This window comes from Solanum verrucosum, unplaced genomic scaffold, assembly GCF_900185275.1.
Source record: "Solanum verrucosum unplaced genomic scaffold, falcon-dt-bn FXZP01000001.1, whole genome shotgun sequence".
NCBI classification, from domain to species: Eukaryota; Viridiplantae; Streptophyta; class Magnoliopsida; order Solanales; family Solanaceae; genus Solanum; species Solanum verrucosum.
The window spans coordinates 191,849-336,027 of record NW_026020283.1 but is presented as its reverse complement, the minus strand read 5'-3'; the positions used below and the strand labels follow the sequence as shown (position 1 = coordinate 336,027).

The following is a 144,179-nucleotide window of genomic DNA, read 5'->3' as shown; positions in this document are numbered from 1 at the left end:
TGTTCGTCCATTTTTCATGGTTGAAACTTTAAAAGTTTCTTTTTAAATTTGGTTATGTATTGGAATTTCCCTATAATATTATAAATTTGATTCAGATTTTGCGATATTGGTATATGTAATTAAATATTGTGTGTATTGTATTATATGAATACCATTATAATTATGTCATTTGGAAAAATTAAGACTTAACCCTAGACTTGAATTTTAGGAAATATGAGACTTGACATATTAATTGGTATCAATATTTGGAGCTTGATTAGATATTTAAGTGAGTTTTTGGGTCTAGGCTAGAGGCATAGTATTATGGGTGTTGTTAGTTTTGAAATCTTATTGTGATTATTTATTTGAATAGATTGCATTGACTTGGAAGCCTAATGAAAAGGGAAGGCTCAAGTCACAGAGTAATTGTTTGATGTTTGAGGTAAGTGAATTTATTGACCCTTGTTAAGTGTATAGAATCATGTATTTCCCTGTGGTATGTGTTGGGGAGTAATACAACTTAATGATGGCTTAGCTTGTTCATATTGAATAATATAATATTAATGATGAAAAAGAGGTAATATAAGGCAATGTGATTAATTATTGGTGTGTGATGTATTGAAAATAGTTTGAAAGGTTTATTGATTCATTGTTGATGTTATATCACGATTGTGTTATTGTGAATTGTTATGGAAATGATCATCTCCTCATCAATTATGTGAACATGTCATTTGCATTGGTTTTGAGACATAGTTGTGAAAAGTGTTATGTTAATTGAGGAAGGAATAAGAAATTAAAGAGGATGTACCATTTTAAGGGACGTGTCACGCGCCGTGACAGATATTATGATTCAAAGGACGTGTTATACGCCATATATGATTCTATTATCGAGGGTCGTGTCACACGCCGCGAAGGATGCATGGATTGATAAGTCCCTCATAGGTCTTAGACTGAGAGACTGTCAGTTTGTATTGCTAGGTCAGGCATACATCACTATACTTGACATTACATTTCATTGCATTGTGCATCTTTTATCATTTGTGAACTTATGAGTACTTATCTGTGAAACTTGTGATTGGTGAACTTGATATTGTGTGTTGCTCACCTGTAATTGTTAAAATGATGTGGTTGAACTATATGTTATGTGAGTTGTGAACTATTAGGTTTGGACTGGTTTTCATGCATGTTGTAGTTGTGGAGGTCTAGTTGGGATGTAAGGAGTACCCATATTTTATACCCTTAGCTTTAGTTTTAGGAGTTTACTTGTTGAGTGTCGTGTGGTTTGGTACTCACCCCTTGCTTTTTCATTTGTGTAGGTTACGTGCCAAGATCATCGTGATACTCTCTCTTCTCTTCTTATATGAGGCTTCCTGTGGAGATTTGTGAGGTAGTTGTTTGTCATCTCAGCGGAACCTCTTACTCCTATTTATGATTTTGTTCTACTTTAAAGAAAACATTATTTGAGACTTACGTATTTTCGTTCAAATCTATTCTAACACATTAAATACTTGTGCACATAACAATCATGTTTTGGGGAGTTAGTTAAGTTGTCATGTTATCCGCATTAGTAATTGTTATTAAACTTTTATTATTATTTTGTTTCTGCATTTTATCGTAATGATTAGGTTTTAGGCTGACTTGTCTTGGTGTGATAATACGAGTGCCGTCACATCCATTTTTGGGTTGTGACAAATGGTATCGGAGCCCAGGTTCATAGGTCGCATGTGCACAAGCCAAGTCTAGTAGAGTCTCGACAATTGACGTTGAGATGTATGTTGCTTATGACTGGTGACTTTTAGGAAAAATCTTCACTTCTTGAATCGCTATCGTGCATCCTTTATCCGTTCTGATTCTTATTGTTTATTCCATTCTCTCTCACTTATATATAATGATGAGTCATGCATGGTTCTTCATGTGAGCAGTTGGTGTGTCGTGTATGCTTGGATGCTAGACTTGATACTAAGGTGTAAGTGATAGACTTATGGAAATAATGTGTGGACAGATTTAGAATATTCGGCAATTTGAACGGATTAAGTAAGGTTATGGCTCGATGATACATTTTAAGGATATTTGAATAATTAGGTTGAACAATGGTTTGAGGGACTTCATAATCGTGTTATCTTTTTCAGGTTAGTTATCCCATCAGAGGGAATAATACTTGTGTGGTATAGGATATATCTAGAGTAGTTTAACAATTGAAAGTTGAATGATTAAAGGGATGGCTAGATAATGAACACTATAACTTTGGAAACTATAATTTGTAAAGTTATCATAACATGTATAGGTTGCTTAGCAAATGATGAGAATGATGTTGCGCCAATTGAGGTCAGAATCTTTAATGCGATTTCATAGATTGAATCTATAACAAATAGGGTCATGATACAACTAGTACAACAATACCGATGTTACGTGGTTAGAGTTATGGAGTGTGTTACTTATGTGATCTACCTAATCTACGAAATAATGTGTATCACTTAGGCTAGAGATAGAACAAATTTGGTAATGTTTGCAATTATTCAATGGATAGAAATGTGCAGGCTATTTGAGGGTTCAAGCTAGATTCAAGTCCTCCAATCTTCAAGCTTTTGAGGTTCTTGTGACTAAGGTATGATAGCTTTTCATCCATGGACTTCTTCCATCCATGGAATTCCCTAGTTTTCCCCAATTGTGAAGATGGAATCCCCAATTCAAATTAGGGTTCCTTCCAATATTGTGGGTTATATTAATTATGGATCTAATTAAGTGGAAAATGATTGTTTATGATTGAATTAGTAGTGAATCATGTTATTATGACGAAATTACATGTTTTCCATGACTAACCCCAGTATAGTTGATGAAATTGAAGTAATGTGGATTATGCCTTGAAAAGGGAAATTGAGGATTTAGAGATAATCTTCTAGAATTGATGATATGTATAGTAGATTGCTTGAGATTAGGGCATATAGATATGAATTGAATGAGGCTATAATATACATGTTGAATCATGATTAGTAATGCTTGAGTTTATGCCTATATGATGATATGTGATTGAAATTGTCTAAGAATAAAGCATATGAGTAGAATGCCTTGAGACTTATGCCCATATTGAGATGCTTATGAGAGGTATTACTTTGAGGGAAAAGGCTTGTAGTCATGAATGTTGATTGCTAGGGCTTGAGAGTAAAGCTAATGTGTTGAATTATGAATGTTAAGGCTTTGAGAGTGAAGCTTATATGATAATGGTAGACTACTAGACATAATTATTGTGGAAGGATTTTACCCACCTAATCTATCTTATGAATGATTGAGTGTATGAAGTAATAGAATCACATGAGTTATGATTATCTCCATGTCTAATGTAGTGAATTCTAGATGTGATGATTGAAAGAAAGTTTAGAACCTCAACGAGGTAAAGTATGAGATTATGCCTGTTTTATGAAATCTATGTAAATGCTTTAAGAACACTTTGAGAGTGAAATGTTAATGATTATGTTGTTGTTGTGGGCTAATTGAAAGGTTATTCTCATGAACTCGTAATGAACATGATATGACAGGTTTCCTCACATAGAATGATTCTAGGTTGAAAGGTTTGCTCACCTAAAATGAATCTAAGTCAAAGGACTATATGATGACATGAGTCTTGAGGTGATTCCCCAAGACCTTCATATGATGAGGAGTATGAGGTGATTACCTTATATATATATATATATATATGACTCCTAAGGCAAGAGGTGATTACCCATTAGCCTTTATGTTGATCATGGAGGCGAATACCTATGATCCTTATTAAATGATATATATAACTCCTAAGGCAAGAGGTGATTACCCATTAGCCTTTATGTTGATCATGAAGGCGAATACCTATGATCCTTATTAAATGATGTGGAGGCGAATACATATATCATATCATGTTGATCATGAAGGCGAATACCTATAATCCTTATAAAGTGATGTAGAGAGGAATACCTACATTACACCATACATGAACATGGAGGTGAATACCTATGAACATGGAGGTGAATACCTATGATTCCTTAAAATGAACATGGAGGCGAATACCTATGATTCCTTAATATGAATTATATCATGAAGAATGAATTGCGTGGATTGTAGCTTGAAAGGCCTTCCATGATATGTATGACTAGATGTGATTCCCCTTGTCCATGAAAAATGAGCTAAATATGAGAATAAAAGATGATGAAGATGTATGATGGCCTAAAGTGGTACTTAGCGTGAGTGAGGTTATGAGGTCTCATTCATGCATTGCACAAGTATACTTTGAGGTTACTTATGAAGTGTTTTATCTTATGTTATGAAGATCTAAGTATTGATTATGCTTATGTATATGTTGTATCTCTTATGTTTATAATTATGTCTTATGTTGAGTAATGCTTATATTATGTCTATGTTGGTGATTATGCCTATGAGTATGTTGTTATGCTCTTGATGATGTTATGCAAGCTATCATATTTAGTACGTTTTGTACTAACGCATACTCTTGTCTACATTCTTATCAAATGTAGGGTCTGACGACATTGAGTTCCATTCCCGTGGTTAGGTTCATAGTAGAGCAAGGATTGAGGACTCAGTGAGTCCTCATAGCATCGAAGATTTGATCACTTTTCCTTTATGACTTTTAGTTTTATGTTTAGAACTATTGTATGGGATGTGTCCCAAGATTTATTCAAGTTGTTTAGATGGTTTGAGACAAGTGTAATAGACTTCTGGTTTGCTTTTATAAAAGACTTCGATTGTTATGAAAAATGTTTTAAATCTACGCATCATTTCTATTACTTTATGTTATGATATGCTAAGGGGCATGTATGAGGCCTCTCGGGGTCTTGTACGCCTTGTTACATCTAGGGGTACCCCTGGATTATGACAGAGAATTTTTGTAAGTGCATATAAAATTGGGTTAGTCCTTTGAACTTAGTTGGTATAGCTGGGTTTAAGGTATCATGTCGATGATAAGGTTTACTTTGAGATGATGGCATTGACTACTGAGCATAACGGTAATAGGACTTTGTGATGAATTATGACCAGGATGCAGCCATATGATAAGGATTTTTTATTAAATGGATTCAGTATGGTAATAATGACTTACAAGTATCTAAAATTGTGGTTTGCTATTATTTGGTAAGGGCTTGGTAGTATGGAAAGTTGTAGGATGTGTTGAGACACCATTTGAATAGAATGGAAAAGAACTAGATTATTAATGGAAAAACCTAGTGGGATGTAGTTTGGCCTTCGAAAAGTGGCAAGAGCAAGGATGATTACTCTAATATCAAAGGTCAAAGATGTATCTTCAGAGAGAGTGGAGAATTGGGTTCAAGAGACATATGGTTCCATCTATTTCGTTGTAGTTATGGTAACAGTGTCACGTGTTCATTAGATGGGTTGAAAACTATTGATAAAATTTGGGAAAGAAATCCATAGTCGGTTTGAGTGTGGTAATAAGTTTTTTTTTGTAGTTTCGAGTTTGGTAACTAATACAGTTGGAATCATAATTCAGGGTTTTCATTGTCAGCCTACATTCGTAATTGTATGTTTTGTCTAGGTATGGATTGATAAGGTAAAAAATGATCAATTGCATCAGATATTAAGCATTTGAAAGGACTTATGCATGATTTAGATTGTTACTTTCAATTGTTAAAGGACCTACATAAGGGTTTCACTTAAATTTTTGGTCTGGCGTATGTGTAAAATGTCATGAATTGTTGGTCAAAGGATAAGATTGGTAAGTGAGTTAGGGAAATGAATAAGAGTTTGGTATATTGAAGAGTTCAAGGTATTTGAGATTTGCGTCATGGGAAGAATCTAAGAAAGGTGAAGGAATATGACATCTCGTACAGACCCTTGGTTCAGAGTTGAAGGTAGTAAGGATTTTTGCCTTTGAGTTCAGATGTGACTATGCAATGTGAATTGGTTTGGCACATACTTAATATGGGCTTATCAGTGACTTTTATGAAGATGGAGTTTAAGTTTGGGTGACAAATAGTGATGTGTAGAAGATTATGTGTTTTTACATTGATATGGATTGTTGGAATTATGGTAGATGACTTATGGGGGTTGCTACGGTATGGACCTACAGTTCTACATGGTTATTGAGGATTTCAAGGGGATTGGAACTACTATGTTAATGTGCCGACACAGACTATCGTGATTCATTACATAGACATTTGGTAGTAAATATAAGTTACGTGCTCATAATATACAAAATTATTGGGGTGACAAAAAAATTCTCTAAATTTTAGCATGAGGTATATGGCTATTTGAATGGTAGTTGTAATTTGGTATGTGAAAGATTGTGTGAAGTTGACATTGTGCGTGATTCAATAGCTTTATCTCGATGGGAAAGTATTGTTAGATTTGAAATTAGTGCTATCAACCTTGGGTGAGACATGTATCCGTCATGGAATGCTTACATGGTAAGAGAGGGAGCCATAGTTTGGAATTTTTGGAGGTGACAATGTATTTGCTTAGAAGACTTTGATACTAGTTGTTATACCCTATTTTAACTTGAGGTCGAAATGATGTATAACATATTGGTGATTCTTATGTTATTTTAAAGAGTCGCCACCTAATTATTTTTAACGATGAATTAGGACACCTATTTTGCTAAAGTTATGCTAAAATAACTCTATATTAAGGTCCGCTTAACCTTATGATATTCTAGATAAGGGTTCTAATTTATCCTAAAGGGAAGGCAAAGTCTAAGATCCATTAAAATAGTCAACCAGTCAAACTTAGGTCAATTAATTAAGAAAGAAAATGAGTGCTAAAGAATTTGAAAAGTCATAAGTTGGAAAATATTTCAAATTTGAAAACTCTTTTATATTTGGAAAGAACTGACTTGTGCTTTTAAAAATAAAATAAAATAATAGATGATTACTTATATTTAAAACAAGATCGTTGTACAAATATTTTTGCACTAAAATACACTAAAATATGATCCTTTTACATGAAATAAGTGCATACTTTGGAAAACATTTTTCTGAGTAAGTTGACCTTAAATAAAATATTGATGCCTTAAAAAAAAAAGAGGGATTAATTACTTGAGTGGATCCTTTTTAAAAAATAATTACTTATTTTATAAATACTCTTTAATTATTACCATTTATAGCAATATATAACAATACTATATATTTTATTAAAATTTTCTCTCTCTCGCCTCTTTCTCTTTTTCCTCTCTCAGCTTTTTAATATTTCTCTTCTTCTCGCTCCTTTCTTTTTGTTGCTCTTTCTCTCTTACTTTCTTTTTGTTGTTTTTTCTTTCTTGCTTTCTTTTTGCTGCTCTTTATATCTCTCTTTTTGTTGCTTTTTTTTCCTTTTGTTTCTCTCTCTACTTTCTTTCGTAGAGTAGTCAACAATTCGTAGAATGAATAAAATTTGTATCAATAATTAATTAATTAGACAAATAATTTAATCATAACAAATGAAGAGATATAATAAATTGCAAAATGAATTAAACTTGAATTTAAAATGTATTACACACATATTAAAGTCGAATTAGAAGAGAACTAAACATGAATGCAAAATGTAGCAAACGAAAGAGCATTCTATGACCTGTAAACTGAATGAATTTGTATCAATAATGAATTTAACAAGTAATTGAATCGTAACAAATCAACCAATAAATTGCAAAATGAATTAAAATTGTATTTGAAAGTGTATTGCACAAATATTAAAGTTGCATTGGAAGAGAGAATTAAGCATGAATAAAAAAACGTAACTAATGAAAGACCAGACAATGATCTATAGAGTAAATTAAACTTGTATTAATAATGAATTAAACAAGTAATACAATAGTAAAAAATAAATCAAAAAATTGCAAAATAAATTAAATTGCTTTAAAATTGTATTACACAATATTAAAGTTGAATTAGAAGAGAGAATTAAGAATGAATGGAAAATGTAACTAACAAAAGACAAGACAACGATCTATAAACTGAATTAAACACTTATTAGTCATGAATAAAACTTATATCATATGTATCTTATAAATTATCTTTGCTTTTATCACTAAGAAAATGAGCGATGGTTGCAATTTGTATTAAAAATATATTGTGCATGTCTTATAAATGTATTATTAGTGTGTCACCTAAATTATTCTTGTTGGTATCCGTAAGAAATGAATGAAGTGTGCAATACGTATTATAAATGTATTATTCATAAATAAAACATGTATTATATGTGTCTTATAAATTACTTTTGGTTTGTATCACTAAGAACGTGAGTGATATTTGCAATATGTATTAAAAATGCATTGTGCATGTATTATAAATGTATTATAAGTGTGTTACCTAAATTATTTTAGCTGATATCATTAAAAAGGGAGTGAAGTTTGCAATATGTATTATAAATATAGGATGTATTGTTCATTATTTTTGTCACGACCCGAGTCTACACCTTGGACGTGGCCGGCACTCGAAGATCATTGTTGGTCCCCAAGCGAACTCTCATCCTGGTTGACTACAAGCGGAAGACTAACTCAAGCATACAAAGCTTAAAAACTGAATGAAATTCATGAAACTGAAATACAAAGCTTTAACTCAAATGAAAATCTCTGAATAAAATAATATATTCAAATCGCCATAAAATAGGCAACTTAAGTCTTTAAAACATTTAATAAAATAAATGATACAGACTTCTCAAACTCTACTATCTATCGATGAAGCCTCTAAATGACAAAGATGGAAATCGGGACAACACCCACGACATCCTAACCAAACGGAAAAGTAAATGAAATCCTCCGAAAACAAGGAGGCTCACCATAGCTAACTCGAACTTTCGGATGTATCAATGAAGCTCCTGTTGATGACCCTGAATACCTGTGTCTGCATCATGAGAAGATGCAGGCCAAATGGCTCAGTACATGGAATGTACGAGCATGTAAGAGGAATTCTAAAGCATAAACATAAGCTTGAACTTTAATAAAAAGGAAACATACTTACCTCTTCTCAACTCACTCAACTCAAAGATATGATATTCGACTCTGGGTACTCAACTCAATATAAAGCAACAATACACATGCAATATATGGAAAGCTTTATAAAACAGTAAAAACAACTTAGTTCGTTAAAGAAAATGCAATAACAAACTCAACTTTACTTATATAATAAAGTAACATAGTTTCTGTGGGGGTTTCTCTAACCGACAACCACCACTATGAGCCTAAGTGGCGATACAACGTCTTTTCCACGCTGCTAGAACTATCCTATACTTTGCCGTCATATAGAACGCTTAACTTAGTGGATCCACTAGCTTAACTTATGTGATCATCTAAAAAGTATGACCCATTAATACCCATGATGGTTACATGGTTATGGAGACTTGAGTTAATATAAACTCGCATCCCCATATCGGTGCTCAATACTACTCCCAAAAATATACTTAGCTCATATGTTTTTAAAACAACTTTTTTCTTTGGTTTGAGGTAATTACTCAAAACTTAGCTTAAAAGCTCTCTTGGAATCGATGTTCCCTTTCTTGCTCAAAACTCTTTTGGAAATCTCAGTTTCCTCTCATATTAAATGTGAAAACATTTACTCTTGGGAATACTTAGTTCCCATATATCATTTTAAATAAAATGAACTTTGCTCTTACTCTTTACTCAACTTCAAAGTTTAAGTCTTAAAACAAAGTTAAAACATTTGCAAAAGACTTCTTAAAATATGGTTCATGCCGATTTATGGACGTGAATGACTCAATGCAAGGTTTTCAATAACCATATATAGAACTCAGTACTTGGAACTCAAGAACTTCAATGATACTACTCATTTCAAGAATGCTTAATTGAGGGTTTATGCGGAATTATGAGCATGAACTACTCAACTCAAGATTGTTCGACTTATAGGGTTCATGCAGAATTATGGGTATGAACAATTCAACTCAAGGACTTCATGGGTAACATGTAATAGTCTCATGATTAGGAATGTAATCTCAAATGGGTTAGAAACTCAATACTTAAGACTTAGGACATGGAAATACTACTCATCTCAATGATGCTCAATTTATGGAGTTCATGTGGAATTATGGGCATGAACGACTCGACTCAAAGGTCTACATAACTACATGGAACCCATGTATACGACTCTTCTCTTTCTCTTACTTACTTCCTCAAAACTTAACTGAAATCGATGATGGATCTCAAAGGATTCACAATTGAACTCAAAGACTTTCTTGAACTCTACTCTTAACTCTCTCTTGAATGTGAATTATGAATTCAAGAGTTATGATTCATGATACGAAGGATCTAGGTGATAGTGTAGACTCATGAATACATTCTCCTCACTCTCATGCTCACTTACTCGAGTCTTGAAACAAGTTATTAGAAGTTGTAGAAGACTCCTTAAAGGACTCAAAGGGACTTTCTCAAAAAAAATGTTTGAGAGAGAACTCTCAATACTTGACTCTTAACTTCTCTTGACTTCGATCTTAAATTTCCTTGAATTGGATTATGGATTCAAGGATCATGATCTCATATTTATGGATTATTTCATGATGTTTAGATGTACCTTAGAGTGTTGGAATCAACTAGAAAATATTGGTACATTGCTAAGGAACTAGTACGAAAAGGTGAGAAACGAATAGGGAGAACTGGCATCCCTTTAGCTTGCAAGTGTTGATTTAATCAAAGGTTTTTCTTATTCTCTTTTATATTCATGATTTCCAGTAGTTTAATTTATAATAAACACTAGTTATGACTAGCTAAATTCATAACTAGGGTTATCAAACTTAGGTTAGGGATGATGATGAATGTTGTACAATAATATATTCATTTATAAAAGGGTGATCATTGTGTATTATGTTCCATTAATACATAGCACTTTCTTTAAAGATAATGTTAACAATTGATAAAGGAAATTGTCTATATTCTAACATGCTTGACTATAGAGGTGACTAATGAGTCTGAGATTTTGACTCATTTACGACTTTGTTTTCATGGTTTAAATGTCCTCAAATGCCTAATTTATTCTCTAAATTGATGTTAAAGTGGTAATTTGCAGCAACGAAGGTTAAAGAGTAAGGCAAGGACATTATCAGGCAAATAGAAGCGAAAAAGTTGAAGAAGTTGAAGGAAGACAGTCCTGGTGATCGCCAAGACCACTCGGCGAGCCGCCAAGTGGCTCTTTGAATATTGTGCTTGATGACACCTAGAATTTTCCCCATTGGTCTGATTGATTGATTGAAGCATGTGATTGAAATGATCTTAGGCAAAAGTTTTGAAGAGTGAAATAAATTGATAGTACACCTCTTTGTTGCCACCTTGTGAGAGGTGTGAACCTTGCTTGACACCTTTTGAGCCTATCCTTATGGATAAAAAATGTAACTAATGAAACACCAAACAATGATCTATAGAGTGAATTAAACGTATATCAATAATGAATTAAACAAGTAATCTAATAGTAACAAATAATAAACTACAAAATGAATTAAATTTGCATTAAAAGTGTATTACACAATATTAAAGTTGAATTAGAAGAAAAATTAACAATAAATGAAAAATGTTACTAACGAAAGACAAGACAATAATATATAGACTGAATTAAACTTGTATTATTCATGAATAAAGCATGTATTGTATGTGTCTTATAAATTATTTTAGTTTGCATCACTAAGAACATGAGTGTTGTTTGCAATATGTATTGTGCATATGTTATAAATGGATTACAAGTGTGTTACTTACATTATTTTGGTTGATATCACTAAAAAAGGAATGAAGTTTGTAATATATATTATAAATGTATTGTTGGTGATATTAATATAATTTTAATACAATTAAAAAACATATCTAATACAACTTTAATACAATCGCGATACCGTTCCATAAACTTCACCTTTTTCGAGTTTCAATCTAATATTTCTCCTAAAATCAATTATAAACTTAACCAAACCCTCTTAAAATTGAGATATAAACTCCAAATGACATTTTCAATTATTTGTAGGAATAACCTATCCAAACTAATCACAAATTCGTAAAATTCAACCAATGAATTCAAAATTTGAAGCTTTATAATGACCATCAATGATGAACTCTTGTTGCTATAATTTTAAAGATTTGAAATTTTTACTTGAGAACATGATATTGTACAATTTTTTGATTTTTCTATTCCTCTTCTCGTCATGTTTTTTGGGTAAAAATAGTGAAATATGGGAAAAAATTGATTGAAAAATGATTATTTGAATGAAAATTTCAAAAAAGAAGAAGAAGAATAAAAAAAGAAAGGAGGAAGAGAAAGAATGACACAGAAAGAGACGCCGAAGAAGAAGAATAAAAAAAGAAAAGGAGGAAGAGAAAAAGTGCAGAGAAAGAGGCAAAGGAAGATAAACAGTACAATTTTTTAATTCTAAAAAATTGTTATATTTAGTTAGAAAAATTATATTGTCATAGATGGTAATTATTTTTTTAATATTGCATATTTATGTGATTTACCCAAAAAAGAGCTACCGTAACTATAATGATTTGTTTCTAATTGGAGGTACCATATCTCAAACATCTATATTATGTTAGCTATTTGTGAATTCAAAAACAACATATTCAAGTCACATAAGCAAGTTTAACATATATATAAAGAAAAAATAAATAAACTAATTAATGTTAAAATATAAGTAGCCATGAGTGGCTCCAAGCAAGGCTTGCTTGTTTTGCTTGCTATTCGGGTAGTCTAAGATGTCGACTTCATATGCGGATATGATGGTAACGTCAAGTCTAGGAGACTCAAAATTTACTGGAGTCTTGAATCAAGACTCCATTTTTGGTCCCAAAGTTCATGCAAGTAAAAAGAGGGTAAAGGGATTAGTAAGACGATTCAACTTTAATTGATAGTGAATAAATCAAATATATATATATATTATCCCTAACACAAGATATGCAAGCGCCAAATAATATACACATTTATCTATTGAAGACTTTTAAAACCAATAACAAATATATTTTGAGTATAAGCTAAATCTCAAACCCATCAAATTTAAACTAGAAGTGAAATATTATTTCTATGAAGCACGAATAATGAAAAATGACAGATCTGCCTTATACTTGAGAATTGAGATAATAGTGACTAAAAACACTAAAAATATGTGCTCAAGAACATGAAGTAGAACTGCAAATGGGTTTGTATAAGCATGATCAACACAATATTTTAAAATAAATAAAATAACAACCATCTTTTATTAAAATATGTTTCTGCCTAAAGAAAATACAAAACAAACATAAACTACAAAATCCATATTATATGAGAACCATATTATATGAGAACCAAATGAATATTTACTTGCGATTTAATTTTTTTGTTGAAACTGAAGTGAAAGCGACAAGTAAAGCGACTTATGCCGTCAACCTCAATTGAACCCTAATATTTGCCGAAAATGGTCAATCAGGCCACTGGTCAGCCTGTTCTTATGGCTGACCAGTCACCCTTCACTACTACCAACAACAATTTTCCTTCATTACCACAAAAGACCCCTATCGAGCCTATTTTGCCTAGAGTTTCTTCGCCTGCCAAAGAAACCCCATCACCTTTGGAACCTTATGTCAAACTTCTGAAACCTTTAACAATTAATGCACCAAAGACACAGAGTAATCAATCAATTGAACCTATTCCTATTAAAAAGCTGAACTACATCAATGGTATTCCTCGAGTTATGTGGAATGAGGAAGAAGTGGATCGAATGATTGTAATTGAAGAGTTACAATATGCAATAATAGGGAAAATTTCCTATGGATGGCCTGAATTAGAGGATCTTCGCATCCAAATCCCTATACAACTCAAAGTGAAAGGAGATTGCAGGATTGGTTTCTTGAGAAATCGTCACATTCTTATGAGATTCAACTTGATTAAGGATTTCGTTAATGGTATGTCCAAGAACGTCTACTATATCAATGATAAGGATGGTTATTCCTATCAAATGAGACCTCTAATCTATGATGCTAAATTCAAGATTGAAGAGGAAACATCTCAAGCAATGGCATGGATCTCTTTCCCTGACCTCAAGCCAACTTTATTTATGAAAGAGTCACTATTTCCACTCGCAACTGCAGTAGGGAAACCGATTCATTTGGATTTGGCAACAGTAAATAAAACAAGACCTAATTATGCTAAGGTCAAGGTGCAAGTGGACCTTTTGGCTGATTTACCTAAGTGTGTGGAGACGGAGATTGTTAAATCCACCACAAAGGAATCAAGGGTTGAACAGGTGAAAATTAAGTACGATTTTTTACCTGAATATTGCAAGAAGTGCATGTTACAAGGTCACAATGAGCAAGAATGTAGGTACTTCATCATGAACTTAAACAGGTGCAACTAGAAAACAAGGAAAAAGACGTTAATGATCATAACGAAAAAGTGGAGACCACCACATCAAGGAAACAAGCAGGGAGAAACACTTACCAAAGGCATCAATGGAACCCAACCAACAGAAGGTTCATTAATAGGGGTTATCTTAGTGAAAAAGTTATATTACTAGATAAAGTGTTTACCAATGATAACCCCTTTGAAGCACTTACAGAAGAAGGGGATGATCACATTCCTGTTAATAATACAAATATTACTTCAATATCTAAAGCTCAAGGAATTAATAAGCAAGGGGAAATATTTGAGAATCAAATGTCCACCAAGGAATGGATATCCAGTTCATTCCATAGCCATGGAAAGAAGAAGCAAGCAACACTACCAGCAAGCATCACAAGCAATACTGTAGATGAAAATCAAAGGAAATCAGCGGTAAACAATGGAGAAAAATACAAATAGCAAAAGAACATAGTAATGATTGCATCCTTGCATCTTCTGCCGACTTAGGGGTGAACAAAGTCCTGCAAACAATTAGCAAAGTGGTCAGCAAACCCATCAGAAATAAGCAAGCAGTACATGCGATCCTGCAGATCAACAACAAAGGAAGTTGGTGGAAAACACAGGAGGAAAACAACGAACAACAGAAGAATACGACTTGGGTGGTGATCAACTAAAGAACCTTGCAAATAATCAGCAAAGTGGTGAGCATTTCCATCAGATAAATGCAACATAAATTATAACTACTAATGCACAAGTTAGGGAGATAAAGTAATGGAGGACATAAGACAATAACAATGCTATAGGGACAGTGCACTAACAATAGTGGATATCCCTTTAGTTGTTGAAGAAGCACTTCCTTGGAGTGAATCTCCTAATGAAGTGCTACATAATATCCTAACCCATAATGTTCAACAGGATGTGGAGGTTTGTGGTTAGGTGGAAGCAACAGAAGAAGACAACATCACTGACCAGCATAAAGAACAAATACATAGAGATGCTTATTTGTCCCCAAGAGTTATTAAAAACCTTAAATATGCAAGGAAAGGGGAAAAGCAAGGAAATGGAGAGGTTCCTCAACCTATTAGATTGCAACCCAAGAGAGGAGAAGGGTCTCGACCAATGAAGAAATGATGAAAACATTTATATGGAATATTAGATTTGTTAAGTCACAAAAGGCTTTGCAGAGAGTACAAATGTTGAACAAATACCATAAATTTTCTTTCATGGCACTTCTTGAACATTTTCAACACACTAAGCACATAAACAGATACAGAAGTAGACTACAGATGCCTTTAATGTTTCATGACTGTAATGGCAAAATTTGGTTGTTTGTGAACCATGGTTTTACAACTACTTTGATTAGTAATACTAAGCAGCAGTCATGTTAATTTGTGAAACCAGACACTTGGTATTTATTTCTTGGTGACTATTGTTTATGGAAAGTGTGATAAAAATATGAGGATGGACCTATGGGATAATATTCTTTCTTTATCCAATGGAATCAATAGGCCCTGGATCTTAGGAGGAGATTTCAATGTTGTTTTGAATGGTGCATAAAAGATTGGAAGGATCCCAGTGGTTGCTGCTGATGTTGAAGATTTCAATATTTGTGTTGAAGCCTGTGATGTTTTGCAAATTAAATATAAGGGTAGCCCATTTACTTGGTGGAGTGGTAGAGCAGGTGATAATTGCATCTTCGAAAGGCTTGATAGAGTTTTTTCGAACTCTGAGTTTCAGGGATTGTATTCTCATTTAGAAGTGAAACATCTGACTAGAGATAGCTCAGATCATGCCCCCTTACTATAAGCTGTGAGAACAGAAATATCAGGCTCTAAAGGCCTTTCAAGGTCTTAAAGTTTTGGACAGAGTATGAAGATTTCAAAGAAGTGGTCCGGAGGGGTTGGGATTCAAGCTTTACGAATAACCCCTTTCTTGACTATAAAAAGAAGATCAAGTAGGTGAAAAAATCTCTCACTATATGGAGTAGGCAGGCATATGGGGCTATCTTTCAACAACTACTCATCAGGGAAGAGATAGCCAAACTGAAAGAGAAACTATTTGAAGTGTTCCCCTCTTAAGAGAATAGAGCAGTCATGCAAAGAGCTAAAGCTGAGTACACCAGATATCTACATTTGGAGGAAAGCTACTGGCAACAGAAAGCTGGATATGATTGGTTTGAAAATGGAGATTGAAATACTAAATTTTTTTACATCATAGTGAAAGGGAGAAGAAACAGGTTGAAGGTGACAAGATCTATTAATGAGTCGGGTTGTTGGGTAGAGGAAAAAGACCAAATTGTTAATGAAGAAATTGACTATTATCAAAAATAATTCACTCAAGAGAAGGATGCATATGATTTTTCACTATTGCATCACATTCCAGAACTGGTTACAGAGGAGGACAATGTAGTTTTAGGGGCAATACTAGTTGAATCAGAGATAAGGAAGACAGTCTTCAGCTTAAATGGTGACAGTGCTTGTGGGCTAGATGTCTTATCAGGAAAGTTTTTTCACTCTTGCTGGGATATAGTAGGTGTTAATGTGGGTAGGATGGTGGAAGAGTTCTTTACAGGAAACACCCTCCCAAAGTCTATTATTCATACTAATCTAGTACTCATCCTGAAAAAAGATAATGTGCAGTCTTTTTTAGACCTGAGGCCTATTAGCTTAAGTAACTTTGTTAATAAGATTTTATTAAGAATTGTGCATGATATATTGGAGAATATTCTTCCCAAATTGATTTCTCCTAACCAGTCTGGCTTTTTCAAAGGGAGAAATATCATTGAGAATGTGCTCTTAACACAGGAATTGGTTGCTGATATATGGAAAAGAGAAAAACCTTCTATTGTAATCTTGAAGCTAGATATGGCTAAGGCCTATGACAGAGTATCCTGGTTTTTTTAATGAAGGTTCTTAGAAAGATGGATTTCTCTAATGGGGTAGTAGATGTGATTTGGAGATTGATATCTAATAATTACTACTTTATTCTGTTAAATGGCCAATCTGTTGATTTTTTCATTCTACTAGGGTGTAAAACAAGGGGATCCCCTTTCCCCTACTTTATTTATCTTATATGTTGAAGTTCTAACTAGAGCTCTTAATCATCTTTTTTTTTATAATAGTAACTGTAGAGCTCTTAATCATCTTTGTGAAGATAATGCCTTTGTGGGTTATGGTATGCCTAAGTGGAGCTTAAACCTCAATCACTTAGCATATGCAGATGACACTATCATTTTAGCCTCATCTAATAAGCACTCTATTGGAAAGATTATGATGATTTTGTAGGAGTATGAGCGGAAATCAGGGCAAAAGGAGAATAAGGATAAGAGTCTCTTCTATATGCATCAAAATTCTTCTAGGGAGGTTGTGCAGCAGATAGAATTGGATACAGGTATGACCAAAGGAACATTTCCTCTTAAGTACCTAGGATGTCCCATTACACATTCAAAGAAAAAGAATGAGCACTATGATGATTTGTTGGACAGAGTAAGGAGTAAACTCCAAGCATAGAAGGGTAGGCTTTTATCATATCGAGGAAAGGAAGTTTTACTATAAAAATGTTCTACAGAGCATCCCAATTTATTTTCTTTCAGCTATTGTTCCTCCTAAAAGTGTTTTTAAAGAATTACAAAGAATTTTTGCAAAATTCTTTTGGCATTCCAAAGAGACAAGAAGGAGCAAACACTGGTCTATATGGAATAAGGTTTGTTTGCCAAAGGATGAACGGGGTTTAGGGTTCAGATCCTTAAAAGATGTTCCTTAAGCAATGTATGCTAATTTGTGGTGGAGGTTCGGGACACAAACTAATTTGTGGTCTAACTATTTATGGAATAAACACTGCAAGAAACAGATTCCTACATTGGTGCAACGAAGAGGTGGATCTCAAGTGTGGAAAGCAATGCTGGAGAACAGGGAAAAGATTGAGTCTTTTTTATGGTGGGAACCAAGAAGTGGAACCTCAACAGTTTGGTTTGATAACTAGACCAACTCTGGTCCTATATTTCTTCATTCAATAGAGGTACAATATTGCCATCATATAAATGATGTTGGTGATTTCATTAAAGAGGATGGTTGGGATTATGGTGCAATGCAAGATGTATTCCTAGAACATGTCATTGAACATGTTCGAGATACTATGAGATTTGGTCAATTTGAGAATGTAATGGCCAACCCATGGTGGACTAAAAATAGTATGGGCAAATTCACTACTAAGAGTGCTTTGGAAATTTCGAGGCAAAGAGTGGATGTAAATAAAGATCTAAAGGCAATATGGAGTAAAAGATTACCCTTCAAAATCTATTCTTTCTTGGATAATCTGGTTGGGTAAGGTTCATGTATCAACTCTTTTGCATTTGTAGAATCCTAATATCTCTGAGGATTGTGGATGTTGTAATAGTTCAGGTAGATAAACAATAGAACATTTATTTCTCAAAGGGGAGGTGGCAGATAGAGTGTGGATTCACTATTGTAGGGCAACTGGTATTATTGATCAAAGACTTAAATTAAAGCAAACTATGAGAACGTGGAGAAATATTGAAGGTAATAGTAAGCTACGAGAAGTTTTCAAGGTTCTTCCTATCATCCTTTTCTGGGTTTTTGTGGAAAGGAAGAAATACCATCCTACATGACGGCTCATACCATGAAAGGAAGGTATACTGGGAATTCAATGACACTATTTTGAAGTTTGTTAAGGTCATAATCAATTTAAATATACAAGGGAGAAGATGGATAGCTATTATTGATGTTTTGCAGAACAATAGAACTACTTCTGTAACCAGAATTGTAAAATGGGTTCCCCCTCCCAATCCTTGGTTTAAAGAAACACTGATGGTTCCTCAAGAGGGAACCCTGTACCTAGTTCTTTTGCTTTTTGTATTAGAAATGGGGAAGGAGATTTAGTAGTTGCAAGAGTCTCAAGAATTGAGGACACTACCAGCCTTAAAGCATAAGCTACAACAATAAGAGGGTGCTTCCTCTACTGTAAAGACAATGCTATCCAACATATCATTATAGAATCAAATTCTTGGATTATGGTGCAAATTCTTCAGGGAAACTACGAGGTCCCATGGAGTGTGACAATGAAGGTCAACTCCATAAGAGCACTAATGTGTAATATATCAGTAAGAGTAATACATTCCTTTAGGGAAGGTAATACTCTCGCTGATTTTTTTACTAACTTAGTTTTGATTTTGTAGGTGATTTTCAATTTAATAACTTTGGTGAAATTCCAACAACAACAAGAAGGATAGTAACTTTAGATAAATCAGGAACACCACATCAGAAGATCCGATCAAAACTCATGATATCAAGATTCAAGGAAGATATAACAATACTTTTATAATGGGATATGCAAAACAATAACAATTTGTTGAAAGCACCTGTTTATGGGCATCAACATCTGGTAGTTTGTGATCTTAGTGTTTCTGTTAGTAAATCCTGCAACAAAATTCAAATGGTTATCAAACACTCTCCCGTTGAAACGATTTGATCGATTGGTGGTATTATCTTAAAAAGCTCACTCTATTGACTTAAAAATTGATAAAAGAGGAATACAAAGTGGACACCATTGGACTCACTGGAAAATGTTGCATATGGTTTGAATAGGGATGTAGAACATTGACCATGTTTACAAAGTCTGCTTCACAGATAACATTGAAAACATGATGCAAAGAAGTCAATTTGTGCATTGGGTTCCATTTTAACATTAGAGTAAGGAGTTACAATAAAGGAAAAGGTGATACCTATTGTTCGAAGTGATTTCTTTAGATGCAAACACCTACACCCAGTGAGACCTTGGGGTGTTAATGGTGCGAGTATCCAAACAATAGATCCACCGATTCTGTTATGTACCTCTAACTATTAAGACATCGAAACGTGTTGGCATCATAAGGTCAGGTTTTATTGTTTCTAAATCGATTCTTTTGATCTGATGGTGGTATTAGCTTCTTAGAAGTTCATTCCATCGATCTAATGAAAAGAGGAAGAACAATTAAACACGAAGGATTCGACACTTAGCATAGAGATGGAGCTTTGAGCTGATAGTTGAGGATGAACATCGAAGTGGAGGAGGATTTTGCCAAACCAAGTTAACAGTAGATCAAATCTACGGTTATTTCGTTTGAGGAAGATAAAGGGGTGGAGCTTTCTACCTACTTTCCTAATTATGCAGATGACTTGTCTCTTTGCCTATATTTTTTGTTTTGCTTTAATTTTTGGGCTAGGTAACTTTTGGGCTTTGTCTGTTGTACCTATAATTGATTTTATTTTAATAAAGTGCTTAATGCCCAGTTTTAATTAAAAAAATGAATATTCACTTGGAATCAAAAGGAACTAACTTCATGTGAAAGAAAACGCAAATACATTTTTAACACTACTTTCAAACTTCAGTATAGCTAAAGAAAAAAAAATCACTCGAGTTTTGACACATAAACTTCTTAGAGCATACATAACATTTTAATCGCAGTGATAAAACAAAGGTAAAAAGGGCGAGTATTACCTACTGTGGGATAGTGAACGGGGGTTTGCGGTCTTCAAATCACACTCAAACATGAAATACACTTAGATTTTAGATTTTTCGCAAGAGAGGTGAATACTTGGGCTTTTAGCAAATTAACTAGTGCAAAGAAAACTAAACTTTCAAGAGAAGAAGTGGTTATTTTTGTGTGCTGTTTTGAAAGCGTCAAACAGAAATCAAGAATATCTTCGAGAGTGGATAAGTCGAGCATAAAGCAGTGATCTTTACGTGTATAGTAGAGAAAAAAACATAGTCCCAAAAAATGAATGCCAAAGATATGATTTTTACAGCTTAAGCGCGTGGGAGGATTATGTTGCGAGAATGGAATCTTGCTAAGAGGTGTGATGGTTTGTGCATTATGAGGGTTTGGTGGTTGATTCAAGTACGCTCTTGGTTTTAACCTGTATAATTGAATCAAAAAAAATTCGTAGTTATGTGAGAAAAGATTCGTCCTGGTAGGTGTGTTGTTGTTTAGATGAATTCAGTTCAAATTAGGTTCATAGGTTAGTCTGCGACTTCATAATCACTCCTGAGTTATAGATTTACCAAATTTTGATTCGAAAGTTCAATTCTAGATAGTTAATCTTGATTGAATGATCCTAATTATGAGTTCACTTGAAAGGATGGACACAACTTTGGAAAATCATACCTTAGGCGCTTGGTAACGTCGAGTATTCTACTTTCTTCTACAACATGGCTTTTAGTGGTGGATAACGTGAAGGTTATTTTTGAAAAAATTTCAGAAAATTTCCATTTTACTCCCTCCCGATAGTTGCTTCGAGTAATTTTTTATCAGTCGGTGAAGTTGTTTGGGAATTTGGAGCTATTTGTTAGCTACATTTATTTAATTAATGGATATTTATTAAATAATTTATTTATTTAATTAATGGTTAATGGGTCAGGTCCATAATTTATTTAATATCCTTTATCACTTGACCCATATGAAAATAAGTTAATGGGGTTAATAATTTATCACAACACAATCGTTTGCGGCTAAAATTACCAGATGAGAGAACTCATTTGACATAAAGAAACACTAGTTCAGAGGTGTCGATGCTTCTAGACCATGAGAAGTGGATAATGATGCTACCATTTTAAAGGTATTTGGATATGTTTCCTTGATTATTTGATTGCTAAGATAGTGTCTACATCTATGTTATGTTATGGCCAAAGGTGTCAAACAATTTAAAGACAACTAATCTGACAATAATGGCCAATCTTAGGTAATAATTAGATAGGGTATATAATCAATTGAGATAAAGGTTAGCTCTTGTATATATATGTCCGTCTTTTTCAATGGTTGAAATTGTACAAGTTTCTTTTAACTTTGGTTATGTGTTGGAATTTTCCCTATAATATTATAAATTTGATTCAAATTTTGAGATATTAGTATATGTAATTAAATATTAAATGTATTGTATTATATGAATACTATTATAATTATGTCATTTGGAGGAATTAAAACTTAACCCTAGCCTTGAATTTTAGGAAATATGAGACTTGACATATTAATTGGTATTAAGTTTTGGAGTTTGATTAGAGATTTGGATGAGTTTTTGGTTCTAGGCTAGACACATAGTACTATGGGTGTTGTTAGTTTCAAAATTTTATTTTGATTATTTATTTGAATAAATTGCATTGATTTGGAAGCCCAACAAAAGGGTAAGGCTCAAGTCCCAGAGTAATTGTTCGATTGTTTGGGGCAAGTGAATTTCTTGACCCTTGTTAAGTGTATAGAATCGTGTATTTTCTTGTGTTATGTGTTGGGGAGAAATGAGACTTGATGATGGGTTGACTTGTTCATATTGAATAATACTAATGATGAAAAGGGGATAATAAAAGACAACATGATTAATTATTGGTGTGTGATGTGTTGAAAAAGTTTGAAAGGTTTATTGATTCATTGTTGATGTTGTATCACGATTGTGTTGTTGTGAATTGTGCATTGTTATGCAAATGGTTATCTCCCTATTAGTTATGTGAATATGTCATTTACATTGATTCTGAGACATGGTTATGACAAGTGTTATGTGAATTGAGGAAAACTAAAGAATTAAAGAGTATGTATCATCTTGAGGGATGTGTCACGCACCGCAACATATATAATAATTGGAGGGACGTATCATACACCACAAATAATTCTATTATCGAGGTTCGTGTTTCACACTGCGATGAATGCATAGACTGATAAGTCCCTCATAGGTCCCGGACTAAGAGACAACGGGTGTGTATCGTTAGGTGAGACAAGCATCACTATACTTGACATTGCATTTCATTGAATTGCGCATCTTTATCATTTGTGAACTTATAAGTAATTTTCTGTGGAACTTGTGATTGTTGAACTTTATCTTGCATGTTGTTGACCTTTAATTGTTGAAGTGGTGTGGTTGAACTATGTTCTATGTGAATTATGAACTATTAGGTTGGGCTAGTTTTTATGCAGGTTATAGTTATGGAGGTTCGGTTGGGGTATAAAGAGTACACGTATTCTATACCCTTAGCTTTAGGTTTAGGAGTTTGCTTGCTCAGTGTCGTGTGGTTTGATATTCACCCCTGGATTTTACATTTGTGTAGGTTACGAACACAAATCTTTGTGATAATGTCTCTTCTCTTCTTGTCTGAGGCTTCTAGTTGAGTTTTGTGAGGTAGTTACTTGTCATCTTAGTAGATCCGCTTATTCCTATTTATGATTTTGTTCTACTTTAGAGACAACGTCATTTGAGACTTATGTATATTCTTTCAAATCTATTGTAACACATTACATGCTTGTACACGTGACAACCAGGTTTTGGGGATTTAGTTTATTTGACATGTTATCTGCATTAGTAATTGTTATTAAACTTTTGTTTTTATCTTGTTTCCTCATTTTATCGTAATGGTTGGGTTTTAGGCTGACTTATCTTGGTGGGATAAGACGAGTGACATCACATCTATTTTGGATTGTGACAGGTTATTTCAGACATTAGTATATTTTTTGCTTATGTGTCTTTGAACTCAGATTTTCATATTATGTTGATGAAGTCATTTGTGGCTCAATTCAACTTTCCACGTCATTTCGGTTATGTATGATTTCTTAGTTCCATGTTATGTCATGTAGTTCGCTTGTAGTCTATCGGGATTCTAACTACATGTCTCGTCTAGGGAGTAGTCATGGACCGTGATAAACTTGGTATTTAGAGCATCAGGTACAAGTGTATTAAGGTGCCTGAAAGTCCAGTTAAGTAGAATCTTGTTCAAGGGTGTGAAGCATGCCACATTTATGACAGAGAAGCTACGAGATGTTTAAGAAATACTTCAATTCTTTCATACTCTTAGTCGTGCGATGAAGTAAAACTCTATGAAGTTTCCTTCTAACTCACGTTCTATGTGTTTTCAGAACTATGCCTCCAAGAAGAGCTCACGTGAGAAAGAAGAATAAAAAACACCACAAGCTCTGATTGATCCCTTGGTCGAGCAAGTCACTCATGATGAGTTTAAGACTGTTTTCCAAGTGCTTGCCCAAGCCATAACTGCTCAAGCCAATCGTGAGGTTGTATCTCTCATGAACCCAACTATGGGTACTGCAATGACAAGAGTGCGGGACTACACACAGATAAATCCTCAATAATTCCATGGTTCTAAGGTGGACGAGGATCCACAAGAATTTGTTGAGGGAATTTAAAAGATTGTTGAGATCATGGGTATCACTCTGGTTAAGAGTGAGATTTGGCTCCTTATTCAATTGAAAGGGGTTGTTTAGATTTGGTTTAAGCAATGGAAGGAAGAAAGGGCTATTGATGCGGGTCCTTTGGATTTGGACAAGTTCAAAGGGAATTTTCTAGATCGATTCTTCTCTCCTGAGATGAGAGAGGCTAAGGTGCAAAAGGTCATTAATTTGAGGAAAGGTAATATGAGTATGAAGGAATAAGCTTTGAAATTCACTCAACTCTCCAAGTATGTTCTAGCTATGGTAGCCGACTCTAGGGACTTGTTGTGTCCAAAAGCACACGCAAGTGCATGTGGTCACTCAAGCAGTACAACGAGTCTTTCGAGACGGATTATCAAACACAAAGGAATTCAAATCAACACACACTAACTTTATTGTAACTAAAATAAATTTACTTATGCGACAAACAATTTTAGCAATTTGTTTGTATCAACTAAATTGAACAATTTCAAATATTAATTACTACAATTAAACAGTTGCAAACAAAGGAATTTCGCAATTTGGGAACTATTCTAGAGTTGTAGCATATACCAATTTCAAACATAATAATAACTTATCCTAGCATTCGATAGGTTAACCTCATTAATGATTTACAAGGTTCATTTTACGATCATGATCTCCCAACCTCTAATCGCCTACCACTATTGACAACCTAACTACATCGTTGAGAGGGGATAGGCATAAACCAATAGCGGAGCATTAAACTATCATCTTGCACATGAATCAAATGCGGCATATAGGTATAATCCTATCCTATATACGAAACACTCTAAGTTTTACCCTAGAATGAACACGCTGCTCCTTTTCTTTGGTTTATCCCTCTGTTCGGCTTACGAGTTCAAGAGTGGACAATGAGTTTATTTTAATGTTAATCAGTCATTAAAATAGTTAAACAAGAATGCAAGCATCAATCATAAGAAAACCCATCTCATGCTAGAAATAAATACTATTACGCCATTAATCGTAGCTACAACCCTAGAATAAGGGAATTTAGCTACTCATAAAATGAAACAACATCAAATAATACTCAAAGATCATAGAAATGTTTACCAAAATGAAGGAGTAGAAGAAAAGCCCTAGAGAATGTCAGCAAAATTGCCCAAATCGTGTTTTCTCATTTTTCAAAAACTGCATAATGATAAAATAATACAACAGGACTATTTATAGTCTAAAATAAAACACGTGACGCAATTCTGGAGTCCAGGTCTGCGACGCGGACCTGTTCCTTCGCTGCACATTTAGAATAGCCTGAGCCAACTCTGCAACGCGCATTCCACTGTTTTGTAAAATTCGTTTTCACAATGTATTTTTCCAGCTTCTTGGCCATTTCTCCTTGGCAACCTCAACTTCTAAACTCTGACCTTTTGCATGGTGTCCTTTTTCGCTCCTTTTTCTTTGTTTTTCACCCTGAAAACATCTAATCATATTGGTTAGAGGAAATATAATCAATGGACTCCAAAATTTCAATTCCGATTAGGAATTTTCTCTCAAACTTAGCTATATATATGGGATAAATTGGTTATTAGGCGCATAAATACGCCTAAGATCACCACCCCACACTTAAAGCTCTATTCGTCCTCGAACACTTCTGCAATTTCAAACATATGACGACTCTACTACACTTCCATCTAAAGGCATTCCAGCTTCGGCAACAACAACTACAAGAGCTTCACAACAGCATAGCAACATCATTCACTCATTTGGGCAACTCGCACAAAGCCTTCTAGCCTCAAGAATGGACTCTTAGAGCGGAGCAAACTCATGCACATGTTTTGGATACACAGTTATATCAGTTACCAACCCTCATTAAACATGTGCCCTCACCACAAGTAAACACCCTAATTTACTCACATATAAACAATCAAACAATAATGGGTGTGGGAAGCAAATTTCGCTCAAACTCTCAAAAGAATTCGCATGCCCTAAAAAACGAACCATAGGCTTGCCCTTAGTGTACTGCATCACTACTTTCAAGAATGCGGAAGTTCAAGATCAATTAGGTCTTTTAAGGGTTGTAATGTAGGCTATGGGATGAGTAGAAACTATTTTTGTCTATGAATAGTGACTGCATTCCCAAGCACTTTAATACATGACAAACTTCATTTTTGGACCTTCTTTTAATAACCTTTTTCTTATGCCCCTTTTCTTGCAACCACTCAGCTCTTTGTTGTAAGGCACTTAGCTTTCATTTCTTCCCAGTACGGAACCATTATTGTTATTATTATTATTATTATTATTATTATTATTATTATTATTATTATTATTTTATACAAGTCATACTTACAAAAAGGCGCTACACACTTCATTCTTTCTTTTCCTTCACTATTGTTCACTCCAAGCGCTTAGGAGCTTTTGGATCAAATTTATAGGCCATAGAAGGAATGGGAATAAGCTTCATGTTTGGCTACCAAAGAATAAGTCAAAGGCTCGATGGGGTTAACTAAGGATATAAATCAAGGTGGGTATAGGAAGAAAACAAACAAGGCTATCAAAGAAAATGCCTATATCACTTCCTCAACTCTTTATCCTCTCTTTCGCTTTGCAGACACATCATGCAAGTTCTGGACATCAATTAGTAGCAAGGAATACAGAAACCTTACACACATGGCACACATTCAAATCATAACTGATCACTACAGACTACTTCTCCATCACTGGCACAAACTCATTTTAAGCACACACCATTTAGAGTCACATACAAGAGCCTAAATGTCTCAACACAGAGTCGTCCATTATCTTCAACCTTCACCCTAACTTAATGCAGTTGTGCAGCCTTAGCAAGATTCCAACCCTACAAACCCAATGTCGGAAACTACCCTTAAGACGATCATCATTCATCTATCATAGGGCAGCTTGACTCAACTATGACACTCACTCAATACTAAGAAACAAAATCTTTTTTATACTGTTCAACAGGACTGTCCTTGTCCAAAGAACCGAAAACAACTTCAGAGGAACCCAAAACAAAATAGCAAAAACAAAAATATTTACACAGATATAATACTCCCACCCCACACTTAAAAATGCAGCACTGTCCCCAATTTGACATATATCAAAATGAAAGCAAAGTAGGGCAGGTGTACTTCCCTGATCATTCATCCATATCAGCGTCATCCTCGGTGCCCTCAAGAGCCAACATGTCACCCTTCTTTACATCAGAATCGAATTCACTATCCGACATGGTTCGTCTCTTGTCTTCATCAGTTGGAACATCATCCCATTTGGGCTCCAGAAATGCAGGCCCGAGTCCCATCAATGCATCAGCGTGTTCATTCAGGGGGTACCTCGTTGCAATTTCATCCAACTGCTCTTGAGTTGAAGCTCGACACCCATTTCTGTGGCGTAGCATTTCAAGTCCAAACATGCGTGCAGTAATTAGATCATCCCTCTAGTTGCGCTCTATTGTAGTGATGGTAGGTCCATGCATATTCTCCGGCCCCTTGGTCTTTGTGACATCTAGGGGTGTAGTGAATAAAGGTGCTAAGTAATCCACAACTTTCTCTGGTACTCCTGCTCTCCTGCACAAATAAGTAATTAGTCCCCCAAATGCATACCTTCGACCTTTATGCACTTTTGCTTTTCGCATGGATGATTTCAACACTGCGCCCACGTTGATGGGCAAATCTTTCATCAAAGCATAGACCAAGCACACTCGGTCTCTCATCACCTCAATGAAATGCAGACCTGGTATTAAACAGCTCATGATAATTTTAAGCCATACACGGGCTTCTCGATTCATGTGTGCATAAGGGTAGGACTGATGATAGACCTAGTTCCCATGTCGAATCCACTTGGCAGTGGACTGCGCACCACAAAAAGTGTGTCAAATCTGCTGATACGGAGGGCTGATGTTTAAGCCAGTCAGGATATTAAAATGGGCTTTTGTAGTGCCCAGTACTTGATTGATAACTGAGGGTGCAAGAGAGACCTCCACACCTCGCACTGTTACAAAATGAGAATGAGCATCAGGTTTCCAATTGGGGTAGAATTCCTGAACAACGCTCAAATTGCACTCCGAAGGGTCCTGAAAGATGAATCCCATGCGCAGGTCTTGCAGTCGGCACATAATTTGAGGGAACTCCCTCTCCAATTGCACATCATCAAGTATCACATCTGAAAAGTACTTAGCTTCAGTGTGTGATTTATACCATTTTTTCCCTCACAAAAACCCAAATTTCACCCAACTCATTCAAAGTATGCTATTTCTACTTCACCCCTAGTCTTTCAACAAGGCGTATAGGCATGGGTTCCATAAATTAGGTGAAACAATTAAATCATTTCACCTATTATAACAACTTATACAAGGAACAATCAATTTCAGAAACATCACCCATCAATTCCCTCCCCTTCATTACTTACATCAAAATTTCACCCCAAAATAAAGAAGAAAAGATGTGAGAAACATACCTTGAGTGTTTAAAAGAAGGAAAATTGAAGAACTTGATGATGATCTTTCAACTTTGCGACACATATTTGATTGAGAAAGAGAGTAAGGATTGAGGGTGAAAGGAAATTGATGAAGTTATGGGGAGAGAATGAGGTTAAAGGGGCGGATTTGTGAATTAAAAGAGAATGGGGGTAGGGTTTTACCATATTAGTAGGGTAAAACCTGACTTTTTAATGGAAAAATTGGGAAAACTTACCAGGTCTGCGACGCGGAGCTATCACGCACATGCCTTGTGATTTCCGATTCGACACGAGGGAGGTTCTATACGTGGTGGAATCAGGTCCGCGACACGCTCAAGTCGCGGACACCACTGTTAATCACTCACCGTTGTCGTAATTCCAAGAAATGGGCCCGCGACACGTAGCTGTCGCAGCCTTTCCTTGCATTCTTGAACCTTCTCCTGGGGCATCCATCACTATGCAGAAACAAGTCCGCGACGCGGCCTTGTCGCGAACTCCACTATTTTTCACCCCAGTTTTTTTTTACAACTTACAACTTCTAAAATAAATAAACTAACCTATAACTAAAAATAACAAGAACTAACCTATCAAAACAAAATAAAAAGAAAATATCCTCTAGAGTACAAAGTCACAGGTTGCCTCTCGAGTAGCGCCTGATTTAACGTCGCGGCACGACTCAGCTCCCCATCATTCATTGCTCAAATCCACACTCTCTTCTTCTTGATCCACCTCTTGTCCGAAGTAATGCTTCACCCTCTGTCCATTCACTATGAACGTAGACTGTTGATGAGTCTGAGATTTGGACTCATTTAGGGCTTTATTAATATAGATTTAGTATCCTCAAATGCTTATTTTGTGCCAATAACTGATATAAAACCCTTGATTTCCAGGTATATGGATTGAGGAATAAAGCAACGACACTAATTTGCAAAAAGGAACAAAGTGAGCTGAAAGAATGAAGAAAAGCAAGCCTGGTGATTGCCAATTCCACTTGGCGAGTCGCTGAATGGCTACTTGACCGCCTAAAGATCCAGTATGCCAAGCCTTGAAGGAAAGAACCAAGTTGGCGAGAGAGAGGTGCAGTCGACAGATCGCCGAGTGGTTCCGCAATGCAGTGTTGGATCGCCCAAAGTTACAGACCTTGAGGATGCTGAATGCCAAGGCAAAAGGGCGATGGAAATGACCAAAGGGCGGCTCGCCGAATGGTTCGGCGAGCCCGACTTACTTCGCTGAGTGACTCTTCGCAACACATTTTTGGCGACGATAAATACATTTTTGAACATTTAGGTTAGAATCTTGACTCATATATTTTTAGTTTATTATTGAGTTTCGAACTGGTGAGACAGTTTTCTTTAGTTTTTCCTAAGTTTAGAAGAATTGAAGTTTTTCACTTTTGAGAAATTGGAAGTGGGTCTTTGAGATTCTTCGAATTGGAGCATTGTAAGGACGAATCTACACTTACCCAGTTGATGCATAATCAATTTGGTAAGTGTTTTTACCTTTTTATGATGTCTAGCTAAAACCCCGATTCTTGGGTTGAGATTATGTGATTATGGGCTGATTTAGTTTATGGGTATTGCTAATTGTTAGTTTAAATTATATTTAGAAGTGAGTTCAATCATTAATTGTGGTTTAATTTAAGAATCACAATTGCAAATGCAGTTCTACCCTTGTGTTATTGGCTTGCTCGAGAGAGGTTTTAAAACTAAACTTATTGATGGATGGTCTGTGGGTATTAGGTTGACCTGGATTCAGCTCGAGAGAGTGAATCCTAAACCCAATCTCAGACATTTAGCTCGAGAGAGTGAATGGACTAAGGTGTGGGTTGTTCTTATTTTGCATGCTTGTTAATGTTCGAGAGAAATCAACTTGATTCGGGGTAAATTGTTTGAGAGAAAGTTTATCTCCTCTATAGCCTAGCTTACTCACTAATATCTAGCGATTTTCTAATAGTTGCAATTACCCATTTGCCTATATTTGCCACTGTTTGTAATTGATAATTTCAAACCAAAACCCCCATTTGACATTCGTTTCACCCCTTGATTTGAATGATGTATTTATTCGATAACTTTTATTCTTATGACTGATTTGACCATGTTCATACTTCACAATTGAATTGTGAAACATGTACCGCTCCCTGTGGGATTCGACCCCAACTCATTTAGTTGGGTTTTATATTGATTAACGACTGTTGATGCTTAGAATTGGATGAATTGTCTTTGAAACGTTATTAATCAACTGTTTGCCTTCGTTCCATAACTCAACAGCTCCATGGTTAGTCATACGCACCACCTCAAATGGTCCGCTCCATTTTGACTTCAACTTACCTGGAAACAATCGAAATCTAGAGTTAAACAATAATACATTTTGACCAGGCTCAAAGAGTCGGGACACAATATGCTCATCATGTCATCACTTAGTCTTTTCCTTATAGAGCTTCGCATTTTCATAGGCATGAAGTCTGAATTCCTCTAATTTACGTAGCTGACCCATCCTTTTTCTTCCCGCTAATTCCGTATCCAGATTCAACTTCTTCACTGACCAGTAGGCTTGATGTTCTAATTCACCTGGAAAGTGACATGCTTTACCAAACACCAAGTGGTAGGGAGAAGTCCCTATTGGTGTCTTATATGTTGTCATGTACGCCCATAATGTATCATCAAGCTTCATTGCCCAATCTTTCCTTTGGGCATTCACTGTTTTCTGCAGAATCTGCTTTACCTTCCGGTTTGACACTTCTACCTAGCCACTAGTTTGAGGGTGATACGTTGTAGCTATCTTGTGCCTGACTTCATATTTAGCTAAGATATTCTTCACCAATTGATTTATGAAGTGTATCCCTCTATCACTGATTATTGATCTAGGATTTCTAAACCGAGTGAAGATATGTTTCTTTAAAAACTTCAGCACCCCTTTAGCATCGTTGGTGGGTAGAGCTACTGCCTCAACCCACTTTGACACATAGTCCACATCCACCAGTATATTTTGATTACCATTAGATGGAGGGAATGGTCCCATGAAGTCGATCCCCCATACATCAAATATTTCGAGCTCGAAGATGTTATGCAATGGCATCTCATGTCGTCTGGAAATAGTCCCCATCGTTTGGCATTGATCACAACTTTTCACATACCCTGCAACATCTTTAAACAGAGTAGGCAAAAAAAAAACCTGATTGGAGAACCTTATGTGCAATGCGTTCACATCCATGATGGCCCCCATATGCAGACGAATGGCAACTGTCCATCGCTTGTCTCATCTCTGATTCAGGTACACACCTCCTCACCATTTTATCAGGGTCGTGTTTGAATATATAAGGCTCATCCCATATGTAGAACTGAGCATCATAAATCAACCTCTTCTTTTGATGTGTGGTTGCACCCTGTGGGAACAATCCGCTTACCAAATAATTTACAATATCTGCATACCATGGTAATTCTGTCACCTCCAGTGCCAATAGTTGTTTATCAGGAAACTCTTCCCGAATCTAACCTTGCTCACCCACATGTGACGAACTCTCCAATTTGGACAAGTGATCTGCAATCTTATTTTCAGAACCTATTCGATTTTTTATCTCTATGTCAAATTCTTGCAGCAACAGAATCCACATGATCAGCAACGACTTTGCATCATTCTTATTGAATAGGTACATGATAGTTGCATGGTCAGTATAAACAACAACTTTAGTCTCTACCAAGTAAGATCTAAATTTGTCAAAGGCATAGATCATGGCAAGCATTTTTTTCTCGGTCACTGTGTAGTTGGTCTGAGTTGCATCCAGTGTTTTGCTTACATAATAGATTGAGTGGAACACCTTCTCTTTAAAATATATATCTGTCGATTTTAAAGTCTTCGACAGTGGCGTCAAAAACTTGTTGTGTCCAAAAGCACACGCAAGTGCACGTGGTCATTCAAGTAGTACATCGACTCTTTCGAGCCGGATTATCAAACACAAAGGAATTCAAATCAGCAAACATTAACTTTATTGTAACTAAAATAAATTTACTTATGCGATAGACAATTTTAGGAATTTGTTTGTATCAATTAAATTGAACAATTTCAAATATTAATTACTATAATTAAACAGTTGCAAACAAAGGAATTTTGCAATGTGGGAAACATTTCAGGGTTGTAACATATACCGATTTCAAACATAATAATAACTTATCCTAGCATTCGACAAGTTAACCTCATTATTGATTTACAAGGTTGATTTTACGATCATGATCTCCCGACCTCTAATCGCCTACCACCATTGACAACCTAACTACATCGTTGAGAGGGGATAGGCATAAACCAATAGCGGAGCATTAAATCAAACGCGACATATAGGTATAATCCTATCCTATATATGAAACACTCTAAGTTTTACCCTAGAATGAACACGTTGCTCCCATTCTTTGGTCTATCCCTCTAATCGTCTTCCGAGTTCAAGAGTGGACAATGAGTTTATTTTAATGTTGATCAACCATTAAAATAGTTAAACAAGAATGCAAACATCAATCATAAGAAAACCCATCTCATGCTAGAAATAAATACTATTACACCATTAATCGTAGCTACAACCCTAGAATAAGGGAATTTATCTACTCATAGAATGAAACATCATCAAATAATATTCAAAGATCATAGAAGTGTTTACCAAAATGAAGGAGTAGAAGAAAAGCTCTAGAGAATGTCAGCAAAATCGCCCAAATCGCGTTTTTCCATTTTTCAAAAACTGCATAATGATAAAATAATACAACTAGACTATTTAAAGTCTAAAATAAAACACGTGACGCAATTCTAGAGTCCAGTTCCGCGAAGCGGACCTGTTCCCTCGCTGCACATTTCGAATAGCCTGAGCCAACTCCGCGACGCGGGTCTATCGTGCATTCCACTGTTTTGTAAAATTTGTTTTCCACATGCTGGCTTCAGCTCCGCGACGCAGAGGTGCTTCCTCACAATGTATTTTTCCACCTTCTTGGCCATTTCTCCTTAGCAACTTCTACTTATAAACTCCGACCTTTTGCATGGTGTCCTTTTTCGCTCCTTTTTCTTTGCTTTTCACCCTGAAACATCTAATCATATTGGTTAGAGGAAACACAATCAATGGACTCTAAAATTTCAATTCTGATTGGGAATTTGCTCTCAAACTTAGCAATATATATTGGATAAATTTGTTATTAGGCGCATAAATACGCCTAAGATCATGACCGTATAAGTAAGTTCATGTCAGGTATCTCAGAGATGTTGGTGAGGGAATTAGAACTGCCATGTTGATCAAAGGATGTATATTTACTAGTTGATGACTCGTGCTCTATAGATCGAGGAAGAGAAACTTAAAGAATAGTGATATGCAGACTAAGAGGGCTCAGCCAATGTTGGTGACTACTTTCATCAGAAATCTGATAGTGGTGTTCATTCTCAGTTTAGACAGAGGTATTCAAGCCTGGCTCCATCTTCTACTAGTGCTCATGTGCCAAAGTTCAACAAGGATATGGTGTCAAACCTTAAGTATCAGAGTAGTGCTTCTAGTGGACATTTTTTCCCCACATGTCTAAAGTATGGGAAGATCACCAAGTCATGGTTTCAGTGCAAGTGCAAGGGGTGCTGGACTATCATCAAGAACTAGGAGTGGTAGAGGAAGGGGTAGGAGAATGGAAAGTGAAGCAAGAGGTGTTAATCATCCACTTGAAAGTTTATTTACATGTTCTCAAGGTAGTACAACACATTATGTAGACTAGAATACAAATGTTGTACCAAAGGAAATGCTACTGTCAGGGAAGAAAAGGGTGTTGAAAACACAACCCAATTTAAAAGGCCAAGAGTGTTGGGTTCGAGTGTGTTTAGAGCTGAAAATGGTTTCAAAACATTCAATATAAGTATTGTGAGGCATTCATAATGTTCGTTCTCTAATAGCTTCAATTCTCTAAAACTTTTGTAGCTTAGACAGCCAAGTAGCAGAATATTACCGATTGGACCAAAAAGAGTCTTGAGATCAAATGTTGTAACTGGAGATGTTGGCTTCAAACCAAGGATTAAAGTGGAAAGGAAATCAAACAATCACAATAAGAAGGCGTCAACAGATTAGAGATCAATCAAGGCTTTCAAACTCAAATACCTCCTCATCTTCATAGCCTCGAGACCCATGAAAATTATAATGTTGATATCAGTGATTTTTTTAGTACTATTTTAGTGCCCAATAAGATACTATTTTGTTTCTTGGTTGAAGGAGAAACAACTATTTTTTGTTTTTGTTATATATATGAGATACTATTGAAATTCTGGTACTTATGCAATGTGGAAGCTTTGATTTGTTCTTAATTTCACTTTTGGAATCGAAATTATTTTTGTTTGCCTACAATTGTGAGTTGTGTTATTTCTATGAAGCTTTGTTTTTGTTTTAGTGGATTGTTAGTTGACTCTTTTGGCAATTGCGCGAAGAGGCAACTAACAAATGAAATGTTGAATCATTCATTTTCAAAAAAAGAGCAGAGAAGTAAGATAATTTTAAACCCAAACAATTATTTCCGTGAAACTTTATTTTTGTTTTAGTGGTACTGTTAGTTGCCTCTTTTGGCAATTGTGAGAAGAGAAAACTAACAAATACAATATTGAATCATTCGTTTTTAGAAAAAGAACAGAAAAGTAAGCCAATTTCAAACACAAACAAATTCAAATTTTCATTATGGTAGAGCAAATTGAAATTTTAATACCATACAAAAATTATGTTTTATAACATATCATACTATGACAATTTCATTTGATCCTTCAACTTACCTATTTGGATTATAAAACTAACATATATAACAATAAAATAAATCATCAAATACCAAAGGAATTTCCAAAAAAAAGGACAACTTATTTTCTTCTTTTTCATCCCTTCCATCTTCATATAATTCTCTTTCAAATCACTCATTTCTTTTACATCGCCACCCTTCTCCTTTTGAATTGATGTTGAGATTTTCATACCGAATTTGAAGACTTTCAACTTCGTCCAAATTAATTTTCTCTTGTTTCGACTGTTCAATGTCCATTGAATTTATGTTGGAATTATCAAACTGTTCCAATTGCATCTTAACACACTCAGAATTCTCTTCTAACTCCTTAATCTTATTTACCAATTTCGAAAGAATAAACTGAGATCTTTCGTTGACTCTCTCCTTGTCTCTCCATTGATTTTTTTTTGCAATTTGTGGCCTCATACTGAGGACAAGACCAAAATCTTCTTTTCGAATTGTGATATGACCAAGATGTCTACATTTGCAATAAGATTTCATGCTTGTATCACACTTCAACATTGATCATTAAATCATTCTCAACCATACACAACTTATTCAACTCAGATTTTGACATTTCTGACCCTAAAATTTATAAATAAAAATTGTGAAAGAAATTTAAAAGAATAAGTAATAATACATAATGTAAACATAAATCATTTATATAAAAATAACCTTATGTTTTCGAATTAATGATCAATTTGAGTCTAATGCTTGAAAAATAATGGAGTTTTCTTTTTCGAAGAAGAAGAAGACGTTCGATAAAGAAGAAAACCTTTGAATGAAACGTTATATTTACACATGGACAATTTCTATTGGTCTGTGTTGCCTCAAAACAGCTCTCATATGCCTCACCTGTGTGGAGTCACGGAGTGTGCCACGTAAGTTGAAAATGGGTAGATTTTTAAAAAAAAAAAATGAGTTCGAGGGTTAATATGACTTTAGTTTAGTTAAGGTGTGTCTCTGAGATTTTGGTCATAGTCTAGAGGGATACTTGTGCCTTATCTAAAAATAAAATGATAACTAGATATTGTTAATTCAATATATACAATTTCTTTGAAGCAAATAAAATCAAAATCTAATTTTGTGTATCGGAGAAAATAATGCATACATTAACTTTTTGTAATACTAGTGTTTTGTTTGGTACACTGTAACTAATGTTTGCATTACAAATACACTCTGATGTTGTTTAGTAGAGTGTATAAAAATAATCCTAAATAAAGTGTGGTAGTAATGCTTGCATTGATTATACATATACTATTTCTTATGCATTGTTTGGTTGACATATTAAAAATAGCATGCATTGCATTTGCATAAAACAATTTATTTACAAAGATATCCTTCACAATCATGGTGGAAAAGATGTAAAAAGACTTTGAGGGGCAATGAGGTCTTTAACCATGCTAATGCATGCATTAAAACCCATTGCATTACTAATACCTAAAACTTCATGGAATTAGTAACATACATAATATGGTGTATAACTAATGCTTGCATTGGTTATACATAGCATGAAAAGTATACCAAACAAGGTAAGAGTTAATGCATGCATTACTTTTGCTAATACACTCTACCCAACGACCCCTCTATTGTGTATTGAGGTATGTATTACTAATATCATGAATTTATGTGCATTAGTAATGCAATGAGTTCTAATCCATCCATTAGCATTGGTAAAAACAATTGTTCCTCAAAACCTTTTTCATATCATTTCTATCATATTTGTGGAGGGTGTTTTCATAAACAAATGTTCTTTTAAAAAAATTATGCAGTGTATGTTATTTAATACACCAAACCAAACATTACATAAGAAAAATCTTAACATAACTAATGCAAATACTACTAATACGCTACATTCTGCATAATTCTTATACACTCTAGACCCCTAAAATCTATATTGATATTTGTAGTCTTCAAGAGCCTGTTTGACATTGTTGTTATGAGATCAAAAACACTTATTTTGAGAAAAAGAAAATACTTAGTTTGAAAAATCAAAGTGTTTGGCCAATTAGTAAAACTATTTTTTTTAAAAATGGAAGTAGAAGGAATGTTTTTGCTGATAGGAAGAATCTACAAATTTATGCTTCTTAAAGAAAGTAGAAGCAAATGCAGATTTTTTTTTCAAGACCAAATATCCCTGCCATATATCCATATTTATCAATATAATCCTTATATTTATTTATTTATTTATTTTTGTGGTGAATTTTTTGTATGTAATGATTTAATTTGTAAAATAGTTTTTAAATTTATTTTGCTTGATACTTTTAATTATTTTTACATCATCATGTTAATATTATATCAATCTTTAATTTATTTTTTATGTATAATATTAATTGAAAATTTGAATATGTACATTTTAATTTAATATAAAAATTAATTAAAATTTTATAATAGACATTTAAAAATAATTTCTCTTTATAAAATAATCTTAATATTAAAAGTGTATTGATACTTGTCCTTTTTTCGTAATTTAACTCACAAAAACACATTTTAGAAAATATTAGTCAAACACAATTTGCTTATCAAAAGCACTTTTCAAATGAATTAGCCAAACATATATATATATATATATATTTTAAAAACACTTTTGTAAAAAAAAAACTATTAATTAAAGTACTTCAAAAAACCTAAAGGGAAAATTATGAAAAATAGCAAAAATTACAACTTATTTATGGAAAACAATTATAACAATATGTTGTTTTTATAGCTAGGGGTGATAATTTCAGCCCATATTAATGAAATTAGTCCATTCTACTCATATTTAATGACATGGATTACTCATATTTTAATTGGGTAAATATAGGTTTCAAGCTATTTTAATAGTCTCTACAAATATGGTCAAAATGGGTAAAAATATGGGTATTCATATTGACCCATAATAGATCACTTAGTTACACTTCCACTCAAAATTCTTAATTGTGCTAAAACATAAAAAAATTAATATTAATTTTCAAAAATTCAATTAATTTTCAAACTTAATTGAAAAAACAGTTTTTTTTTTTTGTTTTTGGAAAACAAAAATTTTTGAGGGGTAGGTTGGTGGGGTGGGGGTAATTTTATTTTTTTTGAAAAAACAGATTTTTTTTTTGTTTTTGGAAAACAAAAAATATTTAGGGGTCGGTTGGTGGAAGGTGGGGGGGGGGGTGTCGGGGCGAAGGGGTAATTTTTTTTTTCTTTAAAAAAATCAGATTTGTTTTGTTTTTGGAAAACAAAAATATATTAGGGGTAGGTTGATGGAAGGTGTTGGGGGGGGGGGGAGGGGGTAATTTTTATTTTTTTTTTGGAAAATAAAAAAATTTAGGGGTTGGCTGGTAGGGGTGGGGGGTAAAAATTTTTTTTTTTTTTTTTTTTTGAAAAAACAGATTTTTTTCACTTTTTGAAAAACAAAAAAAAATTAGGGGTAGGTTGGTGGAAGGTGGGGGGGTGGGTGGGGTGCCCGGGGGAGTGGGTAATTTTTTTTTGTTTTTGGAAAACAAAAAAAATTTAGGGGTCGGTTGGTGGAAGGTGTGGGGGGGGGGGTGCCTGGGGAGGTAGTAAATTGATGTCATGAAGTCCCAGTTCACTTAGTTAAGTAAATATGGAGAGGTTTTAAATGGGTTAGAACCATTTTACCCAAATCATATTTACCCATATTCTATTAGGGTGAATTGTAATCCAAACCATTTTTGCTCAATCCATATTCAATCCATCAAAATCCGATCCAATCCATTCATTTACCACCCCTATTTATAGCAAACCCTCTCCCTATCTCTCTTGCCCTCTCCCTCTCTCTCCGGTCAATAAGAAGAAATCCATTCAAATGTATTACGATAGTTTGAGATATATTTGTCCTTTTCCCTTTAAATAATTTACGATCCACGTAAACAACACTTTAACCGGGTCAATTCCCTAAATGGTCATCCAAGTTTAGGGAATTGCCTTGAAATATCATTTATGTTTCATTTAAGACCAAAATATCACTCAACTATCACTATTTTCCTCTAACTATATTTGACACTCCAAAAGCCTCACTCTCTCCTAGTTGGCATGACATGTCATTAAAGTTTTTTTTAAAATAATAGACTAATTTAATTCATTAAACTCATTTAACTAAAATAATGATCATATATTTTTTTAAAGGATATATTAGTTTATTAAGAATAAATTTTCATACTTAAGAATCTTTTATCATAATTTTTTTTTTTTTTTATGCGATGAAGAATAGTTTTTTAAAACTTACCATAATGTCAATAATTTTGAATAATTATAAACACATATATTCAAAAAATATTGATATATAAATCACTTATGAATGTCAACTTACATCAATTAATCATATATTATATAATAGATCAATAATATTAAAGGCCAATTAACTATTACAAATTAATTAATTGGGTGCTTTGAGATCCATATATACTTACAATATCTTTTTTAAAAGAAAATAGAAAGTGAATAATATTTATATTAGAATATAAAATTTTGATCTTTATTTATCAGTATATTAATCTCATATAATATTTATATTATTGAATTAAAATAGGCAATTCAATTAATTATTACTTGTATTTAATAAATTTGGAATGAGATAAGAATATATATTGGTGTTTAATTGTGTGAGAAGTTAAAATATAATATAATATAGAATAAAAGAATAAAAATAAAAATTAAATTAAAAATAAGTTAAATAATAATTTTCTCTTTCATACCGACTTTTTTGTCAACCTTACAAATTTATTTGAATACTTTTATGAAAAAAATTGCTTAAAATTTTCAATTAATTTACTTAGGAATTTTAAAAATTACCAGGTAATAATTACACACAAAGGTTTTTTGTTGAATTTTGTTTGGTAAAAATATATAAAGGAATTAGATTTTTTAATTATTTTTTTATAATCTTCATAATTTCTCATGTAATTTATATATTTGTTTTGTAGAGACATAAGTTTGATGAATTAAATAGGTCTATTATTTTTTAAATGATGATTTATTGACATGACATATCAACTAGAACAGAAGGAGACTTTTGATGTATTTAGTAGTATTGTTTTTTGGATAAAAAATATAATATTATTCACTTTCTATTTTTTCAAAAAATAAATATTGTACGCATGAATTTCAAATACACAATTAATATTATTGTAATAGTTAATTGGCATTTAATATTATTGATTCATTATACAATTTATGCTTAATTGATGTAAGTTAGCATTCATGAGTGATTTGCATATCAATATATTTTTGAATGTATGTGTTCATAAGTATTCAAAATTGATGATATTATAGTACGTTTTAAAAACCTACTCTTCATAACATAAAAAAATAAAAAGTTTAATTATGATAAAAGATTCTTAAGTATGCAAATTTATTCTTAATAAACTAATATATCTTTTTTTTTAAAAAATATGATCATTATTTTAGTTAAATGAGTTTAATAAATTAAATTAGTTTATTATTAAAAAAAAGACTTTAATGACATGCCAATTATGAAAGAGTGGGCTTTTGGAGTGTCAAATATATTTGGAAGAAAATAGTGATAGTCAAATGATATTTTGATCCTTAATAAAATATAAATGATATTTCAAAACAATTGCTAAACTTGAATGAACATTTAGGAAATTCACTCCACTTCAACCATAGCCACAAAAAAACATAGAACCCAAACTCAAAGAAGGCCATTCACTACACAGTTGCTTCCTTCCTCTTACATTTCCAGTTTTCCACTGCCTCTACTTCCCCATGAATTATCCCCCAAAATAGTATTGAAGTCCAAAATATGCCATTTGCTGCAGCATTAGCAGCACCGTTGGCACCCCAAATCTCTTCACATAAAAAAGTGTGGGCTTCTTCCGGCACAATCAGGAAAAATAGCAATGCCCAAAGACAAAAATTGGAAAAGAATACTCTTCGGAACGTAACAGAGGTAGTTAAAAAGGATGCGGAGTTCATAAAGAAGGGAATCGGCAAGGGGCTGCAATGGGCTAACAAAACCTTTCGCATTCCCAAACTCACTAAGTCACTTGATGATTTCATTTGGCTTCGTCATGTTGAGGAACCGCGGGTCTCTTCAGAGGTTTTTGATACCCCCTCTTGGCCTCAACCTCATTACCCAGGTTCCTCTTTTTTCTTTCTTTTTGTTGGATTACTTGGAATTTGGTTTCAACTGAAATTATAATGTTTTGTACTTTGTTATGTGTAAATCTGTGCTATGTAATGCTGAGTATGTGTTTGATGTTATGTGGGTGGTTGTTTGCAGAATTGCAGCAACACGGTACTTTAGTTTTCTTTCATATTCCCCTATTTATTGAATTCGTGGGTCACGGTGGGGATTCAATGTGTTTAACCGGAAAATGGTACACGTGAATTTGTCACGAGGTCAAGGATACGCGGATTGAGTTAACTTGTTAGTTCGTTTTAAGTAGATAGATATGTTATTGGATAAGTTTGTTAAGAACAAAAATGTATTGAAATAAATAAAGGAAACATGAATGCTCAGATATTTCTTGATTCAGCTTGGTTCTGGAGATAGCTTAGTGCATCAGATTCTGGAATCTGAAACGTAAAATGCTCTTGTTCTTGAGAGCTGAGGCATAGTGAAGAATTCAAATAATAGAAAACTTGGAGCACAAGAGTATCAATGTATTCCATAGTATTGCCAAAAAGTCAACCCTTTACAAGTGAATGAAAACTACTATTTATAGGCAACAAAGATTATATGTCAAGCCAATAGGAATGCTTCACTCGAGCCTTAAAGTACTATACAACAACATACCCAGTGGAATCCCACTAAGTGGGAGTTGGGGAGGGTAGTGTGTACGCATACCTTACCACTACCTCACAGAGGTATAGAGACTGTTTCTGAAAGATCCTCGGCTCAAGTAAATCAAGTAAATCAAGCCCAAGTAAAAGAAGAAGAAAACAATGAGGAAAGCATAACCACTAATAAGAAAAAACAGTGTAAAGTCTGCAAGGGAGAGACTAACAATTGTAAAATAGTGTAATAATCGAACCACAATAAACAACATATGGCAAGAACTACAAGGGTACAACTACTACTACTACTACAGTGGACACAAACCTTCACAAGGCAAGACAACACTCTACCTCTACTAACCTTCTACAATCTACCTTAATACGCGACCTCTATTGGTTCCTATCTAGAGTCATGTTCTCGGTAATATGAAGTTATGCCATGTCCTGTCGAATCACCTTTCTCCATTACTTTTTCAACCTACCTCTTCCCCTCCGCGTACCCCCTACAACTAGCCTCTCGGACCTTATCACTGGGTGTTAGCGCACCTCCTCTGTACATGTCCAAACTATTTTAATCTCGCTTCCCTCATCTTGTCCACTGCAGAAGCCACTCTCACATTCTCCTGGATAACATCATTCCTATTCTTATCGCTCCTAGTATGCCCACACATCTATCACAACAACCTCATCTCCGCAACATGCATCTTCTGAACATGTGAGTTCTTGACTGACCAACACTCCATCCCATACAATAAGGACGGTCTAACCACCACTCTGCTGAACTTACCTTTGAGTTTAGGTGGTACCTTCTTATCACACAACTCTAGAGGCAAGCCTCTATGTCATCCATGCTGCTCCAATGCGATGTTGTCCAAACAATAATGTAAATTTTTTTGGGAGTTGGGGAACACAAGACTTGATTCAAAACTTCAACTATCACGATCACGTAAGTAACATAAAAGAGAGTTCAACAAGTTGGAAGCGACTAGGGTGTGTGCAATATCGATGGAGTTTCAACTCAATAGGCAATGACCAACTAGTTACAAACCAATTAACACATGGCTAGCATTTGGTCGATACTATATCCAATATTCTCTCAAACTAATGTATACGTATATCTTGGATTCTTCCGAACTTCAAGACCATGCAAACAAAACACCAAGCATTGCTTGAGTGGGTTAGACTATCTGTAGATCTACCATTATATGAGAAATCAATCAGATTAGACTATCTCTAACTCTAACCCAATGACCAATTTCTCAAGTTCTCACTAATGAAGTCTTACCAACCTTATTTTGCTTTCTCAAGTCAAAATAGAGTTAGGTTCAACTACTGTTTGCAACCATTGATTTTTAGATTAAACCTCGAAGACAACAACAAATCCATGCATAATAGCTGATTTAAGAACTATTTAGTCACTACCCATTCAAGTTTACACCCACATCGTGCACACACATACCCCTAGCAAGAGATTTAGTTACTCATAAATAACAAAATAAAGAATATACCATCAAAGTTATACTCCATTCATAAGGTGTAATCAAATTCAGATCCAAGCTCAGTGAAGTACAATTTGGGTTTTCTTCTTCAGCAACGAAAAACTATTCTTCGATGTCTATTCTCTACTCTCTACTATGCAATAATGAAAACTAACTAGAATATCCCCAATTGGGAAGACCAGAAGAAGATGATAGTACATAATTACACATTCAATAATATCCTTGGAACCTGCCAAATGAAGCCTTTTTAGCATCAAGTACAAGTTTTCCCCTTTTCTTTCGTCTTTCACTTGTGCTGCAGGTACAAAACCGTCCATAGACGATTGTGGCGCTGTTTCAGTTTGCTCCAAACCAGTGGCACATGCGCCAGACCGACGAAGTGTTGGTTCAAAACTAGCACAGGTGCCTTACACAATGCCTTCCTTCTTAGCCGGCGTTGCACCTGCGGAACACGGTGCACTCCTGCTAGATGTCGGTTCCTTGCCGGTGTATTCAGTGATTCTTTAGTTCAAATCCTTCATTCTTCATTTTTCAAGAAATGCCTCCACATAAGAGAACAATGACCTAAAATCCCTTCTATTAGCATTAAAACATAACAATAATTCATGAATAAAAGTCAAATAAGTTGGTAAAATATCAACTCATTAGGCACCCAAGGGTGTGGGCTAGTGGTCAATGAAGTGGTTGAGAACTGGTTCAAAACTCAATAGAGACAAAAAACACTAGGTGATTCTTTCCATCTGTCCTAGTCTTGGTGGACAGAGCTACCTGGTACCTGTTGTTGGTGGTAGGTGATAGGTACCCTGTGAAATTAGTCGAGGTGCGCGAAAGCTGGCCCGGACACCACGGTCTTAAAAAAGATTAAATAAAAACTACCAACTCATCAGTAATCACATTGAAATCCGCTCATACTAGCCATGGGGAGTTCATATGTGAGGCAATATCATACAGGTCATCCCACAATGCAATTTTAGTAGTCCTGTCAGTACCAGCATAAGTTATTGTCACAACCAATTCTTGATGATTATTCGAGATGTACTTGGGTTTTCTTAATGAAAGATCATTCTGAGTTATTTTCTATATTCAAAAGTTTCTTTGCTGAAATACAAAATCAGTTTGGTGTTTCTATTCGTACTTTTCGTAGTGATAATGCCTTAGAATACTTATCATCCCAGTTTCAAGAGTTTATGTCTCACCAAGGAATTATTCACCAAACATCTTGTCCATACACTCCTTAACAAAATGGTGTAGCAGAAAGAAAGAATAGGCATCTCATTGAGACTGTTCGCACTCTCCTCATTGAATCTCATGTTCCGCTGCGTTTTTGGGGAGATGCAGTCCTTTCATCTTGTTATTTAATTAATAGAATGCCCTCATCTTCTATTCAGAATCAAGTTCTACATTCCATACTGTATCCTCAGTCACATCTCTATTCTATCCCTCCTCGTGTATTTGGGAGCACATGCTTTGTTCATAACTTAGCCCCAGAAAAAGATAAATTAACCCCTCGTGCTCTTAAATGTGTCTTTCTTGGTTACTCTCGAGTTCAAAAAGGGTATCGTTGCTATTCACATGATCTCCGCCGATATCTTATGTCTGCTGATGTAACATTCTTTGAATCTCAACCTTACTACACATCTTCTGATCGTCCTGATGTCTCTGAGGTCTTACCCATACCTCAAGTCTTGCCTGTGCCGACTTTTGAGGGACCTACGGTTACTTCCCCATCTCCAGTTGCAGTGCCACCACTCCTAACTTATCATCGGCGTCCACGTCCAGCAATAGTCTCAAATGATTCATGTCATGCGCCGGACCCTGCTCCCACTGCGGCCTTGCCTCCTGCTAGCCAATCGATTCCACTTCAAAAAGGTATATGATCTACTTGAAATACTAATCCACATTATACTTTCTTGAGTTATCATCGTTTATCTTCACCCCATTATGCCTTTGTATCATCTTTGTCCTCTATTTCCATCCCTAAGACTATAGGAGAAACACTTTCTCATTCTGGATGGAGGCAGGCTATGATTGATGAGATGACTGCTTTACATTCGAGTGGTACTTGGGAGCTTGTCTCCCTTCCTTCAGGTAAGTCTACTGTTAGTTGTCGTTGGGTTTTTGCGGTCAAAATTGGTCCAGATGGTCAAGTCGATCAACTTAAGGCTCGCCTTGTTGCCAAAGGGTATACTCAAATATTTGGGCTAGATTATAGTGACACTTTCGCTCTTGTGGCCAAAATAGCATCAGTCCGTCTTTTTCTATGTATGACTGCCGTTCGTCATTGGCCTCTTCATCAGTTGGACATTAAAAATGCTTTTCTGCATGGTGATCTTGAGGAAGAAGTCTATATGGAGCAACCACCTGGTTTTGTTGCTCAGGGGGAGTCTAGAAACCTCGTATGTCGATTGCGTCGGTCACTCTATGGTCTGAAACAGTCTCTTCAAGCTTGGTTTGGAAAGTTCAGTATAGTAATTCAGGAGTTTGGCATGACTCGTAGTGGAGCTGATCACTCTATGTTCTATCGGCATTCAACACCAAATTTGTGTATTTATTTGGTTGTTTACGTTGATGATATCGTTATCACCGGCAATGATCAAGTTGGTATCGCTAATTTGAAGCAGTATCTCTTTCAACATTTCCAAACTAAAGACCTCGGCAGACTGAAGTATTTCCTAGGTATTGAGGTTGCTCAGTCTAGATCAGGTATTGTTATTTCTCAACGCAAGTATGCTTTAGACATTCTTGAGGAGACTGGAATGATGGGATGTAAACCTATTGGCACTCCTATGGATCCGAATGTTAAACTCCTCCCAGAACAGGGGGATCAACTCAGTAATCCTGAGAGGTATAGACGGTTGGTTGGAAAGTTGAATTATCTCATGGTGACTAGACCGGACATCTCTTTTCCTGTGAGTGTCGTAAGTCAGTTTATGACTTCTCCTTGTGATAGTCATTGGGATGCAGTTGTTCGTATTCTGCGATATATAAAGTCAGCTCCTGGTAAAGGACTACTCTTTGAGGATCAAGGCAATGAGCATATCACCGGATATACAGACGCTGATTGGGCAGGATCACCCTGTGATAGACGTTCCACATCCGGATATTGTGTTTTAGTAGGAGGTAATTTGGTGTCATGGAAGAGTAAGAAACAAAGTGTGGTTGCTTGATCTAGTGTAGAAGCAGAATATTGAGCAATGGCTGTAGCAACTTGTGAGCTAGTTTGGATCAAACAGTTGCTTGGAGAACTGAAGTTTGGAGAAATCGGTCATATGGAACTTGTGTGTGATAATCAAGCAGCCCTTCATATCGCATCAAATCCAGTGTTTCATGAGAGGACTAAACACATTGAGATTGATTGTCACTTTGTCAGAGAAAAGATACTCTCAGGAGATATTGTTACTAAATTTGTGAAGTCAAATGATCAACTTGCAGATATCTTCACCAAGTCCCTCACCGGTCCTCGTATTAATTACATTTGTAACAAGTTAGGCACATATAATTTGTATGCACCAGCTTGAGGGGAGTGTTAGAATAGAATATGTACACACAATCCTACACAGAATAGGAATAGTTTATAGTCTCTTATTTGGTAAGGAATTGTATTGTAGTGTCTATAAATAGAGTTCTCTATGTAATAATTAAAACAACAATTCAATAATATTCTTCTCCAATATTTCTCACAAATAAGAAGACACTTAAACCATCTTTTATATTTTGTGAGTGAATTGCAGGGATTACATTGGGTATGTTGTTGTTGTTGGTAGGGAGGGGCTGGTCAATATTAGTTCCTTCAAGGGTAAAGTTGAATAAGAAGATACTTCAACCATCTTTTATATTTTGTGAGTGGATTGCAGAGTATTGATCTAAGATTTCAGGGGATGATGGAGTGTAATGGCTAAATGCTAAACTTAAAGGACCTTTTATTCTTTTGAGCCCCATTATAACATAGAGAAAGTTTTAACCTCTAATCACCAACATTCACTTAATGCTGGTTTTCATTTATAAAATTACCATACTTACCAAAAAAATATATATAACACAGAGAAAGTTCGAAGAAGGAACTACAAAATCCTTTCCAGTATGTCAGTTTGGTGCATATCACTTCAAAGAAGTGGGAGGACCTCAGATCAAGTGTACTCTGTCGACCACTTATGTTCCTCTGGAAATTTTAGTATGTGGTAAGTGGTGCATGGTAATTGTTGTTTTGTTTTTATAATCCACATATCATCATGGTACCCCCAACAAAGATGGTCACCCTTGAAGAAAAGGAAAAAAAGTTGAGATTGTTGAGAGTTTAACGAAGTTCGAAACAAAAGGAAAATGTTTCTCTATGGCCAGGGTGGGGACTAACCAACTGTTAATTGATTGTATTTATACTGATGTACAACAGTAAGAACATATATTAGTTGGTATTGTGTGTATATTTGCTACGCCAAGCTAGCTCTTCATAGGGGTTTCTATTTCAAGAAGGCCTAAGTTCTTCCTTTATTAAGGTAAGGTCCTAGTGTAAAATTACTACTCACTCTGTCCCATATTAACTGATCACCTTTCTAAATATACATGTCCCAAATTACTTGATCACTTAATAAATTAAGATAAAATTAATTAAAATTTTCCTATTTTACCCCTATAATTAATACTCATCATCATGCTTAATGTTCCCATAATTTCTCTTTGGAAGCTTTAAAAAAATTAAAGTTTCTAGAATTTATATTTCCAAAGAGTTCATTACATACTTAATTACTCCTTTGTACTCTTGCTCTCACCCATTTTGGAGTACTTATAATAGAATTGTTTAAGAACAAGTATACACGTGAACAATCAAAAACAACTCATAAAGTGAGAACATCACTATAATGCGAAGATCAAAAAAAATAATGGAGCGACAAGTTATGATTAATCTGCCAAAATTTGAAGATCCAAAAAATTCCTTGGAAAATTTTTGGAAGAAAAAAGTGTTTCACCATGTATTAATTTGAAATAAATGTGCATAAGTTTCAATAATACCTTTTGTATGCCTTATGTCATCATAAATTATCTTGATATCCATCAATATGGATAAAAGATAAATTAGTCAAATTAATATCTTATTTATGATTTCTTAAGTATTGTGTAAAATGGAAAGTGATCAATTAATATGGGACAGAGGGAGTACTTTCTGATTCTTACTTGATTAATTTTTATGCCCACAAACCTGGCCTCGGAAATTAAAATATTTTGAGCACGAGTTTTTATGGTCCATTGGGCAATTTAAGTTACCATGGGGAAAGGATCCCTCCAGTAAAATTTGTTCCATTGGTCAATTTAAGTTACCATGGGGAAAGGATCCCCTCCAGTAAATTTTGGTCCATTAGCCAATTTAAGTTAGCACAAGGAAAGGATCCCTGCAGTAAATTTTGCTCCTTTACTCTTTACTGGAGTTATGAATGTGTGCAATGTTTTAAAAATAACTCTTAAACGTTTGAAATAAGTGCATCTTAACACAGTAGACAAATTATATAATAATTTTATTCTTAATACATTGCTCCCTCTGTCCCATATTAACTGCTCACTTTCCATTTTACACAATACTTAAGAAATCATAAATAAGATGATTAATTTGACTAATTTACCCTTTATCCATATTGATGAATATAAAGATAATTTATGATGACATAGGGCATACAAAAGGCATCATTGGAACTTATGCACCTTTATTTCAATATCAATACATGGAGAAACAGTTTTTTCTTCCAAAATTTTTCGAAGGTTTTTGGATCTTCAAATTTTGGTAGATTAATTATAACTTGTCACTCCATTATTTTGTTTGATCTCCGCATTAAATTGATGTTCTCACTTTATGAGTTGTTTTTTATTGTTCACGTGTATACTTGTTCTTAAACAATTCTATTATAAGTACTCCAAAATGAGCAAGAGCAAGACTACAAAGGAGTAATTAAGTATTTAATGAACTCTTTGGAAAGATAAATTCTGAAAACTTTAATTTTGTTTAAGCTTCCAAAGAGAAATTATGGGAACATTAAGCATGATGATGAATATTATTTATAGGGGTAAAATAGGAAAATTTTAATTAATTTTATCTTAATTTAGTAAGTGATCAAGTAATTTGGGACATGTATATTTAGAAAGGTGATCAGTTAATATGTATAAACAAGTACAAAGATAATAAACGAATGAAAGAAAAAAAGAACTATTTGTTTTCTGTTTTTATTGGGTACAATTTATTTTCTGTTGCTATTACGCAAGAAAAGAAGACAAAAAGTCTAAATGAACATTTAAAAAAAATTGAGTTTATAATGTTTGATCCAATCCTTCAAAAGTAATTCTCTAACACATGTCCACACACCCATAAATCCATTGAAGAGAATGGAGCAAAACCCACTGGAGGGGATCCTTTTCTGATGCAAGAACTGATGGAAGAACAATCCAATGGAACAGTAAAAACAGATTTTGTAAAAGAGAAGAAGAAGTTAACTAATTCTATCTAATTTTACGGCTAGAGATATTTCATATATGATAAAAAGAACTAAAGAGAGAACATTACAATTTATACCAAGTCTTAACCCTAGATGACTCACCTTTCTTTCCAGAAAAGAAGATAAGGTAGTACAGATTCCTGCAAAAAGCACCTGACATGGACTGGATAGGGATCCCTCCTCTAATTAATGGGTCTAATGTGCAAATAAGGAAAATACAATATAAAACTATTTGGGACCATAGTGTAACTAAGACTCAATGCCTACTTAACTACTTTTAACTGATTGTTACCATTAAATAAACAGAAGGTACTACTCCTAAAGCTTCAACATCTCATTCTGATTCTTGATTGCCTTTGTTCTGCATCATTTTCCTATTGCAGGGTGGTGGGGAGACCAGGTCATATTTTGTCTTTATCTTATTCCTTATAAAGTTTGTCAAGGCAGGCTCGCAAAAGCTATTTTGTTTCTCTATGACGAGATCTAGGAAATGTTGCTGTCTTTTCTGTATGGCTCTGTGTGTGGTGCGCCAGAATTATGTTTATTACTCATGTCCATCTTCAGGTTGTTGAGTGTAAAAATAAACTTAATGCGTCCTGGTCCTACAATATTTGACTTTGAGGCTTGATATCTTTTGACAGAACTATCTGGCATAGACTTGTTTATGGCTGATGTCGAAGCATTGGAGGCATATCTTAATTATTTCTACTGCATATCTAAGCGATGGACAAAGCCACTTCCTGAAACATATGATCCGGAACAAGTGTCAGAATATTTCAATTTAAGACCCCATGTAGTGGCTCTTCGTCTGCTTGAGGTAATTGAGATAATTTATTATGACACTTCACTGTGATCTTTGTTCATCATTTCTGTTCAATCAGTCAAATTTTGGTTGATGACCAACAACCTGTTAGGATTTTGCCACACTATAAGTCCAACTAAATTTGGGCACAAATTATCATGCATCTAGTGTCCTATCTTTTAGAAAAGATATGTTTCAGATTCACGCAGAAACTCAATTTAGAAACCTTGTGGGAGCAATTTGGCATGAATTGGAAGTTATTGTTTTTGGTTCGGTCTTTGGGACCAGGGGTACCTGGAAGTTATCCTAGAGTTGTTTTCAAGTCTAGACCTCAAAATATACATATATACATCATATCATCTGATTAATTCAGTCTATTTACAAAATAAATAAATCATATGCTTAATTCATAGCCGTCAGTTCTTTTACTGCATTCACATCTGAGTATGTGGTTATCTTTACCATTTATAAAGCTCTAGCCTCTTGGAGTAACTTCATTGATCTCCCATAACTACCTTGGTCATACATTAACATTAAAATCCTGAAGTGTCTCCACTTTTGTACTATTAGTTTGAGTAGTGATAGGGCTAAATTGGTCACTTCAATATGCTCCTCTTCCTTAATAATGGCTGTTATCAACCCAATATTGTCTTAATTTTTACTTGCCATTTAAACTTGAAGTCTGTAATTTATATTTTTGAATCATGTCCCCAAAGGGACTAGCAATTTGCATTTGGCAATAACTAAATAAACAGTTTATAGTGGAAGATATGTGACACATGTACTGTGTGCCTCAATTGTAGTTGACAACAAAAACTGTTATATGTTGAAACAGGTCAAACCAGGAACACTTGTCTGGTGTAGGTTTTATGGCTTCTTTATTGATAGTTTTCTACTAATATCATGGTAAAAATGATGGAGAGGAAATAACTTGGACTCCTGGCTTATGCTTAGTTTCGGGCATATTCTCCACTTGTATTCTTTTCTTACTGCTCATCAATCCGTGAAACATTTCTTATTAACTTATCTGTTTCCTCTACATAAAGAGCTGCTAACAAGGTTAATCCGTAGAATTACAATCTTAAGGGGCTTTATGTTTTGTAAGGTATTTGTTGCCTTCACTTCTGCGGCAATCCAAATTAGAATATCTGGACTTCTCCCCACTTCGAATGAAGATGTCGTGAAGGAAACGTCAGACTACATTCTTGGGAAGGTTTTAAAGGAAACGATGCTAAACCTTGGTCCTACTTTTATCAAGAGTAAGTATTAAGGACTACCTTAATTTTAGGTTTGGTAATGTTCAGGGCTCTTAATGAATCATTGTTGTATTCTCTTTTTCTTGTTTGAAGTCATTCAATGACTTGCATATTTAAGTGTATTTCTTTTCTAATCAATAGATACCAGTCTAACATTATTTTCTTATTGTGCAGTTGGTCAGTCTCTCTCAACAAGGCCCGATATAATTGGTTCTGAAATTACAAAGGTTGGTTTACGCACATGCCATCTATACTACTTTTTTCACCATAATTATTCTATCAACCTTCATATTTCCATGCATCATTTTCTACATGTAGTGTATAGGATTTGTTGGTTGGACTCTCACTCTTGGTAGTGTTGTTATATGTAATCTCCATCTGTATCATCCAACTGAATTGACGTCACAGATGATCTAATATTTATAAGTATTAAAAACTAAAAAGGTACAATGATAATTAAGCTATGAAGAAAGGTTAGGGCTCAAGAGAAATCATACATGTGGACAACAGAATAGCCTAGTGATAAGGACCCTGCACCTCAAACCATAAGGTTGGGGGTTTGAGTCACCAAAGGAGCAAAAGTGTGAAATGGCCACTGTTCAACTCCTGACTAATAGGGTGGATTTACATGTGGGAGGATAGTTAGGAGTTTGATAATATACCGACTGAAGATCACTTATCAAAAAACAAAAATTATAAAAATCTGAAAGTTGGTTCCGAATAGCAGGCAAGTATCTATATGAACTGAAGTTGTATCTTTTGATTTTACTTCGTTAAAATCTCTTAGAACAGAATCTGTGGGATAATGGTTTATCCAGTTTTGTTTTTCCTTTGAGAATGAGAACATTCGTATTAAGACTTAAGAGCACTAGGACAGTGCTAAAGCCATATATATGAGGACAGATCCAAAAACGAGCAAAAAACCTAACCAATTACAATTGCCCCATCTGATGTGAAAGGGGCTTGGGCATTCAAAGAAATTGATCCTGGACGTGAAGAATAAAATAAAAAAGGTTTTTCTTGCTTGATTTTTCAAATTTTCTTAGGATTTGGTCTATTCCACACATTTAACTAAGAATAAGAACAAAGGATTTCGAAATTTGAAAAAAAAAAATCAAGTCATCAACAGAAAGAGAGGGATTCGTGGAGACGAGTTTTTCAATCCCACATGAACCCAAGAACAATTATGGAAAGCAATAAAAGGTTAGGAAGATTAAGGCAATTGTTGGGGTAAACACACACCTAAGTAATTACTTACCTAAACATATGTAAATGCAACCAATAATCTTAAATCTAGGATAGAAAAAAATGTTTAATCTAGAATTGAACTGCAATCGATTTGCTCAAAGACACAATGAATAGCCTGTATAAGACAAATCCTCAGCACTCTCATATCCCATCATTCCCTCCTTTTTAAAGAAATCCGTCCTCGGTTTTGGTCCTTGCAAAACAATGACGGAAATAAGTATGAAATCACAAATTTGACCAAACAATACATAGCAAAGGCAAGGGAGTTTTACAAATTTCCATTCAATAAACTTTTGTGATATAGCCAAGTATCATAAAAATCAAAGAAGAATATCGTCATATTATAAGCAACATGTATACTTGACTATAAGGAGCAAACTTCTTATTGAATTGATCAAAGCAACCAAATTTTTTAAGAAATGGAACATATGAAGCACACTTGGAAGCATTAACAAATGAAAACATATTTGAGCTATCAAATTAGTCCATTCCCTAATTGACATTTCACCAATTTCATCACAATATATAATAATCCTGAGATCAAACACAAATTTTAATTCCCAAATGCCCAGCTCTCAAAGAGAGTAAATTAAATTCATAATCCAAAATAATCTGCTCTTCACAATAGAGACATTGACAAGCTGTCTGTCAATGGAGAATGCACGGGGGAACCAACAGTGATCAAAGAACAAATCATTAAATACTATCAGAACTTATATGCTGAAAGCCTGAAACAGAAAGATGGAGACCGCAATTCAACGTCAGATCCGGTACTATGGTGAATGAGATGGATAACATCATGCTACAAGAACAATTCAGTGAAAAGGAAATAAAAGACTGTGTAATGGCATGTGCGAGGGATAAAGCACCTGGCCCTGACGGTTACACCATGCATTTTTCATAGCCTGTTGGGATGTGGTCAGTAAAGAAGTAGTTGCAGCAGTGCATAACTTCCATGCTCAGAGCTTTTTTGAAAAAAGTTTCAATGTGACCATAGCACTGATCCCAAAAAAGATGGGGGCAAAGCAGTTGAAGGACTTCAGACCCATAAGCCTAATAGAGAAGCATTTACAAGATTCTATCAAAAGTTCTGACTTAAAGGCTCAAGAAAGTAGTTTCCAAGCTGGTGGATGTTCACAATTGGCTTTTATAAAAGGCAGACAAATCATGGATGCAATTTTGATTGCAAATGAGTGTGTGGATGTCAGAAAGATCAGCAAGGTCCCAGGTGTTTTATGTAAGTTCGATATTGAGAAAGCCTACGACCACCTTCATTGGGGATTCCTCTGGAAGACCTTATAGAATATGGGTTTTGGTGAAAAATGGATAAAATGGATGAAATTCTGCATCACGAGTGTGAAGTTTTCCATTCTGATAAATGGATCTCCTTCTGCATTCTTCCCATCTAAGAGAGGATTGAGACAAGGGGACCCCCATCCTCTTTTCTCTTTATTCTGGCAATGGAAGGACTAAATGACATGCACAGGACAACTCAAATAAAAGGATAGATAAGAGGTTTCAATGCCAACATGATTGATAGACAGGACTGGCCATATCACATTTACATTATGCTCATGACACCCTGATTTTTTTGTGATGCAGAGAGCTCCCAACTTAAGTATTTAAGAATTATCTTGATATGGTTTGAAGCCATCTCAGGTTTACACATTACCTGGGGGAAAAACTTCATTTACCCAGTTAATAAGGTGTCCAATATAAATGGGTTAGCAAATATTCTAGGGGAAAGATAGGAGAACTTCCCAAAGTGTACTTTGGAATGCCTCTGGGGATAAGAGCAAGTCAAAAAGCATATGGAACAATGTTCTAGAGAAATGTGAGAAGGTAGTGAATTGGAAAAGAAAATATTTGTCTCTAGGTGGAAGGGGAACTCTCGTCAACAGTGTGTTGGATGCCATGCATACATACATGATCTCAATTTTCCCAATGCCTGCAAATGTGATTGACAGAATGGATGCCATCAGAAATAATATTTTGTGGCAAGGGAATTGTGATCCTAATGATCACAAATTTCATCTTGTAAAGTGGGATCAAGTCATTCAAAGCAAAAAAGAAGGGGGTCTAGGGATACGGAATCTAAAGCTGCAAAATCAGAGCCTTCTGATGAAATGGCTACGCAGATTTGCATCATAGTAACAAGCACTGTGGAAGGAGACAATCAAGGCTAGTTTTGGAATGGAGACCAAATGGACTACCTACATGCCCACAGAACCTTATGGGACTGGAGTATGGAGGTCTATCAGAAGTCAATGGATCAGTTTTGCTAACAGCTGCAAAATCAAGGTAGGAAATGGGGGAAAACACTGTTTTGGGAAGATGTGTGGGTTGGACAGGAAACTTTGAAGAACAAGTATCCTAACCTGTTCAACCTGAGACTTCGAAAGGTATACACAATCAGACAAATGAGAGACAATCAGGGGTGGGATCTCAGGTTTAGAAGGGACTTGAACGATTGGGAAATTAACAAAGTGGCTGAACTACTCAATACTCTGGAGCAATACAAAAAATTAAACTCCAACGGGGACAATCTATTTTAGCTACTAGACAAGCAAGGCAGATTTTCAGTTGGTTCAGCTTACAAGAGATCACAAATCTCAGTCTCACAGTGTGGTAGTTGGCCCTGGAAGATGATCTAGAAAGTCAAGGTACCCTTCAAGGTAGTATGTTTCACTTGGCTACTTGCCAAAAAAGCCACACTCACCCAAGACAACCTTATGAAAAGAGGTTCTCAAATTTGCTCTAGAGGCTCTTTTTGTGAATGTAAGATTGAGACAATAAACCATCTCTTTCTACATTGTAGAGAGACTATGAAGTTATGACAGATTTCCATTAATTTAAGAGGCATAAGCTGGACTGTGCCAAGGAGCATCAAAGAGGCTTTAGCTTGCTGGAATAGAGATGGGAATCAGTCAGGACACAAGGAGAGATGGAAGATTTTCCCTGCCTACATTTGGTGGACTATATGGATGGAAAGGAATCAGAAGTGCTTCGAAAACAAGAGATGCTCTCTGTAGAAACTAAAGATGAACTGTCTAGGCGTTTTTTTGGTGTAAACACAAATATCCACAAGGAGAAGAGGATATTACTAGTATTCTAAATTATTTATGAAGCATTAGTAGGGTCACTTCTCTCTCTGTAATTTTGCTGTAAGTATTACTGGAATACTTTCTGAGTATTCCTTTGTTCATAATAGAAGTTACCTTTTTTTAATAAAAAAATAAAGACATAGTAGCCTATTTATATTAGGGTTCATTAACTAAGCAAAAATATTAAAATACCCTTTTACTTAGGGCCTCCCAATTTAAGACCAAAGAAATGGGTCTTCTTTCTTCTTTTGGGTTTCCAATTTTCTTGAACCTTGTTCTCCACTCTTTTAGTATCCACATAAGCATATTATGGATCTTGAAGCTCGGAAAGAACCCTCCAATTTCATGATGACCATCTCGTATGCCCCCATTACTATCAAATCATTAAAGAATCCTCCTCCTATTTAGACATTATTTACACCAAAAGTGAAACAGAAGTAGACACTTCATCTTAATAATCTGCAAGTGGCTGCTACTTACTTCATAAACTCTAGAATTTCTCTCCCTCCAAATTGCCCACTATATATAAGCAGGAACCAATCTCCACCATTTCTTCTGTCCGGCCATTTCCACCTCTTAAGGAAATCAACAGAGTTTGCAGGCATACACCATTTGATCTTCATAATGTTTAGAAAGAGTTGATACAGATGGTCAGTAAAGAGCAATTAAATGGAACACATTCTAGTTCAGTTAAAGACCTTCATCTCATGCATGAACCAAGTCACTTCAAAGTTCAAATCTCATATGCACATCTCTATTTTTGCCAAAGTTGTTAATCTGATACAGCTGAAGAGGTGCTGTTCAAGTTAACATTAATAAGATGTTAGTGATTAAACGTGTAAAGATGATTACATGTTACGTGAAATTTTTCTTTTTCTTGATTAAGAAGAAGACTTAGCTATCAGTTATATTCTAATTAACTTTCAAGCTGAGATATGGTCATTTTAGCATTGAAGTGATAATTTTTCTGTTGTCTGAAATCATTTTCTTTTAATGCATCAATGCTGGTTGGCCATTATCTTTAAGAGGACTAAAGTAGAAATCTGAACTAAGGACCTACAGTATCTCTAGCTAGTTGTCATCAGAAATTCCTGGATTAGAAACAGGGGCGGAGCTACAGTATATCGAGGGTGGTCAGGCGAAGACCTTTCGTTCGGGAAATTATACTTTATATACAGATAACATGCTACTCATGTGGTTATATAACACACTTTAAACACCCTTTGGAACAACTGGAAGGTGTAGTCCAGTGGATTTGGGTGTTCAAGAAACGTTGATGCGCTCCTCCGCAGGGGTTTGAATCCGTGTATTTGCAAGCGGATTAGACTTTTTTTAAAACATTTTCAGAGCAACAACTAATCCATTTTTAATATTTTCAGAGGAACAACTAATCCAACGGCATTGTTCCTCCTTTAATTGCTCATTAACTATAATTATATTAGAATCATGAGAGAGAAAAAGAAATAAATTGATGAAAATTAAAATAGATCCCTTAATACGAGAAATAAATGATTATTTTCTAGATCTATTTTTATCACATGTAAGCAATTTTGTGCTATAAATTTATTATTTTGTAAATAATTCAAAAGTGGTATTACTTGTTAAAATAATCCTTATTAGAGACCCACAACACAAAAATCTCTAAAAAAATAAAATAAAAGTTGCAGTAGCCAATTGAAAAGAGTAATTGTTTAATTGAAGTTAATAAGCAGTCCTAAAAACTCTTTGTTTTTCATGTCTAGTTTTTACTGTTGCATCGTCAGAGGCGGTGAAAATATGAAGCATAAAAGTGGTTTCATTTTATGCTGAATTCTCCTCACTTCCTCATCTTATTTTGTGTTGTTTGTTTAATTCATATTAAATTAAATAGAAGCTCATTAAAACTACATATTACATAGTTTTTTAAAAAAATTGGTGCATCCATTCATATAAAAATTCAGTTACTTATATTGAGTGGTTTGATTTTAAAATTTTATGTGCACCCATTCGTCAATTATTTTTTACTTATCAATGCTTGAACACCCTTAGTGAAATTCTTGGCTACGCCACTGATTTGAAATGAACATACTTCTTTGATCCTAATGGCCCATTCTAGTATATTGTTTAAACATTAGCCAGCGGGTATATTTTTTCTAGTTGTTTATCATGCCAATACCGGAGCTTATTCCACATTATTTAACAATATTTTTTAAAAAATCACGCTCTGTGCATATTATTTCTATTTAAATTAGAATCCGTTGAAACTATGAAAAGCCTGTGACTTGGGTCACAACTCCACCACCGAGGAGCAGGGTGCTTCCTGCTTTCAGTTCACATATGTAGATCAATGGCGTTCTTTTGTTATGGTTTCCTTTTTCTTGATTAGTCTTTCCATAGAAATCCATATTGGTTATGCAGCAAGAATCTACAGTGCCACACCTGCCACTTAGAGTTCCATGTCCATGTTCTTTGCTGTTACCATGAAACATGTAAAGATGGTAGATCATGTTGTATTTTCATCTTTGCTTCGGGTGGTGATTGCAGGCGCTGTCTGAGCTCCATGATCGAATTCCACCTTTCCCCAGGGACGTGGCCATGAAGATCATCGAGGAAGATTTGGGTTCTCCTATTTCGACATATTTTAGCTACATCTCTGAAGAACCTGTTGCTGCAGCTTCATTTGGTCAGGTGGCTATTGTCTCTGTTTTAGAGATGATTTTAATATTTTTCATTGGAGGATATTTCAGTATGCACCCTTTTACATAACATTTTGGATATGAGAAATGTCATTGATAATACTTAATATCACAAAATTGTCTATTCATGGTATTGTCTTTACCCGCTGTAGGTGTATAGAGGGAGTACTCTCGATGGTTCAAGCGTGGCTGTGAAAGTTCAGCGGCCAGACTTGCGCCATGTCGTAGTTCGGGATGTATATATTCTTCGTGTTGCGGTCCGTGTCCCAATTCCCTGTTCTGATTCTTTTTTCATGTAATCGTAGATTCAAGACTAACCTTGCAATTGATTGCTTCAGCTAGGACTCGTGCAGAAGATAGCAAAAAGGAAAAATGATCTTCGTCTCTATGCAGACGAGCTTGGAAAAGGGTTGGTTGGGGAGTTAGATTACACCTGTGAAGCTGAAAATGCCATGAAGTTTCAGGTATTTGGTTGGTTTTTGTACAAATTCCTCCTCCCTCCATAATAAATGAAGAAAACAAAGAAAAATGGAATTAAATGAAGAAAGGGAGCAGTCAGTCAGATAAAAACCAAAAGCATCTGTTGAAGTGTAAATGAAGGTCCTATTAGCATTTGCAGATGCTTTTGATGGCTTTAGAAGATAACTTCAAACCAAGATTGTGATCCTTGTTGGTGTCTGCTAGATTTATTAGCTTCACATAATCTTCTTCACTGTTGGTTGATGCAATGTCTTCAGATCTGTGATTATATCTCAATTTTCCTTCGTTCAAATGTGGTGATTATTGTTGTAACAAAGACAAGCCTATGTCTGGCATTGATCTGCCCCTTCTCATATAAATAGAAGCAGTTATTTATTTTGTTGCTTTGACTGGATCACAGAACTAAGATAATAACCGTGACCTTGCATTCCTTGTTTTTATTAAGTTGATTCTGAGTGCACATAGAAAGTTATAGTTTATTTGAAGCGATTATACAACAAGCACTGGTCCAACCTAACTTGCTTGATTCACATGAAGTTCTCTTCTTCAAGTTTAATGCTTTTCTTTGGGATCATAGCTGCGCTCTTTTCTATATTTGTTTTTTCTTTTCTTTTTCAATGTGTAGCTGAAAATATGCTCTAGATATGAGACTCTTTTCTACATTTGTTTTTTTCTTTTTCAATGACAACAACAACATACCTAGTTTGATCCCACAAGTGGGGTCTGGAGAGGGTGGGATGTACTCAGACCTTACCCCTACCTTGTGAGGGTTAGAGGTTGTTCCCGTTAGTTTCTTTTTCAATGAGTAACTGAGAATATGCTCTACTTATTTTGTCTTTCACCTTGTCAAACATCTACTGCAGGAAGTCCATTCTACATATTCTTTCATCCGTGTTCCAAATGTTTATCAACGTCTAAGCGGAAAGAGAGTTTTGACTATGGAATGGCTCGTTGGTGAGAGTCCAACTGATTTGCTGATGATGTCCTCAGAGGATTCTGTAGTTGATCAATCAACACATGGAGAGGGGTGCCAAAGTGAAGCTAAACGACGTCTGCTTGATCTGGTGCATTTAGTTTTGTTCTTTAATCATTCCTTACTTCACTTTGAACAAGACATTATTTTAATCCTTATTGTGATGCTACTAAGCATTTACCAAGGTGCATAATTCAAGCAACGTCTTATACACATCACCAACAACATACCCAGTATTGACCCCACATGGTGGGGTCTAGGGAGGGTGAGGTGTACGTAAACCTCTTTTTTTTTTTTTTATAATCGTGGTGTCCGGGCCAGCTTGCGCACACCTCAACTAATTCCATGGGATATTTGCCACCTTTCACCAGTAACATGTACCAAGTAACTCTATTCACCAAGTCTTGGATAGATGAAAAAAATCATTTAGTGTTTTTGTCTCTGCTGGGATTAGAACCGGAGATCTCATGGTTCTCACCTACTTTAGTGATCATTAGGTCACACCCTTGGATGCATGTGTACGTAGACCTTACCCCTACCTTGTGGGTTAGAAAGGCTGTTTCATATAGACCCTCGGCTAAAAAAAACTTGTATGACAAATGCAAAAGTAAAATTTTTGGTACAAATACTGTAGAAAAGAAAATTAGAAAAGTATTGACAATAAAAATCATAAGGGTAACCAAAGTAAAAGCAATAACAATAGTAATACAATTTGAAGAATAATAATGATACTGATAAGTAAAAAAGGTTCCCAAACAAGGTGCTCGAAGCTAGAACCGTACTTACCCATAAGAAGAGAAAATCGCCCCACTGCTCCTTGACCTCCATACTTTCCTTTCTAGGGTCATGTCCTTGGTGAGTTGAAGATAAGTCATGTCATATCTAATCACCTCACCATAATTCTTCCTTGGGTTACCTCTCACACCTTAGACCTAATCACCGCAAACCTCTCACACCTACTCATTGGGGCATCTGTACTCCTATGTACATGTCCAAACCATCTTAATCTTACTTCCTAAATCTTGTCCATAACTAAAGTCACTCCTACCTTACCTTGTATATCTTCGTTCATAATCTTATTTCTCCTAGTGTGTCTACACATCCATCTAAGCATCCTCATCTCCGCTACTCATCTTTTGTATGTGTGAATTTCTTACTTGCCAACACTTTGCCCCAGACAACGTAGTTGGTCTAACAGCCACTCTATAGAACTTACCTTTGAGTCTTGGTGGCACCTTCTTATCACATAGTACACCGGATGCGAGCTTCCATTTTACCCACCCTGCTCCAATACGTTGTGTGACATCCTCGTTGATCTCCCCATTTCCTTGGATTCTATAAATGAATAATTTTTTCAATCTTAAGATAGTTGTGGGAAGAGAAGGGAGTCGGTTCTTATAAAAGGAAAAAGAAGAGAAAACCGAAATGATATCTCTTTGCTTGATGGATTATGGCAAAGAACAATATGATTGAAAGAAATTCTCAAAAAACAATGTGATTATAAGTTGGTTGCGCTATATACCCAATTTTAGCTTGATTTTCCTCTACCAATATGGAAAGAAAATGGAAAGCAGCTCGAGTTGTTTTCTTGAAAGATTAGGAACTATCTTCTTCTACAAAGCATGATGTGAGATGTATCTATCTTATAATATTGATCCTTTTATGCTGATAGATTCTTCTCCATCAACTACTGCTATAGGTTAACAAAGGAGTACAGGCATCATTAATTCAACTCCTTGACACTGGGTTACTACATGCTGATCCACACCCTGGAAATTTAAGATACACATCATCAGCACAAATAGGGTATCTTTACAGTTTCTGCTAAGATAATCAATTTTCTATTTGACAAAAAGGAGTTAGAATCTTGTACTTATTTCTCTTGTTGTAGGTTTCTTGATTTTGGCTTGCTTTGTCGGGTGAAAAGAAAGCATCAGTATGCTATGCTTGCATCCATTGTGCACATTGTAAATGGTGATTGGGAGTCTCTTGTGCTCGATCTAACTGAAATGGATGTTGTTAAGCCAGGGACTAATTTACGCCTTGTCACCATGGTATTTTCTACATATAGTATCACATCAATTTTTACTTTTCAATTATATGGTGTATGGTGCATAAAAGTATCCTTTGCACATTTTAAAGCCAACTGTTTTAAGCTCAAACGGATATCAGTTCTATAGATTTCTAACACCACCAACTTTTTGAAAAACTAACCAGGATTTGGAAGTTGCTTTGGGGGAAGTTGAATTGAAGGGTGAAATTCCTGATATCAAGTTTAGCCGGGTAAGAATTATAAATTTATGTGCAGTAGTACTTGTGTTGCTTTCTCATGTTACATGGATGGTCCCACTCCACAGAGCCTGGTTGGCTTATTATGAAAATAGTTTATGATTGTATAGAATAGTAATTATACATACTGTTTAAAGTCAGTTTCTTTTGGAAGTAATAGCTCCAAAATTTTATCTTTTCGTATGATAGCTGAAAACTTATTGTGATTAATAATACTGATTAGACTGAACCAAGTAAGCAAGAAAGGGTTATATGAAACTGCAGTGTAAGAAAGGTGTTCTCTGTAAAGTTTGCTACAAACGCATGCACATGAAAAACAGCATTATCGATGAATGGCCATGGAAATTAGTTTGGAAAGTCAAAGCCCCAACCAAAGTGGCTTGTTGCAGCTGGGTAATTCTTAAAGGAGGTTGTTTGACACATGAAAGATTTTTTTTTAAAATTAGAAGGGGCATCTCCCTCTGTAGCAGATGTTACCTGTGCCTGCAAAGTTCTTAGGACTCCTGCCATTTGTTTCTGAATTGCCTAGTTGCAGCGATATATGGAATATGTTCCCTCTGTCTTTTTGGCACAGTGGGTTATGCCTTATAGAATCAGAGAAGCTGCACAAGTTGGGGACAGTCGAATGTAAGGAACACAATCAAAAAGCGTTCATAGACTATTCCAGCTTACATTGGTGTCTGTGAAACGAAAGAGAAAATAAGAGAGAACTCGGCTTGATTATGCCCTCAAGCTATTGGGGTTTAAATAGCTAGTTTACATGTCCTAAAAAGGAAAGAAAATCAATACCTAATTACAAAAGTAAATTAAGACCTACTATATTTACATATATGCTAAAATATTACATGATTCTAACAGTGTATATGGCTAAAAAGGAATAGAAGATGCTTCGACGAAGCTCATCTCCTATTCATACTATGAAGTATAGATGTATTACAAACATTTTTTGCTGTAGTTAACTTCATAAAGTAAATAATTTTGATAAGCTTTTTGACTTTGTTAGCTCTTAGAAGGCATATAGGATGATCATTACTCAGGAGCTACTTATTTTCTTTTATATCCTCTTGCTTGTAATTTTCATCAACTACCAGATGCATGTTTAATGAAACTATAAGAATCATATATATATATATATATATATATATAAAAGAGAACCTTAGGCCCGCCTACGTGGCGCCACCACAAACCAGGATTCCCTTTTAATTTATTTATTTCCAAAATTAGCCTTCCCTTTCGTGAAAAGTTGTGACTTTTATGAAGAGTTGCGACTTCAATGAAAAGTTGCGACTTTTATGAAAGGTTGTGACCTTTCCGAAGGGTTGCAACTTCCAAATAGTTGTGACCTTTCCAATAAGGCACAACAAACATTTATTAACACTACCCTTTGTTGTCCATAAATAGAGGGATTTCCTCTCATTTTCAAACAATGAAAATTCTAAACTTCTTATTCTTCTTCTACACAATTAAATATTTGTGTACTTTGCTCCTGTTGAGTTGCTCACTGACACCATTGCTTATGCTACAGATCCTGGTATTTTTTTACTATCATAAATTTATGTTTATGTTATTAAGAATAAATGATAAATGTTATAATTTTCATTTTCCTTCACATTATTAATGTTTGCTACTACGTAATCTTGTATGTGAAATAATAGTGTTTTAATTTTAATGACTGATAGGTTTTAAATATTATTTTCTTAAATTTTGTGATATTAAATTCCCGCGCGAACCGCAGGTAATTTTACTAGTTAAGAACTAAACGAGAACAATATTATTGAAATTGTGTGTCTACATTATTACACTGAGGCTTATTTATAAACACTTCTTTTTCCACATAGAATACTATATACAAATCATATTCCTATTCCTATTATAATACTCCCCCTCAAGCTCGTGCATACAAGCCATATGTACCAAGCTTGTTACACATGTAACTAATACGAGGACCAGTGAGGGACTTGGTGAAAATATCTGCAAGCTAATCATGTCGACTTCACAAGTTTTGTAACAATATGTCCGGAGTATCTTTCCTCTGACAAAGCAACAGTCAATCTCAATGTGCTTTGCCCTCATGAAATACCAGATTTGATGCGAAGGGCCTCTTGATTATCACACACAAGTTTCATATAACTGATTTCTCCAAGTTTTAGTTCTCTGACCAACTATTTAATCCAAACTAACTCACAAGTTACTACAATCATTGCTCGATATTCTGCTTCTACACTAGGTCGACCAACCACACTTTGTTGCTTACTCTGCCACTACACCAAATTACCTCTTGCTAAAACATAATATCTAGATGTAGAACGTCTATCACGTGATTTTATCCAATCAACATTTGTATTTCCAATAATTTGCTTATGACCTTGATCCTAGAAGATTATTCCTTTACTTGGAGCTCACTTTAGTCCAAGCAAGATGCCAACAATTGCTTCTAGTCACATGGAGAATTCATAAACTGACTTTCAACACTTACAAGAAAAGAAATGTAGGTTTAGTCCCTTCGAGATAATTCAACTTACCAACCAACTGCCTATATCTTCTAGGATCACTGAGTGGCTCCCCATCTCCTATTTGGATTCATAGGAGTGTCAATGGGTCTACGTCCTATCATTCATGTCTCCTTAAGAATGTCTAAGGTATACTTGCATTGCGAAATAACATTGCATTATCTTGACTTAGCAAATGTTTAGCAGATGCATGTTGCGAAGATGAGAATGCTGAGGTGGATGTGTGGTCATACAAGGTTCGATAAGATTAGAAGTGAGGATATTCAAAATAAGGTGGGAGTGGCCTCCATGGTGAACAAGATGAGAGAAGCGAGACTGAAATGGTTTGGATATGTAAGAGGAGATGTGTGGATGCACTCGTGAGGAGGTGCAAGAGGTTGGTTATAGAGGGTACGAGGAGAGGCAGAGGTAGACCGAACAAGTATTGAAGAGAGGTGATAAGACATGATATGATGTAGCTTTAGATTTCCAAGGACATGACCTTAGGTAGGAGGGTGTGGAGGACACTACTGGCTAGAAGGTTAGTAGGTAGTGTAGTGTTGTCTTGCTTAGGGTGGTTGGTGTTTGCCATTGTACTAGTTGTATTACTGTAGTTCTTGTTTTTGATTTCCATCATTATTTATTAGTGTTTTCAATAATCTATCCTAGTATTTTGTTTATTGTGTTATGATTTTTTTTTGAAACAGGTAACTTTTATTGTGTTTCGCTTATTGCAATATTTTGTTGTTGTTGCTCCCTGCTAGTAGACTTTGCATTGTTTCCTTGTGACTTACTATATTTTCTTCTTTGTATTTGAAATTGTTGCATTTGAGTCGAGGGTCTTTCGGAAACAACCTATCTACCTCCCCCACTTGTGGGATTTAATTGGGTATGTTGGTGTTGTATCTAGACTGAGCAACCTCAATACCTAGAAAATACTTCAGTCTGCCGAGGTTCTTAGTCTAGAAATGTTGAAAGAGATGTTGCTTTAAATTAATGATACCATCCTAATCATTGTCGTGGATAACGATATCGTCAACATAAACCACCAAATAAGTTCATAGATTTGAAGTAGAATGTCGATAAAACACAGAGTGATCAACTTCACTACGAGTCATGCCAATCTCCTGAATGACTGTGTTGAACTTCCCAAACTAGGCTCGAAAAGATTGTTTTAGACCATAGAGTGACCAACACAATTGACATATAAGGCTACTAGACTCCACATGAGCAACGAAATTAGGTGGTTGCTCCATATAGACTTCTTCCTCAAGGTCACTATGCAGAAAAGCGTTCTTAATGTCCAATCAATGAAGAGGCTAATGGTGAATAACAACCATAGATAGGAAAAGACAGGCATATGCTATTTTACCCACAAGAGAGAAAGCATCACTTAAATCAAGACATAATATCTGTGTAGAGCCTTTGGCAACAAGGCGAGCCTTAAGCCGAGCAACATAATCATTTGAGCCAACTTGATTGGATAAATCCAACCACAACCAACAATAGATTTACTTGAATGAAGAGAAACAAGATCCTAAGTACCACTCGCATGTAAAGCAGATATCTCGTCGATCATAGCCTGCCTCAATCTTGGATGTGATAATGCTTCACCCGGAGACTTATAGATGGAAATCGAGGGAACTGTGGATGGAGATGTAGAAGTAATCGTAGGCTCCTTAAAAGTAGGTATAGGTAAGACCTCACAAATATCAGGATGATCAAAGATGAAAGTAAGGTTGAGACTCAAAAAACGTGACATCGGCTGACATATGGTATTGACAAAGATCAGGTGAGGAGAAACGATACCCCTTTTGAACTTGAGAGTAATCAAGAAAGACACATTTGAGAGAACAAGGGACTAATTTATCTTTCTCGAGGTTAAGTGTTGATCAAACATGTGCTCCCAAAGACATAAGGAAGAGAGTATAGAGATGACTGAGGAAACAATACATAATAAGGGATCTGATTTTGATTGGAAGATGAGGGCATTCGATCAATTAAATAGCAAATGTGAGGACTGCATAGCCCCAAAAAGCAATGGAACATGGGAATCAATGAGAAGAGTGCAAGTAGTCTCAAAAAGATGCCTATTTTCCTTTATGCTACCCCTTTCTGCTGAGGAGTGTATGGACAAGATGTCTGATGAATTTTCTTAGTGAGTCATAAATTGCTGAAATTGGGAGGTAAGTCACTATCACTCCGAAGTCCAAATAAAAACACCAAATTGATTTTGTATTTCAACACAAACTCTTGAATATAGAAAATAACTCAAAATGATCTTTCACTAACAAAATCAAAGTACATCTTGAATAATCATCAATAAAACTAACAAAATAGCAAAATCTTGAGGTTGACTCCTCTAGGACCTCATATATCAGAATGAAAAAACTGACTCTGCAAGACTCTTAGCACTATGTGGAAAGGTATTTGCAGGGGGGGGAGTTCTCAAGCTGACATGATTCACAATGTAATATGGATAGACTAGACAAACTAGGTACCAACTTCTATTGCTTGAATAAACTCGGATGTCCCAAACACATGCGAATTAGTTCTGGAGGATCTGTAATAGGGCATGTTGTGGAGGAATTATGAGAGCTAAGATAGTAGAGACATTGTAATTCATCCTCTACGCCAATCATCTGTCCCGTACTGCAAACCTGCATAACAAAAGAATCATCAAGAAATATTATAGCACAATTTGGGGCACACATCGAACGACGGGCAGATACAAGGTTGAAAAGACATCTAGGGAAAGTTCAGTGTGACGTAAAATAGGGGATTAGTTTGTCCAACTCCTTTTGGTTTTGTTTGGATCCTATTGGCTAAAGTAACATGAGGAAGAGATTGTGAATAAACAATATTTGACCAAAGTGATTTGTTATCAAAAATATAATCTGAAGTGTCTTGAGTCCACAACCCACAGTACAAGGGTAGTAGACTGTCAAACACAAGCAAAATAATAACAAGCAGCAGAAGTATCAGGTTGAGAACTTGAGGTGACTTGTGAAGATGTCTGTTTTACTTGCTTGATACTGAAGGAACTAGTGTCAGTTTGAGCAACATGAGCATTCTTGGGTTGTAGACCATGCAGAGAATAGCTTATGTCAAGATTGTGTCCAAGCCCATGATTCTCTATAGACCAACAACAACAACAACAACAACATACCCAGTGAAATCCCACTAGGTGGGGTCTGGGGAGGGTAGAGTGTACGCAGACCTTGTCACTACCTCGTGGAGGTAGAGAGGCTGTTTCCGAAAGACCCTCAGCTCAAGTACAACAAATCCAAGTTAAAGGGGAGGAAAACATGATTCTCTATAGACCGAGATGCTCAGTTTTCTGTTGTTTGAGTTGCAAGAACAAGTGAGTCAACAGTTGGTGATGAGACCAGTGTGTGAGTGGGAGGTGCGACAAGGCAAAGTAAATGAGAGAATAGTTCATCAATTCTAGGAACTAGCCAAAATTTGATTACACACTAAATCAAGGCTAGTAGGAAGTCCAGCGAGTGTAAGAACTAGAAATAACGACTGTCTTTGCTCATGTTGTTTTTGAACATACGCAATGACTCAGTGGCGGAGCCAAATTTTTTATCAAGAGAGGTCAAGATTTTTTTTTCTTTCTAATAGGTGAGCTGAATGTTATTTGTTTAACCTAGCAATTCTACCATGAACGATCCCAACATTTGTCAATATCAAAAACAAACAATCGTGTTTTTTTCTTTTTGATGCATTGATTTTATATGATAAAAATATATGATTATTGTGTATAAAGTGAAATATTGATTAAACAAATGCGCCTAGCAGAGAAATTTTTTTTCTTAAAAAAAGAAGATAAAACGCATGTTTCAATTTTAGCTTTGGGTTTAAAGTTGTTAACATATATAAACACAATTTTTTATGTAAAATGTTGGATTTTTTTGTTTTCACCCTTCGAAAGTGCATTATATCCTAGATAAAATTAGAAATACATGATATCTAAATATACAAATTTCAAAATTAAAATAATTTATTCATATATGTTACTCTATATTATTAAAATTGTAATATTAATAATTAAGAAATTTGAGGAACATTTAGGAATTTCAGGTAAATTAAAATTAATAAATGTATGATGCAAGAATAATGGTGTTTTAAGGTTGTGTTCTGCTCTCCAAATAAAACCAAAAAAAAGTTGTGCACTCTGTGGGTTCGAACCCGCGAACTCCAGGTGGAAATGAGCAAGCTTAACCGTTGCGCCAAAGGAAAATTTAATATCAAGGATGTTCAACATTAATTATCTATCCGTTAACTCAAAATCTGGCCTCTGTATATGATGCAATTTTCCGGCGAAGGGTGTTCAGCTGACCACCCTTGGGTGGCTGTAGCTCCGCCCCTGCAATGACTGACATCAACCTCCTAATTCCTCCATGACTGCCTATACCTATGCCAAGTAAATAGACATATCCAAATCTTGTTTCTTTAAGTTTGTCATCCGAGATATCACATCATAAAGACGAGATATGTCATTAGTGTATAAAGCACACGCCTTTTCTCAAACTGAATAATATGTCTGGAATGGACTAAATAAGAGCATCAACTGGAATTCAGTAGATTGCCATAGGATACTACATAATTGAGTGTCAACCTTCTCCCATCGTGCTTTGGCCTTTTCAACTATCTCACTAGCCTTTTTCGTTAAGTTATATCTTGAACACCTTGACCCTTGGCACTATAATTCAATCGAGGAAGTTCAAACTAAATAAATCAAATTTTTCATTAATGGTTCTAGAGTGATCATAGGGCTTGAACTTCCCATTCCCGTGTTTTTGGAACCAAAAATATCAAAGCCGTGAGACATAGCGAAATCTGACTTGAAAAGTGGCCTGGAATCTGAAATCGGAAAGGACAGTTGCCGGAAAAGTCAAGAGTGAATATGAAAATAAAGATAATGGTTGTAACAGCTTCAGCCAAGGTCCATAATATAGAAACAGATCTGAAACAGTGAAAAATGCTTCCGGAAAAAATGCAGATCTGCTGGAAAGATGAACTGTTACACCAAATAAGGGTTCCTGTGATCAGAAGCTGAAAGAAATAATGGAGTAATGGGCTCGGAATTCTTGGGCGACCTCACCAAAAAAAGATCAGCTCCAAAAGATGCCAGAGAACTGGCTAATGCATTGCCAACAATAGACTTTCGAGCAGTACGTGGAGGCACCTGAGGAGGCTTCGACCGGTGCGTTTTCCTGGGATTTGCTCGCCAGAGCTTCCTGAACCTTGTGGTTGTGTTGGTTTCTGCACAACACTCACTGGAAGAGAGGAGACACAACACAGAGGCTAAACAGTTGGCAGAAACGAGGCACAAAGACTGTCTTTCTGTCCAGATATTTTCTCATGATTACTCTAATACACTAATACCATGTGAAAAATAAAGGAGAAAAAAATTATTGAAATTGTAGATACACTAAGTCATATTTATAGACACTACTTTACAATCCGTTTCCACGTAGGATACTATATACAAATCCTATTCATATTCCTAATCCAACCGAAATTACATCTCACCTGATAAAAAGAAAATCCAAACAAAGCTGGTCCAAATATAGCATTCCAAAGAAATATAGCATTTCCACCAACCATTTGGTTTAGTGTGCAATAAGTAGTCAGCTTAGTAGCCAAGATCATTTACTATTCCCTCAGTTTAAAATGGGTCTTTGGTTAGTGGAGGCCAAGGCCAACTTGCTACCACTTCAAACTTGATTGGTTTCGAGTGCACTAAGGGTTGATTAGGTTCTTTGCAGTGTAGAATACATTGGATATAAGACTATAATAGATGTCACTTGAGTGACTTCAACATGTGCTTTAGAACCTAATCACTTACTTGGTAGAATTATCGAGGTACATGCATGCTGGCCTGAATTGCCACAACATAAGTTGAGAATGTAATTAGTGCAACAAGAGGTAGGGAACGTGCTCAAGGTTAGGTTGCATCAGGATGCCAATATTAGTTTGGGGGGGGGGGGGGGGTGGTGTATCAACAAATGAAGATAGTGTTAAAAAAAATGAAAATTCCAAGATGGTGGTTCAGAAGGAAATTGGTGCAGAAAGAGGTTGGGCAGGTCTAAAAAAATAATGAAGATAGAGCACTAAAACATCAAAAATTGCCACGGCGGTGTTTGAGAAGGAATTTGGTACAACAGGAGGAAAGGGCAAGTCTAGAAAAATAACGACACTGAAGGTGAGGTTGCATCAGAGTACTACATTTTGTTACCATGAGATATTCTTGCTGCGATAGATCATTATGGAATTAATACTTCACTGCTAATAAGGATGGTAGAGGCAGTGATAAGTGGACGAGAGTTAGAAAGGAAGAAGGAAAACAAATAGAGAAGGATTGTCCTGCTTTCTTCATATTGGAGGAGAGAATATGACACCTAATATCTAATAGGACAATCCCTAGAAGCTAATGCCTTCCTCTTCCTTGGATTAGCAGCAATTACCTGATTTTGGCCACAACCAGAGTGCTTAAAAGTTGTAACAACCTATCAGTTTGATCAGTAGTGTTTACAAGATCATCTCTAAGGTGCTTACAGAGAAGCTCAAAAATGTTATACACAAATTGGTGGACACTCAACAACTGGCTTTCATCAAAGGAAGGCAAATAATGGATGCCATTCTCATGGCAAATGAACTAGTGGACTCTAGAGTCGGAAGCAATATACCTGGTATTCTATGCAAGCTAGATATACAAAAAGCCTATGACCACCTCAATTGGAATTTTTTGCTGGAAACCCTCACCAAAAGAGGATTTGGAGGCAGATGGATAAGATGGATGAAGTTCTGCATAAGCATAGTCAAATTCTCTGTCCTTATCAATGGCTCCCCTACAAGATTCTTCTCCTCACAGAGAGGCCTAAGGCAAGGAGACCCACTATCTCCTTTCCTTTTCATCATTGCCATGGAAAGTCTAAATGATATGTTGAAAATTGCCAAGAAAATAGCTGGTTGAAGGGATTCAAAGCTTCACACAGGGAAGGCTCTAACTGCTCTAACTGGGAGATTACTCATTTGCAGTATGCTGATGATACATTGATCTTTTGTGAGGCTATGCATGAACCAACTCATTATTCTTAGGGTCATTTTTGTTCTTTTTGAAGCAATCTCAGGGTTACACATCAACTGGAATAAAAGCTTCTTATACCCAGTTAATGAGGTTCCTAACCTAACCTCATTGGCTTTGGTTCTTGGTGGAAGTATTGGGGAACTACCAGCTGTCTATCTGGGCATGCCATTGGGATCAGAATAGGTCTATAGATATATGGAATGGGGTGGTAGAGAAGTGTGAGAAAAGATTGGTGAACTGGAAAAGTCAGTACCTCTCCTTATGAGGAAGACTAACACTAATCAAATAGTGTTTTGGACTCAATGCCTACTTATATGATGTCCCTTTTCCCTATCCCTGATGGGGTCATTGAGAGATTGGATGTTCTAAGAAGAAAATTTCTCTGGGAAGGAAACAGTGAAACCAAGAAATTCCACTTGGTAAAATGGGATGCACTGATTGGGAGCAAACAAAAAGGGGGTATGGAGGTGAGGAACTTAAAAACTCAAAACCAATGCCTTATGATGAAATGGCTCTGGAGATTTGCTTCTAGTGAGTTAGCACTCTGGAAAGAAGTAGTCCAACTGAAGTATGAAATGGCAAATCATTGGACCACCAAAATGGTCACTGATACTTATGGAATCAATCTTTGGAGGTCCATCAGGAACCTGTGGCCAAAGCTTAGAGAGAATTGCAGCATAAGAACAGAAGATGTCAGGAAGGTTGGTTCTTTTCTGGGAAGACAATTGGTTAGAACAAGCCCCCCTAAGGGATACCTTCAATGATATTTACACCCTAAACCAACAACAAAGGGCCACTGTGGCTGAAGTTTGGTCAAATCAGGGATGGAATTTGAGCTTTAGAAGACCCTTTAATGACCGGGAGATTTTGAGGTTAGTTGAGTTCTATAGTAAATTGGAGCAATTCAAAGGAATTTCAACTGACCAAGATAGATTGGAGTGGCAAAGCCATAATCAAGGTAGATTTAGTGTGAAAGGGGCCTACAAAAAGTTAAACCCTTATGATAATCAGATTAAGGACTAGCCTTGGAAGCTTATATGGAAAGTCAAAATTCCTTATAAAGTTTCCTGTTTCACTTGACTTTTGGCTAAACAAGTTGTGTTAACTCAAGAAAATCTCATGAAAAGGGGGATCCATCTAAGCCCTAGGTGCTTCTTTTGTGAAGAAAAGGCAGAGACAGTAACCCACCTTTTTATACACTGCAGGATTACCCTTCAACTATGGGAAATTTTCCTAAGTATGAAGGGTCTGAGCTGGGTGATGCCAGGGAAAATAGACCAGACCTTGAAGATCTGGAGCAGTTATGCTAACATTTCAGTCCATAAGGATAGGTGGAAAATTATACCAGCTTGCATCTGGTGGACTGCTTGGATAGAAAGAAACCTCAGGTGCCATCAGAACAAGAGCAACAACATCCAGAAGATGAAGATGAAGTGTTTAGTTTTGTTTCATTTTTGGTGTAAACAGGAGTATATGGAAGATCTAGAATCAATTATGGATGTCTTAAGATCTTTGTAATTTTTTGTTAAAAGGGTTGACGATCTTCTGGATACTCCACCTCAATTGTAATTAGGAAACCTGTAACTTGTTGTGGCAGGTTTCTGATTTTTTTGGAAATAGAATACAAAGTTGTTACCTTCTCAAAAAAAAAAAAGTTGTAACAAGTATTGGATATTTCTTTTCTAACATTATTTAGAGCCATTACTGGTCATACCCGCTTCTGTACTGAAGTGCTTTTCTAGCTGGTGAATTAGAAAGCTCATCTTCTACAATATCAGTCTGTCGAATTTTTTGTTTATAAATGCTGAGTCACTACTCCGATGCAGCTGTCGGTATGCTCTATAAGATCATTGGTATACGGTAATGTCATTTGTTCCTTCCTGAATTCCCAAAGCATTTCATTTGATTTCAGCACAAGTTTAATTTAGTCTATAACATAAAATATTGTTATAAGAGTGAAACACCATGTATATCTCTGCTTCTTACCATCATATTGTTATATGGCTGATTATTATGATGTGTGTTTGCAGGTTTTGAGTAAAATAGTGTCTGTAGCATTCAAGTATCATTTCCGCATGCCACCATACTTCACCCTTCTGCTTCGTTCACTTGCCTCGTTAGAAGGTAGATAAGATATGCCCAGCTCTTCTTTCTTAACAACTACTTTTTTGTTTTTTATCAAAGGTAACAATTTTTTAGAATCAAAACAGCACAAAGATTGTGTTACTGAAAGAGATTTACAATTTGTGCATTGCACCGGTCAGGTTGGTAATGTCATTTGCTTCTTGCACAAATATTTGATTGCACTGAAAATTGGAAACAAAAAAGATTTATACTTGGGGCTAATTACATTTTGGCCAGAGTGTCTGCTGGATGGTAGACCATAGATCGAACAGAGTTCGAAAAGTTAGTTTCCTCTTTACAGAGTCTTTTCCTGCCCGAATGTGGGGGGAGACTTAGAGCACTTACTAGTTTTGATGGGGTTCACCAAGGATCAGCCCTAAGCCCTTTTTTATTTTGCCCTAGTGATAGATACTTTGACGAGACAAATTCAAGGTGAAATTCCATGGTGTATGTTACTAGGAGATGAGATTAGATATGAGGATATGCAGGACAAGGTGGGAGTAGCTTCGGTGGAGGGCAAGATGCGGGAAGCGAGATTGAGATGGTTCAGACATGTGTAGAGGAGAGGCACGTATGCCTCAGTGTGGAGGTGTTAGAGGTTGGCTATGGATGTTTTCAGGAGAGAAAGAGGTAAACCAAAGAAGTATTCAAGGAGGTGATTAGATAGGACATTGCACAACTTCAACTTATCGAGAACATGACCTTAGATATGAGGGTGTGGAGGGCACAAATTAGGGTAGGAGGTTAGTAGGTAGTAGTGTGTTGCCTTACTGTCTGTTTATATTAGTAGTCGTAGTATTGCTCCTATAGTTTCTTGTCCTTCGATTTTTGGTATTATTTGTTGTTTCTTGTACCTCAATTATTGTATTGTTTTGTTGTATTTTGCGTGTTGTTACTATTTGTTGTTTCTTGTACTTCAGTTACTTCTTTTTCGGGGACTGCTTTGGACTGTTTTCTTGAGCTGAGGGTCTATCGGAAATAACCTCTCTACCTCTAAGGTAGACGTAAGGTCTGCGTACACTCTACCCTCCTCAGACCCCACTTTGTGGAACTATACTGGGTATGTTGCTGCTGTTGTTATTGTTGTAGAGTCCTTTCCTGCCCCAGCTTTGCAAAAGCTCCAGGGTGATTTTAGGCATTATCTGGGTAGTTCGTGTAATTCACGATGAAGGAAAAGATTGATTTGGTGGACTGAGTAAGACATGCCTCTCTCAACTAATTAGGTGAAACATTCAGCCTTGGTTATCATGGTGAGAAACTGAAAGACTGTATATCCTTGTAACAACAATTTACATAGACAATTCCTTTAGGATCTCCTTTCCAAACTAAAGAGTCGGTCTTATCCTCGATAAATACAATGTCACCAATCAAATGCAAGAGCTGGCAAACCCTGTCCTTTTCTTAATTATTGCTGCTTCTTCTGTAAGAAAGGTCTCATTCATAGTTGGTCTTGACTTACTGCAATTCCAACATCCACCACAGAGGAAATATCGTACATACCTGGAAATTCCTCTTTGAAGTTGGAGTGGCCCAACCATACATCTTTCCTAAAAAATCTTTTGCTCCCATTTCTCACTTGAAAGCTGTTAAAAGAAAGATATCCTTTCCATATAGAGCTGATAAACTTCCAGCATCCTGACCCATGAGTGGATCTGGTAGCACCAACTGACCAGGCATTTTGAGAAGGATATTTGGGCTGCAATAACTTTCCTCCGTAAGACATTTTTTTTTTTTGATAACCGAGAAATCCGTCTGTGGCCCGCCCTTTGGACCAATCACTGCCTTCTAAACTCGGTGGATAATGGGCCCGCCCCTCTACCCTTCTCCACTTAAATACCGGGCTTTGCTTTGCATGGTGTGGGGCTTGAACCTGCGACCTAAGCCACAAATCCTCCGTAAGACATTTTCCTCATAATAGAATCTCCAAATCCATTTGAAAGGGGACTATCATTATAGACCTTACGTTTACCGGCTCCAAGTCTGCCCATTTCTTTGGGGTGATGACAGTGTTCCTTCATTCCTTGTTACCTTGCTAGAGCAAGTCTCTTCTAGTTTTATCTAGACTATTGATACTGAGAAGGTACAGGGAGAAGAGACATTGTGCAGGTGGCAAAAGTATATAGAATATGGTTGATGAGAGAGAGTTTCTTCTCCACTCCTCAAGAATCCTAACAATATGGATAAATATTAGAAACTCTGGCCCGGTGGAAGACTAAGACTTTAAGTTGGTAAGATACCTATGATTTTAACCCATTAAACAAGCATGTGAGCTAGATTATGAAAATTGGAAACCTCATTGCCTGTATATAAGAGAATTAGAATAATTGATATGGAAACCTCAGACAATCTTAGAAACAAGGTCAATCAGTCTTAGGAATAGGACTCTTATTCATCAGCTTCACAAAAAACTGTGTTTCATCAGGGTAGAGAATGTGGGTGTTATCAAGACTTTTAGAGCTGGCTGAAAATCTTTTTATCCAATTTAATTAAACAGCTGTGGATAGCATCTTACTGAGATCCTCCTTACCATAAAGAGTAAAAGGGATTGGGTATCTATGTCCAATCCATTATGAGATGGGAAGAACCATGAGAGCGCCATTAATGAAAAAGAAAATCTTCCAGTTGAAATATAGAAAGAAATTCGTTGGTCCATTCTGAACCTGTCATGTTATTTGGGTTTCACTATGGAGCCTTCTTTTTCCTTTTTTCGTGATCTGTGCGGAAGCAGTCTTTAATTTTAACGTCTTCTCCATCTTTGGCTAGCACTATTGTGGTGATATACTTTTACTACCTTTTGTTATACTCATCTTTATAGTTTTTGGAAAACGTCCACCTTTTTTTTTCTCACTGAATGAAATTTGAGTGGATTCCTTATATTCTTGTAAAAGAACCTTCACTCTATCTCCATAAGATTCTAAAGGTACTACTTGCTCTTTTTGATGATTCATGATACCACTTGAGAATCACCAAGTAATTTCGTTGCCTGATCAAATAGGTGATTTTAGTGGTGAGATAAGACACCATGTTATATAGTGAGATTAACTTATTTCTTGGTGATGAGAATGCGAAGACTAGGGAAATTATTTTGAAGGGTGGTTCTAAGCAAAGACTATGTTTCATGGATCTGTTTATGGTTATGTATGTGGTAGGAATTAAGTATTCGGTATGGGCATGCCATGTTTCTTTGACATATTTTACTTCAATTTGGAGAATTCCCACAAAGTACCCACACTTCCTCATACTTCTTTGATCCGAGTACATCAAAGTAAAACAAGGATCCATGTAAGATAAAGGGAGCAATTACCAACTCACCTTAACTTTTGGCCATTGTGCAGGTTTTGAAAAATGAATGCCTCGCGATTAAGGTCAAAATAATCTAATTTAGTGTTACTTGAAATTGTTTTCGCTAAGTAATTAAAGCAGGTTTTTCACATTAATGGAAAGGGGTCAATTTTTTGGTTTTGTTATAAGTATCCATTCTTATGAAATGTAGTAATCTTAATAGCTGTGTTATTTAAACATTGCCTACTATATTTGAAGTGTTGTTATTTCAACATAAAAGTACATGCTAATTTAATGAAAAAAGTACTCCCTTTGTCCAATTGATGTGGCATATAATCTATCTCAAAATTAATGTCATACTTCCTTATTTAGAAACATTTTAATATTGAACTTCCCATTTTACCCGTAGTGAGATGGTTTATAGCCATCGAAAGTCTGTCTTGTTTTAGGACACAGTTTCAAAACTCTTTGCTTATTTCTTAAGCTTTGTCCCCAGTTTAACACCGCCACATAATTTGGGATGGAACGAGTGCTTGCTAATTTCATGCTTGTTATGTCTCAATTTATTTGTCACTTTTTGTTTGAGAGACATTGATATAGTAAGCATAAAGTTTGGGAGAGGGTGGTGGAGATTAGAGTGAGGAGGGGTGTGTCTTTTTTCTAAGAACCAACTCAGATTCATGTCGGGGCGATCAACTACAGAAGCCACCCATCTCATAAGTAGACTAGTAAAATTACTCGCGCCTCGCGCGGGAATTTAATAGCACATACTCTATAAAATAATACTTAAAACCTATCAGTCACTACAACTAAAACACTATATTATCTTGCATACAAAATTACGCAATAATAAACATTAATAATGTAAAGGAAGATGATAATTATAACATATTATCATTTATCCTTCAATCAATCATCTTTAATTTGATTTTATAATTTATCCTTTTGTTTCAAGGAAGTGTTACTATTTGATATTTTTTGGGGAATCAAATGAACATGAACCAGTGATATTAAATTTTCTAATAAATAAATAATCGTTGTTGAAGTTAATTGTGCAGAAGAAGTTTACAATTTTTGTTGTTTTAAAATGAGAGGAAATCCCTCTATTTATAAACAATAAAGGATAGTGTGAACAAATGTTTATTGTGCCTTATCGGAAAGGTCACAACTCTTTGGAAAAGTTACAACCCTTCTGAAAGGTCACATCCTTTCATAAAAGTCACAACTTTTCATTAAAGTTGCAACTCTTCATTAAAGTCACAACTCTTCATAAAAAGGCACAACTTTTCATAAAAGTCGCAATTTTTCATGAAAAGGGAAGGCTAGTTTTGGAAATAAACAAATTAAAAGGGACTTTTGGTTTGTGGTGGTGCCAAGTAGGCGGGCCTAGGGTTCTCTTTTATATAAATATATATGATTGGTGGAGCAATATAGGGAGAGGATATGGTGTTTCCTTGACCGAGAAAAAGCATACGACAAAGTCCCTATGAGGGTTTTTTGGAGATATTTGGAGGCTAAAGGTGTACTTGTAGCTTACATTAGGGCAATTTAGGACATGTATGAAGGAGCCACGACCCAGGTAAAGGACAGAGGGAGGAGACTTGGAACACTTTGAAGTCGTGATAGGACTGCACTAGGGATTAACTCTTAGCCCATTTTTATTTGCCTTAGTGATGGATGAATTGACACGACATATGGTGTATGTTATTTGTAGATGGCATAGTATTGATTGGCGAGACACGCGACAAAGCTAATGATCAATTGGAGGTTTGGAGATAGACTGTAGAGTATAAAAAGGTTCAGGCTGAGCATGACTAAGACATAATACTTGGTGTGCAAGTTCAATAATGCTACTCTCGAGGAATATATCGAGGAAGATATAGAAGTGAGAATTGATGCTCAAGTCATCCCCAAGAGAGGAAGTTTCAAATATTTTGGGTCAATAATTCAAGAGAATGGGGAGATTGATGATGATGTTACACATAGTATTGGAGCAGGGTGTATGAAGTTGAGGCTTGCATATGGTGTCTTGTATGATAAGAGTGTGTCACTAAGACTTGAAGGGAAGTTTTATTTAGTAGTTGTTAGACCAACTCTATTGTATTAGCTGGAGTATTGGTGGGTCAAGAACTCACACATCTAGAAGATGAGAGTAGTAGAAATAAGGATGGTTAGATGGATGTGTAGACACAATACAAGATTAGGAACAAAGGCATTTTGGACAAGGTGAGAGTCTAAGTTGCACGAACTCTTCAATTTTGATGCCGAACCCGTGTTGGATTCTCCCCAAATACACTACTTTTGGAGAATCAAACATGCATCTGTTAACGGTTTTGAATAGTTTGAGCGACATAGGTTAGAGTGGCCTTCATGATGGACAAGATGATGAAAGTGATACTGAGATGGTTCGGACAAGATGATGAAAGTGATACTGAGATGGTTCGAGCATGTGAAGAGAAGTTGCATAGATGCCTTTGTAAGGAGGTGTGAGAGGTTGGCTAGGGTGGGGATGAGGAGGAGGAGAGGTAGACCGAATAAGTATTGGGGAGATGTGATTAGACATGACATGACACACCTTCATTTATCGAGGATATGATCCTAGATAAGAGGAAAGGGAGGTCGAAGATTAGGATAGAAGGTTAGTAGGTAGTTGGGTTTTTCCTAGTTCTCCCATATCAGTATTATTATTATTACTACTTTCCTATTATCTTATCTTTCTGATTTTTAATATTATCTATCATCTCCTTTGCTTTATTATCACTCCCCTATTATCCTATTCTTCGATTTCTATTATCATACTCCCTCCGTTTCATAAAGAATGACCTGGTTTGACTTGGCACGGAGTTTAAGTAAATAAAGAAGACTTTTGAATCTTGTGGTCCTAAATTAAAGTTATATCAAATGTACAAAATTGCCCTTAATCTTGTGGTCTTAAGCATGCCACGTGGAAAGCAAAAAGTAAAATGTTACCAAAAAAGGAAAGAGGTCATTCTTTTTGAAACTGACTAAAAAGGAAAGAAGGTCATTCTTTGTGAAACGGAGGGAGTATGTTGTTTCTTTTGCTTTAGTTATCGTATTATTTGTTGTGTACTGTTTTGTTCTTCATTAGTTTCAACATGACTCCTCCACTATTGTATTTCCTTTTCAAACTTGTTTTAAATTGCTTTATATGAGGCAAAGGTCTTTTGGAAACAATCTCTCTACCTGTACAAGGTAGCGGTAAGGTCTGCATACACACCACCCTCCTCAGACCCCAGTTGTGGGATTTCACTTGGTATGTTGTTGTAAATCTGATTATCTGCTCAACCCTCAGGGGTTGGCCTGCTGGCAATTGACTTGAGCCTTGGGGTTTGCTCCCTTTCAAGGTCTCAAGTTCGAAACCCAGTGGGTGCAAACAATTTCTGAGGGCCATCGGACTGGGTAAAACCTGAATTAACCGTGGTGCACTTGCGGGAAACTCCTTGCCGAGGGCCTGTGCACCCCCGGGATTAGTCGGGGCTCAAAGAGACTCGGACACCCGGTGCAAATCAAAAAAAAAAAAATCTGATTATCTGCTCACCTGCATAGAGAGTTTCTATCCCTTCTTTCAAGCGCCGAAGTGCTTATTTTTTGTAGTATTCCTTTCTATTACGCCTAAATTCTATTTATTGGTGATATTTTACATGTTCCTATTTGAAGACATAGATAAATTTAATTGCAAAGATCAATTCTAAGTGGGAAAAACAAAGGAGTAAAGAGGGTGAGCTTAAAAATAAGTTAACACTATGGGACATAGAGCCTAATTGACAAATGGACACGCTATAAGTATTTTTTTGGTAATGTAGTTAAATTGGTCACAGATTATGGTGTTGCTGAAAAAAAGGAATTTAGACATTAAAAAAACATGGAAGTGCCTTTTAGATAAAAAAAGAAAAAAAAAGAGCATGAGAATATCGTTGAAAGTCAGGAGAATCACTGAGAATATAATGGACTAATCTATTAATAATGTCATAATATTTAGAATCCAAGAGTTAGATTATTTTTTATTTTTTTCATGTACTCTGGAATTCTGGAACTAACTGAGTTTGCAGATTGGGCTTTACCTTTGTAAAACTGACTGAAACTCTTAACTGTATCCTCAAGGATCCCTGAAATTCAACTTTCTGCTAGCGCGGTTGTCACCTGGGTTTTGCTGTCCTTCCAATTTTTAGCCAAAACTAATTCTAATCAACTCAAAAGAATCTGAAATTTGATATTTAACTACTTCAACTATTTTTTAACAATCCCCAACAACATCAAATCAAAACTTTACTATTTAATTCAAATTCTGATCAAAACATAGAATCCAAGCAACTCAACAATGGTGGGATTTTTTTTTTGTTGATGGAATCAAAAGATATAATCAGTATTTGTAGAAACAGATCACCAGCCTATGCTCTGATATCAAACTGATTGGGGAAATTAAATAACAAAACACAATAGATATAGAAGAAGTAGAAGATATAAACTAGATGCAACTTTGATTATAATAGACATTGGCAGAAGAAATCAAATACCTTATATTATAGGAATCAAATAACACCAAAGTTATATGGAACTCTCAAGAGGCATGAATCCTCAATCAAGTACCATTGCAAGTTGGACATCTACAAAGGCAGAGAACCTTCAATGATCTCGACAAGGAGTTCAATATTCATTCAAGTCTAAAAGATGAAGGTGCAAAAACTATGTATATTAGGGTTGATATTCAGAACTAACAACAATAACATACCCAAGGCCTTCGGGGTGGCCCAATGGTTTGGACTTGGGACTTCCATGTTGAAGGTCTCAAGTTCGAAACCCCTTGCCAGCGAAAGCAAGGGGAACGCCTTCTGGGTCGAGGTCGTCGCACCGGGCTTGCCTAGTGCGGGTTACCTCTCCTATGTGGTTTGCGAGCTATTGCATAGGAGCGGGGTTTTTACCTTGTCCGCACCCAAAGGGTAGCGGCTGCGGGTTTCCCTTGTCATCAAAAAAAAAAAAAAACTAAAAAATGGCCTCAATACTTCTAAACTAGTCCTTAAAAGCTAAATGGCTGAATTAACATAATTTGAAAACTTTAGTACATTCCACGATTGTGGACTCTACAGAATAAGCTACATCCGCAATCGCGAATGGAAGTAGAGAAAGCGGTCTTGGGGGAGTCTGGCCTTCTTTGATCCTACGAGGCTTCTAATTGCCTTAATGTTGATATCCTCCTTTGAGATATCCACTTTAGCATATTGTGGATCTTGAAAGCTTCTTGAATGGATCTTCCAAGGCATCAAGCTACTATTGTGTAATTGGAATCTCCTAAGCTCATGATGGCTTCCTTGGATGCTATCAAATAACAGTGTTGCTCCCTCTCCCAGTCTGAATATGTGTGTAGTTTTGATGGTGCAACCAGCTTCTTTGTTTTCGTCTTGAAAACCGCTCATAGGGCAGGTTCCTTGGTGGATTGAATTCTTTAGAGTATACTCATTGTGGTTCAACAAAACTGTATAGCTGTAACTTCCACTCATCTTCTCAGGATTGGCAGTGGCTGGAGATCCAAGTTTCAAAACTTTTGAAGCTGCAATCCCATATGTTGTTCGGAAGCTTCTCTCTGATAATTCTGTTGCATCGAGGAAAATTCTACATTCGGTACTTTACAGATTTATACATTTGGTCTCTACTCATACTGTAATTGACCTTAATGGTGTTCCCGTGACATATTAAAAATCATATTTAAAATGGTGTTCACCAAGCTTGTTCTGTTTACTGCTTTATCTAGTAGTTGACTTATAGATGAAATTTAGTTGACTTAATAATCTCATATCTAATTGCGGAAAATTAACTTTAGAGTCACTTAGGCATGATAGTAAATGTTTTTCTTACAGTGAAGTGGGTGAAGATTTATTTTTGAACCCTCATATTCCACTCCTTGATACTTTTATTGGAACCCGCTTCATGCTTATCTTATCTTAAGAATTTCTTCTCCTTGTTCTGTTGTACAAAATTTCTTCAATTTTTACTGATAGAGTGATAATGTTAATTAACAAATAGATGACTTTTAGACTTCTGGATCACCCTTTTCTTCAATGTTATCTCTATGTTTCCTATTCAGGTGGTATTAAACAGAAAGAAAGAATTTCAATGGCAAAAGCTAGCCCTTTTCCTAAGAGCGGCGGCTAATAGGTAACATGACCTTTGTTCATTGTACACTTGTTTTTTGTTTTTCTATTCAGTAGATTGAAAAGGCCTATGACAAAGTACCGAGGAATGTCCTCTGGAGGTGCTTGGAGGCTAAAGGTGTCCCGATGATTTATATTAGGGCGATAAAGGACATGTACGGTGGAGCCAAGACTCGGGTTAGAACGGTTGGAGGTGACTCGGAACATTTCCCAGTTGAGATGGGGCTGCACCAAGGATCAGTCCTTAGCCCATTTCTATTTGCTTTGGTGATGGACAAGTTGACGCGGTCTATTCAGGAGAGGGTCCCATGGTGTATGTTATTTGCGGATGACATAGTACTGATTGGTGAGACGCGGGACAGAGTTAATGCGAGGTTGGAGGTGTGGAGACAAACGCTGGAGTCCAAAGGGTTCAGGTTGAGTAGGACCAAAACAGAATATTTGGGGTGCAAATTCAGTGATGCGTTAGATGAGGCAGATGTGGATGTGAGACTTGCCACACAGATCATCCCCAAGAAAGAAAGTTTTAAGTATCTTGGGTCTGTAATCCAAGGGAGTGGCGACATCGATGATGATGTCACACATCGCATTGGGGTTGCTTGGATGAAATGGAGGCTTGCCTCTGGAGTCTTGTGTGATAAGAAAATTCCACCTAGACTTAAAGGTAAGTTTTACAGAGTGGTAGTTAGACCGGCCTTGTTGTATGGAGCGGAGTGTTGGCCAGTCAAGAACTCACATGTCCAGAAAATGCATGTTGCGGAGATGAGGATGTTGAGATGGATGTGTGGGTACACTAGGAGTGATAAGATTAGAAATGAAGTTATTCGGGAGAAGGTGGGAGTGGCCTCTGTGGTGGACAAGCTGAGGGAAGCGAGATTGAGATGGTTTGGACATGTGAAGAGACGGTGCGCAGACACCCCAGTGAGGAGGTGTGAGGGGCTGGTTGTAGATGGTACGCGGAGGGGTAGAGGTAGGCCTAAGAAGTATTGGGGAGAGGTGATTAGACAGGACTTGGCTCAGCTTCGCATTACCGAAGACATGACTCTAGATAGGAAGGAGTGGAGGTCGCGTATTAAGGTTGAAGGTTAGTAGGGCTAGCGTGTTGTCCTCCCTTGAGAGGGTATGGGTTGTTAGCGTTTGTAGTAGTCCTAGCCTTGCACTTACAGTTCCTGTCTGTGCTACCTATAGCCTTTTGTTGTTTACTGCGTTTCACTTATCGCATTGTTTTATGGATGTTACTGTCTCCTTTGTTGATTATATACTTTCTTTCTTATTGGATGTTTTGTTTTATACACTGTTTTCCTCGCCTTCTACTTGGATTTGATGTACTTGAGCTGAGGGTCTCTCGGAAACAGCCTCTCTACCTCTACGAGGTAGTGGCAAGGTCTGCGTACACTCTACCCTCCCCAGACCCCACCTAGTGGGATTTCACTGGGTGTGTTGTTGTTGTTATTCAGTAGATTTTTAAGTGAATGTTAATGTTGTTTCCTAGTGTGTTCTAAATGCTTCTCCTTTGACATCCTCTTCTGTTACTTTTGCATAAAGGAAGACAGACAAACTTTTCAATAGATATAGGAGATCAAAACTGCTCAGCTTTGCTGCCTGGCCTTCTCATTATCTTTTATAATGTCTTTCTACTTCGCTTTCTCAGTTCTTCGTATCATGTTTTTTTATGATGCTAGAGTGTCTTCTTTCTTTTTCTTCTTTAACTGCTTCCTCAAAGGATGTAAAAACTGTTATTTCATGTATCCAGTGGTGAAAGGCACTCTGTGTCATTGGGACTTGAGAGCAGTATTATGCGTTTGAGTGGATGGAAATATTTTAGCAGGAGAATAAGGAGGGTAGAGAAGGAAATGAGCTATTTCATCTTTTCCTTTCTTTCTCTGACGAGGAATGACAAGCTAGTGTATTGGTAATCTTTTCAAGAAGCCTGAGGAATGGGACACTGGACTAAAAGCAAATTAGTGTCCCTGAACTTTTACATCTTCCCAAGCAATATTAGGAGAAATGCACATTTTGTACAGCATTCAGTTAAAATTTGATGCATTCTCTATTCAGTGAGGAAGTCTGAAAGAATAGACTTGATGGGCCGGTTTGCTACTGCATTTGGTTGCATCTTTTAGCTTCTCTTTCAGACACAATGACAATTAGAAGCTTTTTCTCGTAGTACGTATTGGATGTTGACTGCTAATTTTTTCAGGAAAGGGTTGAACACTATCACTGCACCAAATCCCCAAGCATCTCTTGCTTATTTGAATACTATCATGGCACCAAATCCTCAAGCATCTCTTGCTTATTCTTCTGATGGAGCCTCTGGTGTATTTGATGTTGCAAACTTGGTGTTGAGAATACTACCATCTAAAGACGGTATTGTGCTCAGAAGATTGTTAATGACAGCAGTGAGTACCTTTGCCTGATTGCCTTTGACCTGATATTCTTTTACTGTTACTTAAAATATGGCAACCTGTTTCTTCTAAAAGAATCAAAGGTTTGCAAACTATGGGCCTTAAATGGGATCCGGAGAGGGACTGGGGGTTGGAAGTAGGTTCTTGCATTGAGCCATATGGTTTGTTTAATTATCTAAATTCAGAGATGGAAAAGTTGTTACCTTCTAAAAAAAAAAATCAGAGATGGAAAATTCCTTCTCATTATATGCCTTTGTGTCTTGAGGAGAATATTTGGAGGTAAAAGATTAAGTTGACCTAGTAATCTCTTTTTTACACTTGGAAAAACTAATCAATATATACATGCTAAGTTGCTCGGAGTCTTCACTTTCGGTGCCTCACCCATGTCAACACAACATGGGTGTGGGATCCGTAACGGATTTGCTCAACCAACTTTAGGTATTTTAACCAAAATCAATGGAGAAATTTGGGACAAATACAATAATTTCTGTAATCAAAATAAAAACTACTGTGAAATTGAAGAAAATGGAGTACCATGTATATTGAAATTTCTATGTCAATCCTTTTCCCTATATCATCTTCAAGGATTATTCTCTTGATCAATATTTTTTCCTCATAAAACCTTGTAAGTTTTCCACATGATATCTCATATAACTCAATTTTTAGATATTTGAATTATAATAGTTTTTACGGGATCCGTATCTACCAAAATTTTGACTTCTGGTTCCGGTGAACGAATAATCTCCGCACCCATATCCGTACTTGGATCGGTATCCCTGAATCTTAAAATTTAGATCATGAAGGACCTGACCTCTAGATCTGCATCCGTATTGGGCACCCGCACCCAAGTCCGAGCAACTTAGTATACTTATTGTGTCGCAACTTGATATCCATTTCTCTGTTGTAGGATGGTGCTTCCTTAGTTAGAGCATTTATTTCCAAGGAGGCAAAGTTCTTTCGTCAACACCTTTGCAGAATTGTTGCTGATATACTGTCCCAGTGGATATTTGAAGCACTTGGAAGTAATGTAATTAGCTCCCAAATGCAGCTAACTGGTGCGCCCAATGTAATGCTAGGATCGTCTTCTGCTGTATTCTCATGGGACTATGATTGCAATTCAACCCTCAGAGATCGCCGGCTTAAACTGATTCTATTCAAGGTGTTAGGTTCTGCAAGAAAAAGTCCGATACTGATGATGAGGTTTTTATGCTCTTCATGCCTGATATTTATCAAAGCATCAGCTGTGGCTTGTCATCGATTTTTGGTTTGTCCCTCTATGGCTTACCTGGATCGTGCATCACTTGCTCCACGGGAAGTTGTAGTTGGTGCATAAAGTTTGGGTTGGACCACAGGCAGTTGAGTTATTCAATACCCTCTTTTACAAGTTAGATTTTAGGAGATTGCAATAAATCACTCTTTCAGAAGCCATGAATACCAGAATCGAGTAGCCTAGCAAAGTGGATTTTGTTTACTTGCTTGAAGCTTAAATAGAAGTTAGCACTTGCAGCGCGCAACTCTTGATGTTATAGGAAATTGTATAGGACAGGTAGTTTTAAACTTGACATCTCCTTGTGCTTGTACATACTCATTCTTATCCTTGCTGGTTCGAAAAATTTGTACAGACGAAAACCAAGAAGTCTTCTTTTACTATATAAAAAATGAATGCTGCTTCTTGTATAATGTTAGGTTGAGGGTTCTTTTATGAAAAATACATAGTTCTGCATTCAGAGTCAGAGATGTTCATTTAGGGTCTGTTTGGAAATCACTGTGTCATTATTACTTCACCAAGGTATTACACAAAATAGTAATAAAATGACCTGTTTGTTGCTACAACAAAATTGAAGTGTAATTCTTAGGTGTCATGTTTGGTTGTACTTGTGTATAAAATTCAATTACAAAAAAAATACATAAAAGTCATTTTCTAATATGAACATATAATAAGTTTTTAAAGAATAAGAGATATTACAAATGAAAAAAAAGAGAGTAAAAATTATATAAATCTCATAGTGTTAAGAGCTAATTACATCATATTCCTATTTTTTTTTTTTTCAAATTACAAAAATTCCTTAAAATTGTAGGATCTCGGATATATCAAGAAACCTGTGGATACATAGCTCACGAATGTGGATAGAGATGTATTCAAGAGGAGATTTTTGTAAATGGTAGGGAATTATAGAGATTATGCTATCTTAATTGTGTATTTATGTAAAGAGTTTGAAAAGTTGTCTGGTAATTGAGAATTTAAAAGTATAATGGCTCTGGGGACTTACTAATTAGTTGATGAGAAACTATGTGATTTAATGTCCCTGAGAAGATGAATGATTTTATTATGACATATAAACAATATGAATGGGATGGAACAAGTACTAATGTCCCCTAGATCGATGAACATGTAGAAGATAGTATCCATGAAAAGGTTATTATAGTTAGATGTTGGATAACGACAATCTCTTGTGCCAAGATCCGCGCGCGACTTGTTATTATCTCCTGTTGATTGGACACTATCATGAGGTTAAAGTGTATATATATATATATAGTTGCCATGTGCGATGGCATTGTAGTTAAACAAGGATAATTAAGCAAAGGCTTAAGTCATATGTGGTCACTTAAAGTTGTCCGCATATTTCACTTGAACACCTCAACTGAGACTTGTGCATATTGAACACCTCTAGTACTTCAGATTGATACATATTTGACATTTTTTTAATAATCAGCCCCAACTATTAAGTGAGTGAGATACACTCTCGATGACATGGCACAATAACAAATTAAATTATGACATATGTCATGTGGGTCAAAAATATTATTAAAAAAATAAGATAAAGAAAAAATATATTTTGAGATTAAAAAATTATTATTATGTGAGCCCTTATACAACTCACCCACCCACCCACCATACACTCTTACCCTGCTGCCCATCAGAACCATCCATCCTATTATTTCTTGCTCTCTAATTTTCTTCTTCTTCTTTGGATTGAACAAGGTTGCTTATTGTGATTCAAAAATAAACATTGTTATACATTTCACCCACTCAAATTCTTTCCCTGCTACCCATCGAATTGCCGACCACCGTTGATGACATTTTTCTCTTTCTTTTTTTTTCCTTGTTCTTTAACTTAAATAAACATGGAAGTTTTAGATTCAAAAATATTTTTAAAAAAAAGAAATAAAATTTTGAGAGTAAAATAATGTTTCGTAGATTAATTCAGTCCTAGATTTAAAGAATAAAAAACACAACCAAGTCATCCTAAATCTGAAGAAAAAAGCACGACCAAGCTATTCTAGATCTGAAGAGAAAACAACGACTAAGCAGCGGCGTTAATGGCATAGATAATAGTGGCTGCTTAAATGAGGAGGAAGAGACGAATGTGCAGGCGGCGATAATGAAAAATCTGAAAAAATAAAATGATCGTGATGGTAAAGAAAGTGAAGTGCCTAGAGAAAAAAATGAAAGAAGAAGGGTGTATGATGGCGGCGGCGATGATGGCTGCCGGAGAAAGTAATGGTAACCAACCCAAGGAAGAAGAAAGAGACTTTTTTTTAAAAAAATTAGAAAATGTCTAATTATCTGTTTTCACGTGCTCAACAGCGGTGAATCACACTTAAAGTGCCATGTAGGCAAAAAGTGTTCAAGCGGTATCAATTCAAACTCGTAGAGGTGTTCAATAGGTACAAGTCTCTGTTGAGGTGTTCGAGTGAAATATGTGGACAACTTTAAGGGTCCGCAGATGACTTAAGCCTTAAGCAAATGATGTGCTTATGTAACTTGTTTGAGGGCCCAACCATTCATTCAGCTTGCTACAGGTCATACTTACTATATCTAACTTGTTTGAGGGGTTTCCATAATTAGGACCCAAAGGGCTCGAGTGAGTTTTGGGCAACAAACTGCCTCTACATTTTTTCTGACAGTTCAGAATGGCGGATCCAAGAGTTTAAGTTGAGTTATTTTTTTGATATAAAAGTATAAGTTGAGTGATTTTATTGATACAAAACAAAATTCAATGACTTTGTTAGATAAATTTTCAAAATTGAGTGATCTTTTGAGATATTAACTCGAGAGAAAACAATGAGAGTGAGATTTATTATACATCTTGGTACAAATATTTCACCAGAAAATGACTCCAATATATTATTATTGTTTACAACTCAATAAAGTGAACATCCACTACAACTGTTATCCAGATGTCTAGGGCTCACTGTTCACTTGGAACCATAAGGTTAAAAAACTATTTACAAGTTACAATGCAAATATTATTATTTTATCACTCCCAAATCTCTCTGCCCTTGGAATCTAACCCAAAATTGAACACATTATACAACAAAGTCACAGTATGTTGTGATAAGCTTCAGTGGCATCCACGCCCGCGCTATGGACCCTTCTATATACAACAGAAAAATAGCAAAAAACTACAGTTGCTATTCTGAATTATTTATGTACTGGTTAACTAAAATTATTCATCCCCTGATCCTGCACATCATAGAGGGGTCAGCTCCACTTACAAAAGACAAAAAAATATATACAACATTTAAGTACCTGATTGTTTTTCTTGTGAATAAGATGTTGTTGAAACACTTTTGATGCTTAATCCAGAATTCGCTCGAGAGTCACTTGACATTTCCTGCTCATAATGTATTACAACTTACTTTCTTTGTCACAAATCACTAGCAAGATATTCACACGCTACTAGATATATAGTTCATTTTCTAACTAGTATTAACAATAAGATATAGAAGAATTTATTGATTCACCAACTTGCCTGTGATGTAGATGCTTGGCTGTGGCTGGGGGAGGGGCAAGCACTTCCACCTATCACCAAGGGACCCATATTTTCTTCGGCCAATGCTCTCAATCGACTAAGCTCAGGTAAAACTATTTTGCCCAGGTCTGGCCGATCCTTCCGCCTCAGTTCTGCACATTGGAGTGCTAGCTTTGCAAAATTCAAGGTCTCTTCGATTGGCCAATCAGAAATCGAAGGATCTAGTATCTCTATAAGCTCTTCCCCCTTCTCAATGCATCGAGAAACATAATGAGTTATGCCCATTGCTTGCTTGGCTGTTATCAATTGCAGAAGAAGAATTCCTAAGGAATAAACATCTGATTTAACCCCAAGCATTCCTGTTTGTTGATACTCTGGATCAATATAGCAAAATGTGCCAGCTGCAGATGTCATCCGGTATTGTGTTACTTCTTCAGTAGTAGAAGGAGGGATAAGCCTTGATAGTCCAACATCACTAATCTTGGTTACAAAATTATGGTCAAGCAGAATGTTTCCAGGTTTGAGGTCACGGTGGACCAGAGGTTCTGGCTTGGTCTGGTGAAGAAACAGCAAGCCAGTGGCAATCTCCGCTGCAATACGAAATCTAAGCTGCCATGAGAGTGCTGATTTTTTATCTCCACGTCGCATGAGACGTTCCTCTAAGCTTCCATTTGCCATGTACTCATATATCAAACAACCATATTCTGGGCAAGCTCCAAGAAGTAGTACCATATTAGGATGCCTCATACGACTCAGGACTTCAACCTGCGTTAAATAGAAACAAAAGCGAAAATTACTTAATATACTTAACACTATCATTTCTTAGGCTTCCAGAAGATATGTCCTTGAAACTGCACTTTTTGTTTCATAAACATACATTAAGTTCAATATGCATACTGTACCTCTTGCTGAAATTGAGATCTTCCTTGTGCTGCATCTGGACGTAAGACCTTAACTGCTACTGGTGTGTGATCAAGATAACATTTGTAGACAGGACCATATCCTCCTTCTCCAACCTTGAGAGAATCAGAGAAAAATTGTGTTGCCTCTTCAATTTCTTCAATGTTGTACCTCCTATATCTAAAATCAACTTGACCTAAGTTCATCATTGCTTTCTCCCTCTCTTCTGCTTCTTTATGGGCTTGCATTTCAGCATCTACTCTTCTTTTTGATTCAAGTTCTGCAAGTCTTTGAGCTGCTTCAGCAGTTTCCATGGCAACCCTATATTTATCTCTCTCCTTCTCTGCTGTTACCTTTGCAGCTTCCTCTGCAAGCCGTGCCTCCTCCAGTCTCTTTTCTTCTTCCACCCGCCATAGATTGAGCTCCACTGACTACACATATAGCATATAAAAAAACTATCCTATCCCATTGATAAGTATGAGATGAGTTTTTTTCACCTTCTGTTTTGCTGTCAGTGCTTCTTTGCATGCTGTACTGTACAAGTCCATTGTCCTCTGAAGCTCCATCTTTAGCCTTCTCATTTCGGCCTCTCCATCGTCCTTTGAATTTTAAACAGTGATTATGCTTCTGTATGAGCTCCGTACATAATTAAAGAAAATAGATGGCTATGCATCATGCTTCCTAGGTTCAACTTACTATTCTCCTAGCTTGTTACTTTCAGTTCTCCGTATATAGCTCATAACGTGAATTAAGACTAATCAAGAAGGGTAACTGAGCAGTAAACCACAATATATTGTATATTGCAGTAAGGATACATTGGTTTTCGTCGATATCAAGTGTTTCCTGAAGAAGTTACTTGTGTATCATACGAAAAAGGTAAACTTACAGTCTCAAATGAGGATAATGAGAAGTCATTGAAAGAGCTGAGCTCACTCCCCCTAGCTCCCAAGCGCTCCGAGCCAAAGCTACTATCTGAACTTGTTGATATTTGTGAAATACGGCCAGAATCCATGCCATCATACATCAAGGAAGATGTACGATCAGTGCTTGGCCTACCAGAGCTGACGAATGATAAATCAGTATCCGCTTCAGAAAGGTCAGAAAAAATCCTTGAAGGGATGACTCTTCGTCTATCAAACGGTGACCTGCTTCCAAAACTTACTGGCTTTAGTGTCTATACATTATATATAATTCTCACCACATTCATTTTTTGATTTATTAAGCCGGACATGTTATTCTTTTGGAGCAAAATGTTCAAATAGGTGTAGCAATAGCAATAACAATAACAGGTCTTTAAACTTACCCAATTTTTCTGCTGTCATCAGTTACAAATGATCGTCGTTGAGACCTGTCACCGACTGATCCAACTGCACATGTAGTTACTTGACAAGGTAAGTTAAACAAAAATGTACTGATATTAAGAACAAAAGCAGGCAAAAAACATGGATGTCATACTATGGATGGCCCTGTTAGTTGCAGTAGGGGTAAAACCACCACCATGAACATGTTCTTCCAATTGCTGTATTTTCTTATAAAGAGGCGATGCCATAGGGGCCGGGCGAGAAGCATTTTTCACAGAAGAGATCTTTGACTTTGAGATGACATAAACAGTACAGAAATCTGGTGCTCCCTTTGATACACTGCTTGGTATATCTGTAACCTTCAACCGTCTGTCACAGATACTTGAGTTATGAGTCTTTATATCACATATATATCAAATGCAATATGGGACGCGATATTTCTGACTTCGCTACTGATGCACTAATTGGGAGTTGGTTAATGTTAAAAGATGTGACCTGATAAAGCCATGCCTAGATGCTCCAAGAACCAAATTTTGAATGGCAGCACTAGATAAATATTCTGTTAGTGCTTTTGGTACATCTGCATCTTCAAGTATAACATCCAAGCAACGAATCTGTTCAAAATAAAAAATAGATCATGAAGAAAAAAATTGATATTGTTGATGAAAATGTGATTGAAAAGAGTGCTTACATCTTTACGTGTACAAAAGCAATGGAAAGTAAGAAACAATTCTTTGGTTTGTTTCTCAAGGTTTTGGCCGTGTGGAGATAAATTTCCATCTACAACATGAACACCACCACAGTTTCCATCTGTATATTTTGATAACATCATTAGGAATTCAAATTGGATCATGTACACTAATGATCAACCAAGTATATTAAAGCAAAGATTATATATGAAATGAAATACCCATTGTCATGACAATGAGGGTATATATGTACTATTTGTTAGACAAACAAAATATACATGCATCATTTTTTAATGAGTGATATGTTTGTTCTAAATCACAAAGTTGAGTAATATATTTATCTCGGATCATGTTTGACCTTAAAAAATATGCTATTTATTATTGTTTCTAGGGATAAGGTACAAGTACCGCTAAACTATGACCGAAATCCCAGAGACACTCCTTAATTAAACTAAGGTCCTATTACCTCCGAACCCTTCTTTTTTTTTGTAATTTTGTACACCTTTTTGGCTTATGTGACATCCAAATATCTCCCACGCGCCTCAACTGTGTGGAGTCACGGAGTGTGTCACGTAAGCAAAAGGTGTACAAAATTACAACAAAAAAATGAGTTCGGGGTAATAGGACCTTAGTTTAGTTAAGGTGTGTCTTTGGGATTTCGGTCATAGTCTAGGGAATACTTGTGTCTTATCCCTTGTTTCTATTTTATGAGCCTCTCTAAAGTTACATTATTGTCTTGTCAAGCCAAATATTGGCGAAGTCATATATTTGTTTTATAAACATTTTCTTATTGTTTAAACTAAAAACCGAATCATTAAGGACCAAAAACGATAAACCGATAAAAAATATAAGCGTATTTATAGATTGAAAACCAATAAACCGAATCAATAATACATAAAATCAAATTCAACGATATACACACAAGAAGAGTTGATTTAAGGGAAACATTATATATAATGAAAGAGAGATGGGAAGCATACATTGTGAAGCAATAGGCTTGGTGACAACATGAATAAGAACAAGAGTTTGTCCTCTCTTAACCAAATTATCAATAGCCCATTTTATTGCATATTGGCTTCCTTTATCTTTATCAATAGCAAGTGCAACTACTCCTGTCCCATTTCCATTACCCTTTTTGCTTCCAGGGCTTCCCTTATTATTTGGGAGCCACATTTTATCCTTTTTCAATAATTTCAACTTACTAAACATTCATCATATGTCAAAGTTCCCTCTTTAATTCTTCTCTTTCCCTATACTTGGGATATATATTTTCAATTTATTTTTAAAAAAAATTCAAAGTGATAGTTTAGATGACTACAAGAAAATATTATGCAAACAACCACCGAATTGTTTGCTTAATATGAGAAGAATCGAAAATGTCTCCATTGTGTGTGTATCATTGTATGGTCACAATAACTAAACACTCTAAAATTATTTATAATAAAAAAAAATTCTTTTTTTTCCTTTCCCTCATTGTTTATTTTCATATTTCTTTCCTTCATTTATGGATTACTCAATTCTATGCCTATATTTTATAATTTATCTCTTCCTAATTTTATGCAAAATCCCAAAAAATCTTATTTTTACTAACACTCATATTTTTTTCCCTAAATATCCGACGTGTTTTTTTTTCTTACAAATTCGAAGTGTTTCAATGGAAAAAAAAAAAACATTTACATAGGAGTTCATGTAGCAAAATATATCGAGTTTGTTGTAACTTCATGCCAAAGCTTTTACAAACTTCTAAGCTTCCTTTCTTTAAGGTGCATATCTGGAGGGGTTTCGTGGGTTCACGCTACTGCATGTTCTCCTAGATCATATATATTAGTGTTATATTTCTTAAAAGATATTTAAATATAGATGTGTGAATCCACGTTCAAAATATCATATAATCATATGATGATGGTTGGGTGCACCTCAGTGGCGGAGCTACAATATACTCAGGGTGTTCAAGCGAACACCCTTCGTCGAAAAATTATAACGTACTATATATAAGTAAAATGATACGCTAAATGATTAAATAACATATTTGGACAGCCTTGAAACATTGAAGTGTTGTAGCCTAGTGATTTCTAGCGCACATTTAAAATTTAGGCTTTAGGTGGTCATGAGTTGGAATCTCACGTGTTGCAGCGTTTAAAGCCTTTTTTCCTTCTTCAAATTTGAAAAGAGCAAGCAGTTTTTTTTAGTACACTCACTGATCCAAAAAAAAAAAAATACTTGTGTAATTTTTTAACATTCTTTGTGAAATTTCTAGCTCCGTCACTGAAGTACCTCTAGGTGTGGACAAAAATTTAAATCTTATATCTATCTTGTTTTTGGAAAAAAAACTAAGTACACAAATATAGAGATTTAATAACCACTATATAACAATAGTTTTATTTTTCACCTACACAGCAATATCTTTTTTTCAAATATAGGAAATATATTTTTTTAAAAACAAAACAAAACATGAAGCATAGTAATAATGACCCACGATTTTCTCCCATTCTTTTATCTTCTACAATTTACTCAAATTGGTTATATGTCCTCTCCCATAAAAAAAAAATGCCTTTTAACCAAAATAACCTCTCTACCTCCTTATTCTGAAAGATTATTCAATTATAGATATCAACATCGTTTCAATTCTACTTCAACACAACAGACGATGGGACGCATCATGTATGTGTGATAACTAACGACTGTATGTAACATATTTGGTGTTTTTATTTCTGTGTCTTATAACTATTTGGGTGGTATATGGTTTTTTGTTTCAGTAATTTTATTTCTTGAATTTTAATTCGAAATACGACCATATTAGGATTGTATGATTGTATAGGACGAAGTATTTTAAGTCGTTTAAAAACATCATTTTTTGGAATTGAAATTGGATAGATAATGTGGTGTAATTGATAGTGTATATTAACTTGTTATTAATCTGTCGGTTCGTAATTGTTTTTTTGGCATCTGTTTTGGTGTAATTGTGAGGGGTTTTTTAAGTTGATTATGACGGTGTATTAGTGATTGTATTTTGGTAGATTATTTGGTGAAATTGATGGTCTATTTTGAGTCATGTATTAACGTCATTCCGTGAATAATTTTTGGTAAATAGGTTGGTTGATAGTGTATTTTTTGTAAATGATATAGTGTAATCAATATTGTATATTAGGCTTTTAATAAACATCAACACTCTTTATTTATTTTGGTATAGTTTGCTGGTGCAATTGACGTATTCTTGGTACATGTATTGAAGTAATTGTTAGTTTTTTGGTGCTTTGTAAACACCATATTTGAGATAAATGAATTTGTTGTTAATGACTTTTGTAAACACCATATTTGATATATATGAATTAAAGTATATCCATTGAAAGTTTAGAGAAGAAATAATAAATTGGTTATATTACTTATTAGATTGTGTTGGTATATTTCATACTAGAAAACTAACTTAGGTTGTAAATCATTTTGTATACCAATAAGATGAACATTTTCATATAAGCAAAAAAATTTTGTAAACCAATCTGTTTAATTTGAATACATTGAAAACACCATTCTCTTTATATGTGATATATGTGATAATACTTATTTAATAAATTCACTAAATATTATGGAGATTGACTAACAATAAGTTGTAATCTAACACAGGTAAGTATATGGATTATAATATTGAAGGAGTGATATATTATGCGAACACCAAATACGAAGGCTTAATTACTACTATTGCTTTTCAATTGGGTGTGGATACGACAATTTTTCATTTGAAACTCAAATGTGTCGTGAGTGGTCCATCTCCACCAATGAAGATTCATAACGATATGGGTGTCCAAGTTTATTTAGATTAAAAATATGTAATTTTGATTACTTTTCAAAGTATCCATTATGTGTAACATGTGTAGATAGAGTTATGGAAGTCATTCAGTACCAAATTGGTGTCCAATCAACAAGGCAAGAAATTATCAGATCAAATACCCTATGTTTGACTGGTGTGGATCCAATTTTGGATGAATTTATTGAAGGAACTGAAATAGTCTCGAATCCTCAACACAATTTGGTGGAAGAAGATCAAGTTTATCCAAACAAGCACATTATATCAGAAGTTATGAAACGATATGCATTTTTAAGGGAATTTTGTTTCATTGCTACTAGGTCGAGTACTATGTACTTGGTAAGAAATATATTTTTGTATATCAATTATTCAATATATATTTCAACAACTTACCATGCCTATTTGTGATTGTATTTTAACAGTTATTATCTGAAATGTCCTATCAATAATTGTTCATGACTTTTTAAATCATCGTGTTTGAATAAGTCTGATTTATTCAAAGTGAGAAAATTTTGCGATACACATACGTGTCCATTGAAGGACAAGATCCATACAAAGCGTCAGTCTACTAGTGGCGTGATTGGTGCAATGTTAATCAAAAAATTGTTGATGCAAAAATAATTTACACACCTACTGACATACAAGCAGACATGATAAGGATACATGGAATTTCATTAACATACATGCAAGCATGGAGAGGAAAGGAAAAGGCTTTCAAGAAATTGAGAGGTGATCCTGCAGAATCATATGGAAAACTACCGATGTATTTATATATATTGGAAACAACATATCAAGGGACAATTGTGAATTATAAAAAAAAAAGATGAAAATTATTTTTTATATTCATTTACAATATTTGATGTCAGTATTAGAGGATGAGAGTATTGTCGACCAATAGTGGCAGTCGACGGTACACATTTAAAATTAACTTATAAAGGAACAATGTTGATAGCTAGCACATTGGATTCGGGAGGTATGATATTTATTGTTAAAAGATATTTAATTTGTTTTATATATCTTTGTATATTGCTCATATATCAATTTAAGTTTGTGGCTTATGGTGTAAAATCTGGTTTGTTTATAGGACACGTCTTGCTACTTGCATACGACATTGTTGATTCAGAAAATGACAACTCATGGCTGTGATTTTTTGAGAATTTCAAAAATACATTTGGTGACAGAGACGGTATGTGCATTGTTTCTGATAGAAATAAGAGTATATGAAATGCTATTGTCGCGATTTATCTCGAATTTCGACATTATGCATGTATTAATCATATGTGGACCAATTTATTAAAGAAAACATGCGGAGATACTAAAGAGGTGAGAAAATTATTCTTCGGTTTGGCAAAAACATATACTATGCAAGAATTTGATGAACTGATGGGAAGAATGGATCAGATTAATCCAAAATATCGTGCATATATATCTAGAGAAAGCAAATTATGAAAAATGACCTTGTTTGCATTCAATAGTAAAGAGGACGTGGACATTAACAAGTAACATTGTGAAGTCAATAAATAATGCTATTCTGATTGGAAGAAAGTTGTCAGTGGTGCCTTTGTTGGAATTTGTGCGCAAAACAGTTTAAGCTTGAAATGAGAAGCACAACGAAGAAGGTAGAAAAACTACAACAACCTTAACCAATAAGTACAATGAAATGTTAGAGGACAATAAAAATATGTTGCATCGTATGATTGCAAGTATTAACAATTCTTTAAGGTTTTGTAGTATGTTGGTTTTTTTAATTATTAATTTGGTTTGTTTTCAAATGAAGGTGTGCGCATCAACAAAATATCTTCATATAATTATAGATGGTGCAAAAAGATTTACGGTATGTCTAAATACTTGGATGTGTAGTTGTGGAAGATTTTAACATGATGAGATTTCTTATAGTCACAAAGTTGTAGCTATCAGATACAGAAACAAACATTGCGAAGATTATTGTTCAGTCTATTATAGTAATAAGAATTTTCAAGATACTTATGCAATTCCAATTGAACCATTGCCTTGCGAAAGCACTTGGGATATTCCATCCCATATTTTGAAAGAGATGATGATACCACCAATTGCAAGTAAACTACTATGCAGACCACCAAATAACGATCGTAAGAAGTGATTCAACGAAGGAAATGTCAAGAGGAGTAAAGTCACTTGTAGTAAATGTGGTACACTCGGGAATAACAAAAAGACTTGCCCTAAATTTGCGCAACAGAATTAACATTGGTGTATTATTGTTTTATTTTTTTGGATTTTACAAAAACAATTATGCATTTGAATATTTTGGTTTATGTTGAAATTTGAATTTTTTTGATGAATGTTACTTGCACTTATATCCAACATTGATTAATGTTGATTGGCTTATTCATATTAGTGGTGAATTAATTGTTACAACATTAGTGTTAACATGTTTGTCGTATAGACTTACCTTTTTATACACAAATATATATAAACTAGGTAAATTATTCGTGCTTCGCATGGAGATTGAACTATTTTATTAAGTTTACATATGATCATTTGGTAATATTCATAATTTTGATGCATACATTACATTGTCAACAACATTTTATCTTAAGGCAAAATGTTCCTTCGAAATCTCAAAGTGCTATATTTTTTCAATTTTCATTTTTGTTATACAAAATTATGAGTCATAGAGAGATTTAAGTATAAGAAAGAAGTCTAAGAAAATCTCTATGAAATAGTTGGTCAGAAGTAACGAAATTTTCTAAATTCCAAGAAGTTATAAAGAACAACATCAGACGTTAAAGTAGAGACCAAAAATCCTCGAACAACAACACTCCCAATTAATGTGGAACATCACGTCCATACAAGAACATAATCAACTAAATTCAAATGGAGGACCTTCGGCTCCTTTCTTATCAATCTCTTTTTTATCATAGTATGTCGTATCATGTATATGTTAAAAATGACCCTAAAATTGTTAGTATCATAAAGGTTTTTCCTCATTGTCTCAGATAGTCATTACTATTGCTTAAGTTTCATATCACCGGCCCCAACTTATTTAGAATTGAACCATAGTTATTGTTATGGCTATAGTATGCAGTTACAAAGAATTAATGCAATGATCAGCCAAGCAGTAGGTGACATCTCAATGAAACTTTAACAACTGGATATTCTAAACCAAAATTTTGATACATAACATATTAAAATCTCACATCATAATTTTGTGAGCACTTGAACTCACAAATATCCATAAATAATAATAAAGACGGTCTTACTTTCCTAACAATCAAGAAGAAAAAGGCATGTGGCTTAACGTATTTTTCAAAAAGATAGTCTGTCGGGTTGTATCCAAGTTTATAGTTCACAAATTTAATTGAAAGAAGCCAAAAGAAAGAGTTATCACTACAACAAAAATATTCTTTAACGGCAATTAATAGCTTAACACCTCTAAATATGTAATTTCAGAGGCAGTTAGTACTCTCTATAAATGTCCCAAAAGTCTATAGCGACATTGAATCTAATGACAATTAATTAATGTCAGTAAAGGCTCTAGCTCTCTTCGTTAATGTGCATATTTATTGCCGATAAAAATTATATTTGTTATAGTGTATTTTGGACGTCTGTTAGTTTCAAGAAAACTTAATCTCTTATTATGCCCAAAAAGAAAAGAAGAAGAAATATGGCAAATTAGTCCTTGTGATAAAAGAAGTGGACTAATTGTCTCTATACTAATATTCTAAGAAGAGTACAATGACCTGCAAAATGTTTGTATTTAAGATAAAACAATCAAAATAATATACTAAGTGTGGCAAGCAAGAGAGCAATATGTTTCGTTCTTTTAACAAACTTCACCATTGGTTTCGTATTAGTGATCACATATTTGATGTTGTGTGTTATCAAATATAGCACAACCCACAAGAAATTTTTCCAAAAGTTATAAAAAGAAACTTGTAGAAGGGACAAAAGAGAAGATCAATTTTCAATAATCCTTATGGGAATTCTTAAAAGAATTCTACAAAAGTCACCAAATAGAAAAAACAAATTGCAATAGTTACATGAATCAATATGACTTACAGTAAAAGATTAAGCTTCATGAAATAGGAGGAAAAAAACTTTAAGGAATGAAACATGATGAGTCCACAAATTGGACTCATTTAGGGCTATATTTTGATAGAATTAGTGTCCTCAAATGTATATTTTGTCTCAATATCTGATGAAAACCCTTAAGTTTTAGGTATTTGAAGTTTGAGGGAAAGCATAGACACTACTTAGCAAAAGGGAACAAAAGTAGCGGAAAGAACGAAGAAATGAAGATCTGAGAATCGTCGAACCAGTTTGGTGAGTCGCCAAAAGGTCTTATCCTCGCTTTTTGTTCCAGTGTGCTGAGCCCTGAAGGAAATGATCAAATCGGTGGTGAAAAGAAGCAGTCGGCGTGTCGCCGAGCAGTTCCGCGAAGCAGTACTATGTCGCCAAATGATCCAAAACACGACAATGTTGAAGGCTAACGCAAGACGGCGATGAAATAGACCAAAGTGCAGATCACCGAGTTGATCGACGATTCCGACTAACTTCGCGAGTGATCCTTCGCAGCACAAATTTTTGAAAACTATAAATACTCGTTGAGAATTATTATTCTAGTATCGAATTTTTAGCTTTGAACAGTAATTTTTCAGACTTTGCTTCTATTTTTGAGTTCTAAGTTTGGAGAGGGTGTTGAAGAACTTGAAGATTCAAAGGGTTTCAACTCCAAGAAATTGAACTTGGGTCTTGTGGATTCTTCACTCTTGGTTTGTTTTAAGACTTAAATCTTCATACCCATTTGAATGCAAACTCATATTGGTATAAATTTCTATCTCTTTTACATGTCTAGCTAAAACCCCAATTCTTGGGGTGTGATTTTGTGAATATGGGTTAGATTATCTGTTAGGTCTTGCTTGCTGATGATTTATTTGTTGTTTAGATGTGATTTCATTTAGTAGTTGTGGTGGAACTTAATAAAATTGTAGTTGCAAATACGATTTCACCTTTGTGTTTTCGACTTGCTCGAGAGAGATGTCGTAAAACTAAGACTACTAAATTGATGGCCGATGGGATTAGGTCGACATGAGGTTCAGCTCAAGAGAGTGAACCCTAGTCCCTCTCCCATACACTCAGCTCGAGAGAGTGAGTGGGCTAAGGCGGAGGTTGTTCTTCATGCGATAAGTGGGTGTCCGAGAGGAACCCATTTGATTCGGTGTAAGTTGCGAGAGAGAGAATTTACCCCCACTATAGTCTAACCTAGTCACAAATATTCAACAGATTTATTATCAAAAGCATGTACCCAATAGTTTAGTTTATCCTGTATTCCTATCACATCCCAAGAACCCTATCTCCTTGATTAGTACTCTTTGCATTTTTGATGATTTTGTTTACTTGTGACAAACCCCCATTGATAATTGACGCTTGCGTCACTCCTTAGATTTAACATGTTTATATTCGAAAATGTTTTTAGCTATGACTAATTAGAACTCAATTTTATTTTTCTATTAATTTTCAAGCCCACTCCCTTGGGACTCGACCCTAACCCTTGGTTAGGTTACTTTACTATTGTACGATCGTAGACACTTGCATTGAAAGTTGTGTCTTGATTACGCAAACATCAAAATGGTGCCGCTGTCGGGGAGTGGTATTATTTGAGAATTCTTAGTTTGATAATATTTTCGTTCTTCTTAATTGTAGTTCACTTACTTCACTTTTAGTTTCGGTTTGCTTGTTTGTGTATTGAAATAGAAAAATGGATATGAAGGATCATTATGGGTCCCAAATAGATCACCCATTCTTGAAACTGTTAAACCTAGGGACAACCTCCTAACGTTCAAACAAGTAGGGGATGAAACTATTCAGGAAATGTGGTTGAAGTTTCAGGCAGTGTTGCAGCCATGCCCCACTCATGGGATGACTGACAAGGTGCTACTAGAGAGATTCTATAGGGGTTTGGGACCCAAAAATAGAATTAACGTTGATCAACTTTTTGCGGGTGGTATGCTACACCAACCCTATGAAGTCGTAGCCAAACTCCTAGATGGTATATTTGAAGCCAACAAGGAGGCCAACAAGAAACAAGAGCGGGATGCAGTGTTAACTCAATTGAATTTCTCATCCAAAAAAGTCTTGGAGTTGGAAAACACAAGCCTTGAAAAGGGACAAACACTCCTTCCTTCGAGAGTGTACAAAGGGAAGAAGAAGAAGGGCACACAAAATGACGAAGTCCTCTCGCTCATTCAACAAAAACTCAAAGAACAAGACAAGATGTTGAATGAGATGAAAGAAAATCGAAATGATGAATCATACAACTATCGCAAATTCCATGACTATTCAGCTGCAAGATGCCCAGATAGGTCATTTGATATTAGGTCGCTATCCACCGTTTACCGAGGATTCGCCTAGTTACACCATGGGAGACTCCAAAAATAAGGACTAAGTATTGATTTGCGTCGTGTCGCGACGTTAACTAAGGCGATGTTTGGGAGGCAACCCAAAACCCTTTTTATTGCTTTATGTTGGTTTTAGAAATAATGGTGTGTTAATTGGGCAGGAAGAAGTGGGGGAAGCATTTGGAAAGAAAGAGATTGGCGAGGGAAATGTCGGTTGACGGGTCGCTGAAGTATTAGGCGACTCGACTCTCACCGCCGTTTAATCCAACCCAGCTTGGGTCTGGGGTCTGTAAAACTCGGTGGGCCCAAAGAAATGAGTGGCGCGTCGCCGATCAGCTCGGTGACCCCTATTTGTATCGTCATTTGGATCCCCTCATAAACTGGGGATTCTGTAAAACTCAGCGAGGAAGGTGATTGCTTGGCATGGCGCCAAATGGGCAAGAACTGGACAGTTTTTCAAGCCAAAGGGTTAAAAGTTTCAATTTCCTATGCTCTCCCTCATTTTCAAACTTTACAAACTCGCACCTAGTCTTATTCTCAATATCCCTGCATTTCTATTGTGTTTTGGTTATTAAATTGTGCTTGGATCTGGATTGCGTTGTCGCCTAGCATCTCAGTAGCATCTTAATCAGCATCCAAGGTTGGTTTCCCAGCCCTACGTTTCTTTCCTCGAAAGTTGTACTCAAATGAAATGGCATTACTTTGATGATGTGTGATGGGCCTCTCTGGTAGGATTAGAATATTTGTTTGCATGTTAGGTTCGTAAATTTTGCCCTTACTAAGTTAAATAGTTAATTCCTGAAGGTTGCGCTTTAAATTGGATGAAAAATCATGGGTTTTGCATAATTGTCACTGGGTCTAAGCCTAATTTAAGTTGTGTATGTCTTAATTTTGTTTTTGGGGGTCACAGGGTTGAATTCGGGAAAGTTGGATCGAAAGCAGGCACGTTGGATCATTTGGCAAGCTGGGTCGAACTCGCTGAACCACTCGGCGGTTCGCCTAAAATCCTCATCTTGCCTTTAATTTAATGCCAAATATGATGTTGAATTCTATAACTTTCGGCGAGAATCATAATGTCGCCGAACACATTCGACGCCTCGCCAAAAAACTCCATGTTCGCCCTTTGTCTGCATCCTTGTATTCTCTATGTACTGCACTCCACGAACCCCCTAAGTAGTTGCGCGCTTCGCCAATTGGTTCGGCGAAGTGATTCTGCAATTGAACTACCTTGTTTTTGTCCGAATACTTTCCAACTTTTTCTCAAAGCTTTGCAGAAATGGCTAGACCAAATGTAGCTGGAAGAGATATGCCACATCGACAAACAAGAGCGAAAAATTTCAGGAAAAATACAAAGGCAACAAATCCTCCCAAATTGGATAATGAGGGCAAGAAGCCCAGTGCCAGCAAAAGAACAAATCCCTGAGACCCCACTATTCCCTCATGGAGATGTGGATTCTCACATCTATCTACTCATTTTTTGCGACTCATGATTTGGACATTATGTCAGTTGCCGCTAAATCTTCTGAAGAAGCTCCGAGGGCAATTATCAAATTTCAAGCTGACACATCGAGAACTGACGTCCAGACAGATGGAGCGACTGTGTAGACATGATTTTTCTCTACTTTCCTCTCTGTCTTACTTACTTTCACTTTTGGATACTTTATTTCATTTGCATTTGAGGACAAATACTTTTTAATTGTGGTGGGGTGAGGCTCACATTATGTGTGATAGTTGTGACTCGTGTTTTTGTGTATGTATTTGGGTTGTTCTGTTTAAAAATTGTGTTTGATACACTGTTTTATGTTGATGTTTGAGCTTGTGGCTCCTTTTGTTTTAAATTGCAAAATGATTTTGACCCGTCCGAAAATTTTTGCCACCTCTCGTGTGTTGAATGTGGTTGTTCTTTTGTAAAATGTAAGTCTCGGTTCCGATCAATATCGATGACTTGAATGGTGCTCTCAATCGAATGAACATGAATACGCAGCTACGATGAGGCCAAATAAAGTTGCATAGACAATATGTGAACTTTTTATATCGCATTATGACTAGCCTAGTATCGAATTGAGTCTCTTGTGATGATCATTGCACACTAGCGAAAGTGTGGAGTCTTGTTTGACTGTAGTGTCAATGCCTAGTGTGATGAGCTTACTTTGAACCATGCATGATAGATCCTAGAATTTGCCCCGTTGGTCCGGTCAACTAAGTGATGTTATCTCTTGATATGATCTTAGGCAACTTCTAAGAGTGTGAGCCAATTTGACATATACCTCTTTTGTGACTTACCTTGTGAGCATGTGTGAACCTCTCTTGAACACCCCTTGAACCTTACCTTCCTTTGGAAGAAACTTGATGAAAGCTAGACCTTTCTTTATCCATTACCCATAATTCTCATGAAGTTTTGGTTAGTTGAATAGCCAACTTAGGCAAAAATCCTAAGTTGGGGTGTGGTGAAAAGAGAAGGCAAATCAAGTAGTGCAAGAAAGTCCTTCTTACCCATGGTTTTGAGAAAAATGGAACTCCTCCAAATAAAAAAATAAAAAATAAAAAAGAGATTTTTTGTGGAATAAAGTACAAAAGAAATAGGGTTTCCAAACAATCCATGAAAAGTGAATAATAGGATGACTTATGAGCACTAAAAATAATGATGAAGGAAAAGGAAATGAAGTGTTGTGAGCACCACATTTCATGAGGATGAAAGTCACTAAGCCTAAATGACTATACATTTGCACTCAGCCCCATTACAAGCCTTGAAAAGACCTTTTTGATCTTGAGTGAGCCGAAACAAATGTTGATCGGAAAATACGGGCAAACCTATGGGTGAAAGCATGCATTGTGTTCTTCCTTGTGAGAGTGAGCGTTGCATTTGATTTTGGAACTTTAAATGATTAAACCTTTGTGTGTGAAATTGGAATCATTCCTTGTGTGAGGGTAATTTGAACACTTTGGTTAAGCTTGAACTTGCATTTGAAGCAAGTATTGTGAGCATGATATTCTTTGATATTGGTGAGTCACAACTTGAATCTTTGACTAGTGCACATTTGATCTTTGCATAAGTAACTTGAGTCTTGTTGTGTGCATTCATGATTGAGTCTTGTGTAGCACTGTTCGAGACCTCATTTTTTAACGGCTGAACCTGAGTTTGCTTGAGGAAAAGCAAAAGTTTAAGTTGGGGTTGTTGATAAGTCCACAAATTAGACTCATTTAGGGCTATATTTTGATAGAATTAGTGTCCTCAAATGCATATTTTGTCTCAATATCTGATGAAAACCCTTAAGTTTCAGGTATTTAAAGTTTGAGGGAAAGCATCGATACTACTAATCAAAAATGAACAAAAGTAGTTGAAAGAACAAAGAAATGAAGATCTGAGAATCGCCGAACCCGTTCGGCGAGTTGCCAAAAGGTCTTATCCTAGCCTTTTGTTCCAGTGTGCTGAGCCTTGAAGGAAAGGATCAAATCGGTGTCGGCGTGTCGCCGAGCAGTTTCGCGAAGCAATACTATGTCGCCTAATGATCCAAAATGCGACGATGTTGAAGGCTAACACAAGACGACGATGAAATAGACCAAAGTGCAGATCACCGAGTTGATCGACGATTCCGACTAACTTCGCGAGTGATCCTTCGCAGCACAAATTTTTGAAAACTATAAATACTCGTTGAGAATTATTATTCTAGTATCGAATTTTTAGCTTTGAACAGTAATTTTTCAGACTTTGCTTCTATTTTTGAGTTCTAAGTTTGGAGAGGGTGTTGAAGAACTTGAAGATTCAAAGGGTTTCAACTCCAAGAAATTGAACTTGGGTCTTGTGGATTCTTCACTCTTGGTTTGTTTTAAGACTTAAATCTTCATACCCATTTGAATGCAAACTCATATTGGTATAAATTTCTATCTCTTTTACATGTCTAGCTAAAACCCCAATTCTTGGGGTGTGATTTTGTGAATATGGGTTAGATTATCTGTTAGGTCTTGCTTGCTGATGATTTATTTGTTGTTTAGATGTGATTTCATTTAGTAGTTGTGGTGGAACTTAATAAAATTGTAGTTGCAAATACAATTTCACCTTTGTGTTTTCGGTTTGCTCGAGAGAGAGGTCGTAAAACTAAGACTACTAAATTGATGGCCGGTGGGATTGGGTCGACATGATGTTCAGCTCGAGAAAGTGAACCCTAGTCCCTCTCCCACACACTCAGCTCAAGAGAGTGAGTGGGCTAAGGCGGAAGTTGTTCTTCATGCGGCAAGTGGGTGTCTGAGAGGAACCCATTTGATTCGAGGTAAGCTGCTCGAGAGAGAATTTTCCTCCACTATAGTCTAGCCTAGTCACAAATATTCAGCAAATTTATTATCAAAAGCATGTACCCAATAGTTTAGTTTATCCCGTATTCCTATCACATCCCAAGAACCCTATCTCCTTTATTAGTTCTCTTTGCATTTTTGTTGTTTTTGTTTACTTGTGACAAACCCCCATTGATAATTAACGCTTGCGTCACCCCTTAGATTTGGCATGTTTATATTCAAAAATGTTTTTAGCTATGACTAATTAGAACTAAATTTTATTTTTCTATTAATTTTCAAGCCCACTCCCTTGGGACTTAACCCCAACCCTTGGTTGAGTTACTTTACTATTATACGATCGTAGACACTTGCATTGAAAGTTGTGTCTTGATTACGCAAACATCAAAACACACTTCATAAGAAACTTAATTAATGTATTTGAATTCGACTCCCCTATAGTGAAAAAAAATCTATAAATAATATTGGCCGAAATAGAAGTTTTGTTTACTAAAGAACCAAATGTAATAAATTTAACCATTACAGCAGCATTATGAGTTCTAGACTAAGAGGTGCAAGAGTAGTAATGTCACCGCAATTGAAATTAATTTTCTTTGTTTATATGAAGAAACATGTAGAAAGGGAAAAAAGAGAAGATTAATTTTCAATCATCTTTGCTGGAATTTTTAACAGAGTTAAAAAAAAGCCACCGAAATAGCAAAAAGAAATTGTAATAGTTACATGAATCATTATGACTTACAGTAATGATTAAGCTTCATAAAATAGGAGGAAGAAAACTTTGAGGAATGAAACACACTTCATAAGAAGCTTAATTAATGTATTTGAATTTGACTCCCCTGTAGCGAAAAAAAACCTACAAATAATAGTGGCAAAAATAAAATGTTTGTTTACTAAAGAATAAAATGTAATGAATTCAACCATTTCACCAGTGCTATGAGTTGTGGACTGAGAGGTACAAGAGTAGTATTGTCGCATTGCAATTGAAATCCTTTTTCTTTGTTTATTCTTTCTTATTTTGGTGCCTTGGAATTAAGTATTGAATTTGAAAAGGTGTGAATGAAAAATGAAGATTTGTGACTTTTATGAAAAGTTGTGACTTTTATGAAGAGTTCTGACTTTTCTAAGGATTTGTGACTTTTCCGTAAGGTTGTGACTTTTAAGAAGGGTTAAATAAGAATCATGATCTGTGAGGGCGTCACATAGGCGGGTCCGCTGTTGTAAACATGCGCAATGTTATGAAGAACGGCAAGAGTGATAAAATAATGAATGGAGAAGCGGTTGTTGAAGGCTGAAGCGGCATTCCTATGGTAGAGGGGAAAGGCAATTTTGGAAATAAATAACTAATGGAATCAATTTTCTTTGTTTATTCTTTCTTATTTTGGTGCCTTGGAATTAAGTATTGGTTTTTAAAAGGTGTGAATGAAAATGAAGAGTTGTGACTTCTATGAAAAGTTGTGACTATTGTGAAATGTTGTGACTTTTATGAAGAGTTCTGACTTTTCTAACGAGTTGTGACTTTTATGAAAGTTGTGACTTTTCCGTAAGATTGTGACTTTTAAGAAGGGTTAAATAAGAATTATGATATGTGAGGGCGCCACATAGGCGGGTCGGTTGTTGTAAACATGTGCAACATTTATGAAGAGCAACAAGAGTGGTAAAACAATGAACATGAGAAGTGACTGCTGAAGGCTGAAGCGGCGTTCCTATTGCAGAGGAGAAGGGAAATTTTGGAAATAAATAAATAAAAAGAGAATTTTTGCGTGTGTGAATTTATATATATGGTTATGAGAAATTGTAAATTTTAAGCAATCAAAAGTGTGATTTTCATAATATTGGTATAATATTCAAAATTGATTGGCAAATTCATGATATTGGTGTAATTATCATTGTAACGTTGGTGAGTGCATGTTAGTTTAATATATTGTTGTTATCTTGGTGAAAATGCAACACAAAATGTTCATAATATATATATGGCTGAATGTTGGTATTATATACCAACCTTTCACAATGAATTTGTAAACCACCAAATTTACTTTAAAATGCTTAAAATGTAATTGCAAGTAATTATATTTAATATAATTCTTTTTTACTCATAGTGGTCTTTTTACTAAGGGATAAGGCATAAGTACCCCCTAAACTATGACCGAAATTTCAGAGACACACCTTAACAAAAATAAAGTCCTATTACCCCCTGAACCCATTTTTTTTTTAAATTTGTACACCTATTTTTGCTTACATGGCATTCAAATATTTTTCACGCACCTCAATTGCGTGGAGTCACAAAGTATTCCACGTACAAAAGGTGCACAAAATTTATAAAAAAAATGAATTCAGGGGGGTAATAGGGCCTTAGTTTAGTTAAGATGTGTCTCTGAGATTTCGGTCATAGTCTAGAGATACTTATGTCTTATCCCTTATCCTTGGTAAAAAGACCACTATGAGTAAAAAATAATTATATTAAATAGAATTACTTGCAATTACATTTTAAGCAACATGCTTGTGTATGCAATATATCAAATATAATTAATCATTCGTGTAATTTAATTTATTATTATCAATTGATTATTATTTATGATAAATTCATTAAATAAAATTACTTGTAATTACATTTAAATAACCTGCTTGTATGTGGGATTTATCGAATCAAGTAGTAGTAAGAAAGTGACAAGAAAAATTCAAAATATGGTAATCACACTAATCTGATTTAAATTATCTAAATGTGAAACCAAGTTTTATTAGGTAAACAATTAATAGTGTCATATACTTTCCAAATTTAATACCAAAATATTTCTATAATTCCAACCAAATTTTCTCAACATCGTAGAAATTGAGCAAACAAATTTTCGCAAATGACAGCACCAGCATCTTGGCGAATTGCTCAAAATTTGTGACAAGCCTTTTAATCTGTCACAAATTTTCGAGGTCTATGACTGGGGTGGAGTAGATAACCTATATTTCTAATAAGCGACTCGTCGCTTAGTAGAAATACATGACATCTACTCCATCCCGGTCATAGACACCCAAAACCCACGGCTGATCAAAAAGGTTGTCATGTGTTTTGAGCAATTCGTAGGATATTGGTGTTACTGTGGACATTTTTTAGCACATTTTTTGGTATTGAATGTTGGGCACTGGGGGATCTACGGGTGGGACGATCCCCTTCGACAAAAAATTACATTGTATATATAAGGTAAATTTTATGTTTATATATATATATAGGGCCAACTCAACAACATTGGAGGCCTAAAGCCAAACTTAAGAGAGGGGCCCTAATATTTATTTTTTTTCATTATATATATTTTTATTTAAAATCTATTTTTCTAGCTACTTTAGATGAGAAGTCATTAGGTACTGTTTTATAATCAATTTGTTTTAATAATTACTTTTCAAATGATAATATAGCTAATTCATTCAATCTCTCGTGAGACATTGTTGATCTTAAAGAAGATTTAATCAATTTTAATTTTGAAAAAACTTCTTTCGGCTGGGGCAACAGTTACAGGAACTGTTAACATTATTCTATAAGCAATATGTGTATTTGGAAAAGAATCAAGTCTTTTTGTTTGATAGGGTATTTTCATTAGATCATTATCTTCTACTTGTATTATTTCCCTTAACACTTTTAATTTAAAAAATAAATCTAAACCATCAATATCAGAATAACTATTATGTGTTAAAGAAAGTTCAAGGTTAAGACAATATTTTTTAAAAAAATTCTCAGCATCTAGTGATCTCAATATTTTACCACTAAATAAGAAATCAATAATATTTCCATATGCTTCAGTTGGCTCAAATATATTTTGAAGTGAAAAAATAGCTTGATCTACTCTACATATATAAAGCAATTAACTCTAAAAGATTCTTCAAGGGAATTTGTGATTTCGCTATCCATATTTTCATCAAAGTGTTTCTTACGAAATTCAGGTTTATTTTCATCTCATATGCAATTTTCTTAGTAGAAATCATAAAATTCATAGTACATATAATTTTTTTCTAAAATAAAATATATAAGTAATTATTTTTTAAAAATAGGGGCCCAAAAATATATGGGGCCCCAAGCGATGGCTTTAGTGGCCTAGGGGTTAAGACGGCCCTATATATATATATATATATATATATTAATGTTGAACCCCATGAAAAGAAATATTTTACAATGGTAAGTGCCTTTCAAATTGGCCCATTCAAAGTTCAAACCTGATCGTGAGCATTTTGTTTTTAGCTTATGTTATTTTTTCCATTTAATTTTAGGAACAACCACTAGCCTAGCTCAATCTTTCATTTTATATATATATATATATAGTAGATCTAATCTCAAAAAAGTCAAACCATCCTAAAAAATCAAACCCCATGAGTGAAAATTTCTTAATCTACTATTGGTTGGGCACAGTCAAATTTGTAGCAAAAGGGACATGCAGCATGTTAAATTGTGAGATGTTACTGAAGAGAATAACCCTAAAAATCGCAAATGGGCTGAGGAATGGTACTGAGATGATGCCTAGTGAGGATTATGTATTTGCTTGTAGGGATTTGTTTTATACATCGTGGATTGAGCAATGATGATGAGATTGGACCGTATTGAAATTTTAGTTTGTCAAATTTTAAATTCAAGTTCATTAAAAAGAATTTTATTTGGTGAAATATTGTGATGATTTTTGTAAGGAGATAAAAAAAAATTATTATAATTATACTTAAAAGAGAAAATGGCCAAAAGTCCCTTCAATCTATATTCGAATTTTCAACTACACACTTCAATTTTACGGGGGTCCTATCACTCCCCTGAAGTATTTAAAATTGAAATTATTACACCCCTAAAAAGTCATAACCACATCTATGTTAGACATGTGAATATCACGCGCTTGACACTTGAAAATTTCATTAAATTTTATTTTTTTCAACTTTTTTTATTATTCTTTATTCTTTTCTCCTATATCTTCAGCATACCCATTTTCACCATTATTATAAAACCCAAATATCTTGGAGTTGCACTTGTGAGGAAGAGGGGTGAATAATGATGGTGAGACTTGTTAAGAAGCTTTGCCCGTCGATAGATCTGAAAAACAAAGTAAAAAAAGTGAGAAAGAAGGAAAGAGAGGGGATGAATAGAGAAAGTGATGTTACCATTAATGGAGATCGTTGGATATGGGCACTATTCTCTTAGAGAAGATGAAGAGGAGTCGGCGTTCCACATCATTATCATGTCGATGCCGACGACAATTTTGAAGAGAAAAAGGTTGATTCACCGGCGATTGAACAATTAATAAGATTGGGAATACGTCTGAGGTGTAGTTGACTGATTGAAATTTGAGATTGATAATTAAAGGGTCTATTAGTAAAAAAAATATCATTTTTTTGGATGTTCAAATGAATTTGATTTAAATTCAGATCAATTTTTTTTTCAATTAGATTCAAAGCTTTTTGGGGTGATACAAATGTATACTCATATCAATTTATCAATAGTTTATTAGATTGATCTTGCAAACCATCCCGTTAAGGACAGGTTTTCTTGTTCATATGTCAAGGGCTGGTAAGGTTTTGCTTTGTTTAATAGAGAATTTAAATTTTTTTCTTGAATCAAGAATGGTGAATTTGGTGAAGATGACAATGGTGGTAATGGTTTAGAGTTGGTGAGTTTTGTTATTATTATAATAATAATAATTATTATTATTAAAAATACATATATTTTTTTAAAAAGATATCCAAAATAAAATTTTAATATTTACTTTTGGAGTTCACTCTCTCAAAGAGAGTGAGATACACTCACTTTACCAGCTATGCATTTAAGGTGATAATAATTTTAGTTTGAAACACTTCGAAGGGGTGATAGGACCCTTATGAAATTGAAGTGTTTAGTTGGAAATCAGAATATAGATTGAGTGGCCTTTTGACCATTTTCTCTACTTAAAAAGGTTCATGTTTGATGAAATGTTGTGATTATTTTTCTTAGTGGATTGGAAGTTTTTTTTTAAAAAAATAATAATAAAGGACTTATTCATTAAACATAATTAAGAGTCATTACATAATGAACTCAAAGATTGTTATGATTATATTTGAAATAAAAGTGTTATTTAGGAATAATATTAAAGGGATAAGGCATAAGTATCCCCCCTAGACTATGATCGAAATTTCAGAAACACACCTAAACTTAACTAAGATCTTATTACCCCCGGACTCATTTTTTTCGTATTTTTGTGCACCTTTTGTGATGATGTGGCACCTTCAACCACCCAAGTTGGTTGTGTTTGTACACACTCGCCCGCTATGTGTGTAAATATATTTTTAATTAAAAATTATTTAAAAAATAATAATTTAAAAAAAATTCTTAATTTTTTTTTTAAAAAAAAATTCTTATTTTTTATCTTGTATTTAAATTAAGTTAATACACATTTTTTTACCTTGATCAAAACTATTTTTTCTTACTTACATTCATTGTTTTTTCTCTTTTATTTTTCTATTGAGTTTATTTTCTTTGTCTTTCGTTTTGATTTGATTTCAAATGTCTTGTATTTAAAATAAGTTAATTTTGAACGGATATCAAAATTAGTGAAGAAAATGGGACAAATAAAACATAAAAATATTAAAACATTAAAATTAAAGGACACTTTTAAATTGTTTTTTTTTTAAAATACACATAATTTATTTAAAATAATAAAAAGTGAAAAGGTAATAAATTAATTTAAAAAATTAAAGTAAAAAAAAAATATTTTACAAAGAAAGAAATAAAAATAATTAAATATATATAAGTTTTATTATCAATAAAGATGTGTACTAACTAATTATAAATTTACTAATAAAAAAATGACATGTGTTCAATTTGTGCACTCATCACTTGTCTTAAAGAGATTGTGCACACTCTCTATGACATGTCAGTGTTTGTGTTGTATTTATTCTATTTTAAATTAGTTTAGAAGGGGTAATAGGACTCTAGTTAAGTTTAGGCGTGCATCTGTGATTTCGGTCATAGTCTAGGGGCTACTTATGCATTATCCATAATATTAAAGGTGTGTTTGGTATGAAGGAAAATATTTTTCGAAAAATGTTTTCCAATTTTCTCATGTTTGGTTGGGTAAAATGTTTTCCAAATCAACTTATTTTTCTCAAATTTAAGAAAAATGACTTCCCTTCAAAACTTAAGGAAAACATTTTTCAAAACTTTCCTCCAACTTCAAATTACAATATTTTTGTTGAAAAAATAAATTTAAAGCTTATTTTTAAAAAACATTTTTCAACTTCAATTTTTTTATTTTTTACCCACCTTCACCCCTCCCCCTCCCCCCTCCAGCCAGCCCCATACCCCTCCCCTCCCCCAAAAATAAATAAATTTGTTTTTCACCCCTACCCTGACCCCCTCCCCCGCCAGCCCCACTACTAGCCCCTCCCAAAAATAAGTTTATTTTTAAAAAATATTTCCAATTTTCAATTTTTATTTTTTCACCCCCACCCCACTCCTACCCCGAGCCCCCTCCCTCCCCCAAATTTTTTAAAAAATATTTCCAATTTCAAATTTTTATTTTTTCACCCCATCTCACCCCTACCCCCTTCCCCCCTCGCCAGCCCCACCCCACCCCCGCACCCCCAAAAAAAATTAAGTTTATTTAAAAAAAAAAAAATCAATTTCAATTCAAAAAAATTTTTATACTCTCTAGTAAAAAAAAAAGATATTTTCTCAAAAATAATTTTCATTCATAAATCAAACACTAAAAAATCTTTTCCGAAAAATATTTTTTGCTCACCAATCAAATATGAGAAAATAAGTCAAAAATTTACTTGTTTTTCAGGAAAATATTTTTTAGGAAAACATTTTCTTTCGTACCAAACACACCCTAAATGTACTATTTTCTTTTCCTATTTCTTAGAATATGTCACTTTGTTATTTTATTTTTTGTGTTTAAATATTGGAAATTTTAGGCAAATGTCACAATATTAAGAGCTAATTTTAGAGAAGCCGAAGATAGCTCCCAGCTTTATTGTGATAGAGAAGCCGAAGATAGAAAGAGAGATGCATCTATGGCCATCTTTGAGATTAAGGGATTCTTTCAAATTGGGTTACTTGAAGAATCTTGAATGGAATCTCCATAGAATGAACAGTCAGAAGCAACGTGACAACGATCAGAAGCTTTTGGATGAGCCAACCAGCAGTTCTAATAACGGTGGACGAGAAAAATTTGAGCTGTTTTGTAGAGAATTCCTCATGATCCTTTCTTGCTGCTACTGTTGTTTCTGCTGTGGAGGTAATAACCAATAATATGATTTCTTTTTTTCTCTTTGTGATTCATAGGGATTTTGCTTTCGGTTACCAGACATCTCTATATAACATTTTTCAATTACCCATATTTAAAATTGATTGTACAAGAGAACTTGAGATGATTTCAATCTGGGTACCAATTCATTTGATTTGAGGAGTTATCTGGTGGGCTGCTAAAATAAACTTCTCTTAGATTAAGGCATATATGTTGTACCAACAAAGTAAAGCAGGAAATAGATTTGAGGCTGTAACAGTTTCTGAGAGGCACTTAGGAACGTACTTATGCAATCAAATAGGAAGAGGTTATTCCCACATGGATCCTCTCTGCATTATTATTATTCCCGGATAGTTTCCCCATTTCCATCCCCATTGCATCGTTGTAGTGAGCGGGTCTAGTAAACCTGTCCATGGAAGATTTCTCACGCCTAATTAGACGTGTTTTTTTCTCTAAACAAGGTGAAAAGCTCACCTGGTCTAAGAAAATGGGGATGTTTCAAGTAAGCTAAGCAAGTACTACACAATTTTGAGTTAGAACCATATACTCAGAAAGCAGGGAAGTAAATCCAAGTCAATTTTATCTAAAGATACTATTGTTTATTTTGGCTGGGTTCATCCTTCATTTCTTGACCTTCCTCTCGTTCAAATCTATAAATCTTCTCCACTTCCAGTGTTAAGCATACATTGGCACTCTGTGATATTGTATACTTTACAAGGGCCTCATTTGCTTAAGTTAAGTCGTATAAGCTTTCAGTTCAAAATGTGGTAAAGTCCTTCACTCAAGGGAAGAGCATCATTCTGGACTAGAAATCAACCTTGTATGGTTGTGGCTCAATATACTGAGTCAAGAGGCCCACCTTTACAAGTGCTATTCATGAAGCTTTATAATACATGTACAAAAGAAAAGTAAATAATGTATATTTGTTTGCATTTACGTGTAGTTGATTTCCAAAGAATAGGGCATATACCTGCTGCTAGACATTGCTTTAACTTATATTTGTTCTATGTGGTGTGAGTTCCACTTGTAGCATACAAATCAATGTTCACATAATCAGAAATAAGAATTAAAGTTGCAAAAGCTGCAGTAGGATCCTGTTTAACCTTTCAACAGCAAGTTGAAATAGATGAACGAACGACCATATACTATCTCTAGAGGCACAAGTTTTGTACTTTATAAGCTCATTTATCATTGAGCTCAAATTATGTAGAGCTACTGTAGGAAGTTCTTTCCAGGAAAACCAAATTCTTAGTACAGAATGAGCAAGGAGTATATCATTGAAACACAGACAAAAGGGAGACACTGCAAATTATCAAACTAGAATAAGTAATATTATTAGGATTGACACTGTAAAGAAACAAAATTCATCACGAAATTATATTAGCTTTTGCTAGAACTTATAGCGCAAACCTAAGTTGGAAAATATGATCCCAGTTTTTGTTTCCTTCTCTTTGGAGCTCCAGCAATGATCATGCTGTTTAAGTGGCAGGGTTTTTATTCAAAATTTGATATAGTTTTGGTGGTTCTATTCAAATACGTTGATGTCAACGTGATTATTTGTTGTGCTCTACAGTGGGGAACTTTCTGGTGGATTTAAGATCAAAAGTGATGAAGTGTGAGGGACATGATCTAATTGAGAGTTTTACAATCAGTTTTAGTCTTGTTTTGATGATACTGGTGATTGACGATGTAAAGGATCTGTTTAGGAGCATGTGTCCCCAAGAGGGTTCACATGAATCCACTTGGTTGAATTTTTTTTTTATTATTTTAGTTTATTTAAATGTTTAAAAAGCAAAATTACGTACATATTTTTTTCTAGTTAATCCTCTTGACAAAGCATGGTCATGTGAATCATTACTTAACAAAGAGCTAGTGTTGAATTCAACATGTGGTGGTAACTCTGTAGCCCCCTCCCCTCAGTTATGATTTTTAATCTGTGTGATTGCAGTTGGATGTGCAAACAGTAACCAATATTCACCCTCAACAACTTCTCCACATCTAACCTTGTTTAGTTTTATACATCTATCTATTTTATTTCAAATTTGTTTTCTTACTCAATTCCAAAAGAGCGTATTCTGAAGTCTTTTAACTTCAAAATTGGATCTTTCAATAAAGTGAATTGTGTTACTCGCTTTCATTACATTTACTTATACATGCAAGTATATTTGTTGAAATTACTTATAGTTTCTTAATTAATCCTAAGTTAGTTTTTGTTGAAACTTTTTTGCGTATAGTTTGAAATTTCTAGCTTAATTTAGACTCTCTTCTTCATTCATAATTTGTAGTAGTTTAGTTTACTTTATTGGGAAAATGTACAAGTACCCCCCTAGACTATGACCGAAATCCCAGAAACACACCTTAACTAAAACTAAGGTCCTATTACCCCCTGAACCCATTTTTTTTTTTGTAATTTTGTGCACCTTTTTGGCTTACGTGACATTCAAATATCTCCCATGCGCCTCAATTGCGTGGAGTCATGGAGTGTGCCACGTAAGACAAAAGGTGTACAAAATTACAAAAAAAAAAAAAAGTTCACGGGGTAATAGGACCTTAGTTTAGTTAAGGTGTGTCTCTGAGATTTCGGTCATAGTCTAGGGGTACTTGTGTCTTATCCCTACTTTATTACTCTTTGTGTTCTGCTATCTTCTGGTTGTTATGATAACTTTAATTTGTTATTTATAGATAGGGTAAAAATGTTTATATTTTCTTTAAATTCTTAGAGTTTAATAAATTTCTAAGATGGTTAAATAAATTTTTGTTCAATTTAAATAACTGTTAAAGTCATAAAAATATTTTTTAAAAAATTAATTAGATATATTCTTAACATAATTTGTAAAAGTAATGAATTGAAAAAGAACTTCAAATTTTTGCCAATTTCTTTTAAAGTTAAACAAAGAATCAACTTCAAAATGTCTTCATATTAGCATCACAGTATAAAGGAAAAAAAGAACGCAACAGGCAAATCCAACTTGCAGCCTTCCATGCTGTCTGTAAGGTCGACTAACATCGTCTCCAACTGAACTTGCTTGTGCAACAACTTTGGTCTGTTACTGTAAATACATGCTATAGGTGTTCTCCAATGATAACTAGGATGTGCCAAAACTGATTAGAGAAGCATTAGCAGTTGCAGCAGGCTTTTGGGTGCTTCATGGGATAAGGGGGGTAGTATGGACCACAGGCGAGCTGTGCGAGTGCCATTGAATTAGGTCATGTAGGAGGATGAGAAGAAATAAAATGTGGTAATGAGAGTCTACAGGGGTGGCTTCAGGTACAGGGAGGGTGGCATGTTTAGTAGAAGTGGAGAGTGGAGCTGACACTAGAGATAGTTGCCCTCTGAGGGGGCCGGGGGGGAGGGAGGGATATAGAAGGAAGCTGCTGAGGCAGTGAGTAGCTTCTCTTGAGATTTTTCTCGATTGCGTTATAATCAAACTTTCTGGAAATATTTAGTTCTATTTTAAGTTTTAGCACCAAAGTAATATTGTATGTTCTTGAAGTGTACGGGCTAAAGTCTGGTTGAATGTTTTCGAATACAGTATCGTCCTTATCCGTGGTAACAATCCATGTTCACTGCATGTGGTATAAAGAACAAGCATACTTGTTTCTTGTTTGTTCATATATTTTACTTATGTTATGTGTCATGTTGTCCCTGGCTGGGTGCTCGACTTATGGTACTTCAAGGATTTTTCCTCACAATCCTTTTGTAGGCATCTCTACGTGTACATGTTCTCTTCTTTCTGGTTCTCTATTATCTTCTTTCAGAATATCTAGACAAAGGGTTATTAGTTTAAAATTATTCAATTAGTGCAAACTCACCTCGATTTTGTGTATGTGTCGTATCTTTTAGCATGTCAATGGTTTAAAGAATGCAGTGATATAGGTTATTAGATATTTTTTCTTTATTCTTAACAGTAATAGTGGGCTGCTACGAGATCATGTCCTGAAACTGTTGAGCAGGAATCCTAAGCCTTATTTAACATTGTACCGTTTACCTTTTTTTTTTTCTTTCAGAAGTTTCTACGTGCATTTATCTCTCTTTCTCGAGTGTTTCGCTTATTGAGATCAGTTCCTCTCAATTGGATGGAATTCCTGCTTTTAGCATCTGTGGCAGAAAATCTACTTTTCTTGTTCAAGATAAATGATTTTATCAGAGGGAGTGTCTGGTTTTCTGAACTTTTAGATAACAACGAAAGGCGATTTGTGTTTAGCTTTTCAGGGTGGAATTCCTGAAATGGCTTAATCTTAATCTCTCCCTATCTCTGCCTTTTTGTCAGTTTTATCATCTTACGAAATGATATTTTATACTTTATGCTGTAAACGTTTGTATAATAAAATATCAAACAATTTATATGAGCTAAGATATATCTTAAATCGTAAATCTTATAACTGTTTTCTGCCTATTATAGTAGCATTTTTCGTTGTTTTTATCATTCTTACATTAAAAGCAATTATTTCCCATATGCATATTAATATTGTGCTGCTGCATTTGTGACTATATTTCTTGTTGACGAGTCTTTGTTATCTGATAACTGTGTCTCTCGTGCAGCTTGTGTTGCTGATGAAGAAGACTAAAAGGCAGAAAGATATTGGAAGAATCTATTGGAATTAGAAACTGTTAAGATAATATTGAGACTTATTGAAAATTGTTTGCTGTAATTTAAGCTTCACAGCTGTTGTGCTAACTCAATTATTGTTTGTCTGTATTGAATTATATTGGGGAGTAATTTAACCATAGATTAGGAAATGATTTAGGTTTCATTTAATGGTAGATCTCAACAACTGGAAGTTTGCAATCGTGATAAATTACATCTTTTGATTTTACTTTGATATTATTGAAATGAAATGTTATGACCCTTATGAATTATCTTTCGAAATCAATAAAATATTTCCGTGGGACTCAACATGGCAAGCAAATCAAAAAGGGAGTTAGGATGGGCCCAGCCCACTGCGGAGTGTGGGGGGGAGGGGGGGGGACGGACAAATGGTTATGGCGGCTTGAAGGAGTAGTGGGGATACATATAGCAAGAAGCAACTAAAATGGTGCTAGGGATTTTGAGAGGTAATTTTAGTGTTTATCGAGGAGAGGAGATTGACGGTGGAATGGAGAAGTTCAAGGAAAAGTGGAAGCAAAGAAGATTGCTTATATACAATTGGTGGAGTGCAAGGATAAGGAGGAGAAGTAGACGAATAAGGAAAAGTATAAGGTGACAAAAATGAGGTTAAGTTACTGGTTACAACGATCAAGACGACAATTTTCGAACGCATGTATGTGGAACTAGGGGATAAAGGCGGATATAAGAAGTTGTACAAGCTCGAGAAGGTGTGGGAGAGATAAGTGATAAAGCTCAACTACACTTCATCCAATTCTAAGTGTAGGCGGTCGTTAACAAGTATAAACGCAACTAAGAGTTGGGGTCGATCCCACAGGGAGTGATACAGTAGAGAATTCATTTAAGAAGTAAAATTGTGTCCTAATCGTTTGTAGAGGTAGAAGTGTAATGACCCTCCAGGTCATTTCTGTGTCTTGCCTTCTGTGTGTCGTTTAGATCGTTCCTGTAGCGACCCCAAGTCATTTATGACTTGCTGGGACTGACAGTTCGGTCACCTGGTCGTTCGTTTGGTCTTGGTGCGAGTTTTTGTGTTTTGGAGCTTATGAACTTCGAACGATCATTTTCGATCAAAAGTTCAAGAAGATGACATCGGAATCCAATTCTGACGATTTCATCAGCTCCGGAAGGGTCATTTTAGGCTAGTAGCATGGTCGACATGACTCCCGAGGTTTTCAGTGTGAGTCGGTGCAATTAGGCGTTTTAACTTTAAGTTTAAGCCTAAGTTTGACTTTGGTCAATATTCTGAGTAAACGCGCTCGGATGAGAATTTCGTCAACGCGGTTAGTTCCGGAATGTCGAGTTTGGTCTAGATTGACCCTTCTTTTGTGTCCCGAGATTTTCGATATCTTTCCGAGCCCTTTTGTGGGTTTTGACTTAAAATGACCTTTGAAAGTGGGACCCACTTTTTATCGAGATGATCTTTGTTGGAAATTTCGACTATGCCGTTGAGTTCGGAATATCAAATTTGGTATGGTTTCATATCTCGTTTACGTGCACGGGGTTCCGAACGAGTTCGGAGCACCCCGTCGGAGTTTTTAGTTTTGGAAAAAAATTGCAGCAAATCTGCTATTTAATGCAGAAAAACAGCAACCTTTTCCAAACCTTCAAACTCTCATAACTCTCTCATCTTTTATCCGAATTAGGTGATTCAAAGTGCGGGAGCTTCGTTTTTTTGGTGGCTTTGCTGTAGAGTGTTCGGAAGTTGTTGGGTGCGCGTATTTCGAGGTAATTTCGCAATTTACCTGACTGTTGTACCCTTTTTCGAGACTTTGTTTTTAGCATTCTTGATTTGGTCATATCTCTCTCATTTTAGCTCGATTTTGGGTGATTCGAAGTCCCACGTGTTGAGAATTGTCGAGACTTCGTCGTAGAGTGTTCAAAGAGTGTTGGGCACCTTTCAATTTTCGTTTATTCCGAGTTTGGACTGCTGCTGCTTTTTTTTTTTTTAGTGATTAAAGTGTGGTTTCTTGCTTGTTGGTTTTTGCTATGTTTTTGAGCCTCGAATTGTGTTCCATTTTGGAACATAAGTTTGGGGTGTTGTTTAGGGTCTCTTGACGGAGTCAAATTCGGACAGTTCGGTGCGGGTCCCATGATTCCCGTTTTGACTCCAAAATTGACCCGTCTCCGTTTGTTGTGATTTTGGTGTCTAAACGACCGTACTAATGTTGCGACCCTATATTTGATAGAGTGACAGCGTTCAAAGGTCGTTCGGGAAGGGAAAGCTCCGGTAAAGTGATTTGGAGAGCGCGCGATCGGCCTTAAGGTAGGCTACGGCTTCCTTTCTTTTAGATTGAGCTTAATTGTGTAAAAACATGTCAATTGGAGTGAATTGGGGGTGGGTACCAGTTTACTACCTTACTTTGATTAGATACCTCATGTTAGGATCAATTGGCCACATTTCGGGTATAGTATCATGTTAACCGGCTTAGTAGAGTTGTGTGCTTATGTGCTAAATGTTATTGTATGCTTGTATGCTATGTATTGTATGCCTTGTTCATCCTTAACCGTAAGTATGATGTCCTTAGTCTAGGTTAGGCTAGCATTGCCTTAGACTTATGACCGTGTGGGCTGGATAGCCTTGACTTGTTGTCGACGTCGTTCGAATGACTTAGCTCCTTGAAGACTGGAATAGCAGACTTGAGTCTGATAGTTTGAGTCTTAGATTAGGTGTTATCGCTACTTGCTGCACTTCTGTATCTTCTCCCTCTCATTCTGTGATTTCGACGCATTCTCGAAGGTTTGGTGCATCACTCGAGGCGTGGGATTGAGATAGTATAGGTTTGGAGCCTTTTCTGTGATGTCTTAGAGTGGACGACGTTCCACGGTGGTTGTTGTTGGATTGAATCCTATTGGAGATACCATCACCCCCGGGGTCGTTCTTTCTAACTGGGCTGGGAACGTATCGCTGGCTGGGTAGACTCGGTGATATCGGCGATCGCCTCTGGGCCTCTCTTTCTAGCTAGGCTGGGAGTGTGCTGCTGGCTGGGTTTCCCCGGGTCGCTCTTTCTAGCTGGGCTTGGAGCTGACTGCATGGTAGGACGACTCGTGTTATCTACCTCACTCACGGGTCCCTCTTTTTAGCTGGGCTGAGAGTGGACTGTTTGGTTGGGTTCCCCCTAGGGTCACTCTTTCTAGCTAGGTTGGGAGTGCACTGCTGGCTGGGTGGAGTCTGATGAATTATCTTAGTTACTTTGGGCTGGGAGCCTGATTTTCTTCTTTCTCAGTAGACTTAGCTTTTCTGTGTACCTGTCGGGCTTATGGGGGTTCGTTCAGGGTTTATTTGAGTTTGCGCACGAGTGTACCTTCTGGGCATATGGGGGTCCAGTTAGGTTTAGTTTAGCTGTACTTAGTTTGTTTCTGGTATACTCGTGTGCTTTCTTTTCTTATCTGGTTTGACCTCTGTGTCTAGATTCTATTCTTTCTTATTGTTTTTACCCTTTTTTCTCAGTCTGCCTATGATGCCTGCTGAGTACCTATTGTGTTGGTACGCATGCTACACTCTGCATCTATTTCGTAATGCAGGTCCAGTACCAGTTACCAGCGGTGATTAGTTCCAGCCTTCTTTTGCAGTTGTGATTTGGAGACGAGGGCGAGCACTTGGCGTTTTAGGGTTTGTTCTGTCTCCTTCTTTTGTTTTAGGTAGTCTTGTTGCCTTTGAGACACGTTCTGTTGTGGTCCACTTTTGGGACTTGTACTTTTTATTAGATAGCTCTGTACTAGTGACTTCCAGGTTCTGGGAGAGATTTCTGTATATATTTATTTTGGGTTGCTTCCGCCTTGTTATTCTTGTTTAGATTATTGTTATCGTTAGTTTCTGCCCTTTCGCTCATTGCTTAATGTTCTGGGTTTCGGGTTGGCTTACCTATTGGTAGGGTATAGTAGGTGTCATCATGACTCGAGAAATCGGGTCGTGACAAGAAGTTTCGCAACATCAAAGTAAATCACAAAGTTTAGAGAGTTAATATCAAATGGGGGGATTCTGGTAACCAAATTATGACTACTAAGAACCGGAAGTAAACAAGGAGAGAAGGTTTCTTGGGAGTGTGATAAGTTGAATGCTAATTTCGTATAATGGGTGATTACGAGTTACTCGTAGATGTTGAATATCAGTGGGTAGGCTAGGTTTTGAGTGCAATAGTCATTTCTCAATCAACTATTGCGATTCAAGTGAGTTCTTTCGAACCTCAACAAGTGAAACACAATTGAACAGCCCATTACCTTAATCAATCCACCTTTTCAAGCTAGATTTGCAAGATTGCAGTCAAACTCACTTTCTCAAGCTAGATTTGTAACAATGCAATCAAAACAGTCATCAACTAATAGTTCGACTCTAACACCTCTTTCTCAAGAAAGTATCGAGTTATAAGCTGCAATTGCATTTGCAACTACAATTCCTCAATTAAAACATGAACAATTAATCGAACCCACTTAAAATTAACAATAAAATCAGTAACTAACAACACTCATTAGCTAATTAACGCATTCAACAACATAATCACACCCCCAAGAATGGGGGTTTAAGCCAAACATAGTAAAGAACAAGAAATCGTTACCAACGAAGTTTTTCATCAGATTTGACAACGATCCACAAGTCTCCAAATGCTCAAATTAAAGCTAAAAATCTTACAATATTTAAATCCTTGCTAAAAAATGTCAAAACAATGTTCTAAAATGTAAAAGATCCAAAACCCAGAAGTAAACAATGTGGGAACTTTTCAGTACTCTTTCTCTTCTTTTGAAAATTACATTTATATACATTCTCAGAAATTCAGCGCGGAGTCCACTCGATGAAGTAAGTCGGGCTTGTCGAACTGTTCGGCGATACACTGAGTGCTCCTCTTATTACCTTTTTGGCGTGTCTTTTCACCCATTTATTCTGTAACTTTCGGCGAAGTGAGTCGACATTGCCGAAATGGTCGGCGATTCACCGTGTGCTCCTCTTCTCACCTTTTTGGCGTGGTTTTTCACCACCTCTTTCTGTAACATTGGCGAGCTAAATCAGTGTCATCGATATCTTCGACGTGTCGCCGAATTGCTTGTTTGACCGCCAAGTTGGTTTTGTCCATGGGCTGGCATGCTGGATCTTTAGGCGAGCTGAAGGTCCACTCGGCGAGTCGCCAAGTGGCTTTGGCAAGTACCAACTTTGCTTTCCTTTAACTTTTTCAGCTTTTCCGCTCCCATTTGCCTCGTAATGTCCTTGCCTTGCTCTTTTTCCTTTGTTGCTGCATATTAACATTTTAACATCAGTTATGAGAATTAAATAGGCATTGAGGACACTAATTCCCTGAATATTAAGCCTTAAATGAGTCGAAATCCTCAACTCAGCAATAAGCCCGAGACTCGAATCAAATGAAGTGCATCAATGACAAGAATGCAAGGTGTTGGTGGAATAGATACCCATTAGATGAAGATAGCAAGCATACTTCCATAAACTCTTGAATGAAGAAGGGGCAGAGACAGTGTGTTGGGTGATTTAGAGCACTATGAGAGTTACCAAAATTTTGGATATCGTAAGTATTTTAAGGTTGAGGAGATTAATCATGCTATATTGGTAGCATTAGTAGGGGAAGAGCGATTGAATCAAATGAGATTTTGGTGGAGTTTTGGAAGAGCACTAACATGGTAGGTATGGGGTGGTTAACTAGGTTGGTTAATGTCATTTTCAAGACAACAAAAATTCCCGAAGAATAGAGGTGGAGTATGATCGTTCCATTGTTTAAGAACAAGGGTGATATCCAAAAGTGTAACAATTACAGAGGTATCTAATTGTTAAGACACACTATGAAAGTCTAGGAGAGGGTGGTGGGATGACAGTGAAAAAGGGTGTGTCCATTTTTTAGAATCAATTCGAAATCATGCATGAATATTCTACTACTGAAGGCATCCATTTGTGAGTCAACTTCTGGAGAAATATAAAAAAATGAGAGACAATTATGATATTCATTGACTTTGAAAAAAATTACAACAAAGTCCTTTCAAAACGCTTGGAAGCTAGAGGAATATTGGTGGCTTACATTAGGGCGATGAAATGATATGTATGATGAAGCCAAAACTCATATTAGAACTGTGGAAGGAGACTTATAGCACTTCCTAGTGGAAAAGGAGTTGCAGAAGGGATCAACACTTAACATGTTCCTATTTGCCTTACTGATTAATGAATTAACGCAGTATATTCATGATAAAGTGCATGGTGTATGCTACTTTCAAATGACATAGTACTGATTGATGCGACATGCATCATAGTTGATAATAGGTTGGAGTAGTGGAGACAAACTCTGGAATCTAACGGGTTTATGTTAAACAGGACCAAAACATAATAGTTAAAGTGCAAATTCAGTATTGCATTGCTGCAGACAGAATGAAGTGAAGCCTGACACTCAAGCTATCAGCAAGAGAGATAGTTTCAAGTAGCTTGGGTTCTTAATCCAAGAAAGGGGGGATATTGATGAAGATATCTATGACTCCCCTCCTGTTTGAACGTTGGAATTAACTCGTACTATTAGGATAAGACTAGAAGTTCTTAACATATTAGAAATGATGTTTTATAAGGTATTTTAATTTCTCAAAATTTCATATGTTAAGTTGTGAAGTCAAGAAAGTTGCAAAATAAAAGTTGGCAAAAGTTTTTGTAAATGTCGTTAAGGAATTCTCTTAAATTTTGGGTCAAATGTCTTATCAATTTTCTCCTAAATATATAAGGAGTCAGAATACCCATAACCTATTAAATCGAAGGTTCATGAGTTTAGTTTCAAAGTAACTAAACAGTTTGTCCATACAACTTCAAAATAAAAAAATATGCACATTTTTATGAGACTGCACAAACATATACCTCTAAGTGGGTCCACTTAGTTCCTTAGTCGTTGGTCTTTATAAAAGACCACCTTCTTCATATTTTTTTCATTAAAAATAGACGAAAACCCATAAAAAAAACTCTTAAGAAAGCTTTCAAATACTCCTAGGGTGTTTAGTTTCTCAACTCGAAAGTTTAACGGAAGTTGCTCTACGTAGAGAGCTCATCAGTGTGGTATAATTATCTTGTCGATTTAGGCTCCATTTATTGTTGATGAAAGGATGAATATTCTTAAGCTTCATATTTTTAAAAAAAAAATTGGTTGAGGTAATCTTCTTCTTACAACCCTCATTCGTAATTCCATGTTATAGTATCATTTTTATAGATTTTCGAGCCATGTGGTGGTGTATTTGATATTCTGGTTATGGGAAGCCCCTTTATCTTATGTAGTTTAGCTATTTTTGTTGTGTATTGATGGTTTTAAGGTGCTGGAGAGAATGGGGGTCGGGGTGATTTCAATTAGAGTCACATACAATGGTTATTGGATTGAACAATGTAAAGTAAGCCTTGTTATATTGCATCGGGATCTTGTCTCTCCTTCAAGATGTTATTGGAATATCTTCATTGGATATTAGTTATTGTTTATTGTTGTTATTAGCCTCATTTTATGCTTTGGACTTGGCCGTTCACGAGTATGACATTAGCGCCTTATCAATTAGTTATGACTCGTTTTTGCAGCCTTGTTGATTTTTGCATTGTTTTATTACTTTCGGTTGGCTAAGCTTCATAGAGACACCTTTTGGGTTTTGGTTGAAAGGTATGTTAAGACTAAAATATCTCTTCTACCACGATCATGATATTCTAAGCTTGTTATGGCTTATATATAATCGTTAAATGACTTGTAGCTTTATCATACTGAGTTGGCTACCAACATATGATATAATGTCTATCAACAACACTCCACTCCTTGCTTAGTGGCATAGAAAAACATGTTATGATTGTGTTTGGATTGATTATGATTACTTGTTATTGTTGTGATGTTTTATCATCTAGTTGTCGTCTATGAGATTGTTTTGGCCTCAATAGAATCTAACACTACATGTTTCTTGATCATACAAATTGATTGTTATATTATTCCTACGGGTTGGATATATTGTTCCTACGGGTCGAGTAAACCGTATCTATAAGACGGGTAGGGAGTGCCTACAAGGCAACATATGTATATGTTGTATCACAGAACCTCAAATTTCATTAATTCATGGCATATGGACATCTAGATAGTTCAGATCAGATTATCATTGGGATCGAGGTAATTAAGGGAGCTAGTATGGGTATTTAGTGATTGTTTGTGCTCGTTAGGACTTATAGTGATTGTGTGATGTTTGTACCTTTCGGGCTTGTGGGGGCCAAGTCAGATTATTGTTGGTTATGCGTTTATATTGTCCTATTATAGGAAGATAAGGTATTGTACTTGTGTTCCACCCCTGCCCTCTCGGTCAATCCTTATATTTCAGTTTCAGCTTTTAGTTGTCTTACCCTCTCAGTACATTATTCTGTACTAATGCCCCTTCTTCAGAGGCGTTTCATTTATGCTTGTAGGTCCTGAGGGGCGACCAACTAATTGGTTCACTCTTCTTTTTTTTAGGGGGGGGGGGGGGGGTTGCTAGAGTGCAGAGGTTTGCTTATTTTGATGTTTATAGATTTTGGGTAGGTTAGAGCTCTATCCTGTCCAAGTATTTTATATTTATATAGGCTTGCAGACTAGTGTGTTGGAATTTTAGCCACGTTATTATCCATGTTGGCCTTATGTGTGGGTTGACTGACGTTTGATAGTTGTTTGAGATAACATATGTATTTGTTTTCATCTTCTGTATAGAGATCATGGTACTTCGACATTCCACATAGTGTTTATGCTTTCCTAGATACCATGGTGGCCTCGACGGCCAAACAGACCTGTGTGCTAGCTAGTTATTGTTTTATATAAACTGTTAGGAGTAATTGTTTTCTTTGTAGAGTTGTTGACATGGGCCTTGTCGTACGATGGATTATTATTAAACCGAGATATACTTGTTTGTTTTCTTGATTGTGTGTGGCTGCCATGCAACATAAGAAAATAGTTCAGAAGGGTCATCCCAGGCCCAAGTTTTGGCATTAAGTTCTAGTCGCACTTCAGAAGGGCCATATTTTTTAGCTCAAGATTATGCATCGCTATAGAGAGACTGATAGATTGCATGGTGTCCTTATATTGATTATTTTGGATAGAGGGGCATAATTTACAACTCATTTCTCAAACTCTTTCCAAAAGGATCTAGGGACGCAGGTCAACCTTAGTAGATCATTTCATCCTTAGACTGACGACCAAGACAAACGTACGATCTAGATACTCGAGGATATATTACGAGTGTGTGTGCTAGATTTCAAAGGAAATTAGGATGATAACTTGCCACTTATTGAGTTTGCTTATAATAATAGTTATCTTTACAACATCGGTATAGCTCCATATGAGGCTTTATATGGAAGAAAATGTAGACCCTCTTTTGATTTGTTCGAGGTTAGAGAATCAGGGTTGTTTGAACCGGACTTAGTGCAACAAGCCATGGAACAAGTGAAGTTGATTAGAGAATGTTTGTTGACATCTTAGAGCCACCATAAATCCAATGTGGATGTTAGGCATGAGACTTAGAGTTTGATGTTGATGATTTGGTCCTTCTTAAAGTTTTGCCTATGAAGGGCGTTATTAGATTCCACAAAAAGGGAAAGTTAAGCCTAAGGTACATTGGTCCTTACCGCATCTTGTGACGGATAGGTCGAGTTTCCTATGAGCTAGAGTTACCTTTAGAGCTAGAGGTGGTACACCTGATTTTCTATGTTTCTATGTTACGATAGTGTATTAGAGATCCAACACGTGTAGTGCCAACAACAAATGTTCAGATTTAAGAGGAGCTATCTTATGAAGAAATCCATGTTGACATAGTAGATAACCAAATAAGAAGATTGTGAATAAAGGATATAGCTTATGTGAAAGTGTTGAGGAGTTGACGTAGGAAGTTGAGAAGGACATGAAGACAAAATATCCCCACTTGTTCTCTCATTTAGATGATTTGAAGAGTAGATGGAGAGTAGACTCGCATTTGAGTATATGAGGTATTTTACTTGTGTTCTAGATGAATTTTTGTATTGTTTCCAATGTTGCCATAAATATTATTATCATTTGAGGATGGATGTTGACCTTAAAGAGGGAAGTATGTGACGCCCATCATGTTTGAACATTTGGATTAACTAGTACTTTTGGGATAACACTAAGAGTATTTAACATATTAGAGGGATGTTTTATAAGGTATTTTAATTGCTCAAAGTTCATATGTTAAATTTTGAAGTCAAGAAAGTTGTGAAATAAAAGTTGGCAAAAGTTTTTGTAAATGCCGCTAAGGAATTTTCTAAAATTCTGGGTCAAATGTCTCAATAATTTTCTCCTAATATATAAGGAGTTAGAACGCCCATAACCTATCAAATTGAAGGTTTACAAGTGTAGTTTCGAAAACACACTAAAGAGTTGGGCCATACGACTTTAGAATAGAGATATATGCATGTTTTTGTGAGACTGCCTAAATAGACACCTCTAAGCGGATCTCCCTAGTTCCTAAGTTAGTGGTCTTCACCTTCTTCGTACTTTTTTCGTTAAGAACAAATGAAAACCCATAAAAACCCTTAAGTAAGCTTCCAAATACTCCTTAGGTGTTTAGTTTTTCAACTCAGAAGTTTAATGAAAGTTGCTTTAGGTAGCGAGTTTATCATTGTGGTATAATTTTTATATAGATTTAGGCTTCGTTTGTTATTGCTGCAAGGATGAAGTGTCACGACCCAAGGGTACCCCCTAGATATGACACGGCGTACAAGACTCCAAAAAGCCTCATACAAGCCTCTTAGCATATCATAACATAAGCAATAGAACAATAAGAGTAAAAACATATTTCAAGTCTAAAATTTTCATATAAGAAAAGCGGAAGTCTAGACTCTAAGTCTCAACATAGCATCTATTACAATATTCGAAATGAGAAAGGGACACAGCCCATACAACATAGTCCGAAAAGGAAATACAAGAAATAAACTACAATGAGATAACATCCGTCCTCGAATGAGGACTCACCAACAAGCTAGGAAAATAAGCAAGTCCAAGCTTTAGCCACAACGATGATCACCTTGAGAACCGGACCCTACACTTGGGGGGGAATGTAGGAAAAGTAGGTGTTAGTACAAAAATGCACCAAGTATGATAGCCATGCATAAAAACATTTAAATCATGCTAAAAGGGACATTTCATTTGAATGCATGCAATTTGCTAAGTTAAAACATCATTTTGAAGATAATGGAACAACATAAGTCATAAGCATAGTCAACATAGTGATCATCATATCATAATAAAACACTTCATAAATACCCTAAAAGCATACTTGTGCAATGCATGAATAAGACCCCATAAATCTCACCCATACTAAGCAAAGTTTCTTGAGTAACCATAGTTCGTAATTCATATTCTTGTTCATATTGTTGTTGTGGGAATAAGCCTTAACTGACATAAGACCATGTGAGCTAAACATGGAATACGGTGACTCCCACTAGCTAAATAACCAATGGGGGAACATAGTTTATGGTATAAGGGGATTGCTACTAGAAACCTAGCCTCTACTATCGTGAGGACTTCCATCCCAAGAGATTGCTCCTAGAAACCCGGCCTCAACTAACGTGAGGGCTTCCATCTCATATCAATATCCACTTGGTGCTAAACATTAATTCCCACGGAGTACTTATTAAGTATTGACTTAATTCATATTCATGGAAGAGTGTCTTGACACTCAATTCAACATAATTCATAGGATAGCTCTTAGATCATGCGTGAGAATTACATTTCACCGTCCATGTCTACATATAGATTCAATAGGTGAGAAAGCCTTTCAAGCTTAGAATCATTATATTGTGAGAAAACCATTCACATCATATAATATTCATACATAGGTGTGTAAATGAGAATATCCTTTCAACAACACCCAACAAGATCATAATCATAATCACTTTACTCTCAAAGTGTTCTTAAAGCATATACATAAATCTCATAAATCATGCATAATTCTCATACTTTGCCCTTCAAGGATCAAAGATCATATTCAATCAACACATCTAGAATTCACTACATTAGACATGTACATGCATAATCTCATAATACTTTTCTTTCATCAACAAACCTACATCACAAGATCATAATTGAGTAATATGGGGGTTTCATGGGTTCTTGGGGAAACTCTACATAAAAATCATAAGAAATCATCGATTCACACATAATATAACATAATTGAATCATAAAAATTGTTTTTGAAAGGAACCCATGACTTTGGAATCAAACCCTAGCTTTTTGGGGATTTTCTATCTTTGAAATTGAGCTTTAGAAGGGGCTCCATGGATGAAAGTTATCCATGGATGAAGGACTACCATACCTTAGCAATAAAATCCAATGAATTTGAGTATAAAACCTTGCTCCTTGAACCCTAGCTCAAACTTCCTTCTTCTTCTTCCTTGAAGTTCTAGAGAGAGAATATTTGGAGAGAATTTTGGTCTTTCTTTTGGGAATTGGAAGAATGAGTTAAAAGACTTAATTTAGGGGTTTAAAATCCTTATATAGATAGTCTAAATTAAGATAAAACTACGTCACTTAATATTAATTAAAACCGTAAAACCCCAAAGTGTCTCTAAACTAAACCACAAATAAATCAGTTTCCAGGCCCCATCCACGCCCCTCACTAACGGACCGTGGTTGGACCCACGGCCCGTGCTGGTGAAGCGTGGGTCGGGGTTCAGATACTTGGTTTTCAGGGCTTGACCCATAGCCCCTTACCTACGGGCGTGGACTGACCCACGAGGCGTAGGTCCCCTCCGTTGGTCACTTCCAGGCAGTTTATAAGGGTCCTCCTTAAGGACCCATGGTTGGTCCTTGGGGGTCGTACCTTGGCGTTCCAGCATGAAACCCTTTATTTTTAAGTACGGGGAGTTACATTCATGACTCTAACTCTCACGTTAAGCTCTAGTTTAGCCTACTAATTTCCGGAGTGTTACATGAAGATTCTTAAGCTTGATATTTCAAACATTTTGATTGAAGTAATCTTGTTCTTACCACCATCCTTCCTAATTCCATGTCCTGGTATCATTTTTATAAATTTCTGAGTCATGTGGTGGTGTCTTTGATTTTGTGGTTAGGGGAAACCCTTTGATTAAGTTTGGCTATTATTGTTGTGTATTGATTGTGTTAAGGTGCCAGAAAAAATGGGGGCCCATAATGTTTCCCCAACGCTTCCAAAACTGACCCGAAATGCTTCCCCAAGACCCCCAGACAATGCTCCACCATTTCCCACACCAAACGTAACAAAAATGAGCTCAATCGAAGCTCTAAAGGTCAAGAACACGAAGTTGGAAATTTGGAAAAGTGAGTTGAATTCGGGATTGATCACCATATATCACAAGCTAAATGACCTTCGGAAACGCGGGCCCCATGTTCTCCAATGTTGTGGTCAATTGGACCGGGTCAACCATTCCCTTCTCCACGAATGTGAAGCCAAGGCATGCGAACACGGGGTCAAGGGACCTGGCCTTCACGAATGCGACACTAGAATCGCGAATGCAGAGACCAAAATCATTAGCCTCCATGAACGTGTCACTAGGCAAGTGAATGCAAAGCTTAAAGGGTGTTGCACCAACTGAGAATTTGGAGTTGAAAATACTTCGACTGCGTGCTTGAGATTTGTTCAAAACCCCGTGCATGCAAAAAAATTATGCTACCCCATCAAATTCAACATTCTAAACTCAACAGAGATTCGAAACTTTCAACAGAGGTCATCACAACAAAAAGTGGGTTCCACACCCAAGCTCATTTTAAGCCAAAATCCACAAGGTATCTCAAAATGAGCCTAGAAGCCTCGGGGCCCGCACCAAAGGTCCTTCTAGACCAAAATTGATATATTAGAGCTAACAAAATTGTTAGAATTGCATTCTAAGGTCGTTTACCTAATGTTTTGATAAAAGTCAACTGTCCAAGTTTTAGAAGCTCTAAAACATGAAAACTCGCATAAAAGCCAAATGAACGACCAGGTGATCCGTGCAAGTCATTAATGACTTGGGGTTGCTATAGAAAATCTCTAAACACCAAGAATATTAGAAAATGAAGGAAATGACTTGGAGGGTCATTACAACAATAGTAGAGAATATTCTTTAACTATGATTAAAATATATTGTTTAGTAGACTAAATCATAATCATTGAATTGTTAAGATAACAAATGTCTCAATTTTAATGTGGGACCGGAGGAAATGGAGAAGATGCTCAGTGGAGATGAGCCAAAGCCTAAAAACTGCACTATTTGACATTTTTCTTGTGGATAGGTAGTTCATACTAGGAGATTTTGTTTACGCGCATATAAACAAATGAATACATTATACAAAATGTAAATATTAAACTTTACATTCTAAGAAGAAGTTACACAAACAACTTAACCAACCAACTCGTCTTTGATGAGCTTTAAAATGTCAAACACCTACAGTAAAAATAAATAAATAAATAAATAAATAAATAATAAAAATAATAGATATATAATGTTATGTTTGGATTGTTGTTGACCTGAAAGTGGCAAGACAAAATAGTTGAATTTTGATCCAATATAATGTATATATTCTTAAGAAGATGCAAAAGTTCCTCCACTTGATTTCCTAGCAAATCCACCTGTACAAATATCAATTTAGTGAGTATCAATCAAGTTGTTTAGCTATGCCAATTGATTTTTCAATTAAATAATACTTCCTCTGTCTCATTTTATGTGAGGTAGTTTGACTCGACACGAAGTTTAAAAAGGAAAGGAAGACTTTTAAAATTTGCGGTCCAAAATGAATGATAGAAATTTGTGTGGTTGTAAATCATTTCATTAAGGGTAAAATAGACATTTCATAGTTAAATTGTTGTTTGATATAGAAATTTGTCATTCTTTTTTAGATTGACTAAAAGGAAAAGTAAGTCACATAAATTGGGAGAGAGAGAGTATGTAGGTACCTCAGTTTCAGCCAATTTTAGATTCTGACATCTTGCTAAGAAAGCTTTCTTGTAAAGTAATTTCCTTTTCTTCATTAAGGCAATTGGTTCAACAATGAAGTTGTGAAATTGATGTTTCAATTCCTCTATCCTGAAAAGAGGTAATAGCATTATCATTACTCCCTATACTGCTATACATACATTATGAGGTTGTTCAAATAAACTAAGTCTTGAATACCTCAATGATTTCATGTCTAGATTTTGAACTACATTGATCTCAAATTCTTGAATCATTTGATGAAAATTCGATAGTTGGGATGAGATCAAAACATTAGATGGATTAATACGTGTCATTGTGTTGTCATCTACTTGTGCAATAGACTCTTGTGATGGTTTTTTAGTTTCAACTACAAGACTAGTATTGTTTGTGTATGCACAATCATCACCATTTGTGTGTAATACATCAGGTGAAATGTCAAGACTTTGCTCCAAATCAAACAACAATTCTTTGCACGTAGATAGTTGTTTCATCGCAATCTTTAGTTTTTCATTAACAGAATTGAAAGTGCTCACATCATCATTCAACAACCATTTAATAGTCTCACACTCCTCAACCCCTTCATATTCTAAAATTTCTTGTTCATTGTGTTCTTCTATCTCTGAACTTGCTTTCACCATCGGATCTTCCTTTGTCTCGGGACATTTTAACATAGAATCAAGTTTTTCAATCTTGATTTCCTCTGTTCTATCAATTTCTACCTTTTTATAAGTATGATTTAAATATTTTGACATTTTTGTATGGACATCTTTTACCGCTTCAACCATCATAAACTTATATAAATCTTCTCTTATCTCGACCTCCATGTAAAAATCATCTATTTCATCCTTCCATGCCTTGAACATTTCCTTGTATAAACCTTCATAAATTATCAAATAAATCTCTTCCAAAATTAATACTTGCAAATTTAAATTTTCCATATCTTCTTTTAGTAATCCCAAATCATCTCTTATGATTTCGCAAGTACAATCACTTGTTACCACTTTATCTCCCATAGTAGACTTGGATATATTTTTCATAATATACTTCTCTTTACATTTCACATATTTCTTATCTACTAACTTAAGGCTCATTGAGTTTATATCATCTAATCTCGTGATAAAATCTTTTATCATTATGTTCAAGAAATCAAGTTCCTTCTCTTTCTTGTGTAATGCAGATCTCTCCCCTCTAAATACCTCTTTTTTCATATAATTGTGATCTTCTAATTGCTTTCTAATAACAGGTTCATGATTCTTAATCAACTTAGCAACATCATTAATATGTCCACTAACTTCTTGGTAGTCCTCTTGATCAACATTTGGTAAAGGCTCACTACATGTTCGTTGTATTTTTGTCGATAAATCTTGATTGCTAATAGTTTTATTTCTATCATCATATTTATTACAAAAAGCCTCTAGCTCCTTGCATAAAATTGTTATCTCACCAATAAATTCTGTCAAGTTATCATTTGAAAATTCAAGTGGAGTTTGATCCCCTAACTCTAATTCAAATCTTTGTTGAAAGTCACTAATGAAACCTCTTAACAAGACATATAATATGTCTTTCTCAAATGTACACCTCAATTGCTTCTCAAAAATAACAATCTCAACATTTTCTTTTAAAGTGTCCTCAAATCTATGTTTGATATCTTGAATGAAGCCTTTTATCAAGATAGATAATGTATCTTTCTCAATAGTACACCTCCAATATTGCTTTTCTATAGGAACCATCTCACCATTATCTCTTCTAACAAATGCAAAATCTAAGGTTTCATTTAAAATGTCTATATCACAACTCATTTGTTGAATCACATTGTTCTGTTCAGGCTTCAACGAACCAATATTCATAGGGTTTATTTTAGGAATATGATTGTAACTTCCATAAAAAATACTATCTTTTTGGAATGTTTCCTCATTTAGAAGTTCTGAATCTGATTTTGAGTCACTAATTTCACCTTCTAATTTAGCTTTATTCTTAAGTAGTAACTCCAAATCTAGGGAACCCTCACTCATTGTTCTCTGGTTCTCCAACTTATCACGAAGATAAAAAACTTCTTTTTCTTTAGATTTCAAAATTTCTCTAAGCTTTAATTCATTTTCAATTCTCTCTGTTAGTTCTCTATCTTTCTCATTGATTAAGAGCTTCATTACCTTAATTCTTCCAAAGAGCCAATGCCTCATTTCTGTTAAGTCTGAGATGACTTTTTCGCGGTTGCTTTCAACGAAATCAGTCTCTTCTTGAATAATGCTTAAGCCTGATTCTACAAGAATTACTGCTAATTCATAAAACTTTGATCTCTCATGAAGAAACTCAATTGATCCAGCTTCAGACTGCACCTTTTCATGTGCTTTGTCCATTGCACATCTTAAAATTCCCATTACTATTCCGTCTGACTTTGATCTACAATCTATTTCACCAAACAAGGTATCCATTTTTAGAAATACAACAAACTTTTATATGTATATTTCTTTTATATTAATGTGAATTTGTATAAAATAAAAGTAGACTATTGTATAATCCTAAAGATATGCAAGAAAATGTGCATGGCTTCTTGTGACTTGTTCTAAATTTGTCAAAATGCCCAAGTAATTTCCCAAGAATGCGGTAGAAGAATTATTTTTATTAGTATTTAAGTTATATACAATTAACATTTTTTGACATTATTAATAAATTTTAATTTTAATGTTTCTGGACACGTGTATGAATGTGTATTTCATATTACTAGTACAAGTATGTTAAAAATATTATAATAAGTGTGTGATGAGTTTCATTGAAATAAGAAAATAAAAAATACGCTCAAACTAATGAATGATGATCTTATTCAACTAAAATTCATTGTCAATACAAAGCACCATATAGGAAAAAAAATATTATACGGTGATTTGAGTTGCAATGTTCTAACGAACAATGGCATGCACCGAATTTATTAGCAGCAGTCTCGCATATTAAAATTAGAAATAATAAATAAAGTAATGTAACACCATATATATATATACACAAAATTCATGTATACTATTATACTTTTTTTAAAAAATTAAAAAATAATTACAACATTTTCTCCATGATTCTCTTTTTTTTTTTAAATCATTCAAAATATAGAGAATAAATATTGTACCAAAATAAAGCTAAAAGAAATTTCAAACTCCCTACCTATAGAGTGAAATTGAAGGGCCTAATCAACTAAGCTAAGAGCACCTTTATTTAATATTTTTTTCCTATTAAGATGATACCCTTCGGACCTTAGTAAATTCATCATTGCTAACGAATATAGTTATGCAATTATTTTAATGTATCAAACATTCAACTTAGTAGTTCTTTTTTATATGTTAATAACACATAATTTAAATATGATTTCGGGGAACATAGTCTATGATTCCAAGGGTTTCATGTGTTATTTTTTTCTTCTTCTTCTTAGGAAGTTGTAGCCTTTTTTTTACAACCTCATACATATTTAAAATTGTTGTTGAACGCAAGGGGTATTTCTTGGAGATTGTATCAAAATTCAATCAATATATGTATTTCTTGAAATAGCTAGTAAATTATTTTCATTTTCATTAAATACACCTAAACAAAAATAGTAATAATTTGTGATAGATAATAATAATTGTTGAAATATTTAATTGATGCTTGTAAATCATAATTAGACATATGTATTTTCGTGATGTCAAACAATGAGTTTTTTCATATGTAAATTTGAAGAAAAAAAAAACTACTTTCCCTAGTTGACTAGTAGTATAAAATACAACACAATTTATGCTAGATGTTAACAGTTAGATGTTTTAATATGGAAAATTTTCAAAACAGCAATATTTTAGCTTCGAGTGGGACTTCTTAGCAATAGTTTCATTATTTATTAAAAATGTCATTATTTTAGTTTGTTAAGGATTGAGTTATGTATTTATTTTATTGTGATTAAATTGAAAGAATACAAATAATTATCATGGAACAAAAAAATTTAAAAAAGGTAAAAAAAAATTAAATATAAATCAGTTACGTTTTGAAAGAGCATATGTTGTCATCTTTCTTTCGAGCGTTTTTTTTCTTTCTTCTTAAGAATTTCAAAAAAAAATTGAAAAAAATTATTTTGTCTTCCGAATCATTCATCTGATAACTTTCAATGCTTCTTCGAGTTGAATTCGACATATTTTTGAAACGAAATTTTTCAAAATTCACAACTAGAAATTTCTCTCATCCAGTGAATTCAAGAAATTTCGACATTTATCGTTGAAAAATCGGAAAACAATCAAGTATTTTTTTGATCGATTTTTTTATTTGATTGGATGAGATATTCGTATATCTCGACTACAAGATTGGATTGTTTTTTTTCTGATTGAATCAGTGAAATATTTGGAAGTATTGAGATTTTTAGCTTTTTTCGATGTTTTGTATACAAACTATGATGTAGAACGAATGAAGGTGCTTTTTTTTAGTTTAGTAGTTGTTTTTTTTTTGTTTGAATGCATGCAATAATTTGTATCTCATTAAGTTAATGTAAATAGTAACAATATAGAGATACAGGCATAACAATTATGTGATTTACTGGACAACGTACAACTAGGAAGTAAAAAACATAAAGTAATTAAGAGTTGTATACATATTTTTGTCGACTTGTAGTGAGTGATGGATACAATTATTAAGTATTGGATTCAATTTGTTGTAGTTTAGCTAAAAGATGAAATCTTTGTATGTATTTAGATTTCAGTATGTATTGAGTGTGTTTTTTAATTTTTTTGTTTTGTAGCTAGTGATGTTTGAATGCACATTACAATTATGTAATTACTAATTACATTGGGATACAATTGATTATTGGATACAAATTTATGTTTTAGAATAATGCATTCTGAAAAAAAGTTAAGACTTACAAAATTGTGCCTGATTTATGAATATCAAATATATATATTATTAATGTAGTCATGGGAAGCATTAGTTTTCTAGTCATGCATTCTGGGAGGTGGAACGAAGATAATTGCTACATTGATTACACTATGAAAGCAATTATGTTGAAAGAATATGCGACATTAGAGATTTATTAGATGAAGTTGCTAAACAAATTGGTGTTGATTTGAGATTCAACCGTGTGAAACTTAAGTATAAAATAGAGGATAGTAATGAACCTTTGGAAATACACAACGAGATGGGTGTGAGGGTGTATGTGTCATTGAAGAAAGATAACAAAGAATTGGCAAAGTATCCTCTGTGTGTATCTGTATCTATGAATTGGCAGATAGAAATCTATTGGAAGATGGAGTTGGAATGTGTGGAATAGATGGAGGAGATATAGTTGATACACAAGCATTAATGCTTAGTGTGCCGAACATTAGCGATGAGGGTAATACACAAATCAAATGAGGAAAATTCCTCAAAATTTTGAATATTATTTGGTATACCTCTAAATAATTCTGATTGATTTAGACATTGTAGACAGACAGATGTTTTCCCCAAATCTAAAACCCTAAAAGCAAATTTCGAAATTATCAAATATAAATGTATTAAAAATCAAACACAATAAACATATGAATGAATTTGTAGATTCTAATAAATCTGAAATATTAAAACGAAATCACAATAAAATCAAAAAAAATTATTTAAAAGACTAAAAATTTGAAATACATAAATACTAGATGAATATCTAAACAAACTCGCATAAAAATAAAAAAAAATTGACGAAATATCTGAATCAATCAGAATTACTAGAGGTATACCAAATAATATTCAAATTTTTGGGAAATTTTCCTTATTTGAGTTGTGTATTACCTTCATCGCTAATGTTCGGCACACTAAGCACTAATGCTTGTGTATCAACTATATCTCCTTCATCTACTCCACACATTTCAACTCTATCTTCCAATAGATTTCTGTCAGTCAATTCACAATCATTCACAGATATGGATACACACAGATAATACTTTGTCAATTCTTTGTTATCTTTCTTCAATGACACATACACCCTCACACCCATCTCGTTGTGTATTACCAAAGGTGCATTACTATCCTCTATTTTATACTTAAGTTTCACATTGTTGAATCTCAAATCAACACTAATTTGTTTAGCAACTTCATCTAATAAATCTCTAAATGTCACATATTCTTTCAACATAATTACTTTTATGGTGTAATTAATGTAGTAATTATCTTCGTTCCACCTCCCAGAATGCATGACTAGAAAACCAATGCTACCCATGTCTACATTAACAAAATATATATTTGATATTCATAAATCAGGCACAATTTTAAGTCTAACTTTTTTTCCAGAATGCATTATTCTAAAACATAAATTTGTATCTAATAATTAATTGTATCCCAAAGTAGTTACTAATTACATAATTGTAATGTACATTCAAACATCACTAGCTACAAAACAAAAAAAATAAAACACGCACTCAATACATACTGAAATCTATTACATACAAAGATTTCATCTTTTAGCTAAACTACAACAAATTGAATTCAATATTTAATTGTATCCATCACTCACTACAAGTCGACAAAAATATGTATACAACTCTTAATTACTTTATATTTTTTACTCACTAGTTGTACGTTGTCCAATATATCACAGAATTGTTATGCATGTATCCCTATATTGTTACTATTTAGATTAACTTAATGGGATACAAATTATTGTATGCATTCAAACAGAAAAAACAGCTACTAAACTTTAAAAAAAAAAAACACTTTCATTCGTTCTACATCATAGTTTGTATACAAAACATCCGAAAAAGCTAAAAATCTCAATACTTCCAAATATTTCACTGATTCAATCCTGAAAAAAAAACAACCCAATCTTGTAGTCGAGATATACGAATATCTCATCCAATCAAATAAAAAAATTGATAAAAAAAATACCTAATTGTTTTTCAATTTTTCAACGATAAATGTCGAAATTTCTTGAATTCACTGGATGAGAGAAATTTCTAGTCGTGAATTTTGAAAAATTCCATTTCAAAAATATGTCGAATTCAACTCGAAGAAGTTTTGAAAGTTATCAGATGAATATTCAGAAGACAAACTAAATTTTTTCAAATTTTTTCTTTGGAATTATTAAGAAGAAAGCAAAAAACGCTCGAAAGAAAGATGGCAACATATGTTCTTTCAAAACGTAACTGATTTATATTTAAAATCCTTTTTACCTTTTTTGTAAATTTTTGTTCCATGATTTTCTCTGTTCTGTTATTAATTATTTGTATTCTTTCAATTTAATCAAAATAAAATAAATACATAACTCATTTCTTAATAAACTAAAATAATAACATTTTTAATAAATAATAAAATTATTGCTAAGGAGTCCCACTAGAATATTGTTGTTTTGAAAATTTTCCCAATATATATATATATTACTTTATTTGTTTTAATTTATGTGATACAGATAGAATTAGGAGAGTCAACTAAATTATTTAATTCAAATAATATATATGACATATGTGCTATTTTGTAAGCTAATCGATTTTTTAATACATTTGTTTAAATATTTTAAGTTGTAAATTATTAAGATTTACGTAACACATGTGAAATTTTAGAGTTAATCAAATTTTTAATATATTTTTAAAAATAATTTAAGTTGTTAATTATTGATTATGGTATTCTTGGTTAACG

General features: G+C 35.1%; 4 protein-coding genes and 1 pseudogene across 4 annotated transcripts; 2 read left to right on the top strand and 3 right to left on the bottom strand.

The window, feature by feature from the left end:
* Positions 1–35,605: 35,605 nt before the first annotated feature.
* LOC125834228 (uncharacterized) lies at positions 35,606–36,213 on the bottom strand (annotated as a pseudogene).
* A 5,077-nt stretch (positions 36,214–41,290) lies between these two features.
* LOC125834216 (uncharacterized) lies at positions 41,291–88,355 on the top strand. The gene is made up of 16 exons (XM_049513387.1): positions 41,291–41,728; positions 50,985–51,160; positions 52,251–52,404; positions 52,576–52,628; positions 59,277–59,420; positions 59,581–59,685; positions 59,767–59,892; positions 60,772–60,972; positions 62,581–62,687; positions 62,773–62,935; positions 63,099–63,164; positions 74,789–74,882; positions 83,689–83,801; positions 84,265–84,335; positions 86,532–86,730; positions 87,644–88,355. The coding sequence occupies exons 1-16, from the start codon at positions 41,392–41,394 to the stop codon at positions 88,067–88,069; spliced, it is 2,535 nt and encodes an 844-aa protein (XP_049369344.1). The 5' UTR covers positions 41,291–41,391; the 3' UTR covers positions 88,070–88,355.
* A 2,795-nt stretch (positions 88,356–91,150) lies between these two features.
* On the bottom strand, positions 91,151–95,660 carry LOC125834224 (U-box domain-containing protein 35-like). The gene is made up of 11 exons (XM_049513396.1): positions 95,364–95,660; positions 94,386–94,504; positions 94,190–94,308; positions 93,849–94,063; positions 93,697–93,760; positions 93,280–93,538; positions 92,891–92,992; positions 92,396–92,824; positions 91,494–92,258; positions 91,271–91,355; positions 91,151–91,204 (listed from the first exon to the last, which is right to left on the bottom strand). Exons 1-11 carry the CDS (start codon positions 95,590–95,592, stop codon positions 91,188–91,190), a joined length of 2,403 nt encoding a protein of 800 aa, XP_049369353.1. The 5' UTR covers positions 95,593–95,660; the 3' UTR covers positions 91,151–91,187.
* Positions 95,661–116,747: 21,087 nt separating this feature from the next.
* On the top strand, positions 116,748–121,893 carry LOC125834222 (uncharacterized). Its single transcript, XM_049513394.1, has 2 exons — positions 116,748–117,077; positions 121,630–121,893. The coding sequence occupies exons 1-2, from the start codon at positions 116,846–116,848 to the stop codon at positions 121,653–121,655; spliced, it is 258 nt and encodes an 85-aa protein (XP_049369351.1). The 5' UTR covers positions 116,748–116,845; the 3' UTR covers positions 121,656–121,893.
* Positions 121,894–136,013: 14,120 nt separating this feature from the next.
* Positions 136,014–139,004, bottom strand: LOC125834227 (WPP domain-associated protein). Its single transcript, XM_049513398.1, has 4 exons — positions 136,785–139,004; positions 136,568–136,697; positions 136,142–136,243; positions 136,014–136,058 (listed from the first exon to the last, which is right to left on the bottom strand). The coding sequence occupies exons 1-4, from the start codon at positions 138,962–138,964 to the stop codon at positions 136,014–136,016; spliced, it is 2,457 nt and encodes an 818-aa protein (XP_049369355.1). The 5' UTR covers positions 138,965–139,004.
* Positions 139,005–144,179: the final 5,175 nt, after the last annotated feature.

Bases quoted from the DNA above. Each gene is read 5' to 3' on its own strand.
- LOC125834216 (XM_049513387.1), top strand. From the start codon at position 41,392: ATGCCATTTGCTGCAGCATTAGCAGCACCGTTGGCACCCCAAATCTCT. The intron at 52,629-59,276 runs GTTGGTTTACGC...TGGTGATTGCAG, and splicing joins TTGGTTCTGAAATTACAAAG to GCGCTGTCTGAGCTCCATGA. The intron at 86,731-87,643 runs GTGAGTACCTTT...TCTCTGTTGTAG, and splicing joins GAAGATTGTTAATGACAGCA to GATGGTGCTTCCTTAGTTAG.
- LOC125834224 (XM_049513396.1), bottom strand. From the start codon at position 95,592: ATGTTTAGTAAGTTGAAATTATTGAAAAAGGATAAAATGTGGCTCCCA. The intron at 94,505-95,363 runs GTATGCTTCCCA...CAAAATATACAG, and splicing joins CAAGCCTATTGCTTCACAAT to ATGGAAACTGTGGTGGTGTT. The intron at 94,064-94,189 runs GTCACATCTTTT...TATCTGTGACAG, and splicing joins TCTAGGCATGGCTTTATCAG to ACGGTTGAAGGTTACAGATA.
- LOC125834222 (XM_049513394.1), top strand. From the start codon at position 116,846: ATGCATCTATGGCCATCTTTGAGATTAAGGGATTCTTTCAAATTGGGT. The intron at 117,078-121,629 runs GTAATAACCAAT...TCTCTCGTGCAG, and splicing joins CTGTTGTTTCTGCTGTGGAG to CTTGTGTTGCTGATGAAGAA.
- LOC125834227 (XM_049513398.1), bottom strand. From the start codon at position 138,964: ATGGGAATTTTAAGATGTGCAATGGACAAAGCACATGAAAAGGTGCAG. The intron at 136,698-136,784 runs GTATTCAAGACT...ACCTCTTTTCAG, and splicing joins CTAGACATGAAATCATTGAG to GATAGAGGAATTGAAACATC. The intron at 136,059-136,141 runs GTCAACAACAAT...TTTTTACTGTAG, and splicing joins TTTTGTCTTGCCACTTTCAG to GTGTTTGACATTTTAAAGCT.